At 53.7% G+C, this 121,896-nt stretch overlaps 3 protein-coding genes across 10 annotated transcripts; 2 read left to right on the forward strand and 1 right to left on the reverse strand.

Moving 5' to 3' along the window:
• The first annotated feature begins 17,927 nt into the window (after window positions 1-17,927).
• Window positions 17,928-67,869, forward strand: NIBAN2 (niban apoptosis regulator 2). The gene is made up of 14 exons (XM_079707195.1): window positions 17,928-18,068; window positions 48,692-48,822; window positions 53,939-54,067; window positions 55,806-55,911; window positions 57,078-57,245; window positions 62,254-62,369; window positions 62,899-63,003; window positions 63,095-63,257; window positions 64,564-64,751; window positions 65,457-65,612; window positions 66,048-66,164; window positions 66,287-66,394; window positions 66,652-66,763; window positions 67,230-67,869. The coding sequence occupies exons 1-14, from the start codon at window positions 18,014-18,016 to the stop codon at window positions 67,808-67,810; spliced, it is 2,235 nt and encodes a 744-aa protein (XP_079563321.1). The 5' UTR covers window positions 17,928-18,013; the 3' UTR covers window positions 67,811-67,869.
• Window positions 67,870-70,776: 2,907 nt separating this feature from the next.
• LRSAM1 (leucine rich repeat and sterile alpha motif containing 1) lies at window positions 70,777-110,959 on the reverse strand (the record flags this gene model as incomplete). 7 transcript variants are annotated; one of them, XM_079706773.1, is made up of 25 exons in its annotated part: window positions 70,777-71,586; window positions 72,751-72,884; window positions 74,450-74,531; window positions 75,595-75,726; window positions 76,991-77,089; window positions 79,035-79,130; window positions 80,704-80,784; window positions 82,335-82,409; window positions 83,415-83,502; window positions 84,865-84,964; window positions 89,905-89,975; window positions 90,297-90,455; window positions 91,813-91,857; window positions 92,699-92,838; window positions 93,202-93,324; window positions 93,732-93,761; window positions 98,246-98,376; window positions 102,817-102,907; window positions 103,834-103,955; window positions 104,948-105,032; window positions 107,031-107,099; window positions 108,469-108,546; window positions 109,975-110,019; window positions 110,528-110,584; window positions 110,888-110,959. In XM_079706773.1, the coding sequence occupies 25 exons, from the start codon at window positions 110,957-110,959 to the stop codon at window positions 71,461-71,463; spliced, it is 2,331 nt and encodes a 776-aa protein (XP_079562899.1). In that variant the 3' UTR covers window positions 70,777-71,460. The 7 variants fall into 7 exon arrangements, with proteins under 7 accessions (XP_079562899.1, XP_079562900.1, XP_079562901.1 ...); XM_079706774.1 differs by lacking the exon at window positions 90,297-90,455; XM_079706775.1 differs by lacking the exons at window positions 90,297-90,455; window positions 110,528-110,584.
• A 2,343-nt stretch (window positions 110,960-113,302) lies between these two features.
• On the forward strand, window positions 113,303-116,979 carry RPL12 (ribosomal protein L12; the record flags this gene model as incomplete). 2 transcript variants are annotated; one of them, XM_079706092.1, is made up of 7 exons in its annotated part: window positions 113,303-113,440; window positions 114,007-114,080; window positions 115,103-115,201; window positions 115,543-115,624; window positions 116,226-116,312; window positions 116,652-116,764; window positions 116,935-116,979. In XM_079706092.1, the coding sequence occupies exons 1-7, from the start codon at window positions 113,404-113,406 to the stop codon at window positions 116,938-116,940; spliced, it is 498 nt and encodes a 165-aa protein (XP_079562218.1). In that variant the 5' UTR covers window positions 113,303-113,403. The 2 variants fall into 2 exon arrangements, with proteins under 2 accessions (XP_079562218.1, XP_079562217.1); XM_079706091.1 differs by lacking the exon at window positions 116,935-116,979 and having other exon boundaries at window positions 116,652-116,827.
• Window positions 116,980-121,896: the final 4,917 nt, after the last annotated feature.

The raw sequence follows: 121,896 nt of genomic DNA on the forward strand, positions 1-121,896 counted from the left end.
AGCACTGGCATCTCACCAGGGGACCTCACCTCTTCTGTAAGACCACAGATAAGAACACCCTCCCTCCCTCCCTCCCTCCCTTCCTTCCTCCCTTCCTTCCTCCCTCCCTTCCTTCCTTCCTCCCTCCCCTGCTTCCTTCCTCCCTCCCTCCCTTCCTTCTTTCCTTCCTTCCTCCCTCCCTCCCTCCCTTCCTTCTTTCCTTCCTCCCTCCCTCCCTTCCTTCCTCCCTCGCTCCCTTCCTTCTTTCCTTCCTTCCTTCCTCCCTCCCTCCCTCCCTCCCTTCCTTCCTTCCTCCCTTCCTTCTTTCCTTCCTTCCTTCCTCCCTACCTTCCTTCTTTCCTCCCCCTTCCTTCCTTCCTCCCTCCCTCCCTTCCTTCCTTCCTCCCTTCCTTCTTTCCTTCCTTCCTTCCTCCCTACCTTCCTTCTTTCCTCCCTTCCTTCCTTCCTCCCTCCCTCCCTTCCTTCCTCCCTCCCTCCCTTCCTTCCTTCCTCTCTCCCTTCCTTCCTCCCTCCCTCCCTCCCTTCCTTCCTTCCTCCCTCCCTTCCTTCCTTCCTCCCTCCCTCCCTTTTTCCTTCCTTACTCCCTCCCTCCCTTCCTTCTTTCCTTCCTTCCTACCTCCCTTCCTTTCTTCCTCCCTCCCTTCCTTCCTCCCTCCCTTCCTTCCTCCCTCCCTCCCTTCCTTCCTTCCTCCCTTCCTTCTTTCCTTCCTTCCTCCCTCCCTCCCTTCCTCCCTCCCTTCGTTCCTTCCTCTCTCCCTTCCTCCCTTCCTTCCTCCCTCCCTCCCTTCCTTCCTTCCTCTCTCCCTTCCTTCCTCCCTCCCTCCCTTCCTTCCTTCCTCCCTTCCTTCTTTCCTTCCTTCCTCCCTCCCTCCCTCCCTTCCTTCCTTCCTCCCTCCCTTCCTTCCTTCCTCCCTCCCTTCCTTCTTTCCTTCCTTTCTCCCTCCCTTCCTTCCTCCCTCCCTCCCTTCCTTCCTCCCTCCCTCCCTTCCTTCCTTCCTCCCTCCCTTCCTTCCTCCCTCCCTCCCTTCCTTCCTCCCTCCCTCCCTTCCTCCCTCCCTCCCTCCCTCCCTTCCTTCCTTCCTCCCTCCCTCCCTTCCTTCCTTCCTCCCTCCCTCCCTTCCTTCTTTCCTCCCTTCCTCCCTCCCTTCCTTCCTTCCTCTCTCCCTTCCTTCCTTCCTCCCTCCCTTCCTTCCTTCCTCCCTCCCTTCCTTCTTTCCTTCCTTTCTCCCTCCCTTCCTTCGTCCCTCCCTCCCTCCCTTCCTTCCTTCCTCCCTTCCTTCTTTCCTTCCTTCCTCCCTCCCTCCCTTCCTTCCTCCCTCCCTCCCTTCCTTCCTCCCTCCCTCCCTTCCTTCCTCCCTCCCTTCCTTCCTCCCTCCCTCCCTTCCTTCCTCCCTCCCTCCCTCCCTCCCTTCCTTCCTTCCTCCCTCCCTCCCTTCCTTCCTTCCTTCCTCCCTCCCTTCCTTCCTTCCTCCCTCCCTCCCTCCCTCCCTTCCTCCCTCCCTTCCTTCCTTCCTCCCTCCTTCCCTCCCTTCCTTCCTCCCTCCCTCCCTCCCTCCCTTCCTTCCTCCCTCCCTCCCTTCCTTCCTCCCTCCCTTCCTTCCTTCCTCCCTCCCTTCCTCCTTCCTCCCTCCCTCCCTCCCTCCCTCCCTCTTCCTTCCTTCCTTCCTTCCTTTTTAGTTCCTTTATGCCAGGTGCTAAGTTGACAGGGGGTGTCTTTGCTCTTAGGCAGTTGTCAGGTAAGGAGGCATCCAGAAAATACAATAAAGTGTTACAAGAGCTTTAACTGGCCAAGAGAAGAAGGATTGCGTCAGGGCTCATGGGAGGAAAAGAATCTGGACGGTTCTGTGCCAGCTCCCATCCATACCTGCTGCCTCATCTATGTCTGAACCACAAATAACAAGTTATCAAGTGCTATGTACCCAGCAATATTCTACAAGCATTGGTTTATTAGATCAATTGACACCCCTGTGATAGAGGTGCCACTTTTACCTTCATGTCCAAATGAGGAAACTGAGGCTCAGAGAGGTAAAGTCATTTACTCAGAGTCCCACAGCTGGTAAGTGGCAGGGCAGTGATTCAATCTGAGGTCTGCCTGACTCACTGCCCATTCTTGTAATCATTGGGCCATATTTGTTTATTCAACAAATATTTTTGCATTCTGACTATGTGACAGGACCTATTTTAGGTGCCAAAATATGGCAGTGAAGAAAATTATTAAAAATCCCCTCCCCGAATTTCCCTGGTGGCCCAGCAGTTAAGACTCCACTCCCAGTGCAGGGATCCTGGGTTCGATCCCTGGTCGGGGAACTAGATCCTGCAAGCCGCAACTAAAGATCCCTCACGCTGCAGTGAAGATCCCACGTGAGGCAACTAAGACCCAGCACAGGCAAATAGATAAATAAATAAATAAATATTTTTAAAAATCCCCTTCCCCTTGCAGCATTCACTCAGGGAAGAGGACAAGTAATAAACATATAATTAAACAAACAGATAATTTCAGATACTAAGAAGTGTTATGAAAAAAAACTAAGGCAGGGTAGTGGGAGAGAGAATCTGGGTGGTCAGGAAGCCTCTCCAAAGAAAGGCCATTTGAGATGAGACCTGAATGCTAAGGAGTCTACCAGGTGGATACTGCGAAAAGAGTGTTCCAGATGGAAGGAACAGGGAGTGCAAAGGCCCTGGGGTAGGAGTGAGCTGGACACATTTATGGAACAGACAGATTGGTGTGGCTGAAAAGCAGTGAACAAGGAAGAGAGAGGGAGGCGATAGTCACATAGGGCTTAGTAGGCCAGGCTAAGGAGCCTGAATTTTGTTCAGAGAGCAATGGAAAGCCATCAGAGGGATTTAAGCAGGAAGGTGATGGGATGTACTTCATGTTTTTAAAAGATCGATCTGGGACTTCCCTGGTGGCACAGTGGTTAAGAATCCGCCTGCCAATGCAGGGGACAGGAATTCGAGCCCTGGTCCGGGAAGATCCCACATGCTGCGGAGCAACTAAGCCCGTACGCCACAACTACTGAGCCTGCGCTCTAGAGCCTGTGAGCCACAACTACTGAAGCCCACGCACCGAGACACTGTGCTCTGCAACAAGAGGAGCCACCGCAATGAGAAGCCCTCGCACCACAACGAAGAGTAGCCCCCACTCGCCACAACTAGAGAAAGCCACGGGCAGCAAGGAAGACACAACGCAGCCAAAAATATAAATAAATAGATAAATTTATTTTTTAAAAAAATAAATAAAAGATCAGTCTCATCTATGGTTTCTCAACCTTGGCACTACTGACATTTTGGGCCCAATAATCACTTTGTTGTAGGGGGCTGTCTTGTGGATTGCAGGATTTCATCAGCATCCCTGGCCTCTATTACTAGATGCCAGTAGCACAGTCCCAGCTGTGACAACCCAAAGTGTCTCCAGAAGAAGTCAAACGTCCCCTGGAGGGCAAAAATCACTCCTAACTGAGAAAGACTGCTCTAGACATAAGAACAAAGAAGGGTTAGGATATGTTGCAGATTGAAAGAGTCTGCAGAGATGTGACAGCTACATGCAGTACCTGGTCTAGGACAAGATTCTGTGCTGAAGAGGGACCGATACTGTGCAAGGTGCTATTGGGTCAATTAATAAAATGAGTGTGAATGGTAGGTTAAAGGAAAGTATTGAATCAATATGAATTCTATCTAAGTTGAAAACTGAACTGTAGGGCTTCCCTGGTGGCGCAGTGGTTGAGAGTCCACCTGCTGATGCAGGGGACACAGGTTCGTGCCCCGGTCCGGGAGGATCCCACATGCTGCGGAGTGGCTGGGCCCGTGAGCCATGGCCGCTGAGCCTGCGCGTTCGGAGCCTGTGCTCCGCAACGGGAGAGGCCACAGCAATGAGAGACCCACGTACTGCAAAAACAAACAAACAAACAAACAAAAAAACTGAACTGTAGAGACTATCTAACTAACTGTAAGGGACTATCCCTCTGCTTTGGAAATACACACTGAAATGTTTAAGGGTAAAGAACCATGATGTATAAAATCTACACTCAAATGATTCAGAAGAAATTATAGACACACATACATATACATGTGTAAATGTTTTACATGTATACACATATATGTGTATGTGCGTGTGTGTGTGTCTAAAATCCCATACTATGTGTATATATCTATATATTCTTATTATGTATGTGTATATAGATAGATTCCTATGATATGAAATACTGTTTAATCTGTGTAAAGGATATACGGGTGTCCTCTTTGTACTTTTTTTTTTTTTGCAGTACGTGGGCCTCTCACTGTTGTGGCTTCTCCCGTTGCGAAGCACAGGCTTCGGACGCGCAGGCTCAGCGGCCATGGCTCACGGGCCCAGCTGCTCCGCGGCATGTGGGATCTTCCCGGACCGGGGCACGAACCCGTGTCCCCTGCGTCAGCAGGCGGACTCTCAACCGCTGCGCCACCAGGGAAGCCCTGTACTATTTTTATTCTTACAAACTTTCTGTACGCTTGAAATTATTTCCAAATAAAAGGTTTCAAAAATTGTTCATAAACACGATGGTATTCTGCCCACCATAGAAAGGAAACATGTAGATACACACAACACCTTGGGGTGTGTGCTGAGTGTGATAGGCGGGAAGCAAGAGTGCACATTATATGACAACTCCATTTCTTTGCAGCTTAACAACAGGCCACAAGGATCTTTGGTGACAGAGATTAGAATAATGCTTACCTTTGGGGGGAGGAGGAACTAGGTGGGTTTCTTGGTCTGGAAATGTTCTGTATCTTGATTTGAGTGGGTGTCATGTGGGTGACTACATATATAAAAAGTATCAAGTTATACATTTAAGATTGTGCAATTTACTGTATATACCTTTTACTTAAAGAAATATATAAATAGCAATAATAAAAGATCACTCTAGCTCCTGTGTAGAGACTACCATAGTGGTCCAGACAGCAGAGAAACTATTTGGGAGGCTGTGTCAAAGACGGGGGTGATGGGGAGGGAGGATCAGCCTGGGGGAGCCACAGGTGGATTGAAATGAGAGAAAGAGGGGTCCTGAGGGTGAGCTCTGGTGGACCGACGGGGCGCTGGCACCAGTGACAGAGATGAGAGGTCTGGGAGAGGAGCGGGACCGCTGGAGCCCTGCCCAGTCCGCATTTCCTGGGGTCCTGCAGAAGTTGGATTTCCCCTTCACAGCGGCATCCTGGTCACCACCAGGGGGCAGTGGGTTCCTTTGTGACCGGCACGGCAGCCTGAATCCTGGAGAACTGTCTGCCCCTGGGAGCAGCTGTGGAGCGTGGTGCCCGGATGGCCTCCAAGCCACCAGGACACTGTGCCCCTTGCAAAAGAATCTTGAAGGATGGGGAGGGAAGGACATTCAATCCTAAAACCCTAGAATCTGAAAACTGACTCCAGCGCTTCCATGGTCCTCATGTACGCTCCCGGTGGAGCCAGGCTCCTTAAGACGTCACAAGGTCTTGCTGCCCGTGCTGCCCCTCCACCCCGCCTGCCTCGACTCAACCCCAGCCCCACCTCGGGGAAGAGAGGGGCTTCCTGCAGTGCACCCTCTCCCACACATGCCGTTTCTGCACCCGCTCTCCTCTGGGCATCCTACACATCCCTCAGGGATCACTTCCTCCAGGAGTCTTTTCTGACCCAAAATCTGGGTTTGGCTTGCTCCCTCTACTTCTCCCATCATACCCCTTTCTCCCTAGATTTTATTAGTCAGTCTACCTGTCTGACTCCTCAGCTCATCTGTGGCTCGAAAGCAGGGCAGGACCTGGAACGGGCTTCCAGAATATACGTTGGATGAATGAAAGAACGAATGAGTGGGTGAATCGAAGGTGGTAAGACAATAGTGTCTCCATTAATCCATCTGGTGTTTTAAATGTGGATTCAAGTATGGGCACTGATACTTACGAGCTGTGTGACCTTGGCAACCATCTTAAACTCTCTGGGCTCTAGTCTCCTCACCCAGTTATCACAGTTATTGAACAGATTCAGTGATAGGATGTATGTCAGTCCCTTAGCTTAAAATCTGCACATAGTATACACTCAATAAAAACAAGACGATTTTTGTGTGTGTGGTTTAAAAATGTAAGTACATGCACACGTGTATATTTAATTATATCTGTTTGAGTAGGCTATGTCATAAATTGTGAGCTAATGCCAGGGGTGAAAATGGGAGAACAAGGTAAAATTTTTTCATTTTGTACTTCATATATTTCTGTAGTTGAATGTTACATTAAACATGTTACAAAATTTAAATGAAAAATAAAATCCAATAAACATATGAAAGAATACTCAACATCATTACTTATTAGTCATAAGGGAGATACAAAACAAAACCACCATGAGCTAACCCTACTCACTACCAGAAAGGCTAAATTAAAAGGCTTGACCACACCAAATGTTGGCAAGAATGTGGAGCAACTGGAACTCTCATACATTGTTGGTAGCGGTGTAAATGGTACAGCCATCTTGAAAAAATGTTTGACAGTTTCTAGTAATAGGCATACTTACCCTATAAACCAGAAATTCGACTCCTGGCTATGACCCAGTCAGCAGGAGAAAAATATATGTCCATAAAAAGACTTGTATGCAAGTGTTCACAGCATTTTTATTTATAGTAGCCGAAACCTGGAAGCAACCCAAATGTCCATCAACAGGAGGATGGGTAAACACTTTGTGGTGTATCCATACAGGGGAATACCACACAGCAATAAAGGAATGAACTGACAGAAATAACAACATGGATTAATCTCGGAAACATAATGTTGAACAAAAGAAGCCAGACACAAAAGAACATCTGTTGCATTGTTGTTTAATTCCATTTATGTGAAGTTCTAGGATGAACAAAACTGACTTATTGTGATAGAAGTCAAAATAGTGGTTACCTTTGGAGGAATGTGGACTGGCACAAGAGAACATTCTGGGGTACTGGAAATATTTCGTATCTTGATCTGGGTGATGGTTATACCCATGTATACATGAATTAAAATTCATCAAGCTGTGCACAGATGTTCACAGCAGCTTTAACTGGAAACAACTCAAATGGCCATCAATAGGTAAATGGATAAAAAACTATGGTACATCCACACAGTGTAATACAAGACAGCAATAAAAAGGAATGAACTATTAATACACACAACACCATGGATGAATCTCAAAATAATGATGCTGAGTTTTTTAAAAAGTCAGACAAAAAAGAGTAAACTGTGTGATTCCATTTATATATAAAATTCTAGAAAATGCAAACTAATCATAGTGATAGAAATCAGATCAGTGGTTGTCCGGATGCCTGGCAAGTGGGAGAGGGAGGGAGGAATTACAAAGGGCCAGAAGGAAACTTTTGTGGTTGATGGGTATGTTTCTTATCTTTATTTTAGTGATGGTTATACAGATGTATGCAAACTCATTGGGAATTGTGCATCTGACATATGAAAATTAGGCTTCAAGAAATAAAAAAGAGGGGCTTCCCTGGTGGCGCAGTGGTTGAGAGTCCACCTGCCGATGCAGGGGACGTGGGTTCGTGCCCCAGTCCGGAAAGATCCCAGATGCCGCGGAGCAGCTAGGCCCGTGAGCCATGGCCACTGAGCCTGTGCGTCTGGAGCCTGTGCTCCGCAACGAGAGAGGCCACAACAGTGAGAGGCCCGCGTACTGCAAAAAAAAAAAAAAAAAAAGAAGAAAAGAAACTGTACTTCTGACCCTGTTTCCCAGATTGGCACTTCCAGCCTCATCTGGGTCCCATGGGATCCTTCTTTTTCACCTGAAGAAACCCCCAGAGAATTTCAACAAATCAGTGCTCTGCAGCTCAGCTGGTGCCCCTGGGATGCATGGCTCTTTACAGCAAATCTGTTCCATCCCTCACAGCCCAGCTCAAACCTTACCTCCTCCACCAGGAAGCCCTCCTGCCTTGTGCCACAACCTCCCAGTTCAGCACTTTGGTGCAAAGCTCTATCATGTTACCTGCTACTGTCCACCTTGTACCAACAGAATTAGAATCCAGTGTAGACCACCTGTCTTCCACACGAGATGCTGACAGTCATCACGAGAGCAGCTACCATGTGATGGGCGTGCCAGGCCCTGTGCCTTTGTTGATCTCATTGCCTCCCTACAACAACCCCTACAACGATAGGGATTATTAGCTCCATTTCACAAAAACTGAGGCCCGGGATGGTGAGAGCCAGTTGGAGCCAGTCCTCACGGCCATAGGAAGGTTGAAGAATATCTAGACTCCACTCCTGCTCACCTCGAGGGCAGCCACGGGCTTTCCTGGTGGGCAGAGAGGAAAGATTTGGCATCTTGGAAGTTCTTCAAAGTGACAGGAAGACAGCTTAGAGGGAGAAAGTCTCCCCGTACTTTAGTTTTATTTATTTACTTTTTTAAAGGAAGACTTTATTTAAGACTATTGCAATAGGAGTTATGACTATTGCAGTGGGGAGAGAGATTGGGCTCAATTCCTGCAGGTTACTTTATTTAAAAATTTTTTTAAAAATTTTTCTTTATTTTTAATTTAATTAATTAATTAATTTATTTATTTATTTAATTTCCCTGCAGGTTACTTTAGGCCTTTTACCTTAAAGTTTTCCAGAGCAGGAAATCCTCGGAAAAAGTAGGCAGCATGGGTAGAGAGCAGGCACAGGAAGACCTTTTCTAGGGGCTTTGTATTCCTATTAAACTGCCTCACATTTATAGACGTGGGCCTTTGGCAGAGGGGTGAGCAGGAAGGCTCCTGATGAAGGGGCTCGGACACCTTGGTTCTGCCTGGCTTTGCCAGTGGCTAGTTGGGGAGCAGTGAAAATTTCTGTGTGTCAGCTTACCCATCTGTCGAATGGACCCAGTTTTGTCCTACCAGTGGTGGGTAGGGCTTTGGGGTGAAGGAGACCCAAACTGGAAAGCTGGCTTCCCGACTTCTCACCCTCGTGACTGACCTCACCTCTCTGAGCCTGCGTTTCCTCATCTGCAAAATGGGGATAATATTAGTGCAGCCCGCGTGGGACTGTTGCAAAGATAACACATCCAAAGTCCTGGCACCTTGCCTGGCACGTAGGGGTCACTTGGTGTCATGCCGATGTCATTACCATCATTATTACTAGGTATCAGTGCTAATGTCAGCTTCACTCCCTCGCCAGGGAAGGTTCCAGCCTAGTTAGTGAGACAATGTATCTTAAAACCACCTCGAAAACTGGTGGGTGCTTCTGCAGTCAGCAGGATCCTCTCCACAACCATCTGGGCAGCAGAGGGGTCTCAGCCCCGAAGTTGTGGGCAGGGGAGGATTTTGCTCCTGTGTAGGACTGGCCATCTCGGTGGAATGCTTGGCATCCCTGACCTTCAGGTACTAAACGTCAGTAGACCTCCTCCCACACCTCTGCGGACACCAGACATAGTAATAATGAAAAACACTCCCTTACACATATTTCCAAATGCCCCCTGGGAGGAGGTACCACCCCTGCCGCTGCCTCCTCGCCCAGAGCTCCCTGCACGAGTGTGCAGATCAAACCTTTATAAATCTGTCTGGTGGACGGGGTGATGCGGCCTGTATCCAGCCCGTGCTGCACTTGCCAAGCCGGCTAGGGCCCTGGCACGAGACTGCCGTGGACTGTTATCACTGGACTTTGCTAATTGTCACAGAGGTGCCGAATGGGGTAGGATGGCGCAGTCCTGAAAGCTCCCCGGCCCTGGGTCCCTGACCAGTCCTTCCTCATGCATGCATTGGCGGGGCCCACAGCAAAGCCCAGCTCTGGGCTCTCCCCATTAAAGCTCTCTCCCCCTCCACCCACCCTCCTCTTGGGCCTCCTCTGTTCCTCCCTGTGCAATGGCTTCTGTCCTCCAGGCTGTGCCCACCATGAGGACGTCTCAGTCAGCCCTGACATACTCAGGCACTCAGAACCCAGGATTATTCTCATTCTATCTGGGAGACCCAGAGGACCAAAATCCGCAAGACTTAAGGGAGAAGGGGAGGAAGGGCAGGCTGGGGTGGAGGTGGCCCCACCCCGAGAAGCCCCGCCCAGCCTCACCACAAGCTTAATCCCTCGGAGGGCTGGGGAGGCACGCCAGCGCTGCCATCCGGGCCAGGCTCTGAGTCACCAGTTGGTGAAAGGCAGCCTTGGCCCAGCAGGAAACCAAGCTTGACATGGAAGGGGTTGGGCGGAGGTTGGTGGAGCCTGAAACCCCTCCTGGCTGATCTTGGAGGAACTGGGGACAACGATCAATGCTGGCTCAGCAGCCCACGTCTCTCCAGGACTTGCCAGGAAGTCAGGAACTGGCCAGGCTCGGGGTCCCTGCGCTTGGAGGCTCTCACTCTGGAGGGTGGGGTGAGATGGGAGTGTAGATTTGTGCACAAGTCACCATGACACAAGGGGTTCCTGACAAGGGACACATGACAGGCATGTGGTGAGTGTCGGGGATGCTGGCTGCTACAATCATTTCATCAGGGCAATTTGTCACCATGTGTCAAAAGCCTCAAAAGGACCAGCCATTTCACTTCTAGAAATATATCCTCCAAAGATGATTAAGAAAATGTGTCCAGTCATAGGTAAATAGTTTTTTGGGTAATATGATGGAATATTAATTATACGGCCATTAAAATCAGTAGAATAAACAATTTATTTATTTATTTAATTCTTTTTAAATCAATTAATTAATTATTATTACTATTTTTGGGGTTCATTGGGTCTTCATTGCTGTGTGCGGGCTTTCTCTAGTTGCAGCTAGTGAGGCCTACCCTTCATTGTGGTGCAAGGGCTTCTCATTGCGGTGGCTTCTCTTGTTGCGGAGAACGGGCTCTAGGCATGCGGGCTTCAGTAGTTGTGGCACGTGGGCTCAGTAGTTGTGGCTTGCGGGCCTTAGAGTGCAGGCTCAGTAGTTGTGACACACGGGCTTAGTTGCTCCGCAGCATGTGGGATCTTCCCGGACAAGGGCTCGAACCCGTATCCCCTGCATTGGCAGGTGGATTCTTAACCACTGCGCCACCAGGGAAGCCCCTCACATGACATTCTTAACTGAAAAACAAGTGGGTGAGTAAACAGTGGGCATAGTGTCTGAGAACTAGATGAACGCGTGGGAATGGGTTTGGAGGGATGGTAGTATTTAGCGCGGTGTATGATCGTTCTGACACTGGCAGAGCCGTGTGTGGGCCCTATCTTCACCTCTTACTTGTTGTGTGACCTTGGATAGGTCACTTCATCTCACTGAGTTTGAATTCTCTTTCCTTTAAGATGAGCGTCCCCTCAAAGGGCCTCCTTCACAGAACCGTAGTGAAGATTCAACGAGGCAGAGGGTATAAAGCCCAGAGCTGGGTGCAGCATAAGCCTGCAATGAATGGGAGCTTTTGTGGTCTTCATCATCTAGTTGTTATTATTTCTCACTCCCTGCCTATTTGCTGGCACTTCAACACCCCCTTATCTGACTTTGGTGCTGTTGGGCCCAACTGGGAGTCATGATCTGTGGCGGTGGTGAGCACCCGTTTCTGGAGGAAGGCAAGCAGAGACTCTGTAGAAAGAGCCATGCTCTCAAATGGGGAGTGAAGTGGGTGTGGCCACGGCAGGCATGCACATAGGCAAGTCTATGAACAAGCCTGCTGAGTCCCAGGGACCAGGTGGGTGCCCACTGTCACATTCCCCTCCAGTGCCCACGACTCACCCAAGCTACCATTATGTCTGACCCTAGGGCTGTTGTGTTGAACGAGGACATTCCCTGTCCTCAAAGAGGAAGAGCTATTTAAATGAGTATTTAAATACTCAAAGCTATTTAAATCACACACAAAATAAGTATGAATGTGCTGACTGTGACTGTGACGGAGGCAGTATGGGGCAGTGGGAGAGGTGGGGAGCTGAAGGGTCGTCTTAACTGCGGTCTGAAGGATGAACGGTGCAGGGTGGGGCAAAACGGGGAAAGGGAATCAGTGTGCGCGGAAGCCGCGACGTAGGATAGACCGTGGCTGGTTTGAGGATGTGAAAAGTCGGTACAGCGAGAGGAGGGCAGAGGGACAGAAGAGATGCTGGCAGGAGCCCTAAATGCCATGGTTAGGGTCTGACTTTATCTCCAGTACAGTGGGAGCCACAGGTTTTAGTTTTGGCCGCGTGGCTTGCGGGAGCGGGATCTTAGTTCCCTGAACGGGGATCGAACCTGCGCCCCTTGCAGTGGAAACGTGAAGTCTTAACCACTGGACGGCCAGGGAAGTCCCAGGCACAAAAGGTCTGAAGCAGGGGAATGGCATGGTCATCTTTGTGGTTTTGAATCCAGCTGGCTGCGCAGCAAGGAACAAATGGGAGGCTGGAGGCAGGGAGGCCGAGGGGCTGGGCATTCAACCAGGTTGGTAGTCACGGGGCCTGGACTTGGGTGTGGCGGGGGAGCTGGCCACCAGAGGAGCAAGAAAGGACTTTCTTTCGCTGCCGGAGGCCAGGTGACAGATGGAACGGACTGCGAGCTCCATCTCCTTCCATCATCCAACAGTTAATAAAGAGGGGAGGTCCGGGCGGGGTGCCAGGGTCCCTTCCGAACAACGGGCCATGCCAACTGGATAAAGAGTGGTGGATACATGATATTTCTTAAAAACAAGATCCTGATTCACTCACACTCCCTGTTGTTTACCAGAGGTGTTTGTTTTTTTTCTCCTGGGCTATTTCAGGTCTGACAGGTTTGTGGGGAGGGAAGAGTTGGGGCTCAGAGCCAACTGGGAGGGAGAGGGACTAACAGGGCAAGGAAGGGACCTCCCCCTTCTTACAAGACCAGGAAGGAGCCTGGCCTGGGCCCAACTATAGGTTCTGGGGCAAATCCCTTCCTCCCTTCTCCAGGCCTTTGTCCAAACTCTGGCTCTGATCTTCTGGACCCTCCCTTTCAAAGTAAAGTATTCTTCTTCTTCACCTTTGGGTTCTTGTTTCTAAATGTGCTTTAGGGTGGGATGGGGTGGGGCAGCCCTGCAGGGAGGCAGCGAAGCCACTTCCTGAAGGACTGATGAATCAGGTTCTGTAGGTGGCATCCTTGGCCTGGGGGTGGGGTGGGGGCGGGGTGGGGGGGGAAGGCAGGCCCAGCATGTTGGCCGGGGTGGGGGTGGGGGGAACCTTCCCTCTCTGCTCCAGATCTGGACCATTCCTATCCTTTGTCCACATGCCTGTTATCTTCCACCAGGCTCTGGGGCCTGGGCCAAGGAAAGGGTGTGGGAGAGCCTGGTGGATAGAGATGGCACCCAGAGCCCTAGAAAAAGAGCAGAGACACCCTGCCCCCCCAGCAACCTGCCCCTGCCTTGCAGAGTTGAGAAATCCTTCCTATAGAAAGAGCTCTTAAAAGTTAATAAGAAAAAAGATAGACCTTCCAATAGAAAAGCAGAGGATATGAATAGTAATAATAACCACCCACAAATAGCCAATGAATGTATGAAAAGATTCTTTAGTTTATTCAAAACTAAAAACTGAACACTGAAACAGCCTCAAGTATAAGAGCGGGGGTTCCCAACCTTTTAGAGTTGAGAAACTCTCCTGATGTCTAACTTCCTGGGACCCTTCCCTCTTCCTCATATGGTGCTGATGACTATAATCATTTTTCTTTCCTTTAAAAAAGAAATCATTCTTCCCCCACCCAAAGATCATAACTGGCCTGGCCTGATTTATTACCTTAAAGTAGTGGAGAGTTGAGAACTTTTTTTTTTTTTTTTTTTGCAATACGCGGGCCTCTCACTGTTATGGCCTCTCCCGTTGCGGAGCACAGGCTCCGGACGCGCAGGCTCAGCGGCCATGGCTCACGGGCCCAGCCGCTCCGCGGCATGTGGGATCTTCCCAGACCGGGGCACGAACCCGTGTCCCCTGCATAGGCAGGCAGACTCTCAACCACTGCGCCACCAGGGAAGCCCCGAGTTGAGAACTTTTAAAGAATTTTACGATCTTCCCAGAATAAAGTTAAAAACCCATGTTCTGGATGCTTGGGGAGCCTCCCATCTCATCCCACCCATCCATGGCAGGGGACCCTCTCTCTTCTTCCCTGCAGGAGTCTGGGAATAGCCCTCAGGCCCTGGGGCCCATAAGGACTCATCGCCCTTGCCTTTTCTCACACTGTCACCTTTACCTGGCATGACCTCTCCATGCCCACCTATCTATCTAGTGTTTAAATAAGGATTGCTAAGTGCATACAATGGAATACCATCTTTTAAAAATCCTCACAATTGGTGATTCTTCCAACAAAGTAGTTGCGAGGACCCTGTGAGAGGAGGCGGGGAACGTCTGGCGTGATACCTGGATGTGGTACCCACTCCATAAATGGTAGCTATACCTGGGTCTTCATGGAGCAGACTTCTTGCCAATCAGGTCTCAAAGTGTCACCTCCTCCGAGAGGCCCTCCCAGATCACCTTCCTAGGTGGCACCCCCCACACCTGTCACTCCATCCCCTGGTCCTATTATATCATCTTAATGCTTAGCACTCCCTGAAGCTATCTTATTTGTTTATTATCTTTCTCCCTCCAGCTCTGTGAGCACAGGGATCTTAACTATCTTGTTTACTGATGTACCCCCAACACCTACAATAGCGCCTGACGTAGCAGGTGCTCCGTATACTTGTTTTTCATTTTATTTTATAAATTTATTTAATTTTTTTTGGCCCTGCTGTGCGGCTTGCGGGATCTCAGTTCCTCGACCAGGGCCACGGGCAGTGAAAGCCCGGAATCCTAACCACTAGGGCACCAGGGAACTCCGTTTTTCATTTTTATTATTTTTAAAAATTTTATTTATTTATGTTTTGGCTGCGTTGGGTCTTCGTTGCTGCGTGCGGGCTTTCTCTAGTTGCGGCGAGGGGGGGCTACTCTTTGGTGCGGTGCGCAGGCTTCTCTTGTTGTGGAGCACTGGCTCTAGGCCCGCGGGCTTCAGTAGTTGTGGCACACAGGCTCTAGAGCGCAGGCTCAGTAGTTGTGGCGCACGGGCTTAGTTGCTCTGTGGCATGTGGGACCTTCCCGGACCAGGGCTCGTACCCATGTCCCCTGCATTGGCAGGTGGACTCCCAACTACTGCATCACCAGGGAAGTCCCTGTTTTTCTTTTTTTTTTTTTTTTGCGGTATGCGGGCCTCTCACTGTTGTGGCCTCTCCCGTTGCGGAGCACAGGCTCCGGATGCGCAGGCTCAGCAGCCATGGCTCATGGGCCTAGCCGCTCCGCGGCATGTGGGATCTTCCCGGACCAGGGCATGAACCCGTGTCCCCTGCATCGGCAGGCAGACTCTCAACCACTGTGCCACCAGGGAAGCCCCCTGTTTTTCATTTTTAAATCAACTTTATTGAAGTAGAATTTACATACAATCAAATGCACCCCTTTTAAGTTGTATAGTTTGATGAGTTTTGACAAATATGTACACCTATGAAACCATCAAGGCAAAGACCATTTCCATTCATCTCAAAATTTTGGCCCTGACTTTTTTTGCGGTCAATTCCCCTCTTCCCTGCTACATTTTTGTGTGTGTGAATTGAACTAATCTTGAATTAGAGGGGACTGGCCCCAAGGTCTGGGGAGAGCTATTCACATGTTCACAATGCCTTTCCACTACTACGATCTTGTTTGTCTCACATGTGAGGCCATGGGTGCTCAGAAGGGCTAGGTGGTGACATGTGACAGAGGGTCTTCAAAGCCAAGAGGGAGAGCCCCCTGGGCTAGGGGCCTGGCACGCTGGGAAGTGTGTGGGTGCTCCAGGCTCACAGGCCTGTATGCACCATGGAGCCTGGCAAAAGGCTGGCTTGTGGCCCCACCTCTACCCCAAATGGCCCAGGCCTCCAGGCCAGCTGAGGAGATGCCCTGCGGTGTTCAGATGTCAGCTACCTCCATCTATCCACCTCCCAGAGCAGAGCAGGCCTTTCCAGTCCCTATAGTTTGGGCCATGGGAAAAAGGATATAAGGCTATCGGCACCACTGGTGGCTCAAAGAGAACCAGACACTGGGTGTCAGCAGACTTGGCCTCTGGCTGGGTTCTGCCTCCACCTTGCTGTGTGACCTTGGCAAGTCACTTTCCCTCTCTGGGCCTGTTTCTGTCTCTGTAGAAGGAAACTAATAATCTCTGCCAGCTTGACTTCAAGTCCACCTGATAATTCTCTGCTGTGTGAATACATTCTGTTCTTCAAAGCCTCTGCCTCTGCCTGTGCTTTCCCCACTCCCTGGAATGCTGTTCCTCAGTATCTGCTGTCAAAATTCTGGTTTTTCCAACTTGTAGTTCTGGCACTACTCCTTCTGTGATTTTCCTTAAGACAGAATGTTCTGTTCCTTCCTCAAGTTTCTCTATGCTCTCGAGGGCAGGGAGTGTAACAAATAGTAGAATGGTGGGTTCTGTCTACTGAGATGACCCATCGTGTGCCAGGTGCTGTGCTAATCACTCTGCTATCTCATTTAATCCTCACAACAAAGCATCATTATCCTCAGTTGACGGATGAGGAAACTGAGGTTCACAATAATGCCACTTGTCCTGGGTCCCAGAGCAGGTAGGACAGCTTGCATCCTCTCTTTTCATCCCCAGCATCTTGCAGAGGGCCTAGCAAGCAGGCATTTATCACTGAATACATGAAGAGTGCCTAGATCAGCGGTCCCCAACATTTTTGGCACCAGGGACCCGTTTCGTGGAAGACAATTTTCCACAGACTTGGCCGGGCGGTGCGATGGTTCAGGAAGTAATGCGAGTGACGGGGAGCAGCAGATGAAGCTTCGTTCGCTCCCCCGCCGCTCACCTCCTGCTGTGTGGCCCGGTTCCTAACAGGCCACTGGCCTAGATCACATTAGTCAACTTCAAACTTACCTTCTGTGGCGTTGACAGGACTGAAGCACCCGTGCTCAGTAAAGTTAATTTTTATTATCATCATTTTCTGCCTATGTCACACTTACAGTAAGAGCTGTCCAATTACAGGGTGGGACACGCTGACAAGTTAAGTACTCAGTCACTGGAGTAAGCAAGCAGAAACTGGGTGACTTTTGGTATGCAGTACAGGAGGTCTGAGCATCAGCAGCCAAAGGATGACCTCTGCTACCCCAGTCCATGATTTGGGGATCCCAGGGGTTAACCTGTCTCCTCTACCAGCTTGGGGGATAGTGTGGGTAGAATTGAAACACATTCCCCTGCTACCCGTGACCCAATCATGCCCAGCCCCGCAGGCCCGGTACCCAAAGTCCACGCTGGTCCGTGGGTTTTGAATCTGAGTCTTTTACAAAGACTTCATCTTTTTTTTTTCTATTCCTGACTTGCCCTGTCTCACAAACCACTTCCCAACTGAAGTACCCATATGCCGAGCCTGAGGAATGTCTGCCTGGCACTGGGACCAGGGGTGCCTTTGGGCTGGAGCCTTGCCTGCCACCTCCCTTTTCCCTGCACTATTGTGCAAGACAGGAGGGCACACCTTCTGGGGCAGGTCGGATCAAGGCCAGGGAACTTCCTGAGGGCTGGCGGCGGCGGGCGGGGCTGGGGGCAGGAGAGCAGGGGCGGGAGGAGTGCGCCTAGGCGTCGCCTACCGGTCCCCTACGTCCTCCTCGGCGTGATTCTCTTCCCAAGCGGGTCGGGGAGGGGGTGACACTCAGGCTGGAGCCCCCAGGCACTCCCGTTCTTTCAGATGCCCCCACCAGCCCCATCTCTTTCTTCGTTTTGATCACGGTCCGGTGCGCCTCCCTCTGCGTCTCTCCTCGGTCTCTCTTTCTCCGACCTTCTCTTTGTTTCCGTCTTGCGGGCGGTCCCGGCATCCCCGGCCCCCTGCCCCGCCCCGCCCGCCAGCCAGCCCGCCAGCCCTCCAGCCCGCCGGCCTGCCAGCCACCGACGAGGGGGCGGGGCTCAGATCCAGGGGCGTGGCCTGGCGGGGCGGGGCGGGCGCGGTGGGGCTGCTGGGTCGCGGGCTGGGGCGCGAGGCGGAGGCGGTCAGCGGACTGACGCTGCTAGAGCCGAAGCGCGAGCCGGGCGAGGCCGTAGCCAGAGAGGGCAGGAGCGGCGGGAGCAGGGCTGGCCGGCTCCATGGCGCCAGTGGCGCCCGTCTGAGCAGCGCGGGCAGCGGCAGGCGGCGGCCGGATAGGGCCGCGGCTCTTGCTCACCATGGGGGACGTGCTGTCCACGCACCTGGACGACGCCAGGCGCCAGCACATCGCAGGTGAGTCCCGCGCAGCGCAGCGCGCGCAGGGGGTCCGGCGGGGAGCCCCCGGCCACGCCCCCATCCCGGCCAGCCTGCCGGGGTCTCGGGAGAGTCAGGCCCCGGGCAGGGCGGGAGTGGCTGGGGGACCAAGACTGTTGTCCAAGCTTGTTTCTTCTACGTCTGAGCGCCCCTTCCCGGCCCCTTCTGAGGCCGCCCTTCCCCCTCCCGGGGGGGACTCGAACTCCCGCCCACCCCTTGGAGCCGGGTCTCGTCGGATCCCCCAACACACTACCGCAGTAGAGCGATGGGAGGGGTCGCAGCTTCCCCTTAACCTTGGGTATCCCCGCCCGGAAGCGGTCCAGGCCCACTCGGCCAGCGTGTCCTGACCTTCCCTAGCTGTCCCAGTCCCCCGCTCGCCCTGGCCCCAGCCCCAGTACACGTGGCCGAGGCTTCCAGGGGATTGGCCCATCGAGGCCTGAGACTGAGCCTGGGGAGTGGGCCTAGGATAGATGGGATACACAGGAGGGGTGGGTCAGAATCCCTGTCCTTGGACTCCGGCACAGCAGGGTGCTTCTGCTGGCAGCTTGTTTAGGGGGCTGGTCAGGGCCGGAGCCCAGCCTCCTCAGCCCCCTCCTTCAGCCACCTCTGCACAGTGGCCACTTCTCAGAAGGGCAGCTGCCCCTCCCCACTCCCTGGGGAAGCCCAGGGACTGCAGCAGGGTCCTGGGTTCCTCCTCCCCAAAACTCAGAGAGTGGAGAGAGAGGGTGAGACCCTCTGGCTGCCTGGGAAACTCAGTTCTGCGTGAGGCTGCCTGGGTGGAACCCTAGCATCTGTTTCCCAGCCATGAGATCTTGGACAAGTCTCCTAATGTCCTGGCCCCTCACAGTTTTCTCCTCTTCGAAATGGGGTGAATGATTTCTTCCTTATTAATAGACTTAAGTGAGCCAATTCACGTAGCTTGCTTAGCACAGCCTGGCATAGAGGAGACCCCAGTGCATGGGGTGCTGGTCCATGTAGGATGGAGGGGGAAGCCTATGGAAAGAGGAGGCCGTTCCTCTTGGCTGAATCTGCCTTTCTCTGTCTGGTGGACCCAGAGCACGGTGTCCGCCTACACTTATCATGATGTGTCCTGCAGTTCTCTAGAGTTTCAGAAGCTGTGTTCTGCCACTCACACCCCTGGAGAACAGGAACCAGGGGTCCCTTAACGCCGGGTTCCCACCCCAGCTGGGCACAGAGGTTTGTCCTGTGACTGTGGTCCTGGGCTTACGGCCTGAGATCCCCCTTTGTGCCAGGCCTGGGCCCGGGCCCAGTGGTGAGGGTGATGAAGAAATGAGTCAGACCCTCTCCAGCGTCAGACCAGCAGGGGGTTAAGTCCTGGAATACTTGCTTGTAGGACAGGCCTGGACTCTGGGAGGAGGAAGGCCTGGGCGGAGCCTTCCTGTCCCCTCCCTGTTGGTGGCAGCCTCCTGGGCCTCTGTAACAGTCCATCCATTCACGACCTCCTCTTGGGGCCCCTCACCCGGCCTGGTTGGGGTGTGCTGCGCTTCTTTGGTGGGGTTTTTCCTCCCTCCACACCCAGCCCTGGCTCTCCCCCTCTTCCCGCCTCCTGGGCTGAGAACTGCCACTTCACAGGAGAGGAGACTGAGGCCACAGAAGGTGAAGTGTCCTCCCCTGGACAGGGTTGGGTTTGTTTTGTGGATGCCAGGCTTGGTGGAAGAGGGCTGTGCCCACTCAGAGCCTGCTGGCCTCTCTCTTCTCAACACTTCAGTGCTATTAATAACCCTCCTTAAATGCCTCAAATTCCTGGTCCAGACTCACCTGAGGGAGCTCCTGCAGTACCGGGTGGGAGGGGAGGAAACCAGCGAGCCTCCAGCCCCCTCCCACAGAAGGGAGCTGCCTGGGAAATCTCTGTTGTGGGGAATGGGGGCGTGCTTTGCCACCTCCAGTGATCCTATGTTGTGGGGAATGGGGGCGTGCTTTGCCACCTCCAGTGATCCTCGAATCCTCCTCACCCCACCCACGGAGCAGCTAGAGCAGCCAACACTTTCCTGCAGGACAGTTAAAATTCCAGAGCCCTTCGGACCCAGGGATCCAGGGCCGCCCCATAGAGAAGTCAGCTGTGCTGCCCCATAGAGAAGTCAGCTGTGCTCCGAGCTCCGAGGCCTGTTCCTGGTCGGGTTCTGTGGCTTGGCCAGTGGCTCCCCGGGATTTGCACCCGCCTTGAGGAGGTGAGCAGGTGAGTGCCAGCCTGCAAGTCCTGGCAGGGGTCAGGCGCGCTCCTGCCCATGGTGCTGTTTTGCTGTCACGGCGCCTTTCATCCTGGGATTTCAAAGCTCCTGGCAAGCAGGGGCTTGTTCTCACACCAGCGGCCCCGTGGGGCTAGTGGCAGGATGATTCTCTTCCTTCTTTCATGAGGGAGTTTGTGTGGAGGAAGAACCCTGGCCTGGGAGCCAGGAGGCCTGCGTAACCTCAGGCAGCCGCTTACTTAACTCTCTTCAGTCTGTTTCTCACTGTGACTGAAAGGGTGTCTTCCCTGCGGGCCATAGTCCCTTCCAGCTCTGAGGGCCTAACCATCCCAGAGTTTCCCCACAAATCTCCTCAGATTTGAGCCAGCTCAAGGTCCCAACATTGACTCCACAGCAAGTTAGCTGGCATGACCTTGGGCCAGCATCTGAATCTCAGTGTTCTTATCTGTAGAATGGGAATAATAAGATAATGCAGGTCAGAAACTTGGCCCAGTGCTTGGGGCCTAGTAAGTGCTTAGCAAACAACTGCCATTATTATTGAGATTGTTCTTTACCCTCTGTTCTTGAGAGTTGCCAGGTGTTTGGAGTTTGAAGCAAGCAACTAACTGCAGCTGTGGTTTAGGTCCTGTTTCTCCGAGGTTTGTCCAGTCCCTGGGGTCAGGGTTGATGCTGGTTTCTGGGATGCAGGAATCCACCTGGGTTTTTAGAAACCTTGATTACCTTCTGTGTTGGCATACGTGTGAGATGGATGTGGGCTATCTGGAGTGGGTCCAGAGAGCAGTGAGGGGAGGACCCATATGACAAGGAAAGAACTAAGACATGGAGAGGTGGGGGGTAGGCTTAGGCCAACTCACACCTTCTACCTGGCACAGAGGCTAGGACAAGAACAAGAGTGCAAGTGCCCGCTGGCTCCTATCAGTGCTGTAAGAGGGATTCTTTGCATATGGTCTGAGCCACATAAGCCAAGATGGAGCAGGTGAGGGAGTGAGCTCACCGTTGCTCGAGGTATGCAAGTAGGGGCTGGGTGCCGTGCCCTTGGAAGGAAGCCTGGCCCTGCTTGATGTGGGTCAGGGGGATGGGGGCTCTGCCTCAAGGACGTACTTGAAAGACTCAATCATTGCTCCAGAAATTCTGTTGATCAAGATGAAATTGTGGGGGCCAAGGAACCGCCCCCCCGGCACACACACGTACACACAGTGCCCTTAAGGTTTATTATCCGGGAGCGCTTGTGCAGAAGTTTGCCAGGGCCTGCGCTCCTCCCTTCTGCCGGCCTCACCTTTCCCCTTGCTAATTCTGTTTTTAAATAGCAGCTTTATTGAAACGCAATTCACCTGCCAGCCAATTCACCCACTTAAAGTGTACCATTCAATGGTTTTTTGTATATTCACAGTCGTGCAACCTTCCCCACAATCGATTTTAGAACATTACATCACCCATCAGAGAAACTCTCCACCCATTAGTAGTCACCCCCGCTTCCCCCTCAGTCCTTCCCAACTCGAGGCAACCACTGCTAATGTCATCTGATTGCAAAAGTTAACACACTCGCAAGCAATGTGGGAGTGGAAAATGCAGAAAGCAGAGCTCTTCCGTCTTCCCTCCCTTCAATCCCACTGCCCAGAAGAAATCCCTCAAGATTGGTGTGTCACTGTTTCCAAACGCCCATCTGTGTACATACACATTTAACTCTGTTTATAAAAAGAGGTCCAATTATATGTTTCTGTGGTTTGACTTGTTTCACTCCGTATATTATGGATACCCTTCCATGTCAGAACACGTGAGTCTGCCTTCTTCTGTGGGTGGGTTTCTTTCTGTGCGTGGCAAGGTTTATTTACCCAGACCCCTGTTAACCGACGTTGAGTTTCCAGTGTTTTGCTCGTAATCACGGTGCTGCCCGAACCTCCTTGCACACATCCTGCACCAGGTTCCGGTGTCAGAGCGGCCTCAAAATGGAACTCCTGGGTCACGTTTTGATGTGTTGACACAGAGCCTCTGAAAAGACTGTAAACATTTGACACTCCCTCCTGACAGCATGTGGTACTTCAGTACCAAGTATTATCACCCCTTTTGACAATCAGATATGAGAAAGGGGGTATCTTTAATTTATTGAACAGAATAGTTAATATCTTTCCTCCAAGTTGATTTTAAAAACCTGCCTTTCTTCATTCGGGCAGTGGTTGAAGGTCCCAGGAGTTTAGGGGTGGGGGCGTCCGCATTTGGCCACCCCCCAACCCAGGTGCGTGGCTTCCTGGATGAAGGAGCCCAGGCTGGCCGGAAGCAGCGCTCCCCACTCCATCGCCCCCCCTCCCCCGTGCTGCTGCCCTTAGCCAAGGTCTGGGTCAGCCCCTGGGGGTAAAGCGTCTGGGGATTCTGCCCTGCTCTTGTGTCGTCTTACATAACGTGCTTTTGTTGGCGTTGACCCTGCCCTCCCCCTCCATCCAGCCTCCACTCCGTCTGTTCCTTTCCCACTGCTGGGGCCTGAGCTCCGGCCTCGCCTGCTCAGAGCTGCCTCCCGTCTCACCCCTCCATCCTTCCCACACACGCTGCCAAAGAGACCTTTCTAAACCCAAACTGGGCCATGGGCCTCCCTTCCTGCCGCCTGAGGAACGAGGGTTAGAGACAAAATTAGGAGTCATTCGCCACCATCCTGCAATAACTTTATTCTTTCGTGGTATTTCCCTTCTGTGTTTATTACACATTGCTGAGACCATGACTCAATTTGTGCCTTGCTCCTTGCACTAAACGATTCATAATAAACATCTCTCCCAGGTCATTAGACCCTCCCTGGAAGCGTCGTTCAAAGCTACATCTTGTTCCACCTGAGGCCATCCATGCAGACGTTTTTCTTAGCCTTTCCCCTAATGTAGGACGTTGCCATGCTCCACTGTGACCAAATAGGTGGTTTTCAGGGGCAAACTGAGTCACTGTGTTTGTTTCCTTTCCGGCTCTGGTCAGCTTCCCTGCTGAAGACAGACTCATCCTCTTGCCATACTCCCCCTCCGCACCCCCCAGCCTGCTTCCACCAACCTGGGCGTTTCAAGGGAGGCCCGTTCCTGGGAGGCCCGGACCCCTCTGAGCATCTTTCCTTGGGAGCGGGCTCAAAGGAGCTGCCGGTGAGCTGGGGACAGGGACTGATGCCCATGGCGTCTGGGTGTGACCACGTAGGTCCTGCCGCTTCCCCAGCCTGCAGCCTGCAGGGAGTCTACTGATTTGTCTCCTGCCTGAGGATGGTAGTTGATGGAGTGCACCGCCCCGGCTCTGAACCTGTAAGATTAGCCATTGTTTAACCGAGCACTTACTCTGTGCCAAGCCTTCCTTTGTTTCTTTGCATCTGAACCCTCCACCTCCCTCCGCAGCATTTTACAGGCCATGGTTAGGGGCCCGGGGGCAGAGCAGGGGCCAAGTGGAACAGCGGCATGTGTCAGAGACTGGGTTGCACACATCTGTCCTCCTGTCTTTACTCGGCCGGACTCAAGTCTGCCTTTGGCCAGTCCTGCCCGCCTGCTGGCGCCCCCCGCTCCTCCTCCGCAGGCAGAGCTCCTGACTCACTCCAGCCCGGGTCTCCTCGCAGCATCCTCCTGCGGTCGGTCACAGAAATTCCTGAGCTGCTTTTCCTTCCCCTGCCCCACCCCCACCGACCTCGCTGCCTGAGGAAGAAGGGTTTTCTGTGGAAGGTGCTGGGCCGAGTGTGAAGGAAAGATGAAGGCAGATGCCGAGGTTTCAATCCCTCGAGGGTGGAGCGGAGCCATGCCCCTCTTCTGATGGAATCTAGGGCCGGAGTCACGGAACACTGCAATCTTCTGATCTCCCAGATTTTAAAACTGGAAGAACAGGAAGTGCCCATCTCTCCAGGGCACCTGGTTCCACCCCTGGGAACCATCTCGGTTTGGAGATGTGCTACCTCTGGCCTACAGAGGTGAAGGGACCAGCCTGGTGACACAGTGGATGGTAAGTCAGAAGGAAGCAGGGAGTCCAGAGGTCTGGGCAAGGCTGTGCGTTCAGACTGCTTGGGTGCGAGTCTGAGCTTTGCCACTCTGGTGTTTGGGGACGGGTTGGCCACCATCTCTGAGCCTCAGTGTCTTCCTTCCGTTAAAGAGGATGAGAGTGCTGGCTTCTCAGGGCGTAGAATCAAGAGTGACAGCCCCTGCACAGCGCAGCACGGGGCTGGTGAGTGGTGAGAACACAGCGCGTGGTAGCTCCAGGACGCTACCTGGAGGGAGATGGGCCAGGTCTGTCCTGTAGCCTCAGGCACCCAGACCCCTGCCATGTGTTCCAGGGAGTTGGCATGCCCCAGGTTGAGGAGCACCAGCCTGTGGCCCTGGACATCTGCAGCGGTCAGCAGGCACCTGGAGGGTGGTGAGACGGGCTGTGGTCACACAGGAGAGTCAGTCAGCAGCATTGCCTACTCTGTGTCCGATGTTGGGCAGGGCCCAGGAATGAAGGGGCAAAAGACAGATAGGAACACACCCCGCCCCTTGCCTGGCCACGTGTCCAGAATTATTTGCTTGATCTGGGTCTCGAGCCTGGTCCTGTTGACTGTTTGCTGTGTGACTCTGAACCAATGGCTATGCCTCTCTGTGCCTTTTCTTCCCATCTGTGACCCCCAAGACCAGTATCTACTTATGGGAGTTCTCTGTCTCTGAAAACCTTTTCCTAGTGGTCTTAGGTACCTTCTAAAGGCAGGGCTGGGTGGGTTTGGATGTAAGAAGTTGAGGGAGAGGGTCGCCGTCTGCATGCCTGGGAGAGCCCACAGGCATGTGATGAGCTCTTGCCCCAGACACACTTGGTCATTCTTTTATTCATTCAGTCAGTAGTTACTGAGCTCCTACTGTGTGCCAGGCACCGTGCTAGACACCAGGGACACACTGATACCCAAACTCTGACACAGCCCCTGCCCGTGTGGTGCTGCCTGGCTGGCTGTCCCTCTTCAGGGTAAGGAGTGTTCTCGGGGCGGGGGGCGGGGGAGACCTTCAGCAGGAAAGTGTGAGAGGGGAACTGGCCCAATGGGTGGGTGGGGGTGGGGTGAAGAGGAGAGAGCCTCACAGGCTGGCCCTGAAGAAGAGGGGACTTTGTCCTGAGTGTCCTGGGGAGGCCTAGGAGGGTGGGTGAGAGGAGAGCCCAGTGGTGAGTGGGGCCCAAACCAGTGCAGATGGGGTACAGTCAGGGGTCGTGTGTGTGTGTGTGTGTGTGTGTGTGTGTGTGTGTGTGTGTGTGTGTGAGTGAGTGAGTGAGTGAGTGAGTGAGTGAGTGATGGAGCAGCCAGGCCTTGGTGATGGTGATGTGTGAGGTTGGGAAGATCTGGTGCCTGTTCTTGGCCCTGTGGGATTGATGGACCCCCCCATAGGCTGTTTGATTGAGGTAGCCAGGGGTCCTAGCTGCCCCTGCTCCCATTCCTTTGATGACAGGAGACTCACTCCCTTCCTCAGCAGCTCTGAGTATGAGAACCTTTGCTTCCGGGGGCAGAGTGGAAAGAGGGTGGGCCTGGATTCTGAGGACCTGGCTTCGAGATCTTGTCTCAACTGCCCCGTCATTTGGCAGGTGCCTTCCCTTCCCCTGGCCTCAGGTTCCTCATCTGTAAAGTGGGCCTAAGGTAGCCCAGATGTGCTCGGTCATTGTGAGGGATCAACGAGATGATGTGGGCAGTGCTGACTCCTGTTACGACCAGTCATTACTGTTGCGCATCGTCCTCGATAGGACACTGGCCGAGGGAGTCCTTCCTCTCGGGAACAAAAGTGCAGGGCGTGGGCCAGGGTGCAGGGTCCACCTGCAGGGCCAGGGGCTCCAGCGGGTAACCAGGCACCCAGGAGGGGCAGAGGAAAAATGAATTGTGGTTTGGAAACTGTGGACCCCACTTTCCCACCCACACATCTGTGGCCAAGCCAGCCGCAGCTGTGGTCCTTCCTCCCCACGCCTGACAGCTGTTTGTGTCCAGCCAAGTTTGTGAAGCCAGAATCTTCTAGAAGAGGAGTCCCTTGGGCAGGAAGCTACTCACCCTCTTGTGCTTTATTTACCTGCCTCGAATCCTTCCCACCTGCCAGGAGCCATTTATAGGTGCAGCCTGGGAGGCAAGAGTCTCAGGGCTGGTGCCAGGTGACCTCTGGCAAGTCCTTCTTCCTCTCTGGCCCTGTTTTGCCAATCTGTGCAATGGGGCACTAGCACAATCTCTAGTGCCCTCCTGGCTCTGACCTCTTGGGAGCCTGTGGGCCTTGGGCTGTGTTGAAGGCACAGAGCAGGTGCCCAGCAGTTACTTATTGTGTGATGCCATCTTGCTGTGGAGGGAAAGAGCCCACTCTGAAACCTGTCTTGTGCTGGGCCTGAGCTGGGTGATGGGGATGAAGCAGTGACGCGAGCCCTGATCTCAGGGACTCATGCCGTCTAAGATGCTTCCATCAAGCTGAATGCAATGTGGTTTGTGTTACAAAGACGGTGGATCTTTATGTTTTCTAAAGTGCATGTTAGTTTTAAATTTGGTCAGCCCAACTCAAGAGGCAACATGTCTGGCCTTGACCTGGAGGCAACTGGCTTCTGCCAGCAAAGGCCCCGTGGCCTTGGGCAAGTTACTCTCCGCCTTCAGTAAAATGGAAGGTGATCCCTGCCTCTGGGGCATGTGAAGATTCTGGGAGGCAGTTGCTCCCGGCACATGGAACCCGCTGGGTAAATGGCAGTTCCATTTAGCTGAGTCCTTGGGGGAGCAGTGTCATTTGCCCGCCAGGGATTTTAGGAGTGATGGGACCTCCAGAGGGGAGTGGGCTGACAATTGCACTTCTGTTTCCATTTTTGTTTTTTGTTTGTTTTTTTGGAAGTGTTCTCTGGAGAGGAGTGGGAAGGGGAGAAAAGAGAACAGGGCTGAAGCTTTGGGGAGTCTGGGCCCCACTGGGCTGCGGAGCTGCGGTTAGCATGGAAGGTTCGCTCGCGGCCTGGCCTGCTCAGGCCACAGATCCCCCTTTCCCTGAGTTTGGAGCTTGCTGATGGGCCGTGGCTGCTTTCCTTTTCTGGCCCAGACCTCCCTGCTTGCCAGGAAGGACCCTTCGCAATCATCTGACCAATCCTCTCCTCCATTTCATAAGTGAGTAAACTGAGGCCCAGAAAGAGGAAAGGACATTCCCAGGGTCTCAGAGGCTGCAGACCTGGGACGGGAACCCAGGGCCCTTTCCATTCCTGGACACCCCAGACAGCAAAGGCTGGTCAGGAAGGAGCAATGGGCCCGGGTGGGGCTGTGAAGGTTATAATTTTGAAAACTGAGTAAACAAACAAGCCCTCTATGAGAGAAGCGGCCCTGTGCTGGCCTCACAGATAGGCCTGTGTCTGAGGAGACAGCCCAGGCCTGTCCACATGCAGACAGCTAGGTGTTGTGGAGGATTAAAAAAAGCCAAGCTACCTTCCCCTCCAGCCCCACTGCCATATTTCGGGCTGCCAGGAAAAGGAGCAGGGAGAGGCCCGATCCCTCAGGACGACCACTACTCAGCCCGGCCGAGGGCAGCCCTCCGGGCTCTGCTCAGCATAGTCACGGCTCACTGTGGGGCTTTGGGCAGGGGGCTTCCCCTCTCTGGGCCTCAGTTCCCCCGTCTCAAAAATGGGGCGATTCCATCTCAAGGAGGGTGGCTGGGGGGCACGGGGTGGGACACGATTTGGGCCGAGTGGCTGAACACAGCAAGCCCTTTCTCTCAGCCTGACCTGAGTCTCTGTGGTCAGAGGTGAGGCCCCCTTCTCAGGGCAGAAGGGTTACTTTCTCAGGCCTGCCTGCTCCTGGGAGACAAACCTCCACTCCGAGTCGGGCTGTAGCAGGCCACCCAGCTCAGCTTTCCTGTTTTCCTGTTGAAATCGTGGCAGAATCTGAGAGGAGGTGCTTCTGGGGCCTGCCCTACAGGCTGGGGGCCGGGCCGTGGTCAGGCCTGGAGCCCCCCAGGGTGGGGCTCAGCAGACTTCCTGTGTGATTAGGGGCAGAGCCCCTCGCCTCCCCTCCCCTCTTCCTGAGCCCCCCGTGTGGCTTCTGAGAGTCCAGCGCCGTGGAGGGGAGCTCGGCCTAGCCTCCATGCTGGGCCTCACTTTCCACCGGGGTTCAGTGAAGGATTTGGGCGAGAGCCTCTTGCGGGTCCTCTGGGCCAAGTTCTAGGCCCTGAGAGGCCTTGCAGGACCCACGGACCAAGCCTGCAGCCAGGAGTGCTGTTCCCTGGACCCACTCGTGGCAGGCTGGGTGGGGGCCTCCTCCGGAAGCCTCATGTGGCTGTGGTCCTAGGTTCTTGTCCGTGATACGAGCACTACAAGGCAGACAGTGTGGCCTCGAGGGACAGAGCTGGCTCCACTAGCTCCTAGCCAGGTGCCCTTAGGACAGTTACTGTGGCTCTTGATGCCTTGGTTTCACCAGCTGTAAAATGGGAATGATAATACTACTACTTCCCTTATTATATTGGATATGCTTTTAATGTAAAGATTAAATTGCATTATGTGCATTTATCAGTTACATTTATGCATATTTAACACAGTGCCGGGCATAGTAAATGCTCAATAATCAATAGCTATAATTAAAATTTGTTACTTTAAATTAATTACTTAGCAGCGAATGAATGAGTCAGTGTCCTGCAAGGTTTCCATCTCGCAGCACAGGGACCTGAAGCTATTTGGATGAAGGGTCTGGTGGGTGCAGAGAGTGCGTTGGGGGGTGTGGAGGGGCGGGGCAGACGTGGGCAGGGGCACAGCCCTGGCTGGTTCTGACTTCCCCTCTGCCCGTCTGGAAGGAGTGTTTGCCCCCACCTTGGTCTGAGACCACAGGCCTGGTGTGCGTGCAGCCGCGCACACACAGCTTCCTCTCTCCTGGCGTGTATTCCTCTCAGTCTGACTCACTGGCTTTGAGTCTTTTGTTCTTGTCCTTGAGCCCCAAGGGTGAGGCCTGGAGAGGCAGGGCCCAGGGACTTGATCTTGGGTGGGCCAACCCTCCCCCTGGCTCCCGACCCCTCTGGGCTCTGGGCCTCTGGGACTAAGCCCTGGTGTGACAGGCTGGGGATGGGACACCTGGGTCCTGGCACCCCGACTGACTCACTGTGCATCAGGCGCAGGGGCACACCTTGACTGAGGGCCCGCTGTGTGCGTGGCACCCAAACCGGGCTCGCCCAGGCCCTGCCCATGTAGAGTTCAAGGTTTGGCTGGGGGGATGCCCTGAACAAGGGGTTACCGGCCAATCATTAATTAAATAGTTATCAGAGGGCACATCGTGATGAAACGACCCCGCTCCTAGAGAGCTCGCCCACGTGGGCCCTGCACCAGGCCCGGGAGGAGCTCGGCCGCCTGATCTCTCAGTGATGCCTGTTATTTGCCCTCCTGTCACATGAGGAAACAGGCTCCTGGTGGCCCAGGGATTCTCCCAGAGTCCTCCACGTGGCCCAAGTCCCTTCCCCTCTTGGTGTCTCAGTTCCTGGTCAGGAAAACGGGTCTGTCCAGGAGGGGTGCTGTGACAGGCCAGGGTCCTGCTGCTGGCCCCTCCCAGGGCCTGGGATGTCATCTGGCTTTTAGGACAATGACCACCAGCCTTGAGGACTGCATAGCCATTGAAAGTGAAGATGTGCTGTACGTCTGCAAGTATGTATGTCTGTGCAGGTGTAGAAAAAATATAGAAGGAAATTGATCAACATGTCAATAGAGATTTTGCGGGGGGGTGGGTGGATGGATGAGACTCGGGGGGTTCACACCGGGAAGTGGTGGATTGCTTCTCCAGCGTGGAGTCTCTCTGTGCCAGGCAGTGCAGGTGGGCATGGTGGGAACAGTGGGGCTAGAGGAGCGTGCTGTTCTCATCCAGCTGGGCGGGTCTGTGAGCCACCAGTCCTCCAACCCTTAGACACCCCACTCACTGCTCCGGCCAGGACATGGCCCAGGTCCCCGTGTGGTGCGCAGGCCCGCTGGGTGCTTAGAGCTGGACGTCGGCTGCTGAAGGTGTGTGAGGCGGAAGGCTGGGCTCGGGGACCCCTTTCTGCAGTGCTCAGAGCTCCCCCTCTGCCTTGTGGCCTCAGCTCTCTGTGTCTCTTGTTTCCCCATTTGTAAAGTGGGGATGGCATAACCACCTCGTGGTGTTGTGAGCTTTATGACGGAAGCCATGCCTGGCGCCTGGCACGAAGTGAACCTTCAGAGCTGAGAGTTTCTGTCCTTGGGGTCCAGCGCCCCCGCCAAGGTCAGGGCTTCCCTCCCAGAGGAGCCCTGGCAGGCTGGAGTCGAGCGACAGGATGCTATTAAAGTCAGGTCTTGGCAGTGAGCTCTGACCTCCCCCTCAGACCCACAATGGCTCCCACCTGCCAGCATCCAACAAAGGTCACCTCCTCAGCCCCTGGAGGCTGCACCTTTCAACTCTGAGCTTCCTCAGAGCACCCCCCCCCTTTTATTGTTGTTGTCATTACACAAGCAATATCTAATATCAAAAAAAATTAGAAGATAAAGAGAAGTAACAGGAAGAAGATGAAAATCTACAGTGGGCTGTGGGCATCTGCATCCTGGTCATCCCCCTGAAGCATGTAGAATGGCTACAGAATATTCCATTATGGCCGCAATAGCCTGCCTTTTAACTTGCTCAGCGAAACGCCTATCACCGGGCACTTGGGTTGTTTCTGTTTTCCGTTGTTGCAGGCAGGGCTCTGTTGGACAGCCTTAATCATTTCCATGGGATTAATCCATCGATCCCAGCATTGTTTGAGAGCCTGCTCAGTGCCAGGTCGTGTGTGGGGCTGGGGGTGCCGGATGGGGAGGCAACCATGGTCCTCATCCTCCCAAGGACCCCTTTCTGGGAGGAAGGACCCAGCATGGAACCCCCGCCGAGGTGGGGAGTGAGGGCATCTCTGGGAGCCAAGGGAGCGGCAGTGACCCAGACTTGGGGGGTCAGGGAAGGCTTGTTGGGGAAGGGGATGTCTAGGTGAGACCCAAGGCATGAAGAAAGACGAGTCATAGGTAGAAGGGCAGCTCTGCAGAGCCCCAGAGCTGAGAGAGTGCAGGTATTTGGGGGAAGCAGAATTGCCCAGAAATTGGTTTTGCCGTGGTTCTTGCTGGCCATGGCAGCAGTGCCCCTCATGTGCACTACCCTTTGGTGGTGGTTTTTCAAAGTGCTGGTACATCTGTCCCCCTCCGTGGGGCCGGGATCTTCCTCTAATGGGGGACACAGAAGCAGGGTGACTTGCCGGCCCCAGGTGAGAGTCCCGCAGACACCCCCCTCCTCTGTCCCTTTACCTCACCCCAGGCTCAAGTGCAGGGCCTGCTCAGCTCCAATTTCCCAGGCCCTTTGCAGGTGCTGTATCATTTGACAGAATCTGCCAGAAGAGGAAACTGAGGATCCGAGCTTAGGTGACAGCTCGGTTTGCGTGATGGGGTGGTGACCTTTTCTGCTGCTGAGGTGTGACCTTGGGCTGGCCTGGCTGGCTCCAGGTGCGAGGCCCCACCTGTGTAGGAAGCGCCCTACTGGGATTGGAGAGCCCCTGGCAAACACTGCCTCTGGGGCTGGGAAGGGTCTGTCCCCAGGCCTGAGCTGGCCTTTCTGGAAAACCCCAACCTTTTCCTGTGTCGTAAGATGCCTGGGAGACCGAATGGAGGGCTCTGGTGTAATCTCACAGCCAGGGACAGGTTTTATATGCTCGGTGCTGTGCTTGGTGTTGGGCATAGGTCATGAATGAGACAGACAGGGTCCCTGTCCTCGTGGGGGAAACAGACACCAGTTAATTGTTAAAGCAAAGTTATGCTGATGACTAACGGGATTCTGCCCTGAATGGGGGGATGTGGCTGTCAGGGACAGTCATAGTCTGAGGAAGGCCTTGAGGGTTCAGCCCGATGGAGTCCAGCCCCTTCACTGGACAGACGTGCTGGAGAGCCAGGGAGGATGAGGGACTTGCCCAGGGTCACCCAGTTGCGGTCAGGTGCCCGGACTCAGGCCCCAGGGCTTTTTTTTTTTTTTTTTTAATCTTTTGGCCGCACCACGTGACATGTGGGATCTTAGTTCCCCAACCAGGGATTGAACCCATGCCCCCTGCGTTGGCAGCGCAGTGCCTTAACCACTGGACCGCCAGGGAAATCCCAGGCCCCAGCACTCTTAACCCTGCATCACCGCCTGGAAATCTGGGCTTGGTATCTGTTATCACTGCCAGGGGAGACGGTGAGCCCGTCCCCACTCACCCTCACCTGACCCCCGGAGGAGCAGACACAGAACGTGGGCCTGTTGGCCGAGAGCAGAGTTTCCCATGAAGCACAGGTGGGGGACATGCAGGCACCTGGAACAAGGAATGTGAAGCTGGCAGGGCCTCCCGGGGGATTTGCCCTTGTACCTTCCCTTCTGGGCCTGCTGGAGCCCGAGGAGACACGCAGCTGGTGACCCCGGGGTGGGGCAGGGCCTGTGTCCTTTGCTGGCTCAGGAGGGCAGCCCGCTGGAGTCTTGTTATTTGAATAAACTTTCCATCTTCTATCTGCATGAAGCCTCTCCATGCTGAGGGTCCCTGGCATTCCAGCCTGGGATTGGGTTTCCTTCTGGCCCAGCAGCGAGCACGTGAGTGAATTTTCATAGTGGCTCATCTTCCTTCTCCCTCCCTTCCTGGGCTGGTCTCCTTCTGCTGCTCCCGCCCTGCCTTGCGCCCTCTCCCTGCTCCCACCCCACTTCCCTCTGGACCCAGGGAGCCAGCACTGCAGGCAGTACAGAGAGACAGAGAGAGACAGAGAGAGAGAGAGAGAGAGAGAGAGAGAGAGGGAGTGTGTGTGTGTGTGTGTGTGTGTGTGTGTGTGTGTGTGTGAGTGTGTGTGAGGGAGAGGGAGGGAGGGAGGGATAGAGCGATAGATAGGAAGATAGATAGACAGATAGATGGGCAGGGGGATGGACAGGGGGAGGCAGCAGCTTGGGAAGGAGGCTGACTTGGACTTAGTGAAAAGGATGGTGTCAGAGGGCACTCGGCTAATGAAATGTGTGGGATTTGTGTGTCTGTGTTTAGCCTTTTTTCTTTATTTAAAATTTATCTATTTTATTTTATTTATTTTTGGCTACGCTGGGTCTTTGTTGCTGAGCACAGGCTTTCTCTAGTTGGCCGAGCGGGGGCCACTCTTCATTGCGTTGTGTGGGCTTCTCATTGCGGTGGCTTCTCCCACTGTGGAGCACGGGCTCTCTAGGTGCGCCGGCTCAGTAGTTGTGGCGCACGGGCTTATTTGCTCCGCGGCGTGTGGGATCTTCCCAGACAAGGACTCGAACCTATGTACCCTGCATTGGCAGGCAGATTCCTAGCCACTGCGCCACCAGGGAAGTCCCTAGCCTTTTTTCCATTAGGCTTTGGCCAGAGTAACTGGCACTTATTAGTGATTGATTCTTATTAGAATGGCAGCTGACATTGATCGGGCTCTTACCAGCAGTCAGGCAGAGCACCAGGCACTACTCACACATTCTCTTATTTGGTCCTCACAACAACTCTTTGAGGTGCATGCTATTTTTACCCCCATTTTATGTATAAAGAAACTGAGGCTTGGGAAGTTCATGGTCAGTAGCAGAGCTGGGTCTGTCTGTGTTTTATCTTTTTTTTTGGCCCAGCCTCGTGGCATGCGGGATCTTGGTTCCCCGACCAGGGATCAAACCTGTGCCCCCTGCAGTGGAAGTGTGGAGTCTCCATCACTGGACCTCCAGGGAAGTCCCTGTCTGTTTGTGTTGTTACTGCTAACGCCTCTCCTGGGACAGACTCTTCTCCATAGCCTCCTTGCCAATTGGCCATCCAGCTTCTGCTTGTATACCTCCAGTGACAGGGAGCTCCCTACTCTCTAGGGGCCACCTGCCCCACCACTGGGCCCCTGAGATGGAAAGCCCATTCTGGAGTCCTGTCTGCCGTGGGTGGGTCACTCGAGAACAGGCTCCATTTCGGCCGGGGCCTGGCTATGGCTGGCTTTCCACGGCATCTCTTTTCCTGAGACTTATCCAACTCTTTTGTTTTGGGAGTTGAGCTAGGTCCTCCCTTTTTTCCCTTAACAGTCCTTACCTGGTACTCAGCCCTTTACAGCATCATTCGTCACATACTGAGCAAGCCTGAGCAAACTTGATGTTGAAACCACAGAGGTATTTTCATTAGCATTGATCTGGACGTCTTAGTCAATTCAATAAGACAAGAAAAGAGAGAGAGGTATAAATACAAGATACCAGGAAAGCAAGACACTGTGGTCCCGCCCTGGTGGAGTTCAAAGCACTTTCCCATCTAGCCTCGCCCTTGGCCTTGTCCACCCTGTGAGGCTACCTGTGGGAAGTGGAGGTTCAGAGAGACAAAGAAGTGGCCCAGCTGCAGTGCCGTGGAGCGGAGGGAGCTGTGGTCTACCGAGGTTTGGTGGCTTATGGTTTGTTGGGTGTTTGCTTTCTGAATCTTCATTGATGTTTCTCCGCCCACTTCTCCTTTCTGAATAGTTAACCTCTGAGGGACAAGGGCCCAGAAAGACTGGACCCCAAGCGTGTTACCTTCCCATCCTCTGAATGGCCTGCAGAGGGACCGGGTAGCTGCTGTTTTGATTCCACTTTTCTGGTTCCCATTTCATGGCACGAAACACATCACAGAAAATTGCCAGTAGCACGGGTGGACACACTGTGGGACCCCTGAGCTTGTGAAAGACCCCACTGCCCACCTAACAACTCATCCCCCGGCCACCGACACTCGGGCAGGTGGAACTCCTTTCAGTTATTCAGGCATCATCATTGATAATACAAGCCCCACCTGCTCAGGCTCTGTGGCTTTACTCGTTTCATTGAATCCTTATGACAACCCGACGGGGGGGCGCGGGCCGGGTACCACTGTTATTCCCATTTTTACAGCCCAGGAAACTGAAGTTCAGAGAGAATTAAGCCACATGTCCAAAGTCCTACAGTCAATGAGCAGTGGGGTTAGTATTTGAACTGAGATCAAATTCCAGAACCTTGACACTACACTGTTCTGTGGAAGTGCCCTTCTCGACACAGGAAGGTACTCAGAGATGTTTGTGGAACAGATGAATATTTTCTCGCGTGTCTGAATCTGTGCATTTCCTGTGTCTTCTGCGTGGCATGCTCTCCGTGCCCAAACCTCCTCCTTCACCTTGCCAGCACCCCTTCATGTCTCGGGTGCCACCTCCTCCTGGAAGCCTTCCCCGATGCCGCGGGCTGGGTTAGCTGCCCCTCCTCTGGGTTCTTCTGCTGCTCCCAGCCCCATTGTAGGTTTTGTTGAGTCTGTCTCCCTCATTAGACAACAGGGAGTGGGTTTGTCTAACTCACTCCTGAATACCCAGTGCCCTGTGGTTGATGAATGAATGAATGAATTGATGAATGAATGAATGAATGAGGGCAACACAAAACCTTTCTCGGCCAGCACAGTGGAGCCCCGGAGACCCTCACTTGTCCTTGGTCCTGCCCCAGCTACCATTTTGGTTGATCCTGAGCTGACTGACGGGGGATGTGGATTTCAGGCTGTCCCCAGCACCTTGCCTCTTGGTGGCTGGTGGGAGGGGCTGGGTGGTGATGCTGGCTGTCAGGCTGGTCACGGAGGAGGGGCTCAGGCAGCGAGTTCTGCCTGGGATCTCAGGGTCTAACTCTAGTCTGGGTGCTATGGGGAAAGTTGGCGGTAGGCTCTCAAACAGGGGTCTGGGCCTGTGGTGGGCACCCGCCAGCGTGAGGGTGCCATGGCAGTGTGCCCTGGGCACCCGGTCCAGCCTCAGCGCTCTGCACTGTGGGCGGAGAGCAGACGTGTGTTGAGGGGCACCACGGCCTAGGGGCAGCTTTGACAGATGGCCAGGTCCCAGGCTGAGAGGGCTAAGGGCCACGTGAGCCGTATAAAGTTTCGTGGCTGTGATCTTAACCATGCTCCAGTGGGCGTGGCAAGGAAGAAAAGAAGAGCACGCAGGTGAGGGGTGTTGCTGAGAAGTCAGTAGGAACAGGTGAGGGATGTTGCTGAGAAGTCAGTAGGAACGGGGATTGGGTGTGAGCGGGATGGAGGTCAGTGTTTATAAAATCACCGTCACAGATCAGCCGCCTCTGTGCCCGGCCTGATGACAACAGCCGTACGAGGGAGAAGCCGATTATCGCTAGTGCACGGAGGAGAATACTGAGGCTCAGAGCAAGGCACCGGACCACGGAGCTGGGGTTTGTTCCGTGTCTGTCGGGCTCCCAAGCCAGGGCTCTCTGGGGCAGGAGGATGGGGGAAGTGGAGAGGGGTGAGCAGTCTAAGGAGGCTGGTCCTGCAGGCTGCCTTCAACCTTCCTTTGCATGCTTCATGGCTCTGTTGGCCTGGGGTGTGGCCTTGGCCGTGGCAGGGCCTGGTGCAGGACACCAGCCTCTGGAGACCAGTGAGAGTGGCAGTGGCGCGGGGCCGGTGTGGGTGGGCCGGTCCTGCCCTGGGTCGGGGGTACTGCAGGGGGGCCTTGGCACTTCTTCTGCACCTGCCCCAGCTTGGGTCTGTGTTCCCAGGGAGCAGGCACTCCTGGGTCTGGGCTCCCAGAACAAGCCACCAACTGTCGGGTGCCCACAGCCGACACTGGGCTCTGCCAGGCGGGGAGGGAGGGGCTGGAGGGGATGAGAGGGCCTTTGTTTCCTTCTGTTTGTGTCAAGATGGGAATCGACTTCCTCCCACTAAGGCGGCCTCCTCGAGGTGTAAGGGCAGGGCAGCCCCTGGCGGGTGCGGGTCTGCGGTCTGCCTTTGGAGGGTGGGGCATTTCCCTGGGCCTCCACTTCGCCCCCCCTTCCATCCCCCTCCTTCCTCTGAGCACGCTCTCCCACCAGACCTGGGTCGCTGAGCCGTGGTTAAATATTTGCTAACCATTTGCTAACCGAGAAGAGCTTTAAAGGCAGCTTTGTAAGGGCTCCTGGCCGGCCTCTCCTGGTCCCACTGCCTTGCCCCAAAGCTGCCTTCGTGCTGGGAGACCCGGCTAGCTTCTACCCTGCTCAGCCTCCCTCCCAGGCCCCTGGGGCCGCCATTTTGGCATCCGAAACTGGGTGACCTTCCACCGCGGGTGGTTCATTCAGCACTCATTTGTCGAGCACCCGGCTGGGCCAGACGTGAGCCTGGCGCTGGGTCTCTGTGTCACCACCCCACCCCACCCCCCACCCCCAGACAGTCACGGTGGTTGCAAAAACCACCAAGGCTGTGGTGGTGGAGACTTCGGGGCACTGGACTTGTCCTGGCGGGGGTGGTCCTGAGGAGGTGACGTCCAAGCCTGGGGAGGAGGGGGAGGAGATGGCCAGGCGGAGAGGGTGGGCTCTGGGAGAGGGATCCAGGCCAGAGACCCCAAGACCAGAGGCAGTTTTTCTCACTGGGTGCTGAAGCCCCAGACTCCTCTCCCCAGGCTGCTCTCAGGAGGAGCTGGGCCACTGGCAAGGCTAGGGGGCCCTGGCTGCCTCTCCCCCACTCCCCCAGCCTTGGTTTCCCCATCTGTCCAATGGGGAGCTTGGACTTGATCTCAGAGTGCCCTTCCCAGGTCCGGTGGCCTGTTACCAGCGTGTGTGCCTGGCCCGTTAATGAGGGAACACGCTAGGGCAGGGATTCCACAGGTGCTAGAGGTTAAGATCACAGCCACGAACCTTTATAAGGCTCACGTGGCCCTTTGTTAGCAGCAAAACCAGCATCTCCTGAGGGTGCTTTGACTGTTAACGACAGAAGCTAACATCTCCCCAGGACCCCTAGTCACTGAGTGAGGAGAGAGGGGGGAACTATCACCTTATGCCCATTTTACAGACGAGGAAACTAAGGCCCAGAGAGGCCATTCTGAGCCCCGGGTTTGCTTCTTGCCTCGAGCTTGGCCCCAGAACACACCTGCCTCTGTGAGAAGCCCACTCTCCTCTCCCAGGGCTGGTGCTGCGCTGGGCTCCTGGGATACAGATGTGACCGAGATGCCACCCTGACCTGGGGAGCTGCCAGGCGAGTTTGGAAATGTTGCCAGAGAGTCAACAGGGACTCCTGACTTGTGACTTGCACAGTTCTAGGTACTGGGGTAGAGTGGTGAACAGAGGCTGGCTTGGCTTTATGTCCTGGTTTTGCTCTTGCCTGTGTGATGTTGGGGAAATCACTTCACGTTTCTGAGCCTCCGTTTCCTCATCTATAAGTGGGTTTAACAGTAAATCTGGGTGAGGGTTGAATGAAATAATGTTGACGATAATTGCTAACATAGATGGGAGCTGCCTTCGTGCCTGGCATTGGGCTAAGTGTTACATGCATTAGCTCATGCCCCACTTATTATTATAATTACGTGCAAATGGGAAACTGCAAAGCATTGTCTTGGAGGAGATGATGTCTGAGTAGGGCCCTGAAGTCTGGCTAAGAGTTTGAACTGTGGAAAAGAGGGGGAAGGGAGCTTCAGGCAGAGGGCACAGCACAAGTGAAAGCGTGGAGGTGGGAAGGTGGGACATTGTTGGGGGGAGGGAGGGATTTGGCGTGATGTGTTTGCGGGCGGCAGTGGGCCAGGCCCCGTGGCAGGTGCTGAGAATTCGGTGATGGATGAGCCTTGGTCTCTGGGGTCCAGCGAGATCCTTTACAAAGCGCTTTGCGTGACTGTCTCCGGTATGTTTCCACCGCCCAGAGAGCCTGGGTTCGAGTCCCAGCTTGGATTTGGGGTTCTCCACTTGACAGCTGGCTGGCCTTGGACAAGCCACTGGGCCTCACAGCCTCTGTGTCCTCAGTGGGGGTGATACCTGTACCCACTTCCTAGGGCTGTTGCCAGGGCTCAAAGTGTGGCAAATCCCCCTGCAGGGTGCTGGACGTCACCAGCCGGCATTTTGCCTCACCAGCTGTGTGAGGCCGGCTAGGCTCCTTAGCTGCTCCATGCTTCCGTTTCCCCCTCTGTCCTCGGGGGTGATGAGGACCCTCCTTCTCGGGGCTGTCTTGATGTCCCACGTGAAGCACGGAGCTGGCGCACCATCAGGTAGGTGTCCATTGTTACCGGGCCTTGGCATGCTGGGGGCTGCTGGATTACAGAGTGAGGCTTTTCCTTGTTCATAACTGGCCCCAGGGAAGGGGTGACCCAGCAGAGGGTCCCTGCGGGGCACCTGAGGCCGGCAGGGAGGAAGGACAGCATGGTGCACGTTCTCGTGGCCCCGGGACCCAGCCGCGGCCCCGGCTCGGGCATCCCTTTCTGTGGTGAGGAATCTCGGGGGGGTGCGGAGCTGTGCTGCTCAGTGTGGGCGGCGGCTCCCCACCGGGGGCGGGGCGGGGTCCCTGGCTCAGGACCTCTGCCTCTGGCCTCTCGCTCGGGACTCCTTCCTGTTCCTCCTTTGTGCCAGGTCCTGTCCCAGATGTGGTGGGTACTGCCTGGGGGTATGAGACAGGGCACAGGCCTTACCCACTGTGCAATCACGGGAGGTGGGGGGAGGTCCCACCCAGCCTGGGGACCTCCCAGGGGAAGGGATGGTGCAGTGGAGAGTGAGAAGGGAGGGGTGTCCCTGACCCGGAGGGACCCCACGGGGAGGAAGGGCACCCAGGGGTCTGCGGGCACGCCGAGGAGCTTGATCTTTGTCCTAAAGGCAGCGGGAACCGTGGAAATTTTTGAGCAGGGGAGATTCAGGGTGAGAGCTGTAACAAAAAGATCCCCGTGGTTCCTGTGTGTGGGAAGGATCAGAGGGAAACGGGAGCCGAGGGGGTAGAAATTTGGAGGCCGTGGCAGGGGTAAGATGGGAGGGGCCTGGTGTGGAGGTGGGCTGAGCTGTACTGGCCTCTCGACCCGCCCCTGGGCAGCTAGGACGCCCACCTCACCCTGATGGCCTTGCTCTGGGGAGCAGAACACGGCTGGGGTGGGAACCTTCTTGGCTCCAGAAGTCGGATGACCCTGCATCAGTCCCTTGCCCTCGCTGGGTGCTGTCCCCCTTATGGACAAGGACTGGCCTGGGCCGGGGGCACCCAGCTGTCGTGTCCCCTCCTGGCTCTGCAGGGTTCCAGCTGCTGGTTCAGGCTCTTCTCATGGGTGCGCTGCCAGTCCTCCTCTCCTGCTGGCTGATGGGGCCTGTCATTCCCCGCCTTCTGCCAGCTTCCCCCCCGGATTACAGGTCCTGAGCAGGAGCCCCGTCGGCCTTTCTGCTGGCGGCCACCCACAGGGCCAGTGCTGTGGGGCGCCCCAGGGGCTGGCAGTCTGGAAGGTGGAGGTGAGATGCATTTGCCCAAACTTTTGTTCCCTGTTAACACTCAGATTGTTCTGGGTCCATGTAATTTATAAGCTGTGTGTCCTTAGAGGAATCACTTAAACTCTCTGAATTTCAGTTTTCTTCTATGTGAAGTGGGGACAACACATAGAGTAACTCCATGTAATGTGTAGCGCCATCGTGGGTCCAGAGGAGCTGCTGAGCAAGTGGCTGTTGCTGTTACGTGTTAGTAGTAATAATAGGGGGTGTTGAGCAGAAAGGCCCTGGGCCGGGCACTGAGGGCTGGCATGCCGACCCAGCTCTGTCAGGACATGCTGTGTGACCCTAGGAGAGTGTCACCACTGCTCTGGACCTCAAGCTTCCCTGGCTGTGCCAGGCAGGTGATGGAGATGGTGGTACTTCGGACAACTCTGTGACACAGGGAAACTCAGTCCCTACCCCCACTCTGCCTCTGCTGTCCCTTTGGCTCCGGGGTGGGTGGGGCTGGTATCGCCGGTCGCCTCCCCCACCTTCCCGTCCCGGGCCTGCTCCCCCGGGCCCTGGGAACCAGGCAGGCCGGTTGTGGCCCTGCCCCACCCTACAGGGTGCTGCCCTCCTGGTTTCAGTCGGCAAATCTCTCAGCCCTGAAACGGGGCCGGGCTCGTGGGTGAGGTATGTCCCTGGAGCCCACTGGAGGGACCGGATGAGCCAGGGGTGGGTCTGGCACAGTGCCCTCAGCTCGGGCCAATCCAGGGCCGGGACCAGCGTGAAGCCCCCATGGTTGGCACAGGGCTGATGTGATCTTGGCTGGAGAGCGTCCTCTTCGTCTTAGTGCCTTGTCAGTGTAGAGGGGCTCCCAGACCTGGGCTCAGATCCTGCCTCTGCTGCTTCCCGGCTGAGGGACTTGGCAGTTCTCTGGGGCTCCATCTCCACGCCTTAAACATTCCTCCAATTCAGACACCACCTGCCCCAGGGCTGAGTTGAGGATTGGGGGCGATGATCAAGGTAAGAGGCTTAGCACAGGTATGGCGTGTGCTGGGCTTGGGAGGGCCATGAGAAGGCAAAGCATCTCCTTAGCTTGGCACTGGAGGCTCTCGGAAGGTACCTTTCTGGGCCCTTTCTCCGAGGACCTCTGCACTCCTTCCTCCCATCCTCAGCTCAGCAAGCCCCTTCTCTCTGAGCGCAGCGGCCCCCAGAGTAACCAGGGGACTTCAGGCCACCTTGGGGCCTCCCCAGTTCTTGACCGGCCCCCGCTCTCTGAGTGCAGGAAGTAGTGTGATCCTTAACTTGTCAGTTCGGAAAATCAGAGATGAACATTCTTCTGGCTGCCTTGCCCGCTGGTGGTGCTGGTCCTGGGGTTGGGCCGGGGCAGGCCAGGGTTTGCGCCACCTGTTTCAAGGGCCTCTCCCTGGGTTAGAGGAACCTTAGACAAGAGGCACTTTACAGGAGCCCCCATTAGCAGCATGCCTCCTTGCCAGGGTGACGTGCATTATGCTAGTTAGCCACTGATCTTCTTAGAACCTGAGCAGGCAGATACTGTTGTGCTGTTTTGCAGAGGGGGAAACAGAGGCCCAGAGAAGGGAAGTACCTTGGCCAAGGTCACACAGCTAGTTGGTAGCAGAGCTGGAACTTGAGCCCAGAGCCTGAATGCCCAGTGGAGACGGTGCCGTGTTTGCAAGTGGGGGTGATGCTGGGTCTTGCTGCACCGCCCATCCCCAGTTCTTCTGTCCAGCCCGAGGGGGGCTGTGGTCAGCTTCCACTCAGAGCCTACTCACCAGCAGCTCAGAAATGGTGCTGAGGGCTTCCCTGGTGGCACAGTGGTTGAGAATCCGCCTGCCAATGCAGGGGACATGGGTTCGAGCCCTGGTCTGGGAAGATCCCACATGCCGCGGAGCAACTAAGCCCGTGCCCTACAACTACTGAGCCCGCGTGCCGCAACTACTGAAGCCCACGCGCCTAGAGCCCGTGCTCCACAACGAGAGAAGCCACCGCAATGAGAAGCCTGCGCACTGCAACAAAGGGTAGCGCCCACTCGCCACAACTAGAGAAAGCCTGCGCGCAACAACAAAGACCCAACATGGCCAAAAATAAATAAATAAAATAAAAAAATAAAAAAAAAAAAAGGTGCTGAGGCCAGCATCCCAGTCAGCTCCTGGGGCGAGCCCAGTACTGATTAGATCATCTTCGAGATTTTAGATCAGCTGAGCCAATAGGGACCCACCCACCCATTTTGCAAGTAGGAAGACTGAGGTCCACAGAAGATTGACAAATGAGGACCCAGTAGGAGTGAAGTTTCCCTGCCAGCTCCGACCAGGTAGGGGCTGGAGAGCCCAGACTTCAGTCTTGGCTCTTAGCCACCAGCTGTGTGACCTTGGGAAAGTCATTTTGCCTTTCTGAACCTCGGTTTCCCCATCTGTAGAATGGGGATTGTAAAGCCTGTGTTGCCTGCCTCTAGGGAACAGGCAGAGATCCAGCAAGGAAGTGTAGGGCAGAGCCTTGGAAACTGTGTTGGGAGTGAAGAGGCTTTACGAGGTGGGGGAAGGTTTAGGCTTTGATGTGAGACTAGGTTTGAAACCCACCTCTTTCCCCTTTTAGGCTGAGTGTCTTTTTTTTTTTTTTTGGCTGTGCTGCACTTACCGGATTTTAGTTCCCCAACTAGGGATCAAAGCGGGGCCCTCAGCAGTGAGAGTGGAGTCCTAACCACTGGACCGCCAGGGAATTCCCTAGGCTAAGTGTCTTTCAGAAGGTCTCCAAGTCACCCTGAGCCTCAGTTTCCTTACCTATAAAGTGGGGGTGACAATCTATCAGCATTACCTGAGCTGTTGAACAGACACAAGCCCTCAGTGGAAAGGCACCCCAGTCAACTCTGGGAGTTAGTTCTGGGGGCAGAGTCAGGAAGACTGGCTGGTAAGGGGGCCCCTCTGGGTCACCCTCGATGGTCCCAAAGGGTACAGGCTTTGGAGACATGGTTCCAGTCATCTGGGGGGCAGAGCCATCCTAAGAACCAGAGATACAGATGCAAGATCCCTTATTCAACCAGCTCAACAAAAGACTCCAAAACAGCCCCTGGGGCGGTGGGCAGGGAGACAGAGCCAGAGAGAGCCAGAGAGAGCCAGAGAGAGCCAGAGAGAGCCAGAGAGAGCCAGAGAGAGTGAGAGTGAGAGAGAGAGAGAGAGAGAGAGAGAGAGAGAGAGAGAGAGAGAGTGTGTGTGTGTGTGTGTGTGTCAGGCCCTGCGTCTGAGTGGGATGAGCTTACCTCCTAATTCTGCAGCATATGCTGGCAAAGGGGCACAAGAGGGGCCAGCGATCGGTTCTGGGCTCTCGCAGAGGCTGAAGATTATGCCAAGGGAGCCCCACCAGGGTCAGGTGGGAACCTGGGTTCCTGCATGGTCCTTGCACCGGTCCAGGTGTTCCCGCCCCCTTACCTTGCCTGTGCAGTTCCTTCCTCCTGGGCAGCGCTCCCTTTTTCAGGTCTTTGATGAAGACCTACCGATCCTTATCATTATTATTATTTTGCAATTCTCTTCCTGCTTCTTTTTAAAAAAAGTCTTTATTGGATTTTTTCAAACTATGAAAGTTATGCCTGCTAATAAAACTTTCAAACAGGGGATTCCCTGGTGGCGCAGTGGTTGAGAGTCCGCCTACCGATGCAGGGGACATGGGTTCGTGCCCCGGTCTGGGAAGATCCCACATGCGCTGAGCGGCTGGGCCCGTGAGCCATGGCCGCTGAGCCTGCGTGTCCGGAGCCTGTGCTCCGCAACGGGAGAGGCCACAGCAGTGAGAGGCCCGCGTACAGCAAAAAAAAAAAAAAAACAAAAAACAAAAAAACTTTCAAACAGTCCTTACTATTGTTACAAGCTGAGCATGATGGTTGTGATTAGTAGTAACATTTATGGAGGTCCTGAACTGGACCCACCAGTTATGCCCATTTTACAGATGGGGAACTTGAGGTTCTGAGAGAGCTAGGCAGCTTGTGGGGCTGGGTCTTCAGAACTGGGATTCTGACCTCACAGTGCCTGGGGCTGGAGGGCAGGCTCCGGCAGTACCCACCTACCTTCTTATCCTAGAGCATCTGGGTCTGAGTGCAGGAAAGGAGGGAGGACGTGTGAGAAAGTGTGGAGGGTGGGTGAGGCCGGCGCTCATCCTCAGACTGCTCCAGCCCAGCCTCTCTGCGTAGCTCCCAGCAGCAACTGCATCGCTCCAACTAGCCAGGGCCTCCCAGTTCCCGGGCCAGGGACCCCTGTGGTCGGCCCTGCCTCTGGACATGGGCCACAACCTACTTCTCCTCTGCCCGCTGCGAGGAGGGATGCCCTGTGGGGCCCTGTGGACAGTGGTCAGAGCCGGGACCAGGAGGGGGTCAGCAGGCTGTGACTAGCACCCCGACTGCCTCGGTCTGGCTCTGTGGCCTCAGGTGAGCCCCTCACCCTCTCTGGCTCACAGTCCCCTTTGGGCTGATGAGGCCCCGAATCCCTGGCATGTGGTGTCTCCCGAAGCCTTGGGAAGAGGCAGGAAGAGCTGGTACAGGTAGGTGTGGAGGAGGGAGGGGCGCCTGAGGCCTCGGGGACCCCCCGTGGACACCCAGGCAGGGCCGCGTGGTGGGATTTGAGTCAATAAACCCCTCTGGCTGTTCCAGGGAGATGGCCGCTGCAGGGTGGTGAGGAGGGAGAGAGTGGGGTGCCGAGCAGGCCTTGCAGGGAGGGGGCTGCCTGGGCCGTGGCCCCCGAGCTCAGCAGGCAGGAGCTGCTTCTCCAGGGCTGCAGTGCCGCCTGCACCCTCCTCCGCAGCGTCCGGCCAGAGAGGCTGCTGGGGGACTCTGTTCGGGGCTCCTCCTCTGGGAGCCCTTTGCTCCTGGAGGGGACTGGACCCCCTCCTCCACCTGCCTCTCCAAGGGCTTTCCAGCCCTGACCCCTAGGCCCCCCTGCACAGCCCCCCGAGTCCTCATCCTCTGTCTTCCTGTGGCACTTCCTCTGTACCAGCACGTGGCAGTTCCTCCTAAGCTGTCTTAGGACATCTCTCAAGAATGTGCTCCGGGCTGCCAAGAAGCCATCCCGCGGCCCTCTTCCCTCACCGTCTTCCCTTTCCAGCATTCTCTCTGCTGCCAAACCTCAGCTGAGCTACCCAGTTCCCTGGCGCTGCCGGGACCCTCCTATAGCCCCTAACCTCTCGGCCGGCGTCCGCAGCCCCTGGGGCGTGGCGCGGAGTGGGCACTCAGGAACCGCTTGCTGAGTGGGCAGCCCCCTTGCTCAGCCCCTGCCTGTGCCAGGCCCGCCCTCCCGGGCTTTGCACTCAGTCCTTAGATAGAGGCCAGCCTCCCTCCCTATCCCAATCCATTCGGCTCCCAGGTTGGAGAGCAGATTTGGGTACTGAGAGACCCCACACTGTCTGATCTGTTTGGTTCTGGAATCTCAGGTAGCAAAGAGTTTATCTGAAAGCAGGTCCAGGTCTATACGGTTCTCGAGTTTGGGTAGCAAGGCATGCCTGGGATGGCGGTCGGCTGAAATCAGGGCTGCCGCGGTCTGTCTGGGGGTGCAGCGCCCACAGGGCTGACTTCTCGTTTCCTACTCCTTCGAGTGAGGCAGCCCATATTTCTGCCTGTTCCCTCTCCCCCCTTCCACCCTCTGCCGGGTGACTTCTCCTCTCCCACTCCTCGCGCCCTCTACTCCTGGACCCTGGTCCCACAGCACCCCTTGGCTAACTCTTCTGCATCCCAGCGTGAGAGGTCAAGGATGAATTTCCTTCTTGCCTGCTACTTTGCCCCTCTCAGCCTGGATGCATCAGGCCTGTCCGTCTCACCTTCGTTTTCTGTCTCTATCTGGGTCACCTCGTTCTCTGTTTCACTTCCTCGGCCTCCCCTGGCTTCCTCTTCAACCCACAGCCCTGCCCATCGTGGGCCTTGGTGTGCCCCTCGACGGGGCGATGCCTGGGCCTTCTGGCTGGGCCCTCCCCTGCCAGGACGTGATGCCTGGGCTTCGCTGACCCGGCAGCTGAGAACATGCTGTGAGTCGGACAGACCTGGGTTTGAGTGCCGACACAGGATGGCAGCTTCCTCCTGGGCCTGGCTTCCCACGCATCAGGGCATATTCTAGCCCTTCTGGAAATAACGCTGTGTCTGAGGCTGGGTGCATCAGGGCTGAGTCAGGCATCCTAGAGCTGTTGCTGAAGGGCCCTTGAGATCCGAGGGCCAAGCCTACCCATCCTGCGTGCTGGGAGAAGTGCCCATTGGCTGTCGGGGCTGCTTGAGGCAGAGCTGGGGCAAAACCCTGGGCTGGAGGCTGAGAACCTGGCTCTCCAGTGCTGGGTCTGCAAGCCTCCTCATCCTTAAAATGGGAAAACAATAGCACTGACTCCCTAGGGTTTTTGTGAAGATGCTTTGAGATCCTGCATGTGAAACTTGCCCACCCACTGGCTTGGGTTAGCACTCAATAAAAGGGAGCGATTATGATGACGATTACAATATTGTTGTTGTCTACGGTCCTGTTTTCTCTGTTTGGCTCCAGTGCATTACCTCGTCTTCCCCGCCCCCACCAACCCCCAGCCCGCCTCATCATTTTTCAAAACAATTCCCGTGGTGTTTGAGAGAGTTCTGGTGGTTAATAGTTTTTAAGAAATAGGCATTCAAAGCAAACTCCTCATTTGTTCTCCCCTCCCTCCCCCCAAACAGAATCTGAACAGACATGAGCTCATTCCAGGAAAGGGGGCACAGGCCTGTGGAGAGGGACCCACAGGCTGAGCCGCCTCTGGAAGGAGTGGAGGGGGTGGGCCTGCCCGAGACCCTAGGTGTGGGATGTGGCACCTGCTCTCAGCCTTCCTCCGCAGCCACCGCCTCCTGGCTGGGCCCCAGGACTGCATTCCAGTTTTGCCACTCACTAGCTGTGTGACCTTGTGCCAGTGACTTAACCTCTCTGAGTCTCGGTGTCCTCTGTAACTTGGGATAACACCAGCCGTACCCCGTAGAGCTGTTGAGAGGATTAAATGAAATGCTGTCCTGGCTGGGTGCCCTCGGTATCCAGAGGCCACCCATGGGAGGGGCGGCGTCGCATCAGCCCCTTCTCCTCTGAGAAAGGAACAGGTCTTTGGAACCTGGAATCCAAGACTGTCCAAGGTGGTAGGGCCTGTCCATTATCGAGTCTGGTCCTCACAGTGTGCAGGGGGAAACTGAGGCCCAGAGAGGGGAACCGCACAGTGGGTCAGCACGAACCCCAGGTCAGGACTCGAGCTGCAGCTACTCAGGACCGGGAAGCCTTGCCCAAGGAGAAGGCGCCCTCGGCGTGGGTTACAGCCCCCTCTGGATCTCAGTTTCTTCATCTGTAAATGGGGACGCCCAGGCAGCATGTGCTGGGCCTGCTCTGGCGCCCCAGTACTCTCCTTCTCTGTTCAGAAACTGCTTTAGCCGAAGAGAGAAGCAAACAGCCAGTGAAAGCAAAGGGGTTGTTAACTTGGTAGATGAGTTGATTTTAGAATGTTTATTTTTTTATTGTGAAAAGAATCATGCTCATAAAATAGTTGAAATGCTATACAAGTGAATAAAGCAGAAAATGAAATTTGTTCTCTGCTTCTCATTCCCACACCCGGATGCGCCGCCCTTAACCGCCTGGAGTGCTGCCTTCTGGGACCTCTTTCTGGAGGTCTCCAAGCATAAATAACTCATCCGCACATACAGGAATAATTTTAAATGAGATGATGTTCAGTGTGGGATTCTGTAGCACTGTTTTCTTTATGTGGCAGAGTACAGACACCTTCCCTTTGCTGGTACCTGTACTTAGGTCCCCTTCATCTTCTGACCGTCCTGGGTGAACTGCTAGGTATTGAATCATTCCCCGCGTGCACACTTGGCTTGTTTCTGGTGATTTCTGGTGCATAGATGCCTGCCGTCCTTGTGTGAGTTCTGTGGGCTGGATTCCTACAGGAGCAAGTACGGCATCAAAGGGCACCCATGCACCCTTGGAACTGTGCACGCAGCTGTGGTCCCCCTCCAAAAAGGCCGCCCCAACTTCCCACTCCCCCAGATCTGGTTAAGGTGCCTGTTCTCGTCCTGGCTGGTCTGACAGGGGAAAACGGAATCTTGGTTCCCCTTGCGTCTGTTCGCTGGCTGGTGAGGCCGAGCGTCTTTTCACGTGTCTGTTGGTTTCTCGTGTCTTTGGTGGTTTCTCTGTCAGGGTCATTGCCCCTTTCCCCGCCCAGAAGCTCACCCGCGTGTGTGTGGGGGATGCACCACCCCTACCAGGAATGCAGTGCAGATGCGGACAATTTTATGAACTGGGATTTGGGGCAAGGTGCGTGCCCCTCCCTGGGGCAGGGTTGCTGCCCGGAAACAACTGCACCAACCTCACGGCCCCTTTGTCCCTCCCTTTCAGAGAAAACCGGGAAGATCCTGACGGAGTTCCTCCGCTTCTACGAGGACCAGTATGGTGTGGCCCTCTTCAACAGCATGCGACATGAGATCGAGGGCACCGGGGCACCACAGGCGCAGCTGCTCTGGCGCAAGGTGAGAGGTGCTGGGCCAGGGGCAGGGCGGCCTCCGTGGCCTCGGTTTCCCGTTGTTGCTGGGTGCCCTCTAAGGGCCGCACCCGGCTTCTGAATAGGCAGGTGACCTGGTGGTGGTGCCGAGGCCCCTTTAGCACCGTGGGCGACTCCCCCGGGCCAGCCCCTCTGTCAGCAGAGCTGGGGCTCTGAGTCATCTTGACAGGCCTGGTCCAAGCCCAGCTCCTTCTCTTACGCTCTGTGTGCCCGCGAGCTATTACCTCACCTGTGGAGCCTCATGTACTCATCTGTAAACCCTGATGAGCACACCTCCCGAACCTGGTGGCTGTGAGGATTAGAGGTTTGTCGGCTGGGCGCCTGGGGCTGGGCGGGTGCTGGCTGACACTCATCATCCCTGGCCTTGTCATTATCCTATTATCAGTGGTAGGATTATGTCTGCACAGTAAATATTTGTCCAGTGAGGACTGGAAGCTGCCTGGCTCCAGCCTGGGGGGTCAGCATGGGCCGGACGAGGTGGAGAGCCTCCTGGGGAGGGGATCCTGTGGTCGGCCCTGGCATGGGGCTGGGGGTGGGAGTGGTGCCGAGGAAGTGAGGGACTAGCCGGGGCACTGGTGGGGCTCAGGGTTCCCAGCTGGAAGCCGCCAGGCCTGGGTCTGAGCACTTGGGGTGAGAGGCCAACCCTTGCTCCTCTGGGGGTGCTGCAGGGGCCCTGTGTCAGCCCGGGGAAGTCCTGTTTGAGGGCACTGCACGTCCCATTACTTGGGTGATTCCTTTTCAGTGACCTTCACCCTCTGCCCACTGGATGGCCGGGAAGGTGGCAGAGGGAGGGGTGATGAGGAGGAGGGGTGCCAGCCCCCCTCCTCTGCAGGTGGCCCAGCCCTGGAGTGGCTGAGTGGCAGCCCAGAGGCTACTTATTCCTGGCTGGTGGTCCCTGGCAGAGTGCCCAGCAGCTTCTCTCTGGGGATCAGACTGGTCAGCCAGCCAACCCCAGTGCCTGGGGCTCGGGGCATTCATGGCTGAATTCCATGGTTGGTGGGCTGTGAAGTCACCCTTGCTCACCTCGCCACAGCTTCCGCCCCAAGTCCTGTCGCCGTCATTGGGGCTGCCCGGGTCATCCTGTGATCAGGCTTCAAGGGGCCGGGGGCAGTGCCGTAGCTGAGGGATGGAGGCTGGAACCCCGTGGTCTGGTGGGAAAGAACTCGGGGGGCCTTGGGTTCAAATCCTCTTATTAACTGGTGACCGGGGCCATTGATGTAAGCTTCAAGGCTGTTTCCTCATCTGCCAAATGGGTACCTCCTGCACAGAGGAGGATTCGGATTCGGTGAGAGAACAAATGGGGGTGTGAGTCCCCACTTGCTGGGTAACCTTGCTGAGCCTGTTTTTCTGTCTGTGAAATGGTGCCCAGAGGGAAGAGTCATGGGCCAGAGGAGAGAACAGCTTTGTGGAGGGGGTGGGCATCACGTGGTGCTCTGAAGGCTAGGTGGGATTCGGATTATTGGGAAGGCGCCTCTGGAAGGGGGAACGGTGTGGGCAGGGCGTGGGCACAGCGGGGTGTGCAGGGGAGACAGGAGGGGGCAGAGCAGAGGCAGAGCCGCAAAGGCCCCTGGGAGTTGTTTCATTCCACTCCCCACCCTCCCCCAAAACCAAGTGCCTAAAGATGTGCCTGTTTATCACGAGACCAAAGGGGTGGGAGCTGGCATCACTTGACCAGGCTTTGAGGATTTGTTACCCTTTGGTGTCATCTCAGCAGGAGGAACAGCTAGCTGGAGGCGTCAAGTCAGTGGAGTGGGAGCGCTGCCACTGAGACTAAAGGATTCCGCCAAGAGACAGGCCCCCTACTCGGGACACACACTGACTGTGACGGGTCAGGTGCTGGGGCCACGCTGCCCTTGCTGCCCCCAGACACTCAGGGAGACAGTAAACAGCCCTTTACACGATCAAGTGGGCGCTGTGAAGGAGATGACAGGGTGGACTCAGACAGTGGGGCCTGAGTTGTCTGGGTGGCCCAAGAGGGCTTCCTGGAGGAAGGGCCATCTCAGTGGAAGACCTGATGGGAGAAGGAATATCAGACCACGGGAATGGCACGTGCAGAGGACCGAAGCTGAGCCTTTAAATGGCTGGCCCAGGGTGGTGGAAGCAGGACTCAAGCCCGGTTCCAGATTCCTGACCAAAGTCTCTTTCTGTCTTGACCCCCAGCCTGCCTGAGGTGGAGGGGAGGTCAGGGCTGTGTGTCAGAGCCTCTCGGAGCATCACACCTCCCTTTGATTTGGGGCCCAGAAAAGACTGTCTGGTCTCCTGATGTCATGGCACCCTCCCGACCCTTTGACAGCAGATGTGGCCTGGCCTGGGTATCTGGCAGGAGCACACCTGAGTAATAGGAAAGATGGCCTTGGACCCAGCCCAGGTGAGCTGCTTCCAGCGGGCAGAACTGGAACGGCTCCCCTATTTGGAAGGAAATGTCACAGGCAACCTGGGTCCCAATAAGCTAAGACAGAAATGGGGTTCCCTGATGGCTAAGCATTTACTCTGCATAAGAAATGCTTTTAACACCCACAAGGTTGAGTATTGGTGGTAAGAAAAACAGAAGTAACATGTAAGCAGGAAGCGTAAGATGAAATCACCCACAATCCCTGAAAAGGAGGAATCTTTGGTCCCATTTTGTCATTCAGTAAACTGACCGTCGTGGGGCTAAGTCATGATAACAATATAATACTAGAAATCATCATCATCATCACATAAATTGTTTTTGGTAGAAATAATAATACAGGGACTTCCCTGGCGGTCCAGTGGTTAAGACTTTGTGCTCCCAATGCAGGGGACATGGGTTCGATCCCTGGTCAGGGAAGTAAGATCCCACAGACTGCAAGGTGTGGCAAATAAATAAATCAATAAGTAAGGAAATAAATGACCTTTCCTCTTAAAAAAAAAAAAGAAATAATACAATAAATAACAGTACAATTAATAATAATACAAGTAATAGTAATAATAAAAACAGCTATCCTTTTGTGTGGGCACTGCTCATACAGCCAGTACAACACTGCTCATAGGGATTGTGATTTAGTCCCGTCCCCATCCCACATGTGGACACAGGCTTGGACAGGTGGAGTCACCTGTCTGGGCTCCCGTGCTGTGGGCCGGGGAGCTGGGACTGGAACTCGGGCTGTCAGAGCCTGGGGACTGTGCTCTAACCATTCACCATTTACCAAAGATGCCCATCGTGGCATCAGAGAGCTTTGCAGAGTCCAAAATATTTGGCCTGGGCTGTCGGGTTCCGTTTCGTTTCCTGCAAACCTTCCAGTGGACATGTGACTCTGCCATCTGAAAGTCTTAAAAATAAAACCCAAACCCACACCACCTACCCATTACGGGCTGTCCCAGGATCTAGGGGTGGACTTGGGGGCTCTGCTGAGCCCCACTCGCCCGGGCAGGCCCACCTGGGTGGTGAGCTTGTGCCCTCAGCCTCCCACTGCCCAAGCCTGGGCTCCGGCTCTAAGCAGAGAGGAGGACTGCAGACCAGGGGCCTGGGGGTGGGAGTGAGGGTCTGACCAGGGTGTCGGGAGAGCTCTGTCTGCTCTTTCCTTTCTAGGAGAGATGGGGATTCGAGAGTAGGCCCCAGTCTAAATATAGACCACTGAGCCCAGCTCTGTGACTTGGGCAAAGCCCACTGTGTGTGTGTGGGGGGGGGGGGAGGTGCATGGTAGGGGTAACCGTTTTCTTTTCCTGTAAATATTTTTATCCCTGGGTAGGAAGCAGTCTTCGGGGGCCTATTGTTTGAGCACAATAGGCCCTCATTTTCCAAGAATGTTTTGGCATTTCCCCTTGAGGAGTTGCTGGGGAGAGGAGGCTGCGTGTGAAGCCAGAGGGCTGGGGGGTGAGGATGCCTGGGGAGGGGCCGCTCACCTCTGACTCCAGCTGCTGGGCAGGCCCAGAAGCAGAGCGAGGAAGCTAGGAAGGGTTAGGCACCATTAAGACCATATCAGTACTTTCTCCCTTTATTACACATGATGCATGTTTCTTTTTGCAGAAGGCACCGTATTTGTTGTAGAACAGATAGACGCTGCTGAGAAACAGGAACATTTGACTCCCCGAGCTCCTCCCATCCAGGAGGAGGGCTGCTCCCTTGTGGCCTTTGTCTCTCCTTTCCTGAAGCTTCCCAGTGCGGGTCTGCTCAGGAAGCACTCGCTCCAGGACGGCCACCCCTACCCCTCCTGAAGCAAGTCACCCTTCCCCCTCCCCAAATAAGTCAGCCTGAGGAGCTGGAGAATGACACTGACAGTAACCCCAATAGTGGTCGTGGTGGCTCCGCGTATCGTACTGCCTGCCAGGTGCCGACTGCCTGCGTGATCTTTGCACAGAATCCTCGAGATACCTCGGTGAAGTCGGTGCTGTCACTGTCCCATTTGACAGATGAGGAAACTGAGGCTCAGAGAAGTGATGTGACAGGGCTGAAGTCACACTGAGTCAGCGGTCGAGTCAAAGCTAGGGCTTTGCAGGAAGGTCTGGGCGTTTCTGCTGCCCACACTGGCCACTAGTCCGCCAGGATGCTGGTCAGACGGCAACCCTCCAGGCTGAGGTCCCCTCCTCCCCCACCCAGATTCATGGAGACCATCTTGTCGGCCGTCAGAGCTGGGGAGGCTCTATGGAGCCACCGTGGTCAAGTTTTTGTTGCCCCAAGGGGAAACAGGCCCAGAGCTGGAAAGAGATTTGCCCAGGTGCTGGGGCCTTACCGGTGCTGGCCTGTGGGCGTGTCCCCTCCGGCTGGAGTGACTGTCACACACCCACACTGCAGTGGGGGTGGATGGGGAAGCAGCCTGCCTCGTGCTCTAGAGACCTGTCCCGAGGCAGCCGTGTCTGCTTAGGGCCAGGATGGGGTGGGATTCTGTCTGGGTCCGGTATTGTGGTGCCCGGCCTGGGTTCAAGTCCTGGCATCACCTCTGATCCTCCTGGACCCCAGGGGCCCCCCTTCACTGCCCTGAGCCTCACTTTCCTCCTCTGCCAAATGCGTGACATGCAGCCCTGCCTCGGGAGCCTTGGTGAGGTCAGGATGGAGGCCGTGCTCACCTTCTTGGAGGACCCCATTCCCGTGCTGGGTCTCACTCCCTGCCCTTTCCCTCCTGTAGGTGCCCTTGGATGAGCGCATCATCTTCTCGGGGAACCTCTTCCAGTACCAGGAGGACAGCAAGAAGTGGAGGAACCGCTTCAGCCTCGTGCCGCACAACTACGGGCTGGTGCTCTACGAGAACAAAGTGGTGAGGCCCCGGCCCGTCCCAGCTGTGGGTGCCCCACGGAGCCCCCCACTTCTCCCAGGCCTGGCCAGGCCGCTTCTTCCCCTTCCCCGCCGCTTCCCCCGCTTGCCGTCTTCTACGCTAGTTGATGCTGCACGCCCCCCATTCCTAAGCCTGAGACTCCGTACCTCCACCCGCATCCCTCCCCTCCTCCCAGCGCTGGCTGTTGCCACGCCCACAGCAGAACCTCAGCAGCCTCCCCCCACCCCTTCCGGCCTCCCCATACCTTGCTGTGCTGCGTGCCCTCTCTCTAAGTGGCATTTCATCCATCCAGGCACCCAGCTCTCCGGGGTCCCCTTTCACTCTGCCTCTCCCCCATCGGCCGCTCGTCGCTGGCTCCTGCCCACCCCGAGGCCCTCCAAACCTCTCCATTTCCAGCGCCCTCCTCCCCCCTCAGCCACCTTCCTGCCCTGGGCTTCCTGCTGCTCCCCAGCCCCTCTCTTCCTTGCTCTTCAACAGCAGCAGCTAACTGGCCGTTCCCTGCCTCCGAGGGCCCCTGGGGGGTGGTCCTATCTGTTTCCTTCCTGATGCCCCCCACCCTTGCAACTCTGTGCCCTGCAGTGGGGGGATGGGTGTCCTTCGATTGTTCCTTTGCTTTGGGCCCTTAGGGAAGCCCCACCTGGCTGAGCCGCAGACCCTTCTTCTACCAAACATTTCTGCAGAACAGCCGAAGGACAGGCTTGAGTGCCCTCTGTTTTGAGGGATGCACCAGACTCACCGGGAGGGCTTGTTAAAAAGCAGGTTGCTGGGCCTACCCTGAGTTTGATTCAGGTCTGGAGGGGGGCCAAGAATATGCATTTCTGACAAGTTCCAGGGTGATGCTGACGCTGCTAATCAGGGACCACGCTTTGAAAATCATTGCCCCGGAGGTTCCAGCCGCTCTTAAGAAATGTGTTGAGTAGTGTGACACCTAGTGGCTGAGTGCAGCATGGCAGCCCTGCTGTATGAGCTCCTACGTCAGAACTATTTTTTCCCCCCACTGGTGTGAGAAAGCAGCGCCCAATCCTCATTCTCCTCCCAAGGGGACTTAGGAAGTTAGTGGACAGTTCAGGGAAATGGTCAAAGACCCTGGGCTCTAGGGGCTGACAGATCAGGTTCGCGTGCAGGTTGGCTACCTTACCAGCGATGTGAACTTGGGGTTAGTAATGGTCCCCACCTCTGGCTTGTGAGAATTCTGTGAAATGAAGCATGCAGAGACCGTAGCACAGTGCCTGATATGTAATGAGCACTCGGCTAGTGGTAGCTGCTGCTCGTAGAGACCGTAGGTGCAGTGGTGATAATAATAACAGTCACCTCAGCAGTGCTCCCTGACCTTTGCTGTGCCAGGCACTGTGCTATACGTTGTGTGGATTATCTCACTGGGTCCTCGTGCAGCCCTGTGAGGTAGGAACTGTTATTACCCTGGTTTTATAGATGAGGAAACTAAAGCAAAGGAGGTGCTTATCCTTGGCATCACACAGATGGTACTCAGTGGAGTCAGGATTTGAGCCCAGACCCTGGATCCAGGTCACTACACCATGTTGCCTCTAGTCATGGTGGTGGTCAGACTCCTCTCTCTCCCCCTCCTCCCCTTCTTCCTTCTCCTCTTCCCTGACTTGGGCAGGCAACACTGAGTGGGGCCCTGGAGCCAGGGATGGAGACGGGGTTTGGGCTTGGCCATGCACGTAACCCCCAGGGACCATCTCTCTTGCCCCCTCCTCAGGCTTATGAGCGGCAGGTCCCACCCCGAGCCGTCATCAACAGTGCGGGCTACAAAATTCTCACCTCCTTGGACCAGTACCTGGAGCTGGTTGGCAACTCCTTACCAGGTAAAGGACCACCCATCCCAGGCGAAGCACCCAGGGATTTGGCCAGGGGACAGGGCGCCCCTAATCCTGGAGCTCCAGGCTCCACATCTGCAGGAAGACCAGCTGGGTCTAGAGCTAGCAGCAAGTGCCCAGCACAACCTGAGCCTCCAAGGGGAGGCCTGAGAGGGGTTTTCCTGCGGCCACGCAGTGAACTGGGTTGCCCCACCCGAGCCCCTGCTTCCTGAGCCTGGCGATCACAGCTGTGCAGGGGGACCTCTCTCTACCCTGCCTCTTCCCTGGGTCCCTGAGAGGCTTCCAGGTGCCCCAATTTGTAAACTGCTGAGCCAGTACTGCATTTGTAAGGAGCTATCCTAGGCGACCCCACCCCATCAGAGACACCCAGCAACCTTGTGGGAGAACATCTGCCTCTTAGATGATCCCAGGGAGACCAAGGGGTAAGGGAGATGCTGGCCTTGTGGGGGCAGCTTTTACCCTTGTGTGGGACTTGGTGGTTGAGGGCTCAGCTGGAGTCTGGCTTTCCTGGATTCCAGCCCCTGCACTGAGAGGGCTGACCTTGGGGTGTTATGTAGACCCCATGAGGTGCTGTGTGTGCTGAGCCGAGTGCAGGGACCCAGAGCCAGGGCCCAGAGAAGAACTGCCATTGTCCTGTTATTAACAGGAGTGGCAAGGTCACAGCCCAGGACCACTTATCTCGCTGGATCTCGAATACCCATGCGGACAAAATAGAGAAAAATCCCCTTTTATTTATTCTCTATCTCCCACACCCATACCTCCCTCCCCCCTTGGACATTTAAGCCACACTTTGGCCTCTGCTGCTGAAATTTGAAGGGAAACCCAAGAAGGTAATGCTTGGCCTTTGACCCTGAGGGCTCTGACCCTGTGTTATTTGTGCCTCATGCACAGAGTTTAAAACCTGACCCCAGGGCGGTGGCTGTATTACCAGCTCTGAGAAATGGTGCTGGGCGAGTCTGACATTCCTTTAGCCAGGCTGTGGAGCAAGAGAGAAGGAAGTGGCCTCTCCACTGGCTCTCTGGTCACCCCGGGACAGGCCAGCTCTCTCTGGACCTGAGCCTGCCCCTCATGGTAGGGCGAGGGGTCAGCTGCTGGCGTCCTCTGGCCGAGGGAAGCCCCAGAGGGCAGCTGTTCAGAGGGCACTGTCTCCACAGGGACCACATCAAAATCAGGCAGTGCCCCCGTCCTCAAGTGCCCCACGCAGTTCCCGCTCATCCTCTGGCATCCTTCTGCGCGTCACTACTACTTCTGCATGATGACGGAAGCTGAGCAGGACAAGTGGCAGGCTGTCCTGCAGGACTGCGTCCGGCACTGCAACAATGGTGAGCTGCCTGTAGGCACCAGGAGCTGGGAGCGGGGTTACCTGGATTATGTGCTGAGTGGTGACACCTAGTGGCCGAGTGCGGTGTGGCCGCCCTGCTCTATGAGCTGTCCTGCTTTTCCTTCTGGGGTTGTTAGAAACCACTGTCATGCTGGCCCTTCACCTTCTTCCTTGATGAAAACAGTTCTGTGATGCTCTGAAAAATATTTTGGGATATTATTCTCAGAGGGATGCAGTTGTTGAGCCCTTGGGTCACAAAGTAAAAATCCTGGGCTTCCCTGGTGGTGCAGTGGTTGAGAGACCGCCTGCCGATGCAGGGGACGTGGGTTCGTGCCCCGGTCCGGGAAGATCCCACGTGCCGTGGAGCGGCTGGGCCCGTGAGCCATGGCCGCTGGGCCTGCGCGTCCGGAGCCTGTGCTCCGCAACGGGAGAGGCCACAACGGTGAGAGGCCCGCGTAACGCAAAAAAAAAAAAAAAAAAATCCGGATTCTGCCACTTTCCAGCAACAGGACCTTAGGAGGCCAACTTACCTTTTGAAGCCTCTTTAAAATGGGGATAATAATCTCTCCTGTGTCTCAGAGGGTTTGTGAGGATTCACAGTGAGAATCCACTCAATGCTTGGTAAAGATTTTTTTATGGTATCGTTTCTTTCTTATCAGTGACCTGTACCATAGTGTGGGAAGTTCCCTTCCTCCCTCAGGGCCTCATTGTCCTCATCTGTAAAGTTACAAGTCTCTTCCAGTTCACTCATTCATTTAACAAACCTTTTTTTTTTTTTTTTTTTTTTTTTTTTTTTTTGCTGTACGAGGGCCTCTCACTGCTGTGGCCTCTCCTGTTGCGGAGCACAGGCTCCGGACGCGCAGGCTCAGCGGCCATGGCTCACGGGCCCAGCCGCTCTGTGGCACGTGGGATCTTCCTGGACTGGGGCACGAACCCACGTCCCCTGCATCGGCAGGCGGACTCTCAACCACTGCGCCACCAGGGAAGCCCTAACAAACCTTTTAATGTCTCTGAGCCACACCCAGGGCTGGGCACTGAGGATGCAACAAGGAAGCAAGACATGGTCCCTGTCCCCGTGCTGCCGGCAGCCTGGTAGGGAGACAGATGTTAAACAGATGAGGACACCAGGGGGTGATGAGTCACAGCTGTGCTGGGTGCTGGGTGGGAGCCACCTGGGGAACCTGGAGTGTGTGTATGTATTGGGGGGTGCTGATCCTGTGTGTGGGGAGGGGTAGATCAGGGTGGCTTCCTTGAGGAGGCTTCCTGAGACCTGGAGGTTGAATAGTTCTAGAGCAGAGGGAGGTGAGTTCCAGACGGAGGTCGCAGCAAGCATGAAGGGAGGCCCGGGGTGTGGGCAGTTTAGAGGAGGCTGCACAGGCCCTGAAGTGGGGAGGGGGTGCCTGGAAATGGGCCTGGAGGGGGCACTGGGGTCAGGTCTGGAGGGCCTTGTAGGGCTTTAAGGAGTTTGATCAGAAAGGCCTGTGATTGTCTCTCAGCCGGGGGGTGGGGCATGAGGGGCTTTCTGCCCTTATGGGAGGAGCAACCCCATCCTGGACCCTGAAATTCCTTCCTGGTGACCTGGCCTCCGGGCAGCAGAGGGAAGCCGCTGCTCCCGCCCTGCCCTTGCCTCTGCCCTACTCTCCCTGCCCGGCATGCCTTGGGCGCAGCTCCACCCGCTGGATGGACAGTGGGCACCCACGCCTGGAGGCGGCTGTGCAGTGACTCGGCTCACCCCACCTGTCCCCTGTCCTCTCTGCTCTCCAGGGCTGCCTCTGCCCTGGCTGGAATCTGCCGGGCCGCAGGAACCAGGTCTTCAGTCAGGCCAGCCCCTGCCGCCCACAAAGAGCCTCCTGTTCCCAGGTCCCCGGGGGCTGCGGGGCCAGGACTGGGCTGAGGAGATCTGGGCTCTGGCTGCCTGGCCTGGGGCACCGTCCCTCCTCCTCCCGCCCTCCTCCTCTTCCTCCTGCCCCTCCCTGGCCCAGCTCCTCCCTCTGAAGGTTTCCAAGGCTAATGGCAGACCTGGCCAGGTGACCCCAGGCCAGGCCAGGTGGGGACAGACCAGGTGGGGAAGAGCCGTCGTTCGGTTCCCCATGCGCACAATGGCAGTTGTGATAAACTTTGCTGGATCGTGGGGACGAATACATGAGCTGGGTTGGGTAGAGCTCTTGGCCCCGTGCCTAGCACATAGCGAGCGCTCAGCCAGGAGGCTGAGGGGTATGGGTGTGGGTCCTGTGGGCAGGAGGGGAGGCCGGGGAGAGCTGCTGGGGCGGGGGGAGAGGCGTCCTGCGGCCGCAAGGTGTTGAGAGCTGACAGGGCGGTTTTAGAGGAGCCTTTCCTCCACCCTGAGGACTGTGGGAAAGTTCTCGGCTTCCTCGGGGGCTGGGCCTGGGCCTGGAATTTGCAGGGCCTGGAATTGCTCACTCCCGGGGCTGCCAGGAAGTGGGGGGTGGCTCGGGAAGGAGGCCGAGCTGGGTGGACACAGTTCGTCCGGCCCCCGCCCACATCCTGCATTCCCGGAGCAGCTGGGGCAGCGAGAGGCAGCGGGCACGGAGCTGCCCCCTCGGGCTGGGCCTGGGGTGCAGAGGTTAAGGCCTCTTCCTGTCTGACCGCCGTCCCCCTCTGCCTGCTGCCCGGGCCTGAGGAATGTAGCTTCCTTTCTCAGCCTGACCCTGAGGACCCCACGGGCAGGAAGTCTCCAGGTCTCACTAGAGTCGGCCGGTCTGGATTCAGGCCCTGGGGCTGCCGTTCCCTAGCGGTGTGGCCTCGAGCCAGTGACTTTGCCTCCCTGAGCCCGTTTCCTCATGGGGAGAGTGGGGCTGAGAACAGCTGTCCCTCTGGGAGCCGTTTGGGGAATTAGGTGAGGGAATGCGTGTGCGGTCTCAGCCTTAGTCTGCCGTAACGCGGGACCACAGACTGGGCGGCTTAAACAACAGAAGTTTATTTTTGCACAATTCTGGAGGCTGGAAGCCCAAGATCCAGGTGTCAGCAGGTCTGTTTTCTTCCGAGGTCTCTGTCCTTGACCAGCAGGCAGCTGCCGTCTCCCCATGTCCTCACACAGTCCCCGCTCTGTGTGCGCAATTTGTCCAGATTTCTTCTTCTGAGGACACCAGCCATACATATGGGATTAGGGCCGAGCCTGAGCCCCTCGTTTTAACTTAATTTCCTCTCTAGTCCCTGTCTCCAGTCAGTCACATTCTGAGGGCGCTGGGGGTCTGGACTTCAACATAGGACTTTGAAGGGACACAGTTCAGCCCCTAACAGCCAGGCTCAGGGGAAGAGCTCGGGAGGGGTGACCCTCCCTTTTGACTCAGCCACTCGGCATGCAGAGTAGGGACGTCCTGAGGGTCTGAGGCTGCACATCTGACTGGCCAGAGCCCGGGGCATTGGCGGCCTCCTTCCTGCTGCCCAACCCTCTGGCTCGGCGTCCTGCCACCTGGAGAGCGACCCTGCCTGGCACACCCGGCTTGCCGTCTGCAGACTGTAAATGCCCCAATGTGAGAAAGGCTGCATATAACACACGGCTGGATTTTTCTAGGCAAAACCCGGTCTCTGGGAGACGGTGCCCCTCCTTAAGCCTGAGGGGCTTCCTCCCCTGGCCCACCTGGGCAGCACCCACCCCAGGGCTCTGCGCGGCACCCCAGCTGGGACACCCCTGCTCTGCCCCCGTCACTCCCTCCTCATCTCAGGTCCCTGAAATGCAGGGTGAGATGCCCCTCACGCCCCCATCCCAGTCCACGGAGCTGCCACTGCAGGGCTGGGGCTGGGCCTCAGTTTCCCCACCTCTGAGCTCTCTTCCAGCCCCGCCAGGCAGTGTGATTCCTGGGTCAGCGGATGTGGAGGGGAGGGGTTCTCCCCACGCCAGAGAGGGGCTTCTTCTCTGTGTGGGTGACTCAGCCCGTAGTCACTGCAGTGGAGGTCGGGGTTTCGGAGGCACTAGCTGCCATTTCCCCTTCCCTTGGCTCTGGAGACACAGCGGTCAGGGGCTCGTGGCCAGGGTAGCCTGGCTGTGAGGTGTTTAACCACGTTCATCCCGAAGTCAGGTGTTGCGACTTCCTGCAGCCTGCCTCCCCAGCACCCAGTCTGAGGCCCATGCCTTGTTCACTGACCCCCTCGCCAGCACGGGGGAGGTGGGCAAACTCATCTGGGCCACCACCGCCACCATCAGTGACAAAAGTGAGAAATGGTATTTCCAGTCCCCTGGATGCACGGCGGTGAGCAAGGCGGACCCATTTGTGGCTGCAGTTACTAGTAAAGTGCGATGTGGTACCTGCTGGGCCTGCTCCCAGGCCCTGCCGCCCCACAGTGGGTGTGTGAGGCCAGGCTGGTCATTGTTCCCACTATTCAGAAGGGAGAACTCAGGTCCCTTAGGGTTCAGTGACCTGCCACGAGGCTATGCAAACTATGGCCCATGAGCCAAATTGGGCTCATCGCCTATTTTAATCCAGTTTTATCGGCTCGTTGTTCACACACTGCCTGCGGCTGCTTTCCTGCTACAATGGCAGGTTGAATGGCTGGGACGGAGATCGTCTGGCCCACGAAGCTGAGACTATTTACTGTCTAGCCCTTTGCGGGGAAAGTTGGCAGGCCCCTGATGGAGGGAGGGTCTCTGGGTGCCTCTGGTACGCTGTCTGCCGTGCTGGGTGGCCTCTCCTTGGTGGTGGTGGCGGCTTCTGGTCCTGGCTCTGCTGCTCACTGGCCTTGGACCCTCGGCAGTGGCCTGACCTCGGAGCCTGTTTCTTCATCTGGAAAAGCAGAGGAAACGACAGTGCCCACATCTCGGGCTGGTTGGGAGGATTGAAGGAGATGGAGGATACAGAGGAGGGCTGTCTTACTGTCCACTGCTGTCGGTGGGTTCTTATCGTTAATGTCACTGCAACTACTCCTGATGCTGTTGCTACAAGAGCCGTGGGGGTCAGAGGTCGGGGGAGTTTGGGCAGTCAACCCACTGGTGTTGGTGGAGGGCACGGGCCATCCTACTGACCTCCTCTCTCCATCCCTCTCCCTGGCAGGGATCCCCGAGGACTCCAAGGTGGAGGGCCCTGCGTTCACTGACGCCATCCGCATGTACCGCCAGTCCAAGGAGCTGTACGGCACCTGGGAGATGCTGTGTGGGAACGAGGTGCAGGTGAGGCCAGGGAGGCTGGCGGGGAGACTGCGCAAGTCAGCGCGGGGCCACAGGCAGGGCTCTGGAGCACTGGCTGCAGGTTCGGACGGGTGGAGGCTGAGGTGGATCCCGCAGGGGGAGCTACTTGTTATTTTGTTCAGTCATTAACTGAGCACTGACCCTGGACTAGGTGCTGGGGTGCACTGTAAGAGGGACGCAGTCCTGGCCCTCAGGGGGCTGTCTAGGAGAAACAGACGTTTGACAAGTACACGCAGACACTTCATGTGCAGGCAAGGGGGGCAGGGTGTGGTATTCGACAGGGTGGCAGCATGTGCAATGGTCCTGAGGTGGGGCCCCTACAGGATCCTACAGGACACCCAAGCAGGTAAGCTGGGACCTGTGGGAATGATGCTCAGGAGGGAGGGCAGTGGAGACGTGGAGCAAAGATCAGCTTTTTGAGGGGGGGGGCTTGAGTGGCCGGGCTTGCCGGAATATGGAGGGGGCTGGGCATGCTCCAACCCCTGCCCCGGCCTGTGCCTCCCGGTCCTAGATCCTGAGCAACCTGGTGATGGAGGAGCTGGGCCCGGAGCTGAAGGCAGAGCTCGCCCCCCGGCTGAAGGGGAAACCGCAGGAGCGACAGCGGCAGTGGATCCAGGTGGGCAGGCCTGGGCTTGGGAGCAGGGGTGGGGGGCCTGCAGCTGCCTGGCACCCTCAGCCTGGCGCTGACACCTCCGCCCTGCCCGCAGATCTCAGACACCGTGTACCGCATGGTGTATGAACAGGCCAAGGCACGCTTTGAGGCCGTGCTATCCAAGCTACAGCTGGCCCGGCCGGCCATGGAGGCCGTCATCCGCACCGACATGGACCAGATCATCACCTCCAAGGAGCATCTGGCCAGCAAGATCCGAGGTAGGCAGGCCACCTGCTGTGGTTGTCATCACCTGGTGGACGTGCTGGGACCACCCGCCATCCGGGGTCAGGGCGTCCCTCCTGCCTGTTTCAGGGATCCGTTTGCATTTCACAGGAATGACTTGATTCATTGATTATTTTTAAAACACCAGAATCAAATCTGAGGCATTGTTCTTCCAACCCCTGTGAGGTGTCTGCCAGCTGTTATTTCTATAGACTCAGATCTTGGTGACCTAAATGACGGTGAGGAGGTTCAAGCCTCCTGTTCATCGTTGGTCATCAGGTCTACCATGTGTCGTTCTAGCGACATCAGCTTGACGTTGGTGATTCACACTGAGCCAGCCGTTCCCTGGTCAGTTGCTGCTCCTTTCTGTTCTGAGCCTGATGGGATCCTTTCACTCACGTGTCCATCACACGCTGGCCACAGCTGTGACTGTTGTCAGTTGCCCGAGGGTTATTCTCTAACCGCTGTTCTCACTGCGAGCTGGGGAGGACACCGAGAGTTGACATTTATTGTGTGGAACAAGTAATGTTAGCTGGGCAGGGGAGAGGGAGGGACGTCAAAACACCCCCTGGCTGGGCTTCCCTGGTGGCGCAGTGGTTGAGAGTCCGCCTGCCGATGCAGGGGACACGGGTTCGTGCCCCGGTCTGGGAAGATCCCACATGCCGCGGAGCGGCTGGGCCCGTGAGCCATGGCCACTGAGCCTGTGCTCCGGAGCCTGTGCTCCGCAAGGGGAGAGGCCACAACAGTGAGAGGCCCGCCTACCGCAAAAAAAAAAAAAAAAAAAAAAAAAAAACACCCCCTGGCTAAAAAATGCCTTGGTCAGAATGCCTTGGAGACAGTCCCTGCCCACAGGTAAGCAGCCTTTTCCAGGGTTGGGCTGAGTCAGGCCACACCATTCCAGAGCAGAATCAGGGTTTGCAAAACCCAGAGGCTCATTGAAGCCACTGGAGTGTTTTTCATTTTTTTTTTTTTTTTTTTTTTTTAAATGAAGGAGCAAGACCCCCAAAGGTGAGTTCTCTTCCTCTAGCTCAGCAGAAACACTGCCGACCTAGCGATCTTTACACGAGCGGTTTTCTTAGTTTCTCGCCATCACAGTTTCAGGAACATCAGGATCCAGTCTCAGAACTCCCTGTTAGTTGTGCTGCATTATCAGCTGTTCCTCAAGAATCCTTCACTTTGCTAACGTTGTCACCAGTGGTTTTCTTTAAAGAATAATACGACAGCCTGCCTCTAGCCTGGGGGCCTGGGATGGTGGGAGTTGCTACTGGGGGTGCCATCCGCTAACCAGCTCCCTCGGTGCAGCCTCCATCCTCCCCAAGGCGGAGGTGTGTGTCCGGAATCATGTCCAGCCCTATATCCCGTCCATCCTGGAGGCCCTGATGGTGCCCACCAGCCAGGGCTTCACCGAAGTGCGGGACGTCTTCTTCAAGGAGGTCACCGACATGAACCTGAACGTCATCAATGAGGGCGGCATCGACAAGCTGGGCGAGGTGAGCCAGGCACTGGCCCCGGGTTTGGGTTTGGGTTTGGTCTGGCCCCCGTCAGGCCCTCACTGTGATCAGGGCTGGCCGCTCCCCTCCGGGGCATAACCTGTGAACGGAGGGTCTGCAGGAGACCAAGGGGCCGGGCAAGTACACAGATGCTGTTTCGTGCACCCCACAAATGGAACCAGCCTCTCTCACTTCTGAGTTCTCTGGTTCTCGGGGTGAACGGTCTTCCACAGGCCCCATATTGGGGTAGTCAGCTGCCTGGAACCCACGTAATTGTCAGGTACAGAGAGAATTGGTCCTGTAATCTTAGCGTCTTCTATACCCCAAACTGAGGAGTCCATTGACAATAATAATCATAGAATTTGAGAGCCATAGAAGACCTTAGAGATCATGAAAAACCATCTCCTGATTTGGAGGCTGAGGAAACTGAGGCTAAGAGAAGGTGAGCCATTTGCCCAAGGTCACCCAGCGCCCGGGCTGGCCTCTTCCCACACGCTGTGCTGCTGGACCCCCCTCCTCCTGCCTTCAGATCCTCATGCTTCCTGTCCCGGGTCCTCCAGCGCTTGCCCTTGTGACCGCCACCCCTGGAGGGCCTTCCCGGGTGCCAGCCCCACGGCCTGGACCCCGAGGGCCCAGGGGCTGGGGGGCTGCCTGGCTACTCTGGCAGCCCCAGCTCAGGTCCCGCGTGTCTCTGCCTCCCTACAGTACATGGAGAAGCTGTCCCAGCTGGCGTATCATCCCCTCAAGATGCAGAGCTGCTATGAGAAGATGGAGCCGCTGCGGCTCGATGGGCTGCAGCAGCGTTTTGACGTGTCCAGCACATCTGTGTTCAAGCAGCGAGCCCAGATCCTCATGCGTGAGGTGAGCCCAGGGTGCTATCCCCAGGTCTCTATCTCCTGGGGAAGAGGCCCTGCCTCTGTGGCCTTCCTCCCCGGCCCCCTCCTCGTCCTCCTCACGGGCCTCGCTGCAGCCACACTCGGCCCCGGCATGCTCTCCGCCGCTCTGCTCTCTGGTCTGTTTGGACACTGTCCCTCTGCCCACCTGGCTAATTCAGACTCATCTTTTGGGTCTCAGAGACCCCTTCCTCTGGGAGGCCCTCCTTGCTCCCTAAGCCCCTTCCCACAGGGCCCAGGGCCTCTGTTTCCCTGAGGCAGGGACTGGCCCCGGTGCCCAGCCCTGAGCCAGCACACTAGACAGCACAGGGGCGAGCGAGTGAACGGGTAGCTGAGCACACAGGCGCCCCCTCCTCCCGGCGGGCACCCCTTTTACGTGCCCCGTGGTGTGCCCCGCCGGCAGCAAATGGACAACGCCGTGTACACCTTCGAGACCCTCCTGCACCAGGAGCTGGGGAAGGGGCCCACCAAGGAGGAGCTGTGCAAGTCCATCCAGCGCATCCTGGAGCGGGTGCTGAAGGTGAGCCGCCCGGCCAGGCCCCACCCCTCCACCCAGGGGGATGCTGGGGCTCGGGTCAGACCAGGGACCGGTGGAGCTCCCTGACTCAGAGCCTCCCGCGCCCTGGCCCCTCTTCGTGGCAGAAATACGACTATGACAGCAGCACCGTGCGGAAGCGCTTTTTCCGGGAGGCTCTGCTGCAGATCACCATCCCGTTCCTGCTCAAGAAGCTGGCGCCCACCTGCAAGTCGGTGAGTGCGCCCTCTCCCCCACCCCTCCCCTCCCCACCCCTCCCCTCCCCACCCCTCCCCTCCCCACCTCTCCCCTCCCCACCCCTCCCCTCCCCACCTCTCCCCTCCCCTCCCCTCCCCACCCCTCCCCCCACCCCTCCCCTCCCCCCACCCCTCTCCTCCCCACTCCCCCTCCCCCCCGCTAGCCCCAGCCCTGGGCCTGACCAACAGCCCTGACCACCCCTCTCTCTGCCCCCACCCACACCCCTGCCCGGCAGGAGCTGTCCCGGTTCCAGGAACTGATATTCGAGGACTTTGCCAGGTTCATCCTGGTGGAGAACACGTACGAGGAGGTGGTGTTGCAGACGGTCATGAAGGACATCCTGCAGGGTGCGTGCCTCCCGGCCCCCGGGGGCTGGCTGCAGAGCTGGGTGGGGGCTGCTGCTGCTGCTGTTGGGACCCTTACTGCCTGGAGGGTGGTGGAGGTGGCCGCCCAGAGGTCTTCCTGGTGGGGTCAGCTAAGCTACAAAGAAAAGAGAAGACTTACGCCGTGGGCTGGGGTGGGCCCACTACTAGCAGTGTGGCCCCAGAAGGGTAGCATCGCATCCCTGTGCCTTAGTTTGTTTGTGGGTCCTTGACATTTTGGGGAGCATCAGGTGAGTGACAGGGTGTAGGGTCACAGCCCCTGCTTCCTGGCCTTGAGGCTTGAAATAAGCCTCGTCCCAGTCACAGCACCCATTCAGGCCGAGGGAGGCCTCTGGGGGATGATGCAGGTCACAGCTGGGCACAGTGTAAGGTATGCTGGCGGCCGTCAGCCCCGTGGTGAATGTCCCGACACCGCCCTCTTGTCCTGTAGCTGTGAAGGAGGCCGCTGTGCAGAGGAAGCACAACCTGTACCGGGACAGCGTGGTCATGCACAACAGCGACCCCAATCTGCACCTGCTGGCCGAGGGCGTGCCCATCGACTGGGGAGAGGAGTACAGTGGCAGCAGTGACAGTGGTGGGGACGCCGGCAGCCCTGGTATCCCAGAAGCAGCCATCCTCTCGGAAAAGCGCCGGCGTGCCAAGCAGGTGGTGTCCGTGGTCCAGGACGAGGAGGCGGGGCTGCCCTTTGAGGCTGTCCCTGAGCCGCTAGCACCTGCATCCGCAGACAGTATCACCGAGCTCCGTGGTCTGCTGGCCCGGGATCTGCAGGCTGAGAGCCCCCCGCTGGCTGGCCCCCTGCTCAATGGGGCCCCCGCCCAGGAGAGCCCCCAGCCCGGGGCGGCCCCTGAGCCTGCCTCACTGCCCCGGCAGCTCCCACCTGGAAAGGCCTCGGACCTCGAGCCTCCCAAGCCCAGTGACCAGGAGACCGGGGAGCAGGTGTCCGGCCCTGGCGGCCGCCCCCCAATCCATACCACCACCGAGGACGGCGCAGGGGTGCAGACTGAGTTCTAGGCCAGTCGCCCCCTAGCTTCTGTTGGACATGGCACACGGGCCACTCCCTCCGAGGCACTGGAAGGCTCAGCTCTGGGCGGGGAGCTCTGGGCCTGTGCCTTCCAGGTGGGGATGGGGCCGGGCTGGTGTGGCACCTCTGGGGCTGGGCGGGGATGGGCCCACCTGAGTCACTTTATTGGGTTCGGTCACACTTGGTCGGTCTGTTTTCTCTTCTGTGGGATGATCTCGGCTTTCCTCCTCCTGCTGGGGGCAGAGCACAGCGGAGGGGGCTGGGAGCACTCAGTGGCCCTGGGTCCCTGAGTCCTGCCTCCCTGCCCTGCCTCTGTGGCCCGTTTCCCTCGTGGGTCTTGCCATCCTTGGGAAGAGGGCAGTAAGGGTAGCATCTGCTGTGACACAGAGCCCACGGATCCTCTCTCCTCTCACCAAGGGGCTCGCTGGAGCCAGGAAGACGGAGCGCTGAGGCCCGTCTCGGCCCCGCTCCTCCCTCCTCCCGGCTGGGCCCCAGAGGCCAGTTCTGGAGTGGATACTGGCCTTGCTGTCCTGCCCTGGGTGAGGGGATGTGCAAGCAGGGGGCCTTCAGGCTGGGGGAGGGCTGCCTCGCAGAGGGGGATGGGGCCGTGGGCCTGAGGAGAGAACAAGAAAGGCCTGGAACGGGCTGGTCTGGGGAGAGGACGCATCTGCGGGCAGGAGGGTGTGACCTCTGCAGACGTACTGCTGGGAGGGTGGGCACGGTGGCAGATGGAGGGTCGCTGGAAGCTGGGCCGGCGCCTCCCCCTCCACGTGCTGGGGTCCAGCCTCCGGCGTCCCTCTGTCCCTGTGCTGGGGTGGGGGGCGGTGGCACGTTGCTCAGTGGCAGGGCTGGGGGGGTGTGGACTCTGCAGGCCACTTCCAAGGTACGCGCTATCCTCCCAGGGAGCTGCGGGGCTTGTGAGGGGCAGGGGGATGGGCCGAGGCGCCCCAGGGCACCACTGAGCTTTTGGGTCAGGCTGGGGCTCGGCCCCTGCTGCTCTGAGTTTCCAGTCACCCCACCCTGAAAATTCCAGGACTCTTCAGATGTCCTCATGAGTCACATGGGGCCCAGCCATCCCCCTTCCTGGGGTGAGGGTCAAGCCGAGACCATCCTCAGGCTGGGACCTCCTGGCCTTCCCAGACCCCCTCCCCCTGCTGCTGTGAGGGGAGGGTGGGGAGGGCAGAAACCGAGTCCTTCAGGGTCCTCAACCCCATCCCAGCCCTGCATTCTCCATCCCCTCGATCTCCTTCCTGGACCGGGCCCTGGGACCCCCAGGACGTGAAGCACTGGCTGGTGCTCAGGGACCACCCCCCTTCCAGTCCCCCAAGCCCTAAAGTCAACGCCTCACTAACCTCTTTTACCAACACGTTCCGTCTGAAGATGCTCTCCTCTGGTGCCTTCTTTTGTGGTTTTCCAATCCTTCTCAAATCTTGTATTGAAAATATTATGCAAACTGTTTAAGCTTCTACTAATCAATAAATGCTTTATTTAAAGCCAGTGGCCCATGTGTGGTGCCAGCAGGGGGAGACCTTTGCTGGAGACTGACTAGGAGCATCTGTGCACCTTGACTTTCTGGGATGGTCGCTTGACCGAGTGCTTACAGGTGCATGGCAAGAGTTCTTCTATTATCCCATTTTACAGAGGAGAAAACTGAGGCTTGGAGAGAAGGGACACAGCAGGTAGGTGACTAACCTGCTAGCAGCTCAGATGGCTTCCTCAGCCAGATCCATGCAGGGTGCACCTCTGGCAGTCTCGGGCAATGGTGAGGGCAGGAGGACAGCTACTTTATGGCTATGTGGCCCTGGGCCTGAGGCTCACACTAGATCCAAACAGTGATGCCAGTGTTTTTAAGGCTCCTGCTCACACAGCTAGTATTTCTGAGCACTTACTTACTGTGAGCCGTGCAGGTTACGTGCAAGACTAGGAGCCTCACAGCAGCTCCAGGTGGCGGGCACCATTGTCACATTTCATCGATGTGTAAACTGAGGTCCAGGAAGGTGGGGAACCTGGGCTGAGGCTATGGGGCCCCCATCACCTTGGGGGACGGTGGCCAGTGGCTGAAGGCTTGTTAAGGGCTGAGGTGAGAAAGCAGGGGCTCAGCTGCAGTCTTGCTGTTGACCTTGGCAAGTCACTGAACTCAGCCTCAGGCTCGTCTATAAAAGGGGGGACCTATTGAGGGTTCAAGGAGACCCGCCAAACACTGTGCTCTGCGAGGCGGCCCTGCCCACCTCAGGCCTCAGTCTCCCCTCTTAGCTAAGCAGAGCCCAGGAGGGTGTGTGGGGAGGGGAACCATCAGAGGTGCCCCGGGTACCTGGAAAGCAGGACTCACACCACATGGGCCCTTCATCCGTCCTGTTTCAGCCCACAGGACTGACAGTCACAAGGCAGGAAGAGTGAGGGCCTGTCCCCTGCATCCCGCCGGCTCTTACGCTGTGCCTGCGATGAGCATTCAGGGCTCCCTGGTGGCCGCCGGCCTACGTCGGGGATCCATCGTGTCCCTTGCTGAACAGATGGGGAACTAGGACGTGGAAGGTTGGCCAGGGTCAGAGTTAGCTGGAGGCAGAGCCCAGGCACCCCGAGCAGGCCTGCCTCTAGCCCAAAGAAAACGCTGCCCTTGGCTCAAGACTATCGGCCAGAAAATGCACGATAAAGGTGCAGCTCTACAGTGAGTACCAGGAGCATGGCTCCTTCTGGAATTGTGCAGTGAACAACCTGCGTGGCTGCATGGGTTCAGGGGTCGAGATGCTTCTAGGCTCCAGAGCCAGTGCCACCACGTTCCTGTCGCAGGGCCCATGACATCCAGCCCCCTGGTCTGGGGTAACGATAACAGAGCACATAGCACAGCCCACACGGCACCACACGCTCCGCAGACTTTCGGAGCCCTTCTCTTAGAGCCCTGGTCTCTCCACCTGCAACGAGGGAGGTTTGGATAACTTCACCTTTGGGAACACCACACCTACCCCCTTCCCTTCTGACTCAGCTGCAACCCCCTCCCCCTCCCCGGGCTCCATCAGGACCCAGTGATGACTCTGGAGGAACAGGCTGGAGATGGGTTTATTGACGTTCCCGCTTCGGGTCTGCAAAGCTCAGTGCCTGCCCTGGAGCTGCGTGGGGGGAGGAGGTGCAGATCTGGAGAGTGGAGGGACTCAGCGTGCGGGGAGTAGCAGAGAGGGAGGCGAGGAGGGGCCGACGTCGCTGCGGCACCAGGCCCGCTCTGAACACATTCTGGCCAGTCAGTCTGAGGACAGGCCACGGTGGCCTCCCCACCTCTCCCCTTGGCCAGGGCCCTCCTGCACTCCCACCACCCTGCCCAGTGAGACAGCACTGCCTGGGCTCCCCTGATAAGGCTCCTGGGGGGGGCCGTGACTGCCAGAGGCAGCTGGACACTCAGGCCTGTGCTCAGAGGGAGGCACGCCGGCACCCCACACCCCAGACCCTGTCCTCGTGCGGCGAGGGGTCCTCTCTCCTCCACAGTATTCACGCTGGCTCTGTCCTTGGTCAGGAACACTCCTGTCTCCGCCTGGGCCAGGACAGAGGGGCCCGTGCTAGTCCATGGAGAACAGAGCGGGAGCTGGAGCCCTGGGCCCGCAGGTGGCAGAGGTGGGGCTGGAGGTGTCAGGCCTGGGCCGGCGGCCGGCGCTCAGCGGCTGTGGTAGATGCGGAGGCGCTGGGCGATGTCCTGGCGGCACAGCGGGCAAGTACGCAGGGGCTGGCAGCACTGCTGGCAGCAGCAGACGTGGCCGCAGTTGAGGAAGATCATCTGGGCCTGAGGAGAGAGCGCGGGAGCGTCTGGGCCCCAGCCCAGGCTGGTTCCCCGGGGATGGGGCAACTGAGGCCCCCGGCCCCTAAAGATCTGACAGCACGGTCGTCACGCTCCAGTCAGCACAGAAGCACGTGCCACCGCCCTCTTGGTCACCCTCTGCCCCTCTCTGTAACAGCCGTGCACGTTTTACAGCCCCACCCTGTCTCACCAGCCCGGCCGTTGGATGTGCATGTTGTTCCCAATTTTTGGTTTTTCTATGCACTTTGCCCGGACCCTCGGTCTCAAAACCACCCCAGCATTATGGATTAAAAGCCATGGAAGTGTGTCTATCCTTTGCTTTAGCATTTCCTCTTTTTAGTAAGTTATCCTAAGGAAATAACCAAGGATGTGCTCCAAATTCTGTTCAAGGCTGGTCAGTATAGCACTGTTTGTAATAACAAGAGCTAGGAAGCCACCTCCGGGGCCCAGAGCAGCGGTTTGGTTAAATTTATAACCACCAAGGCCCCCTGTATCACCGCATTCCCTGAGCCCAGCAAAAACCACAGGGTAGGGCTTCCCTGGTGGCGCAGTGGTTGAGAGTCTGCCTGCCGATGCAGGGGACACGGGTTTGTGCCCTGGTCCGGGAAGATCCCACATGCCGCTGAGCGGCTGGGCCCGTGAGCCATGGCCGCTGAGCCTGCGCGTCCGGAGCCTGTGCTCCGCAACGGGAGAGGCCCGCGTACCACAAAAACAAACAAACAAACAAAAAAACCCAAACCAAAACAAACAAAAAACCAAAAAACCCACAGGGTAATCAAACTACTAACGTGGTGACCTTTTCTAAGTAGGATCACACTGGGGGGAGGGGGAGTATTTTACGTGCTACATTGCTGAATTTTTATGATAGGCATCAATTTTGTTACAGTTTTTAAAACAGGTTTTAAAAAGTCTCTTCAGAGAAAATTGTGTTGTTGATATTTAATGACTTAATACATACACGAAGGGAAACTTCCTAAGTGGGAGAAAAACCTCTCTTTTGCAAAAAAGGCCCAGAAAGTGATGTTAGCCTTACTCATGTTTGGGTAATGGGATCAGGGGTCATTTTAATTTCCTGTTTTTTGCCCGGGAGGCTGCGGACGGCAGGCGCTGGGCAGGCGGGCGGGGCTGGGCCCGTTGCCCCAGACTTACCTCCCGTTCCAGGCACACAACACATTCTGAGGTCTGGGCCTCCACCTCTGCGCAGGGGGCTGACGGTCTCACTGCCTCGGGACGCTCCTCAGGGGCCGTGGGGAGGACCTCGCCCTGGGGTGGTTTCAGTAGCTCTGTGGGGACAGAGAGGCTGAGGCAGGGTCATGGCCACCTGACCCCGATCCCTAGGGCCTCCCCTGGCCCTGCCTGCCCCAAGTGGACAGAGAGCTGGAGCGGGATGGGATCTGAGCAGGATCCTGCCTTCCTACACACCCTCTTATTTCTCTTTGCTGAGCCTCATTCCCCCACCTGTAAAATGGGACAGCGGGGGCGCCGATTCACTGGGGCCTCTTACGCCTAACACACTCTGAATCCTTCACAGCCACCCTGCAAGTAGGGCTCATCACTGTCAGAGATGAGAAATCGGAGGCTCAGAGGGGGAAGCCACTTGCCCGAGGCCACAGGGCCATCTGGTGGTAGAGCTGCCCCGCAGGAGCCCTGGGTAGGACCAGACCTCGCTCGCAGAGTCTCCAAGCAGGGGCCCAGGCGCAGGTGGCCCAGAGGAGCAGGGAGAGGAGTAAGCAGCTCTCAAGGCTGCTCCCCCTGTCCCCCTGTCCCCCGGCAGAGCCCCCAGCATGTCCATTGCTCTGCCCTGGATCCAGCGTCCCCTGCCTGGGTCCCAACCGCCGCGAAGGAGGACATCAGAATCGGTCTCTCTCGTTATCACACCACGTGCACCAGCAACATCCCCAAGTCTCTCTCCATCCCTGATCCCCATCCCCTTGGTTCATGTTTTTCATTTATTCTACAGGTTAAATTACAAGTAGTATTTTTTATAATTGTAAAAAACCTGAAGTTTTTTTAAAAAGCCTATCACAACCACTCTAGACCCTCTAGGGGTATCATGGTGTCCCCCCAAACCATCACTGTAAGGGGGCACTTCTATATTTAATATAACACATACTGAGTCCTGGGATCAGAAAGAGAACTGTTGGGAAAACTCCTGAGGCTCTCCTGCCCTCTGGAGCTCAGGAGCCTTCCAGCCCAGCCCCTCCCTGCAGGGGGGCCACAATCAGGAAGAAGCCCTAAGGGTTAGGGTTAGGGTTAACCTATCTCTGCCTCAGTTTCCTCATCCCTCAGATGCGGGTAACAATGGTGCCCACCTCACAGGACTGCAGCAAAGGTGGCCTGACATGGTGGTCATCAAATGCCTGATACCCGTCCTGCTCGGCACACAGGAGACCCGACTCCCGCACCTCCCCCTGGGTCAGCCACAGCACCTGCCCTCTCCCGGGCCTCCGGATGAGGGCAGGGCACCTCCTTCACAACCATCACAAACACCTTCCTACATCCAAACCACAGGCCTGCGCTGGGGCGCAGTGCTGGGCACAGGGTGGGCACTGGGTCTGGCTGATTTCTCCCTCTACTCCAGGGATCCTGAGTGTTTGGTTCCTGACGTCTAGTAGGGTGGGTTTAGGGAAGCCAGAAGGGTCCTGAAACTGCTGTAGGAAAAGTTCTTTTTTTCCATTTTTGGAGCCTGCTTTTCCCATTTATAAATTGTTCCTTTAGGAGGGAAGCTTAAGGACTGGCCAGGGTTAGAAGTAGCCCTTAGGACTCATCCTGAACTGTAAACACGTGACGCCCCCAACCGCAGCCCACACGTAAGGGCTCTGCTCAGGAGAGGGCTCAGCACCAGTACCTGGCCGGGTCCTGGTCGCGTCCAACAGCTCCTGGGCTCTGCGCAGGATCTGGTGCCGCAGGCCGGCTTCTGAGACACCCACCTGCTCGGACAAAGGAGGGCAGGTCATGGCCTGGGCTGGGCAAGGGACCTGCTCTGCAGCACGGTCAGAGCCACTACTTCCTCCCTGGCTTCTAGTACCCTCAGCTGGAAACGTGGAGGCCTACGAGGGCCCGACAATCCGTACAGCAGAGGGAGACACTGAGGCCCAGAGGGAAACCAACACTAGTAACAGCTACAGTTTAGCAGGTGTGAAGCCCGCGCAGGGGCTGTGCTGACAGCTTCACCCGCATGACCTCCCGTCACCCCCGTGGCGACCAGGAAGTCAGGACCCTCTGTCACAGTTCGCACAGTCAGGTGGTTCACACCTAGGCTGAGCTGCTGAGCAGTGGCCGTGCCAGAAGCACACAGTCCCTCAGCCTCCAGAGAGAGTCCTCCTGAGCGTGGCTCTGAGCCCCAGTGTCTGCGTCTGCTGAGGGCCGGGCAGTACAGCAGAGTGGTCAACAGCATGGACCCCAGCACCAGGCTCTGCTGTGTGACCTCGGGCAAACTGCTACCTTGCCGTACCTCAGCCTCCTCATCCGAAAAATGACAATGTCAGCACGTGCCTGCCCAGGTTGTTGGGAAGATTCAATGAATTTGTATGTAAAACATGCTTAGAACAGCGCCTAGCACTGTCAAATATTTGCCGGCATCAGTATTTGTCTCTTTTGAAGGGTAAATGAATTAGTACAGCATGTACCAGGCTCGGGCAGTGCTGCTGCTGTGATAACTGTAAATCCATGGGGTGGGGAGGGGGCTGGTCCAGATGAGCTCCAAGGTCCTGGCTGTCCAGCCGTACGAGGTGAAGAACCAATCTGAACCGGGGTGGGGGGCAGGGGGCAACAATCTGGGGTCAGCAGGACCCATAGCCCTGGCTTTTGTAGCCACATGACTGGGGGCACATGGGGCACATGTTCTGGCCTTCTGGGAGCAAGGTGGCCCTTTGACAGCTGATGACGCGGGCCTCACCAAGAACTGTGTGAAGAGCAAGAGGCCCCTTGGCTGGGTTGGGCCAGGGCTCTGCCCGCCGCCCTCACCTCCCCCGAGGGGCAGCTGCTACCTACCTTGGCCAGGTCCCCAGGGCCCATCCGGCTCAGCATGTCCAGTGAGATGCGGTGGTGGGCGAAGATGGGAAGGTAGTGCTCGGCCGACAGCTCCACCAGGAGGGCCACCAGCTGGCGCTCCAGGCCTTCCTCCTACAGGACAGACCCAAGGGAGAAGCCAAGTGCACCACGGATGGGGAAAAAACCAAGAATTCATTACTTACTCACAACAGCAAACAAAGAGTTCAAATACATACAACATAATATGTAAAACGTATTCTTGGAACTTTTCCTACAAAAATGGATATGTAAGGGCATAGACATAGATGCACGAGGAAGTTAGTTCACTGCCACTCTGTAAACTTGACAATGCAAGCAACTTAGGTACCCATCAAGAGGGGACTGTTTAAACAAATGAGGGCTCATCCAGATCCTAAATGCTGTGCAGTCGTCTGGAAACAATGAGGAGATCTACGCACACGGGCCTGGAGAACAGCCCGTCACTATTGTTGAGGGGAAAAAGTTGCCAAAATAGCCTTATAGAAGGACTCCTGTTTTTTTTTTGGTCATGCCATGTAGCTTGCGGAATCTTAGTTCCCCGACCAGGGATCGAACCTGTTCCTGCTGCAGTGGAAGCGCAGAGTCTTAACCACTGGACCACCAGGGAGTTCCCAAGAAAGACTCCATTTTTATTTAAAAAAAAAAAAAGGGTGTGTGTGTGTGCACGTGAGAGAGAGGGAGAGGGAGGGAGGGAGGGAGGGAGAGGGAGGGGAGGGAGGGAGGGAGGGAGGGAGGGGGAGAGAGGGAGGGAGGGAGGGGGAGAGAGAGGGAGGGGCAGGGAGGGAGGGAGAGAGGGAGAGGGAGGGAGGGAGGGAGAGGGAGGGGGAGGGAGGGAGGGAGGGAGGGGGAGAGAGAGGGAGAGGGAGGGGAGGGAGGGAGGGAGGGAGAGGGAGAGGGAGGGGAGGGAGGGAGGGAGGGGGAGAGAGAGGGAGGGGCAGGGAGGGAGGGAGGGAGGGGGAGAGAGAGGGAGGGGCAGGGAGGGAGGGAGGGAGGGAGAGGGAGGGGGAGGGAGGGAGGGAGGGGGAGGGAGGGAGGGAGGGAGGGGGAGAGAGAGGGAGGGGCAGGGAGGGAGGGAGGGAGTGGGAGGTGGGGGAGGCTGGGGACCACCGCTGTCCCATCCGCAGCCCCTGCGCTGGTGAGCGCACAGCAGGCTGCGGGTCTCTGCTCTGCCCAGCAGTGACTGAAAAGTCACCTGAACCAACTCTCCTCCCTCTCGTTTCTGTCTCTGCCCAGGCCGAGCACAGGACCTGGTGCACTTAGTCACCAGAAATATGAATGGAATTAAACTGGACAGGTCAGGAAGCCGGGCATCACTGAGGCCAGAGGCTCCTGCAGGGTGGGCGCCAGCAGTCCTCACCTGCAGCTTCAAGGACAAGGGTTTCTGGTTCAAGAGCCGCTGATACTGAATCAGCCAGTAATTCTCCTGCTTAGTTTCGCTTTTGGCTTCTAACTCCGTCTGCCAAGAAGGAAGCAGACACTGTTAGTTACAAGTCAGTGAACAGAAACAATGACAGTGACACCTGTGAACTCTGCTCCTCTGAGCACGTGGATGACTTGGTATTTTACAAAGAACTTGCCTACCCACTGTTGCCTCGCCCTTTAAACTGCTGAGCCCGGAAAGGCAGGAGGCATCACTACCCCCACTTTACTGCTGAGAACGATCTCAGACACAGCATACCTGGTGGGGGGACTGGAACCTGGGCTGCTGACACCTGGTGCCCGCCCCCCCTTCCCCGGGCATCATGACTTGGAGGGGGACACCTTCTCATCTGCTTATGGGAAGAGCAAAGTACTAGGCAGCCGTCTCCTTCCCCCAAGAAGGCTTGGTGTGTCCTCTGGGTGCCAGGCAGGGAGAGAAATAAGATTCTAAGGACACCTTCAGCTTCCGGAGTGGGCTTCACCTGACAAAGCCGGAGAATTATAAACATGCTATTCAAGCCGATTCCTCCATTCCATCACTCAAACATTCCTGAGTGTTGTTCTGGGCCAGGCACCGTTCTGGGTGCTGCGACACAGCAGTGAACACACGATACTAACAGCAGCAGCAGCAGCAGCAACGTCAGGGCACTTCGTGCCAGACCGTGCTGTGTACTGGGAGATGCCCTTGTACTTAATTCTCACAATTCTGTGAAGTAGTTTCTACTTCACAGGTGAAGAAACTGAGTGATTAGTTCAGAGTGAATACCAGTCAGCCCAAGGTCAAAGAGCTGCCCGTGTCGTGGCCAGGATTCAGACCCAGGTCTGTCTTGCTCGGAGCCTGTGCTCTCAACCACCAAGCCACCTACCAAGGACTGCAGCCTCGCGCTGGGGGTCCATGTGATGTGGGCGGCAGGGTTACACTGCATGCATCTCCCCAGCCCCCTCTAGTGGTCCCTCCTGTACCTTGCTGAGCTGGCTCCCCTTTTCCAGCCTGGCCCTCTCTGGGCTGTGGGCGCACCTCTCTTTGGGAGCCCATGACCCTGATGGTCAGGTCCTGATGAGGTGCACAGTGAGTCCCCGAGGCCCCTTGAGGGCGGGAGCACACGGCCACGGCACGGCTGCCCCTCCACGGCACTCAGGGCGTGGGTCACACATTGATGCAATTTAAAGGTGAAGGCAGGGAGTCACCGTGAGGAACAGGCAGCTTCTGACTGGCACAAACACGCCACCTGGGCTCGTGCGGGGCTCGGGAAGAAACTGGTCTCGCTCCTTTCCATCCCCGGCACACGGCCTGGCCCACAGTGGAGCTCAGAGGACGACTGGGGCAGTAACAACGCCACAGGAAAGACTGGGTCCTGACCACTCAGGTGCACTTGGGCTCTGGAGGAAGTGACCCTGACCTGCCACCCTAAATGGGACTCTGCCACCCTGATGATGTGCCAGAGTCAGACCCATTTGGGTCCAGGGGGCAGTTGGGCAACTCCTGTCGAAGGCTTACTAAATGGTCTGCCCTGGACACACCAAGTACCCTCCTGGGCATCTGTCCTGAGCAAACAAATACCCATGGCTGTTCTCAAATACTTAGCTGCCGAGACAGCCTTGCTTATTAAAAGTAAAAAAACGGGAAGTATGCTTGACAATAGGCCAAACGAGGGCCCATCTCAGTGCAGCCACGGAAGGAACGCAGAGGACATGAAAGACAGGAAAGAGCAGGTGCAAACGAGCGGGTTGGAAAGGGGTGCGCGGTTCTGTGTTACAGGCACGTACATGCATCACGATAAACGTGCATCCCGATGTTTGGAAAACAGACCTCAAAACATTAACAATAGACAACTCTCAGAAGTAAGATTCTTTTCCTTTGAACTTTCCGTTTTTTCTTTGATGAACAACTATTACTAGAATAATGAAGGTGTTTCTAAGAACAGCAAGAGCATTTAGGGAAAGCAAACCCATGAGCGACTCGACGCGGAAGCCAGACGCACCAGGATCTCCCGGAGCTCCTCCTCTCGCTGTGTCTTCTCTTTGAGCAGCTGCTGGAGCAGGGAGCTCAGGACCCAGCGCTGCTCCGAGATCATCTCCTGCAACACAAGACCACTCCCAGTGCTGGGAAACTCGCAGTACCCCGGCCCAAGAAGCCCCCGCAGTGTGGCGGCAGGATCCCCCTCACTCAGTTCTCAGCTGGCAGCCAGGGGGGGGCCACAGTGGGTCCGACTCCATTCAAGGCTCTGTCCTTGATCTCAGGCTGAGAGTTGGGGAACAGAGCAGAGGGGCCTCTCTGCCCAAGCATCCCTTCCCCACCTTCTCACCAGCCTGTACCTCTCTTCCCCAGGGGGTAAGGCCAGGCACGGGATCTAGTGACCGAAGACAGCGCAGTGGTAAGAAACAGCAAACAAAGGAAATGACAAGCAGCAGGTACCTGACTTCAGTCTCACTGACTACGGAGCACGTGGGCAGAAGCCAACAGTGGGAGGGAGGGTGGGTGAGTGACCCACGCCAGCCAGGAAGGCTCTACACAGACGGAGTGACGTGCAAACCCGAGAAAGCCCCATTTGTGTCTGTGTTCCACTCTTCTCCTCCTCTTGGAAACCCCATGGAGACCCCGAAAACAGGAGCCCCACAGCTCTAACGGGCAGGAGGCATGGGCACCCACCAAGCACGGTGGTTGCATCTTCTTTCAGAGCTACACCAACCCCCGCAAGGCCGAGGCCTTTCCATTTCCTAGCCCACTCCTCTCTGATGGCCCCGAGACACAGGCTGGGCCTGAAAGGCTATTTCCCTTTTATGCAGGGGAGACGTGGAGGCCCAGGGAGGGGAAGTAACCTGCCCTAACGTCATACAGTGACAGACCCGTGGGATTCCAGACCCCAGCATTCTTCTCCTGCATTGAGAAGCCCATGAGACAAATGAAGACTGCTCCACTGAGGACAGACACAGGGACGGTGACAGACAGAAGGCTCTGCTCAAAAGCCTGGTACGGGGCACACGTCCTCACACATCATTGATCCAACCCTTCTGCGTACAGCTGGGGAGACTAAGGTACAGAGAAGGGAAAGGGCTGCCCCTCCTGCCTCCCCACCCAGGTCACACAGCAAGACTGTGCGGGGACAACCCGGGCCCCGGGTTTGCAGTCCAGAACGCTGTCTGCTAGTCCCTGCAGCCTCCACATCTGTGTGAGCACCCAGGTGTGAACACCACCCTGGTGTGAACACCACCCTGGTGTCCACCCAGGCTGGAGTTCATAGAGCCACAGCTGGGCCCACTCCTCAGACATCCTTGGAACACCAAGAAAGCTCCTTCCCCAGTGATGTCAGCCGTGAGAACCAGCGCCCCAGAAGCATGACTTAGAGAGACAGGGAGCTCAGTAGCAACCCAGCTCCAAAACAAAGAAAACACGGAGATGGAGATGCAGCCGGGTGAGCCTTGGCAATGAAACCCTCCTTCCTCTGACCCTCCTGCCTAGCCACGGGCTGATCCCAGCCCTAACCTTGGCCTGTGCTGGGCTCGGCCCCCAGACCGGGCTCCCACGAGCCTTCTGGGGCCAGGGCATCCTCCAGCATCACTGCCTTGTCTGCTGGAGAGCAGCTGAGAGGCGGTGGGGGCATTAGTTGGGGGTGGGGTGGGGGACAGGGCAGGCTAGGGAGCCCTACATACCTGTAGCGCCTCTGTGTCCAGGGATTTCCTCTTTAACTCCAGCTGTGTCAGCTGCAATAACTCAGTTTCTATTAACTTAATCTAAACAGAAGACGAGACAGGGGTTTTTTAATTCACATTAACCATGGTTTAATCCTGTGCCGCTGCTCTTGGATGGCCAAGTAGATCTAAGAATCCTTTCTGGGGGCGCTCTACAATGAAGGGGGCCTGTGTACCCTGGGAACCTCATCAGCGGGGGTTTAAAAAGAATTCGTTATTTCATGGCCCTGAACACTTTGCGGCATGGACCCTCTTGTCCTGGACAGTATAGCTGATCAAAAGCCGGGCACAGGGCCAGCCCAGAATGGGTGCTGATCAAGGTATGTGCAGTGAAGGGGCTTTCCTTCCAGGTGAGGACCAGAGTGAAGAACAGACACGGAATTCTCACTGAGCCTCTTACCAGTCCAATTCTCTTGCTTCCTCTAAACGGCTGTCACAGAGGAGTGCAGAGGGCAATGGAAGGGACTGAATAATAATAACAATAATAGTAGTAGCTGATATTTATTGAGATTCCACATGCTAGGACTGTGCTGTGCAATTTATTTGCATCATTTCATCAGTACCTATTAGGAAGTTATTATTGCCTCTATTTTACAGACAAGGAAACCGAGGCTCAGAGAGGTTAAGTAACTTGCCCAAGGACACACAGCAGGTAAGTGAGTGTGCCTTTTCCTTGGGATGTCCCTGCTTGTCTGAAGGGGAAGAGCTGGCCTGGTGGGTCAAAATCACCCAGAGTGAGAATGTCTGGGAGTCACTACATACCTTCAGGGTGGACTGGGGGCTTTTAGCCCTCGGGGTCAGACCCCATGGCCAGTGACTTCTCTACCCTGTGCCTATGACCTTTGTCCCTATATTCCTATGACCCCACCAACCCCTGGTCAGAGGAATGAGATTCATGTCTGGCAATGTGGGATTGAAATTAAAGGGGGAAATAAAAAGGTAAGTTGGTTTTGGCAAAAAAGAATAAAAAGAAAAAAACAACCATGCAAAATGTGAAATTCAAAGTGTGCTGAATACAAGGTGATGTGCGTCCCATAGCCTGAAAGCTCGCTCTGTCTGCCGCCACCCAGGCCATGTGCTCAGGGAGCCCAGCAAGCCAGACACAGCCCTGCTGGATGGGGGTGGCCAAGAGGCCCAGCGTAGGGTTCGCCCAAGGCTGCCCGCAGGTCAGCAGCAGAGCCCGGACAAGAGCACACCCCCTCCCCTCCAGGTCCAGGTCACTCCTCAGCCGACACCAGGCCCTGTCTGCTCGCTCAGGTTGGGGGTCAGCCTGTCCCAGCTCCTCAATCTGGGCCGTCAGGGACACTGGGGTCTGAGCCAGCTGAGGAGTCCTGCCTGTGGCTGCCAAGCAGTCAAGGCCTCCTGTCCCTCAGCCCTGGGCATCATGAGAAGCAGCAGGCACAGGTCTCACCTGCTGGCATGCACAGTGTTGCCCCAGGCACCTCCTGACACCCTGAGTAGGTTCCATGAGGCTCAGTGAGGGGAGGGAGGTGCCGGGGAGACCTCTTGTCAGGCTGGCCTGGAGCCCTCTCCTCATGCCTCTGAGAGCCCACAGGGCGGGTCTGGGGGGGGGTGCCGCAGCCTGCGCTCACCTGCTTCCGGATCTGCCGATGCATCAGGTCCTTCTTCACCTGGAGAGCCTCGAAGGCCGCCTTCTGCATGGCGCTCTGCAACAGAGAGCATGGCCACTCAGGGGGCCCGCAGGGAAAACAAAATCTGCGTCAAAGACACCTTAACGTATGCCTTTTCTGTTTCTTAGAGAGACGACAACTTTTCAGGTTACTTGTTTAATTTTTTAAAATAATGCTTATTAAGCGCTTACTACGTGCTGGACACCGTGCTCAGGGCTCTTCCCACGCTGCACATGGAAGAGGCGATGACGAGAGAACCTTCAGTGCCCCATTTCACAGATGAGGAAAGTGAGGTTCAGAGAAGTGAACCGGCTGGCATTAGCACGCAAGTCTGCCCAGCTCTCAGCCTCACCTTAACCACGAGGCCTGACATCCCCTCTAAGAAACAGAGCACTTTCCTCAGACAATCTCACAAATACTAAGTCAACGCGTTTTGGAAGGAGAGAGAGATGGGAGCTGGGGAGAAAGGAAAGAGGAAACGATGGGTCAGGGAGCGGCAGGACAACATCACGGAGGAAGAAAGGAGGGAGGTGATGTGAGGGTCGGGGAGTGAGACTCCAATAGGGCCTGTGGGGAGAGCTGGGACTGAACAACTTGGACACAGGAGGGAGGAAATCACAGGGGTCCTTCCTGGTCCCGTCCACTCAGTAGCACCTGCTATGCGCCCGCTAAGCTGGCGGGAGAGCAGATGGAGGTGCGGCGGGATTGGAAGTGAGGAGTCTGGGGGCTCACTCCACGGGGTGGGTACCACCACCGCCTTCTGCCCGTTATGTCCTCATGATGGGGCCCCACGCAGCACGGGGAGCGGCTGCCTGGGGAGGGCGCTTCTCTAGACTTCAGTGAGCGGAAACGACCACCCAGAGAGGCCTCTCCCTGCCCCCACCCTGATGGTCAGTACATTTCCCAGCTCTCTAAGCATCTTGGTTCTTGCACACTGTCCAGGAGTCCAGGACGGCGCCTCCACATGGAGTTCTGCCGCTCTGCTCCGGGCTCCCCGCGTCCCTCCTGCCCCCCTCCTGAGCCCCTGCCCCCAGGGCTCACCTCCTGCAGGATCTGGCTAATGGCTTTGTTCTGATCCATCTGTTGCCAGGACAGAATCTGCTGGAACCGCTCATCCATTTCAGCCATGCTGCCAGAAACACAGCAAATTCATGAACATTTCCTGATCACCTACTATGTGCCAGGCACCTTGGAGGAGATGGAGATAAACCACTTATTCATTCAACAATACTCATGGAGTGCCTGCTGGGGGCCACATCCTGGGCTTTGGGGGGCGGGGCGGACATGGAGCTTTGTCTGAATCCCATGGCCCTAGATGGAGGGTGACGGAGTCTCTGTGTCTCCAGAGCTGGGGAGATGATCTCCGGGGCCCCGTCATCCACCCCTCCACTGGAATCCTTGCTACAATGCCCCCCCTGAAGTGGCTGCCTGGCCTCTGCCCACCCACCTCCACCAACAGGGAGCTCATGACCTCCCAGGTGAGCCACTCAGGCTGAGAGAAAGCTGTCCTTCCCGGGCACTAACATCTCACCCTCCACCCCAGTGTCTCTCACCTGCTCTCATCCCCTAGAACAAGTCTAGTGACTTTGGCACAAAAATCCAAACTCTGCAAACCTAATATGTCCATACTTTGGTACAATCTTGGTTTTAAGTTTGTCTGTTTCATAACAGTAGCTGTTATTTATTGGACCCTTATGTGGCAGACAGTACGATCATTAATGCCCATTAAATCCTCCAACAACTCTAGGAGTAGGTACTGTGATTTATCCCCTTTTTTCTGATAAGAAACTTGAGGCTCAGGGAGGGAAAATAACTTGCCTAAGACTTCAGTTAGTTATAGAAGTGGGATGTGAATCCACGTCTGTCTGGCCCTAGTGCCCACACTCCTAAAACCAAGGTCACACCAGCAGGAAGGAGGGAGACCCCCAGCATCTGCAGGGACACGGGGAGGCTGGCATGCTCCAGGTGCCCGGGGGGGCGGGGAGGAGGTGGCACCTGCACTGGAGCCACCCAGGTGGGAGGAGAAACACAAGGGCAGCCAGGGCTGTTGGTCTGTCCCTGTCTGGGGCTGCTAAGCATCGAAGGAGCTTTTCTCAACTGGCTCTGCCGGGCACTGCAGCTCCTTCAACAAAGCCACGGTGCTGGGGTGAACTTGGAAGGCCAGACCCAAAGTGGCTGTCAGCATGAAGGCAACCCCATCACCATCCCCCCTCCAGTGCACCCCACCCATGAGCCCCGGAGATTTATAAGTACACCATGGTCAAGAGCACACTGCCTGGGTCAGACTCGAGCTCTGTCATAGGCTAGTTGTGCTTCCTTAGGGTCCAACCAGAAAAGTCACTTAGACCAGCGGTAACTTGCTCCTGACATCATGGCCCAGGGTGGGGTGGCCCGAGGAAGGAGATTCCAGTGCCAGCTCTCACCCCACAGTCCTGGGCCCTGAGCCGGCTCCCCAAAGTCCCTCACTCGGGAAGCCTCTTCCTTACCTTACCTGGAACAGGCCTGCTGGACCAGGTTCTGCCTCTGAGACTCATAGGCCATCTGGATGAGCCGGCTGTTACAGCTCTCGGTCAGCATCTGCTGCATGGCCGCTGCAGAAACATGGGGGTGGGGTGGGGACAGGGCTGAGCAGCCACTCCTGGGGGGCCTCGTGGGCGTTACCTGGGCATCCACCTGACAGTCACCTCAGAAAAAAGTCTTTTTTTAAACTACAGAAGTAACTTCAGCTTGAAAGTCTGATTAGTTGTAAAACACTGAACAACATACACATAATCTTCTATAGTCTCGTCACCCAGAAATATTATTACATTTTGATATATATTCTTCTGGTTAATTTTTAATGCATATTGATGGATTTTTAAAAAGTTAAATGAAAGAATTAAAAGCAGGGACTTGACAGATATTTGTATACCCACGTTCATAGCAACATTATCCACAATAGGCAAAAAAGGTGGAAACAACCCAAGTGCCTATTGATGGACAAATGGGTAAACAGAATGTGGTCTATCCATGCAACGGAATATTAATCAGTCTTAAAAAGGAAGGAAATTCTGACATAAGCGACAACGTGGATGAACCCTGAAGACATTACACTATGTGAAAAAAGCCAGTCACAAAAGGACAAATACTGTATGATTCCACTTATACGAAGTACCTAGAGCAGTCAGATTCATAGAGACAGAAAGTAGAATGGTGGTCCTACAGGGTCCGGGGGAGGGGGCAGTGGGGAGTTCCTGTTTAGAGGGTAGAGTTTCACTTTGGGATGATGAAAAAGTTCTGGAGATGGATGGTGGTGATGGTTGCACAACAAGGTGAATGTACTTAATGCCACAGAACTGTACACTTACAAGTGGTTACAATAGTAAATTTTATGCTTTGTATATTTCAACATAATAAAAGAAAATTAAAATGTTATCACACTAAATATACCACTTTCTCACCTTTTATGAATGCATCCCTATGTCAACAAGCTGACGTGATGTTAATAGCTACAGAATACTACAGTGCCTGGATTACCAAAGTTTAAGATAATCCTCTGTTTCAGAGCATTCGGAGTCTTTCTGCGATTATTAAATGATACTGCTATAAATATCCTTGCTCAGATATCTTTGTGCACATTTATTTGATTATTTCCTAGAATAATGCTTAGAAGTACACAGTTTTAAGGTCATGGATGATGTATACAAGTTACCCTTTCTGCCCTCCAGAAAGAACCTGCTGATTCATACTCCCTTTGGCAGCACACAGGACAGCCTGATACCATACGCCCTCAACAACTCTGGGTTATTACCCTTTCTTGCCTTTTTGTTATTTTTATTGAAATTTTTCAGTTATAAAAATGATACATGCTCAGTTTCTAAAATAGCTAATAGGGAAGTTTGAAAAGGTGGAAAAGAAAAGATCCCTAACACTGAGTCTATTTCCAATCAGTTAATTTGATAAACATCCTTCCAGAAATGCAAACACAATCTTTCTCTTTATAAGTGGTGGATGATGGTGACCTTTAAAATAGGGACATTGGAGACCTTCAAGATGGTGGAGGAGTAAGACGTGGAGATCACCTTTCTCCCCACACATACATCAGAAATACTTCTACACATGGAACAAATCCTACAGAACACCTACTAAATGCTGGCAGAAGACCTCAGACTTCCCAAAAGGCAAGAAACTCCCCACGTACCTGGCCATGTGGCTGACAAGGTCTTGGTGCTCCTGCTGGGTGTCAGGCCTGTGCCTCTGAGGTGGGAGAGCCGAGTTCAGGACGTTGGTCCACCAGAGACCTCCCGGCTCCATGTAATACCAAACGGCGAAAGCTCTCCCAGAGATCTCCATCTCAGAGCTAAGACCCAGATTAATTCAACACCAGCAAACTACAGTGCTGGACACTCTATGCCAAACAACTAGCAAGACAGGAACACAACGCCACCCATTAGCAGAGAGGCTGCCTAAAATCATAATAAGGGCACAGACACCCCAAAACACACAACCGGACGCAGTCCTGCCCACCAGAAAGACAAGATCCAGCCTCATCCACCAGAACACAGGCACTAGTCCCCTCCACCAGGAAGCCTGCACAACCCACTGAACCAACCTTAGCCACTGGGGGCAGACACCAAAAACAATGGGAACTACGAACCTGCAGCCTGCGAAAAGGAGACCCCAAACACAGTAAGTTTAGCAAAATGAGAAGACAGAGAAGCACACAGTAGATGAAGAAGCAAGGTAAAAACCCACCAGACCTAATAAACGAAGAGGAAATAGGCAGTCTACCTGAAAAAGAATTCAGAGTAATGATAGTAAAGATGATCCAAAATCTTGGAAACAAAATGGAGAAAATACAAGAAACGTTTAACAAGGACCTAGAAGAGCTAAAGAGCAAACAAACAATGATGAACAACACAATAAATGAAATTAAAAATTCTCTAGAAGGAATCCATAGCAGAATAACTGAGGCAGAAGAACAGATAAGTGACCTGGAAGATAAAATAGTGGAAATAACTACTGCAGAGCAGAATAAAGAAAAAAGAATGAAAAGAATTGAGGACAATCTTAGAGAACTCAGGGACAACATTAAACACACCCACATTCGAATTATAGGGGTCCCAGAAGAAGAAGAGAAAAAGAAAGGGACTGAGAAAATATCTGAAGAGATTACAGTTGAAAACTTCCCTAATATGGGGAAGGAAATAGTCAATCAAGTCCAGGAAGCACAGGGAGTCCCATACAGGATAAATCCAAGGAGAAACACGCCAAGACACATACTAATCAAACTATCAAAAATTAACTACAAAGAAAAATATTAAAAGCAGCATTTAAGAATCTGTAAAAAATACAAGCACATGGAGGCTAAACAATACACTATTTAATAACCAAGAGATCACTGAAGAAATAAAAAATTACCTAGAAACAAACGACAATGAAAACACGATGACCCAAAACCTATGGGATGCAGCAAAAGCAGTTCTAAGAGGGAAGTTTATAGCAATACAATCCTACCTCAAGAAACAACACCTCAAACAAACAACCTAACCTTACACCTAAAGCAATTAGAGAAAGAAGAACAAAAAAACCCCAAGTTAGCAGGAGGAAAGAAATCATAAAGATCAGATCAGAAATAAATGAAAAAGAAATGAAGGATACGATAGCAAAGATCAATAAAACTAAAAGCTGTTTCTTTGAGAAGATAAACACAGGGGACTTCCCTGGTGGCACAGTGGTTAAGAATCCACCTGCCAATGCAGGGGACATGGGTTCAAGCCCTGATCCGGGAAGGTGCCACATGCCGTGGAGTAACTAAGCCCACATGCCACAACTACCAAGCCTGCGCTCAGAGCCCACAAGCCACAACTACTGAGCCCATGTGCTGCAACTACTGAAGCCTGTGCGCTCTAGGGCCCATGCTCCGCAACAAGAGAAGCCACCGCAATGAGAAGCCTGTGCACTGCAATGAAGACCCAACGCAGCCAAAAAATAAATTAATTTTAAAAAAAGAAGATAAACACAATTGGTAAACCATTAGCCAGACTCATCAAGAAAAAAATGGAGAAGACTCAAATCAATAGAATTAGAAATGAAAAAGGAGAAGTAACAACTGACACTGAAGAAATACGAAGGATCATGAGAGATTACTACAAGCAACTCTATGCCAATAAAATGGACAACCTGGAACAAATGGACAAATTCTTAGAAAAGCACAATCTTCTGAGACTGAACCAGGAAGAAACAGATAATACAAACAGACCAATCACAAGCACTGAAATTGAGACTGTGATTAAAAATCTTCCAACAAACAAAAGTCCAGGACCAGATGGCTTCACAGGTGAATTCTACCAAACATTTAGAGAAGAGCTAACACCTATCCTTCTCAAACTCTTTCAAAATATAGCAGAGGGAGGAACACTCCCAAACTCATTCTACAAGGCCACCATCACCCCTGATAACAAAACCAAACAGATGTCACAAAGAAAGAAAACTACAGGCCAATATCACTGATGAACATAGATGCAAAAATCCTCAACAAAATACTAGCAAACAGAATCCAACAGCACATTAAAAGGAACATTCACCATGATCAAGTGGGGTTTATCCCAGGAATGCAAGGATTCTTCAGTATATGCAAATCAATCAACGTGATACACCATATTAACAAACTGAAGGATAAAAACCATATGATAATCTCAATAGATGCAGAAAAAGCTTTCAACAAAATTCAACACCAATTTATGATAAAAACCCTCCAGAAAGTAGGCATAGAGGGAACTTACCTCAACATAATAAAGGCCATACATATGATAAACACACAGCCAACATCGTTCTCAATGGTGAGAAAGTGAAACCATTTCCACTAAGATCAGGAACAAAACAAGGTTGTCCACTCTCACCACTATTATTCAACATAGTTTTGGAAGTTTTAGCCACAGCAGTCAGAGAAGAAAAATAAAAGGAGTCCAAATTGGAAAAGAAGTAAAGCTGTCACTGTTTGCAGATGACATGGTATTATACATAGAGAATCCTAAAGATGCCACGTGGCTTGATGTTCTCAGGATCAGATGGGGAGACCTCCCTCTTGTTTGTGTGGACAGTGTGGTGCCCCAGGACCACTCAGGGAGCGACAGGAAGGCGAGTTCCCAGGGGCTCAAGAGAGGCCACCGCAGCCCTTGAGGAGAGTAGCCCTAACAGCCACGCTCTGTGAACAGCTCACTTTGTGCCAGCATGATCTTATCTGACCCTCATAATGACCCTATGAGGCAGATAATTACCTTTCTCCCCATTTTATAGACATGAAAACTGAGAGGGACCAGTAATGCCCCTTAGGTCATACGGCTTGTGCCTGAGCTGGGATTCTGAATCCAAGTTCAGCCTGACCTCAGAGCCCATGCTCTATGACGGGACTTGACCGCCCCTCTTGAGGGGTAACACTCAGTGCCCTCTATATGTGACCAAAAGAGGGATGGCTGTCCACTCCTGCCCCTCAGTTGGCCACGCTCTGCTCCCAGGACCCTGCCCCGCCCCACCCCACCCTGAGACTCACAGGCAATCTCACGGCGCCGTAGGTTCTCTGTCTCCTCCTGGGTTATGGACATCAACTGTTCCATTCTTATTCTAGAAAAAAATCAATCCATTTATTCAGCAAATGTATCAGTAACATTTCCAACAGAGAATCCCATCAGATGAACACCACCTCCTTCAAGAAGTCCTCCCAGATGTGAGAACTTAGGCATGCTCTCTGAATGCCCACGGCATCATGCGCCTCCACTAGGGCCCTGTTAACTTTAAGAGTTTCTTGCATAAAAAGATAAACATTCCCTTAGAAAAATGGGCCAAGGATACAAACAGCCAATTCACTGATGCTTAAATAAAAGTGACCAAAGAACATATGGAAAGATTCTTAACACCACTGGTAACGAAGTAAAATCTTTTCACCTATCGGGTTGGCTGAGATTAAGAAAACTGATAACCACTGATGATGGCAGTGAAGGTGGAGAAGTGGGTACTTTATAAACAGTTGAGAGGAGTGTAAACTGGCAAAATGTTCTTGGAAGGCAGTCTGGTAATACCATCAAAGTGTTCTTCGAATATTTCCTTCAAAAACATTCACATAAGTGTGTAAGGGTATATCTAGAAGATGTTTACAGTAACATTGTTTGTAATTATGAAACGCCAGAAACCACTTAAATGTTCTGAGGGCTAACTACGTAAATTATGATATAATGATATAGTGGAATTCGCTACAGCTAGTACAAATAATGAGGTTTTTAGCATGGAAATACATCTGTGATATAATAAGTGAAAATTTAAAAAGTAATGGCACGTATGTATGTGCATGTTGCTTGTGTGTACACTTTTTGCCCCCCACACCATACTGGCACAGTGGCTGGGAGGGGGACAACATCCTTTAATGTTTCTTGCAGGGTCTGAGTTCATCGGAAGCAGCATGTATCGTCTGAGCACTCCTGCCTCCTGCCCAGCCCCACAGGCTGCTCAGGGGAAGGCCGTATCTGGGGCGCATCCCTGGACCCTAGGCATAGCCCAGGCATAGCCCAGAGAGGGCACTCAGTCAGCGTGCTGAATAAGTGATGCCACCGGCCACAGCTCAGCTCGGTCTAGACCACCCTGGCTGCCACCGCCCCCAGCTGAAGTGGACAGGGTGGTGGGGTTACACTGCAGCTCCATGGGAGCCCCCTGCAGGAGGCCTGCACAGGCAGCCAGGAGCCAGGAAGGCTGGGCCCACGGGGAGGGGAGGCTCCCCCAAAGCACAGCAGCCAGGTCCACACTGATAGTCTAGGGTCCCTGAGAACAAGGAGGGATTCACATTAATACCCAGGGAATGGGGGGTAGGGGCCGTCCCTCCATTTCTAATCACTAAGGTGGGCACCTCAGTGCAGTCGATTTGAAACATGCAGAAAACACAAAGGGAAAAGAACAAGATCACCACCTCCAATTCCTGCCTCTCAAAAATGTTCAATGTCCTTTTGCTTTCTGAGCACAGATATAGGCAGTGTCTTTAAGAAATGATATACTATAGACACCACTTTTCCACTTAGCAATATGGTGTATTTCCCTTAATAAGGAATGTTCTTCTATAAGATATTTAATGGCTGCAGATTATTCCTCTGTACATAATTTACGTAACCAAGTTTTTCTTCCCAGAAATGTGGACTTTTTTCTATTTTTTATTCTAAAAATATAGTAGGACATTATATATACATTCTTATTCACGTCTCTGAATTTTTCTCAGGAGTGTCTTACGTGTTTTAACAAACTTGAAGGCAGCGATTCTTTCTAATTCAATACTTCCTGAGGAGATGAATCTCCTCATAGCTTTAGGAAAACTTTCTGGCATAATCCTTGAGAATCACAAGACCTTCTCTCCCCAGAGCCATGCATCCCCAGGAAGGAAGGCAGCGCCCAAAAAACCCCACTAGAGCAGAACACGTACCTTTCATTTTCAAGCAACTTCAGAATCTCGGAACTTTTCTTTTGCCTGTGGAGGAAACCATGAAAAGCCTGTAGTCACCAGCGGGCCCATTTCCAACAGAATGGCTCAGGGGGGCTTAGGCACCGACCACTTAGGGCCTCTGTGTTCTCAGGCTAATTCCTCAACCACTCCAAACCCCAGCTCCTCATCTGTGAAATGGGAATAATAAGTTTTTAAAACTTCGTGGACTGTTGGTAATGAGTGAATGAGAAAATTAAAAGTGCCTGGCATGTGACAAGCACTCAGCAGATGGCAGCTTTCACGGGCGCCCTCGGTGGTGAGCGCACTGTGCACCGCAGGCTAACTGCATAACTGCGGGCGAGGGAGGAGAAAGAGACTCAGAGGATGGTGGAAAGGGAGGCTGGAGGCAATGGAGGGGGGTGGGGGGAGTGGAAGCCTGTTTCTGAAATCTTTCCCCAAGAGACCCAACTAACCCTTCTCGGGCTCCTTGCGACCTCTACCTGCTTTGCTCCCTGCAGCTCTTGCCTTGGACAGGATCTGTGTTAAGAGCAGTCTCACTATAAGGCAAATGGCTGTCCTCGGTGTGACTGGTGACTTGGAACCCAAAATGTTGGCACGGGACGTGATTTTGACTTGTTAAACCTACCTATTTACAGATGGGAAACTTGGGAGGCAAAAGTCCAATCAGTAGCAGCCCCAAAACAAGAGGCAAACCTGGTCATGCCCAGATCACCTTCTTTTTTAAGTTGGTGTGAATTGCAGCACCGAGACCTTGGGCAGAATCAGAGACCGTGAGGGAGAAATGGACCTCTGTCCTGAGCTCCTCAAAGGGTATCGGGTGGGGGAAGGTCTCTGGGTCTGGGGGCCGGGGGGCTGGGAGCCTGACCTCTGATTCTCCTGCAGGAGCTTCTGGATCCGGTTGGAGATGTTCTGCTCTGTCTGCTTCAGCTGCTCCTGCAGCCGTTGACGCTCTGCATCCAGGCAGCGCTGGCGCTCGCTCAGGCCCTGCTCCAGCCGGGACTGCTCCTGCGGCAGGACGGGCAGAGGTCCCGAGTCAGTGGGGGGAACCACCCACCCACCCCCAGACGCCACAGGGCAGCCAGGGGCCCTGGCCTGGGAGGCGGAGACTAGGTTTTCTGTCTCTGTCCTGCCAGCCCTTTCCGCATAACCCTGGGCCAGGTGTGTCGCTAGGCCTCAGGGTACCCAGGCACCGGAGCAGGCTGGATGAGGTGATCTGTATGGACAACCCCCCACCACCCCATGTCCTGGAGGGGGAAGTGAGAGAGCTCACTCCCACCACCTTCCCACATCAGAGGGACCCCAGCCTGAGTCAGGAGGCCCCTGGCAGAGGGAGCAGACAGGCCTGACCCCACTTAGCCGCGCACGAACCTCCCTGACCGTCTGGAGGATCTCGTCCTTCTGGCTGCTGCTCTGCTGAAGGAGCTGGGCGTGCTCTCGCTGCCCGAGTTCCAGGCGCCGTTCGAACTCGAGTTTCTCCAGCATCTTTTGTTCCTGCAAGAAGGTAGATCCTGGTGAGTATTGGCACAGGCTCTGTGGGTGTTAGGACATGACAGCAGGGGGAATGCACCCCCCAACTCTGAATGGTACAGGCGACAGGTCTGAACACTGAGCCTCGCCCCCGCGGGGCCCGACTGTAATAAAACGGGCTCTTCACTAGCACAGGCTAGTGGTTTAGAGCCTGGGGTTGGGCTCAACCTCTCCAAGCCTCAGTCTTCTCATCTGTCAAGTGGAGACACCCTCCCAGCCACTGAGACTGTGTGAGACTGTGGTGAGGCAACGTATGTAAGGGGAAAGAGTTACTTTACCCTCTAATTTAGAGCCAGGAAGAACCCTCTTTTATAATAGTTGAGATGTTTAATGAGAAGAAAAGTGACAGAGGACAAAAGGCATTTTCTTACCTTCCTCTTCTCATAGTCTGAGAATCTATTCTGGGAGGAAAAAAAGAGAGTGGGGTCAAGAGAAGGTGGGCAGCAGCGGTTCTCACTGGACAGAGTCCCCGGGGCAGCCTGACACCACTCAGATTTGCAGGCACATCCAGAGGACTGCATCAGAGGGCTGGGATGGGTGGGATGAGGGGGATGGTTGTTTGATAAAGGGTTCCAGATGGTTTTGGTGGACACGAGGGTTGAGAACCACTGGGCTTGGCCCACTGTAGGAAGGTCTTCAAGGCAGTTCTGTTGATGCAGCACTGAGAACGCATGGTGCTCCGAAAAAGAGACCAAGAATGGGTATCTGATTCCCTTGTATGTCTGCACAACACACCTGCAAGTACCCAGCTCCAGCCACCAAAACACTTACAAATGCCCAGAGGAGTGTGCTCAAGTTCCTGAGGAATTGTTCAAAAGAGTGAAAGCACTGAAAATAACTCAAATGTCCATCAAAATGTGATTACTTCAGTAAGTCGTGGTTCATCCACACAATGGATTATTACACAACTGTCCAACGATGGGGCGAATGAGGGCATAGCTAGAGAAGGATGTCTGCCATCTCTCACTGTGTGTGCAACACACTTCCACTCTTGTAAGAACACCACCATCAAAACTCAAGTCTGAGCTTTGTGGTTGTTGAGACAAAAGCTACAAAGGAGCTTCATTAATCAGCTCATGGCGATTCCTCCAGGGGGTGGGACTGCAGGGTAGGAGGGGTGACATTCACTCCATCTATTTCTGTATTGTTTAGATTTACAACAAGGAGCGTGAACTAGTTTTGTAATCAAACACCAGCACGTGCACACACACTTTTTTTTTTTTTTTTTTTTTTTTTTTTTTAGCAGCACTTCTATTTAGTCATCTGGCTCTGAGACCAGGATCAGGGTCTGTCTGAGCTGTAAAAGCAGCATCCTATAAAGAAATAAAAAATTTTCCTCCTACTTCAGCATAGGAAAAATCTTAAGTTAATCTTTAATTATACAAATAACATCTGAATATATTCTCCTTGTAAAAAGCCCATGCATATAGAAGTACCCATTGGGACTTCCCTGGTGGCGCAGTGGTTAAGAATCCGCCTGCCAAGGCGGGGGACACGGGTTCGAGCCCTGGTCCGGGAAGATCCCACAGGCCACGGAGCAACTAAGCCCGCAAGCCACAACTACTGAGCCTGCAAGCCACAGCTACTGAAGCCCTCACACCTAGAGCCCGTGCTCCACAACAAGAGAAGCCACTGCAATGAGAAGCCCGCACACTGCAACGAAGAGTAGCCCCTGCTCGTCTCAACTAGAGAAAGCCCGCACACAGCAACGAAGACCCAACGCAGCCAAAATTAATTAATTAATTAATTTATTTATATAAAATAAGAAGTACCCATTGACCACTCCTGGGCCTAATCCTGATTCCCTCCCAACCCCCATTCCATGCTCCCCATCCCCCGCCCCCATGTAAACATCATTATCAGACCCAACTCCATGCAGCTACTTACAATTTGTGCCTTTGGAAAAATACATATATTTGTATGCGTGTGCATATATATATAAACATTTTTTTAATGAAGATATAATTTACATACTGTAAAATCCCTCCTTTTGAAGAAATGTACAGTTCTATGAGTTTTGACAACTGCATACAGTATTGTAATCATCACTACCATCAAGATGTAAACCAGTCCTATAACCCCCTAAATTCCCTTGTGCCCCTGTCATCAAACCCTCCTCTTATTCCCAGTCACTGGCAATTACTGATCTGTTTTCTTATGTATTTGAACCTCCTTTTAAAACATAAAAATGGAAATATATTATTGAATATTTTCATTGTGTTCAAGTTGTCCTTTTCACTTATCCACCTGTCCTGTGACCCAAGTCTGAACAGATCTTTCTCACCGAATGAATAGGACATGTCAATTCAGCCTCTTCCCACTGATAGACATCTCGGGGGCTGCCAATACTTCACTACCATAAGTGAGGCTGCAACGAACATTCCTCTGAGTGTCTCTTTGTGCAAGTGTTTCTCTGGGGTATATACTGAGAAATGGAACTTCTGGATTGTGGGCTGTGCCCATTTGAAATGTTGACATATTTTGTCAAGTTATCTTCAACAATGGGGATACTGATTTCCATTCCCAAGACCAATTTATGGGGCCACTGCTTCCCCACACTCTGGCTAATAGAAATTATCATAGTGAAATCTGTGTCAATCTGAGGAGGAAAGTGGCATTTCATTGTTTTTTTTTTTTTTTTTTTTTTTTTTTTGCGGTACACAGGCCTCTCACTGCCATGGCCTCTCCCGTTGCGGAGCACAGGCTCCTGACCCGCAGGTTCAGCGGCCATGGCTCACGGGCCCAGCCGCTCCGCGGCACGTGGGATCTTCCCAGACCGGGGCACAAACCTGTGTCCCCTGCATCGGCAGGCGGACTCTCAACCACTGCGCCACCAAGGAAGCCCCATTTCATTGTTTTAATTTACCTGTTCCTAACTACTAGTGAAGCTGGGCATTTTTTCATACTTATTGATCATTTAGTACTATTTTATTCTATAAAGTACCTATCGATATATCTTCAGTCTAATTTTTCTCTTAGGATGGTTTTCTGTTTCATATTGATTCCAAAGAGTTCTTTGTGTGTTCAGTCTGCTAATCCTTCATCAGAAATATATGTTGTAAATACTTTGAGAGCATAAATTGACACAATTTTCCTGGACAGTAGTCTCCTCCCTCTCGAATTCTCACTGAGCTGTCAGAGGAAATGTAACCCTACGAAAGCCTTCACAGCAGTGCTGGAATACAGGGAAGGGTGGCATCAGGGAACCAGAGAATTAAAAAAAAAAAAAAAATCAGTGGAAGATATGAAGGCAAACTGGCTACAGCTGGTGCCTCCCTTCCCAGCCATCGGAGGCCCAGGTTTGTGGGCCTCCAGGGTGGGGGGAGCAGACAGGTGGGGGGGCAGAGGCAGTTTCTGAGCTTCCTCCTCCATTCCTGACCTACACTAGTCCACCCCCAGGGACCCAGGAGGGCCACTGTCCCGAAGCTCCATCCAGCAGGGAGACACACAGTAAACAAATCCTCTTCCATGTAATTCTTCTTGTAATTTAGAGCTGTGATTATAACGCGGCAGGGCCCTAGGGTACCTTCCCAGGACAGATTCTGCCCCTCCCAGCCCATAATGTCCTCCACCTGCCCCTTGTCTGTAGAGAAACTTTAGCCAGAGAAGAAACTTAACCAGAGAAGTGAGAAATTACAGAAGCAAAGGAAAACAGTCAAGCAAAGCAAAATATTAGTTTAGCCATTAAACCAAGTCAAGGACCTTTACTTCCTCCTCAAGGGCTATAGATAACATTCTGAGCCACGTCCTCTGAGCTGTTTTGCAGATACTGAAACCGCCACAGGTGGAAGAAATTAACTACATGATGACCAGACCGTAGCCATGACAAACTGCTCCATCTCACACAATTCCAAGAATTAATCTCAAGGAAATGGGAACAAACTGACCCTGGAGTTAAAGATTAACTGTACCTAAAACAATCAAGATGATGCTGATCAGGCCACCACCTAACCAACTTCAAGATGAACTGTCAGGGGCTTCCCTGGTGGCGCAGTGGTTGAGAGTCCGCCTGCCGATGCAGGGGACGCGGGTTTGTGCCCCAGTCCGGGAGGACATGCTGCAGAGCGGCTGGGCCCGTGAGCCATGGCCACTGAGCCTGCGCGTCCAGAGGCTGTGCTCCGCAACGGGAGAGGCCACAGCGGGGAGAGGCCACAGCGGGGAGAGGCCACAGCGGGGAGAGGCCACAGCGGGGAGAGGCCCGCGTACCGCAAAAAAAAAAAAAAAAAAGATGACTGTCCGCGCTGACAGTGCTGCTCTGCACTTAGCCCCCTCCTTCTGCCTATACACCCCTGAAACTCCCCTTTAAAAGCTCTTGCCCCCTGATTGACAGTGGAGAGTTGGTTCCTTGGGACACGAATCCACCTTCCACCCAGGATTGCCAGCTTCCCCAATACAGCTATCTTTCCTTTTACCCAACACTTGTCTCTCAGTACTGGATTCCTGAACGACGAGCAGCTGAACCTGAGTTCAGCAACATAGGTGCTCCCAAGGAAACGCACAGGGCATTCTGAGAACATGCACAGACCTGAACTGGGCTGCTGTGTCAGGGAAGGCTTGCTCAGAGGACGTGATGTTTCAACTAGGAACTGAAGGATGAGACTGAGTTATGGGGAGAAGGTGAGTGGGGAGAATTCCAGCCGAGGGGTTCAAAGGCCCCGAGGGGCTCAGGGACAGAGCGGAGCACGGCAAGGCTGTTGCTGGGGAGCTCGTGGGCTGAGGCCACCGAGGAAGCCTTGTGAGAGCTTCTAAGCACACGGGTTTGAAGGGAGGTGAGTTTTAGTTTGATAGAATCCGGGGGCTGACGCTCTGAACATCTCCCCAGTGCCCAGAGCGCCTGCGTACCCCCTGCCCCAACGCCGCACGCCAGCACTTAGGTGCGCCTTACCTGCCATTCTACCTCCTCGCTGGAGAACCTGTCCGTGGGCCCACTGGGGCTGTCCCGGGAGTTCTCGGCTCCATCTTGCTCCAGGACTGGCAGCAGGTACTGAGAAGGGGGGTAGTATTCCAGCCCTGACGCTGCAAGAGATGGACACCAGCTGACCAGGAGGGAGGAGAAGACCTGGGAACCCAGAACAGTCCGCTCCGGCCTCTCTCACCCAGCACCCCACCCCTGCCAGCATCCTGTCCCACCCCTGCCTCAGTCCACTGCACCCCTCCGCTAGACGCTGAGCCCTCGTGTGCTGCTCACAGGCCTGACGCCTGGGCCTTAAATGTGGCAAGAGCTCAATAAGCATCAGCTGAGTGAATAAACACCGCCCCCTCCCCTCCCCTCCCCCCGCCCCCACCTGCCTCTTTACCATCCAAATGAGAATGAGGTGATGGAAAAAGCCTGAACTTAGTAAAGAAGCCTGGGTCCAAGACCCAGCTTTCCCCATAATTTCTTGTGTATGGGCAAGATGCTTGCCTTCTCTGGCCCTGTGTAATGTCCTCCTGCATCATCTGAAAGGATTCATAATCTTTGCCCATTCTGCCTTATTCCTGCTGATTTGTAGGTGCTCTTTACATACTGTAGTTAATAACCTTGGGTCTATAATATATGTTGCAACTATCTTCTTCCAGTTGGTAACTTGTCTTTTTAACTTTGATGATAGTATCCTTTTGAGGTAAAGTTGTTTAGATTTTAATGTAGTAAAGTCACCTTTTTTCCCCTACCAAAGGATATAAATAGGCAATTCACAAGGAATACTAAAAATGGGCAGTAGACATATGAAAAAATATTCAAATAATCAAGGAAATTACATTAAAATAATAATAGGCTCTCTTGTTTACCCATCAGATTAGAAGACTTTTAAAGATCTCACCAAGCAGTAGCCAGGTTGTGGGGAAGAAGAGTCCTCTCAGATACTCCTCATGGAATGTAAACTGATGTAACCTCTTCAGAGGCAACACAGAGTGCTTGTCCCTCTTACACCTACCAACTCTACTATTGCCTGCCAGAGAGGTGTGGGGTAAAACATTCATTCCAGGGGAAAACTCGAAATAACTTCCATACATAAGCGATGGGGCTCCGCCATGTGAAATACTCTACAGCAGTTTATAACAAGGCAGATCCACACATTCTGGGATAGGAAAAGGCCCAAGACCTATTCTTGAGTGAAAAAAGCAGGGCATAGAATCACCTAGTATGACATCTTCTGTGGGGTTTTTTCTTTTATGTTTTTAAAAGGGTGAAACCAACGATTTTACGTACATACATATACCTGCTACACAGTTTAAATAAATTGAAGGATTTTGTTTTTTCGGTTGTACTGCTTGGCTTGTGGGATCTTGGTTCCCCGACCAGGGAATGAACCCAGGCCCCAGCAGTGAAAGCACCAAGTCCTAACCACTGCACTGCCAGGGAAGTCCCCGGGTTATTTTTTAAACTGTATAGTAGGTATACATATGTTCACTGCTTTATTCCTTACGTCTTTTGTACACCTACTATTGCATAACTTTAAAAATCTTTTAAAATAAATGGTTCGGTCTAGCTCGACCATTGGCCGGGGTACCCATTACAATCACCTGCTGCTCAAAGATTAAATTGGTAGATACATGGCCTGATTAGCTGTTGTGTGATGCACGTGTAACTTCTCTTTCCTTTTTAACTGCAGTATAACATACACACAGAAAAGAACACAAAATCTTCATGAACAGCTTGATGAATGTTTAAAAGTGAACACACTCTCAGAAGCAGGAATCAGGTTTGGTTCAGAGCTCAGGTGCTGATAAAAGTGCATGTTCCTTTGCGTCTGGCTTCTCTCACTCCACGTGTGTCCGTGAGCTCATCCAGCTTGTTGAGCACAGCAGCAGCTTGTTCTTTCTGGTTGCTGTTTGGTGCTCATTTGTGAGTATAAAACAGCTCACCACTCTGCTACGTTACAAATAGTGCTGCTATGAGAATTTCCATACCTAGCTTTGGGCATTTGTTCATACGCATTTCTCTCTTGGGCACCTACCGAGGTGTGGAGCCAATGGGTCATAGGGTATTTGAATGTTCAGCTTGAGTAGATACTGACAACAATTTTCTGAAGTCTTTTCGGGTTCATGCTCCCACTGGCAGAGTATGGAAGCTCCAGCTGCTCCGCATCTTCTCAATTCTTGGTATTGACAAATTAACTTTGGCCATGTTAGTGGGTGTCTTAGGGTTTAAGTATTTCTTTGCAGTCTTAAAAAAATTTTTTTATTTATTTTTGGCCGCATTGGGTCTTCATTGCTGCATGTGGGCTTTCTCTAGTTGCGGAGAGTGGGGGCTACTCTTTGTTGTGGTGCGCAGGCTTCTCATTGCAGTGGCTTCTCTTGTTGTGGGGCACGGGCTCTAGGCACATGGGCTTTAGTAGTTGTGGCACCTGGGCTCTGTAGTTGTGGCTCGCAGGATCTAGAGCGCAGGCTCAGTAGTTGTGGCGCACGGGCTTAGTTGCTCCATGGCATGTGGTATCTTCCCGGATCAGGGCTCGAACCCATGTCCCCTGCCTCGGCAGGCGGATTCTTAACCACTATGCCACCAGCGAAGTCCTTCTTTGCAGTCTTAATTTGCATTTTTTAAAATAGATGTTTATTGGAGTGTAATTGCTTCACAATACTGTGTTAGTTTCTGTTGCACAACACAGCAAATCAGCCATATGCATACACATGTCCCCATATCCCCTCCCTCTTGAGCCTCCCTCCCATCCTCCCTATCCCACCCCTCTAGGTCATCACAAAGCACCGAGCCAATCTCCCTGTGCTATGCGGCTGCTTCCCACCAGCCAACTATTTTACATTCCGTAGTGTATATATGTCGATGCTACTCTCACTTCACCCCAGCTTCTCCCTCCCACCCCATGTCATCAAGTCCATTTTCTATATCTACCTCTTTATTCCTACCCTGCAACTAGGTTCATCAGTATCTTTTTTTTTTTTTAGATTCCATATATATGTGTTAGCATACGGTATTTGTTTTTCTCTTTCTGACTTACTTCACTCTGTATGACAGACTCTAGGTCCATCCACCTCACTACAAATAACTCAATTTTGTTTCTTTTTATGGCTGAGTAAATATTCCATTGTATATATGTGCCACATCTTCCTTATCCATTCATCTGTTGATGGACATTTAGGTTGGTTCCATGCCCTGGATATTGTAAATAGTGCTGCAATGAACACTGTGGTGCATGTCTCTCTCTCTCTTTTTTTTTTTTTTTTTGCGGTACGCAGGCCTCTCACTGTTGTGGCCTCTCTCGTTGCGGCGCACATTAATTTGTTAATGTGGTGTATCACATTGACTGATCTGAGTATATTGAAGAATCCTTGCATCCCTGGGTTAATCTGCATTTTTAATTGACTAAAACCATGTTGAGCACTTTTATCAGATACTATTGGCCCTCTGGATAATCTCTTCTATAAAATTCTGATTCAAGTCTTTTGACAACAGCTTTTCCTTATTGATCTGTAGTTCTTTTTGTCTCCTAGGAATAAGTCCTTTGTTGGATATGTATGCATTGCAGATATCGACTCCAACTTTATGGCTTGCCTTTTCTTTCCCCATGTGGTGTTTTTTGAAGAGGAGAAGTTTTTGATTTAATGAAATCTAATCTATCAGTCTTTTATGGTTAGTGCTGCCTGTCTAAGGAAGAGGTTAGGTTAATGTTCTTTTTTTTCCCCACATGAATATCCAATTGATTCAGAATTGTTTATTGAAAAGACCTTTGCTTTTCTTTCTCACTGCTTTGCAATGGCACCTCTGTCACAAATCAGATGACCATATGTATGCAAGTCCTGGCCATGTTCTAAAATTTCCACAGGTGGACAAGAGCCCCTAATTCAGCACATCCAGGCTGACAGGAGGTAACTGGGTGTACTGCTTTCCCCTCCTGGCACCCAGTCCAGGGGTGGCCCTGGGTTCTCGCCGCTCCTCCAAGTCCACCCCATGGTGGCCTCTCTCCCGGATGACCCCAGTGACTTCCTAACTGGTCCCCGTCCTTGCTTCCTCCAATCCCTCCTCTTTACTGCGGCCGGAGTGGTCTTTGTAAAAAGCGACTCTGATGAAACCCCCTCCTGTCTGATCCCGGCCGGGTGCCCTCTCCAGCCTCGTCTGCTCCTCTCGCCTCTACTTGTGCACCAGCCTCCTGGCCTTCTCTCCGTCATGCTTCCAGCTCCCCCGCCCCTCCAGGCCCTTCAACGTGCACCTCCTTCTGCCAGGAACATCCTTCTCTCTTTTCTAATCAACCCTCAGGTTTCAGTCGAGCCACTTTCTTGGAAAGACCTTCCCCGAGGGCCCAGCCTAAACCAGGGGCCCCGTTCTACTCTCTTGTAGCCACGATTGGTAATCGTATTTCCTTGTGTGACGACCTGCTTTGCCTGTTTCTCCTGCCAGACCTGGAGAGCTCTGAGCAGGCAGGGACCGTGGCGTCCCCCAGCCACCTGGTTGGCGCAGAGCAGTCCCAGGGGTCACGTCTGGTGCTCCCTGAGTGAAGGAGGCAGGCTGCCTGGCTTTACCTTTGCAGAGGAACTGCTGGATGGCCTCGGTGCCGGCGCCGCACACTTCCTGTGGGGGGTAGACCATGGATGACGCGTCCAGGCTCAGAGTCTGCAGACACAAGGGGACCCCTCTTTATACGTCGTTCACTTCACTGCTCAACGCGATCAAGATGTAAGGTCTTTAAAGAGGTAATCAAGTTTGAAACAAAGTCACCTGTCTGGGCCCTAATCCAGTGTCAACTGGTGTCCTTAAAAGATGAGGAAATTAGGACACGGACACATACTGAGGGAGGACGATGTGAGGACACAGGGAGAAGACGGCCGTCCACAAGCCAAGGAGAGAGGCCTCAGAAGAAACCAACCCTGCCGAGACCTTGATCTTGGACTTCCAGCCTCCAGGAACGTGAGAGAAGAAAAGTCTATTGTTTAAGCTCCCCAGCCTGGGGTGCTTCGTTAGGGTAGCCCTGGGAGACTAACACAGTGTCCGCGGTGCTCACCTTCCCCTGCCCACTACCCCCTGCTCTGATGAATCTCAGTTTCTGCAGCTCCAAGCTGAGGCCACTCCCTCCCTGACAGCACCCAGGCTCTTTATGCCCTGGACCCTCCAGGCACAGCAACTTCCAACCACATCAGCTTCCCTGCTCTCCCCTTAATGTGTCCTGGGCTTTCCCACCTCCTGCCTTTTCCCGAACTGTTTCCTCCACCTGCAATGCTCCCGTTACCCGTGTCTACTTCTCCAAAGCTTTTTCCTCTTTCAAGGTCTGGCTCAAATACCATGTCTTTCATAGAATGTTAATTAACCCCATCAGGATTTGGCATTATCTCTTCACTCTAGAAATCTGTTTTCCTGCCTCCATCATGGCAGCAAAAGTCACATAATTACAACGGTTCACACTTCAGGCCATGTGAGCCCCTGAGGACATTGAGACCTCTGTGACCCCAGCACCCCGTGACCAGGGCAGGCCTCCAGGAATGTGGGAAGGGAGCGGTGGGAAGGCCAGGTAGGACCCCAGGTGAGAACATCTCCCCACCTACCTCCAGGGTTCGAACGTGCGCCAGCATCTGCGGCAACCTCTGAATCTCGCTTTCACTGATGTCGAGAGTACGCAGGCTCCGAAGCTCCCCCAAGGTGTCTGGAAGCTCCTTCAGCCTGTTGTCTGGAGGGATCCCAATGGCACGGCTCAGCACCCCAAAACCCCTTCACCATCTTCCTGCCTGACTCCCGTGAGGACCCAGGGAGGAGGGTGCCCCCCTCTGAGCCTGGGGCATGTGCCAGGGCCTGGAACCTGAGACTCCATAAGGAAAAACATGGCAGTGGAGTTTCAGTGACCTGGGTTCAAGTTCCCATTCCACCACTTATTAGCTGAGTGACTTTGGAAAACTGACGCCCTCCCTGGACCAGTTTCTCATCTGTAAAATGCGGATGATAATACTATTTGGCCTCATAGGAATACTGAGGGATTCAATGAGATTATGCATATGAGGTGCTCAGCACAGGGCCTACCACATAGTAAGTGGTTAGTAAGTTGGGTACCATTATTTTTTTCATTGTTTATATGTAACAAATGGGTAAACTGAGGCATTCTGTACAGAAAGTGCTTAAGGCCAACAAGAAATGAAAGAGTTGGGGGTAGGGGGAGGCACGCATTAGAATCTCGGCCCGTCACTATTGCTCTGGGTGGTCTGGAGCAAGTCACTGCTCTCTGAGCCTCGTTTTCCTCACGTGTAAATTGGGGATAAGATCTCCTTCCTCTCCCTACCTCAGGGATTTGTCATGAGGCTCACGGCACCGCTGAATTTGGAAGTGCTCTTCAGAGGCGGGAAGCACTATTCAGAATCACTCGTGCCCAGTCCGTCCACCACATTCTAAACACCAGTGACTGAGCCTCGGGGGCCTAGCTGTCAACATCGTCTGCCCTCCTCCCTGTGAGACCCTGGCTCAGAGGAGTCACAGGAACCCTCCAGATGCCCTGTCTCTGGTTACCATGAAGACAGATGGACTAAATAGGAAGTCAGACAGTTTAGAGTGACACCTGGGGGCTGGCTGCCCTCGTGCTCAATGGTTCTCAGGAGGAGCACCCTGTGGATGCTGGCTGCGTCAGCCCAGAGCTGACCAAGGGTCACACGGACAGGTTTTCCTGGCCCCTACCTTTCACATTGAGGGTCTGGAGCTGGATCAGGTTCCCAATGGAACGTGGGAGATACGTCAGTTGATTCCTTTCCACGTTCAACACCTAAGAAAGAGGGAAAAATGGCATGAGAATGCACACACACAGACAACAGTGTCTACCCTGCTTCAGGCCAGGCGTCATCCGGGCACCACACACACCTCTATCTCCTGACAGCCCTGTGAGGAAGATAAAGATTGTTATGATCCCATTTGAGAGATGGGAAAACTGAGACTCAGAGCAGTGAAGTCATGTGTCCAGGAGGGCAAAGCCAGACTTTGAACCTAGTTCTTGCTGAGGTTGTATCATTTATATTGACCACAAAATAGCCAACAATGGCCCCACAATCAGGGCGGGAGGAAGAAGGGGACGAGCAGATTCAGGGATCCAGGTGAGGCAGCATGTGATGAGGCCTAGTTATCCCAGTGTTAGCAGAAGGAAGCTGGGCTGCATAAAGGCAATGGGATCTGCCCAAGGCTTCAAGGCCGGCAGCTGGTGGTGCCGGGATTGAAACCCCAGACTTGTTGGATCCCAAAGGCCACACTCCCTCCAGGATGTGGCATCATGAGGTGAGCGAGGCTGACAGGATGACACATGAGGAAGCCATTAAAAATAGATATGATGGAAAGGGAAGCACATTAAAAATAATGTGGCAGGGCTTCCCTGGTGGCGCAGTGGTTGAGAGTCAGCCTGGCGATGCAGGGGACACGGGTTCGTGCCCCGGTCCAGGAAGATCCCACATGCCGTGGAGCGGCTGGGCCCGTGAGCCATGGCCGCTGAGCCTGCACGTCTGGAGCATGTGCTCCGCAACAGGAGAGGCCACAACAGTGAGAGGCCCACTTACCACAAAAAATAAAAATAAAAATAATGTGGCAGATGAATATTTGATGAACCAAAGGATGGTTACGAGTTATTATCAGGTATCCAAAGGTTACAAAACAGTGAATGCAGCAATTCTACAAAAATATATACGTAAACAATTCCCAAAAGATCCTACACCCAGGTATTCATTGTGGCTCTCTCTCAGTGGGGGCAGTTACTACTATTCAGCCACATGTTCTCCATGTGACCCTGGGCAAGTTACAGTCATCCCTCTGGACCCGTTCTCTCTTCTGTAAATGTGATAACAGCACCCACCTCGCAGGGTAGTTCATTCAAGTCATCTTGAGTCTCCTCCACGTGGGAGGCAGTGCGCTAGGTGAGGACGCTGCCCGCACAGAGATCACAGTTCGGGAGGGGAGCCAGCTGAGCATAACTAGTAATTACAGACCGCGATCAGTGCTCTCTGGGAAATACGCGGGTCGAGACAGAGGCGAACAAGATGGATCCACCTAGATGGGGGGGTTGGGGAGGATTCGCAGGGACATTTGGGCTGAGATGGAGGAAGAGCCACTCGGGCAGAAGGAAGAGCCTTGTGGAGAGGCCCTGCCGGGGGTGGGGCGCACAGGGCCAGAGGGTTTTAGGAGTTGAGTGCAGACAGTGGAGGGGAGAGAGAAGGAAAGGAGGCTGGGAAGACAGGAGGGCCCAGCGTACAGGGTCTGATGGGGCACAGTGAAGAGAAGGGATTTTAATCTAAGTGTGAAGGACAGCGCGTCTTCCTCTGTGAACCGGGGATGATGCTAACACCAGCCTCACAGAGTGGCTGTGAGGAATCAATCAATTGACAGCGCAAGCGAAACGCTTAGCTTGGTGCTGGCATGCAGTGAACGCTCAGTAAATGCAGGGGCTGCCACTGACAGGGAGCAGAAGTGAGACGGTGAGTCAGAGTGCTGAACTCATCATTTGGAAAAGGTAGACTCTCTGGGCGCTCTTTTTCTTTAAAGTGGCGGAAGCTCATGATGAAATCCCAAAAGCACATGCCAAAAACAGGGTGGAGAGATGCCCACAGCCCAGACTGCTCTGTTGATGCCATCACTGGGCATCTCAAGAGCAAAGGGGGAGGAGCCGGTGGCACCAAGTGCAGCCCTGGCTAGAAAGAGCACGACCAGAACATTCCAGGTCTGTGTGGCTGCCATTTCTTGCTTAGGTGGTCAGAGGTGGGTGTTCTGTTTCCTGAAGCCATACCTGGAGGGCTGTCAGCTGCCCTATATCATCAGGAAGGGCTGTCAGCTGATTATCATGAAGATCCAGAACCTGCAGAAGGAGAACAAATTTAACACCTATAAGTCACCTGCTGAGAAAGGCTCTCTCATTTCAGGCTCCGGAGAGACAGGGTGAGGTTGGACAGGAGTGCCCCACGCCTCTGGTGTTGAAAGCAGGAGCACTGACCCTTCCTCCCCAACTAAATGATCATTCCATCTCATTTCCTTTCTAAAAGTATCATACCACTTCATTCTCTTATTTATCAAATATTTATTTTTACTGTTGAGTGAAAAAAGCGAGCTATAAAAGAGTATGCATAGATATTCACGTTAAAAACGCCTCATGGGGGCTTCCCTGGTGGCGCAGTGGTTGAGAGTCCGCCTGCCGATGCAGGGGACACGGGTTCGTGCCCCGGTCCGGGAGGATCCCACATGCTGCAGAGCGGCTGGGCCCATGAGCCATGGCCGCTGAGCCTGTGCGTTCAGAGCCTGTGCTCCACAACGGGAGAGGCCGCAACAGTGAGAGGCCCGCATACCGCAAAAAAAAAAAAAAAAAAAAGCCTCATGGTATAAATACGTATTTGCATAGTAAAATACTACCAAATATGCAATAAAATATTGATAGTAGTTCCCTAGAGTGTGAAATTGTATGTTTTTCCTTATGCTTAACTGTATTTCCTAATGTTTTTAACAATGAAAATGAGCAAAATATATATATATGTGTGTGTGTGTGTGCGCACATACGTACTAGAAAATGCATATATACGAAATATATACATAAACATAAACATTTTTTAATGTTATCTTTTTTCTGATTATAAAAATAATACACGTTGGACCAGAAAAATGAAGAGAAGTAAAAACGACCCCTAATCCCTGTACACCATCATGAGCCATAAAAACTACTTTGATGCCTACGCTGCCAGTCTTTTCTCCCTGTGTGTGTACCCACTGCCACAGCTTATGTTCCTGTGGAACCACCCTGGGGTCTCACCTCACATATACTGTGACTATATCCCAGTCCTTGTCCTGGGGGCGCTGTCAGGAGGGAGGGAGGTGCCCCAGCTCACCAAGCTTTCACGCACTGACCACACAACACCTGGCGTCCCTCCTGTTCCTTCCTGTTTGGGCTCATTGGTCTCCCTGCTCTCTGCCAGCTCACTTGCTATGAGCTTATGGTTTGCCTTTCCACCTAGCTCCCTAAGGGCAGGGCCTGTGGCTGCTTCTTTTTGCAACTGCACCCCACACAAAGCACAGACAAGGTGCCCGATAAACCATGCTCACTAAACCCCAGAGTCACCATGACACTAGGCATGTCTGGCCTAAACTCTGACAGAGGACACGTGAAGGGAGCAGGGATGCTGGCTACCACCTGGAACACCACGCAGAGTCCCCGACGCCTGGGAGAAGGGCCCCAGTACCTTGATGGTGGCGAGACTCAGGAGGCTGCAGGATTTAGGAAGCAGGGAAGTGAGGTGATTCGTGTGGACAATCAACACCTGTGTGGAAAAGATTTTTGACATGTTAGGCTGAAGAAGAGCAGCAGGGAGGGAAGGCTGGAGGCGGGGCAGCCAGCTCAGCTCAGGCTGCTAGGGGCCCCGCCCGGCCCAGTTCTCTGCTCCGGCAGATGTCACAAGGGATGTCTCCAAATGTGGAACCAGATTGACCTTAAAATCTGGAGTTTCCAGGGTGAAAGGGACCTTAGAGGTCTAATTCTACCTTCCATCCCGAGAAGGGATCCCCATGCAGCTGACCTGATCTTAACCTCCCTCAGCTTCAGTATCTTCTTGTGGAAAATAGAGAATAATAACTTCCTGTCTGAGGGCTGCCATTGATGGTTAACAAGCTAACAGACAAAAATCACTTAGCCCAGGGCTGGCACGTGGTCCAGCGCTCAATCCGAGTCATCTATTGCTGTTTTTGTTAGGCGGCAGCCCCTGCATGGATACGCCAGTGTCAAGGAGCTCACTGCTCTGTTGGTATGGAACACGTTTTACCTCCCTTCATTTAGACACTTCATTTAGAATACTCTTACCTATCTGCATTCAAGTCTGCAATGCCTTTCTGAAAAATCATTCATTCCACTCTTAACCTCCCCTGGGTGACCAGAATGAAATGAGTGTAGTTTTTATTATTATTATTTAAACAAACAAACAAACAAGCAAATAAATAAATAAATTTTTGGCCGCATTGGGTCTTCGTTGCTGCACGCAGGCTTTCTCTAGTTGTGGCGAGCGGGGGCTACTCTTTGTTGCAGTGCATAGGCTTCTCATTGCGGTGGCTTCTCTTGTTGCAGAGCATGGGCTCTAGGCACGCGGGCTTCAGTAGTTGTGGCTCGCGGGCTCAGTAGTTATGGCTCACGGGCTCTAGAGCATAGGCACAGTAGTTGTGGTGCACAGGCTTAGGTGCTCCGCAGCATGTAGGATCTTCCCGGACCAGGGCTCGAACCCATGTCCCCTGCATTGGCAGGTGGATTCTTAACCACTGCACCACCAGGGAAGTCCCATAGTTTTTATTATTAATAACAATGCGGTTACTCAGTGTCTACTATGTGGCAGGCACTATACTCAGGGCATTTATCTCTCTTTCTACCTGCCTACCTACCTCACCTGTAATTCTAATAAAAGCTCTGTGAGAGTAGAACTACGGATGTCTTCATTTCAGATGTCTTCTCAGATGAAGAAACTGAGATGTAAGAGCCTAAGGAAGTTGCCCAATTCAGGAGGGGCGAAGCCAGGACTGCAAAGCCAGAGCTGCCTGATGCCAAAGCCTGCTCTCCTGTGAACACACCTGCTGCAGACTGAAAGGGTGCAATTCAGAGAGAAGGGGGATGTCTGTGCCAGGAAGACAACTCCTAGAATTCCCGCCTGATTTCAAACAAGCAAACAAGCAATAAATAATTCTCTGAAAACGAAGATCTGTCTCACCTTCTTCTGCAGAACTTTGCATGTTGCAAAAGCCCCAAAGGGAATCTAAGATAAGATAAAGAAGGATCAGTGCCCTCCCTCCTGCCAGTTTTTAACTTGTGTTCTGAGTGGCACACGCGTTGGGGAGAGACGGGGCAGGAGGTGGATAAGTCTAAGCCTGGGGAAAGCTGGGAGGAACGCTGCTCGGGTGGTCAGCCCTCCCTTCCAATCAGCTATCGGGTGACTGCCTGCCCACGCACCCACCCCACCCCCAACAGGAACGCTATGAGAGGCAAAAGAAAGATCTCTGGTGCTTGGCAGAGAATCCCAGGCTCTCCCAGTGCCCTAGGAATCCGTGAGTACATTTTCTAGACTCTGTGACTCTTGAAGACTATGCTGAAGCCCAAAGATTGTCTCAATTCTCTTGGACAAGAACAAAATCTAAGGAAACACCTCTTGACAGGAGCTTCTGGCCTTTTAAAAGCCTCAGTCTACATCTATCTTTCCCAGGGACACGTGATCTAAGAAAGAAGGGCAGACAAAAATTCACGGGCCAACCACCACCCCAGTTTACCTCTGAGAGCTCACATTTAGAGATGTCAAGAATGTCATCTGCCCCAGCTTCTTTTGCCTAGGGATAAAAAGAGTTAAAAAAAGAGGGTCCAACCTTCCAGAGTGGACAAATCAGGCAAAGAGACATAGGATTAAGGGGCTTCAAGAGATCACAGACACCATCTGGTTCAACTAGTCCATTTTGAAGGTCGACCAATGACCTCTGCTTTAATGGGGCTTGAGGTCCAGCAGAGAAGAGCGTGAACGAGTAATGAGAAGTGTGACCGGCTTATGGAGGGCAAGTGCAATGTGGAGCCCTGTCGCGTGGGGCAGAGGTGGTGATGGGGATGGATGGATGCAGAGGAAATCCATTTTCTCTCACCAGACACATCTGGTACTCCAGCCGTTTCCGAGCCTCCTCACTGGGTTTCCGCTTCCGGAAGAAGAGTGGCATCCTTCCTTTTTCCCAGAGCAATCTTCACAACACTAGGGCATAGGAGAGAAGTTAGGGCCTGGGGACTCTGTCACGGGTCCCCAACATCCAGGACAGGTAGCACAGTAACACAGAGCATGTAGCTGATCTGCTGGACTATGAGTTCCTTGTGGGCAGGGGCTGTGTCCATCGTGACCATCAATCTGTGCCCTGAGCCTGGCACAGCAGGTGCTCAACACTCTTTGTTCTTTGCTGACTAAAAATAAGCAGCAGTATGTGGAAAGAGCACAACAGCAAGCCAGGTGACCTGGGCTTGAGCCCACATTTGCCCCTGACCCACTGTGAGACCCTGGCATACCCTTTCCCCATTCTAGGCCCCCATCTCTCCTCCAGGTTAGACAAGGGGGTTGACTTGGAGAAGTTTCCTCAGGTCCTTCCCAAGGATGCTCCTTGAGGACTCTAACAGACTTGGCTGATGAATCCCTTGTAGGCCCTGAAAGACTATCAGAGTGGCATCAGCAAACCAAACACTGCATGGCTTTAGCCAGCCCTGACCTTGACCCTGGGGAACTCAACTACATCATAACCAAAGAGATTTCTGAGCTAAATAAAAATTCAACAGCAATCCTCAGGCATCTTGCCACTCTCACAGTTATTATTCCATTTGATTCTCACCACAGCCCTCTTTATAGTAACAAAACTGACGCTCATCAAGTTCAGCGAGCTGGTTATACAGCCTGGACTGTGGCAGAACCAGTCTGGAACTCTGCTCTTTCAAGTCCCGATCCTGTGGAGTTTGCCCAACTCCTTGGTGCTTCAGTAACTTAGCACACATTAAGTATACCGTCCTGAACTCAGAAGCCAGGTGCTCACTGCCTGCCTGGTACCAGAAAATATCAGATTTGATATGGGACAGCGATGGGCCAGGAAGCAACCATACAGGGAAGCTTATGGTTAACAGCATGGGCTTTGGGATGAAATAGAATTTTTTTCTTTTTTGTTTTTTCTTTGTTTAACTGGTTTTGAGTTCCAGATCTGTCACCCACCAACCATGTCCCCTTGGTTCACCTCTCTGAGCCCCAGTCTCCTCATCTGTAAAATGTGAGTAATAATGTTACCAACACTTGGTTCTATTTGGATCCATTTCCATACTTGCAAAGCCCATAGCACAGAACCTGGCACATGATGAGTGCCCAATAAATGTTAACCACGTAGCACCACACATCTAACAAACATTTATTCAGGGCCTGCTACAGCTGAAGGATCTAGGGAGAAAGGGGCCAGGGAGAAGATGCAGTTGAAGAAGACACACACCCATTCCTCAGGGGGAGGCATAGAGATCACAGGTCCCTGCCAATAGAGGTGAAGGCTGTCTGGGGAGCTGGCCAAGCCTGCAGAGCTGGCTCAGGCTCCTCTTGTCACCCCACCTGTCTGCAGGGATGGGGAATGATCTAAAAAGAGCCCTCCCCCATCTCTCCCTGATGACCAGCTCTTATCCACCTGCTCCCCAATGACTAACTTTCCCTCACCTCCTCCCCAACGGCCACCTCTCCTCCATTCCTCCTAGGAGATCAGCTCTTCCCGACCTGCTCCCGGATGTCCACGCCTCATCCATCCCCTCCCCCGACGTCCAGCCCAGATAGGAAGAGCCACACCCTCCTCCCCTGGCTGGGGTGGGCAGTGCCCAACCTTGCTTTGAGGATACACAGGTCTCCGACGTTCGTTCCCTCTGGTGGACCTCAAGGCAGGCCGATCACTCGCAGGTCTTGGTCATGGACGCCGGGTGACAGACCACCTGGTACAGGCCCGGCGGAGCCACAGTCTGCTCTCCTCCAAACGCAGGAACTAGGGACCGAAACTCAGAATCTCAGAAAGTCATGCAGACCAGGATGACGAAGTCTGAGACCGAAGACCGCAGAATCTTAGAATTAAGAGTTGGACCGGATTTAGACTCTAATAAAATTGTTTTAATAGCTAAAATGCCCACATCACGAGGGAGTTAGAAGGGGGTAGGGGATCGCCGTGGCCGTGGGGTCTCGGAATGCTGGTGCGGACCCGCAGGAGAGGGGCGGGGTTCTGGGATAGAGTGACAGGGACTATGGGGTGACCCTCAGGGAGAATGGGCAGCAACGAAGCCTGAGATCTCGGGAGAAGCGCTCTGTTGTCTGCCTCCCCCGGGAGAACTGCCCCGAACCCCGCTTCAGAACCCCTAGCTACAGCTCACCGCGGTGCCTGCTTCTCTAGCCTTCAGCCTTAGGTGCCTGCCCACAAGCAATATGGCACCAAGGGCGTCGCGGCAAGATGGGGCGGGGACGGCAGTTCTCGCGAGAGCCGCGCTTTCAGGTCCTTAACCGGCGCAAGCGCCCCATCTTCCGGTCTTTCGGCTTTCGGCTCGGAGGAGGCTCAGGTGCACCTTTCTTCGGTCGTCCCGAATCCGGGTTCATCCGACACCAGCCGCCTCCACAATGCCGCCTAAGTTCGACCCCAACGAGATCAAAGTCGGTGCGTGCTTAAGATGTGGCCGGGGCTTCGGGATGGTGCATCCCTCCCCGCGTTCCGTCCGGCTTGCGGCCTCCGCCGCAATTGCCTTTCCCACGGCGGGTTTTAGAGCCGCAGCCGCTGCCCCCTAGAGGCTGGCCCTCTGGTGTTGCGTTCAGGGCGCTGTGTGGTCCTGGCCGACCCGCTTTCTGGGCCTCAGCTTCCCCACGTGTAGATGGGGGGGCAGGACCGGACGACCTGTGGCGGCTTTGCAGCCCCCACCCTTGGGTAAGGTTTGTCTCCGGGCGCGTCCCCCTAGGCTCCGTTGGCCGGCGTCCGGGGCTTCCTCCACGCCGGCGCGGTGTGGGCCTCGGCAGCGGTAGCCAAGCGGAAGGCCGCTGTCCCACGTGGCGCTTGGAGCGGTCCACGCCTTGGGGGGAGGGGTGTCCTGCCTCGCTCCCCCCCGAGGTTCTTGGGGCTGTTTTGAGAAGAGGCAGAAGGTGGTGTGGCCAGGCCCGGAAAGATGCGTTGGGAGGGCTGTGACTTGGGGGCTCCCCTTGCGGAGGCACTGATCCCTTTCCTTCTCCCAGTGTACCTGAGGTGCACCGGTGGCGAAGTCGGTGCCACGTCTGCCCTGGCCCCCAAGATCGGCCCCCTGGGTCTGGTAAGTCATCCTTGTGGAGGGGCGCTTTTTGTATGCGGAGAGCAGAGTTCGACTCTGGCTTGTGCAAACACGATTGTGTCTGAGGTGCCCCTGACAGTGAGCGATTGCCATCCCCGGCTAGGCCTGAACTGGCACTAGCCGTCACAGAAAGGTTGTAGGTAAAGATGGAACCTGGTACCTTGAACCTGTAACTTTCCAGTGCCTCTTAGCGCTGCTCTTAGTGTCCCTGAGAGACGGGATAGAGGAGGTTTTTGAAGTCAGGAGTGGCTTAGTGACACCGCATAGCCTACTTGGCCTGTTTCCTAGGGAGATGGGCATATGGCTGCTGGGAAGATAAAATGGGGTGTGACATGAGGATCTCGGTGAATGTTACAGTAGCTTGTATTAACAACTCTGCTCTGAACCTACTGATTAATGTGATTAGCTTTACCTAGGATCAGACTTATTAACCTGCTTTTTCCTCCATTTTATACTCTTTACTGAACTTCCTTTTTCCTGAATATAATCAGGCCTTTATTCTTTGAGCAGTGGTCTCCTGTCTGAAAAGCTCTCCCACCATGGTTTTGCTTAAGCAGTGTCCTCATTACTCTTGGCCCTTAGCTCAGCTGGCACTCACTGGACATCTCTCCTGTTCAGGGAACTGTAAAGGGGCAAATGCCCAGACCTCATCCCCACAGATTGATTAGGGTTGGTCAGACACAAGGACCTGGTGTCTTTAAGGAGGCCCTCGGTGATTCAAGTGTAAGAGAGTTGAAAATAACCACATAGGTCCTTAGGAGAGGGTAGATAGATAAGGGCCCTGGTCCCATTGTGGCCTTGAACCCGCAGTTTACAGCCCTGGACCAACTAAACCTGCAGCCTCAGTTTTCCAGTTTAGTATGGTGATAGCCATGCCTTGATTGGGCAGGCAAAGTTGAACGTGTTTCAAACAGCTTGCTTGTGCTGCCAAGTGAGGAGGACTGGGCAGATATTCAGACTGCTTCGATGTAGGGCATGGTGTGATATACCTTTTATTTCTGCAGTCTCCAAAAAAAGTTGGTGATGACATCGCCAAGGCAACTGGTGATTGGAAGGGTCTGAGGATTACAGTGAAACTGACCATTCAGAACCGACAGGCCCAGGTACTTGGTTTGAGGGAGGGCAGAGGTAGGGATTCCTGGGAGGAAGGTTTTTTGCTGACATGGTCACCTGCCACCAGTGGTGAGGTAAGAGCAATTTTATCTGTGGGGAAGGCTTTTGAGAGCATGGGTCAGATATTAACTCTTCTCACTTTTGAGACACTGGGTAAATCACTTGTTTGCTGGGGTAGGACGTGTTTCAGGTTATGAAAATTAACCTGAATGTACAGTAAATGTGGCATCTGGCCCATGGATTCTGAGAGCCAAGGTGCATGGTAGTATGGGTTGTTCTCATTGGAGGGTGGGGTAGGGTATGTTATTCCCATTGAGAATCTCTTCCGCAGATTGAGGTGGTACCTTCTGCCTCTGCCCTGATCATCAAAGCCCTCAAGGAACCACCAAGAGACAGAAAGAAGCAGAAAAACAGTGAGTGGCTTTTTCCCTGGTAGTATGTGAGTGGTGTTGTGTGCCCAGTGTTTGATACACAGCCGCACGTGCTCCCTTTAATGAAACCTAGGGATGGCACAGGTATTTGTTAAGCTGTTCCAGAGCGAGGCACTGCCAAGAGGTGCCATGTGGCTCTCCCCAGTCCCTGGTGTGGAACAGATCCCACCCAACGCTTGCAGGAGGGACATGTTCAGGCAGGGTGAAGAAACTTTAGAAAGATAACCAGTAATCAAGAAAGAGCAGCTTCCTAGCTGGATGACAGACCCTATGGACAGCTTTAATCAACCTCAGTCACTTCAGCATGTTTTTTCTCCTCTGCAAAACAGTCCCTTCCACATAAGGTTAGCAAAGACTTTTGTCCCTAGCCACCCGCCACTGCACCTGACCAGTTTTCTGTTGGCTGGTGCAATCCAGTGGTGAGCTGATACTAAACCCCAGCTTAGGAAACAGGGTTGTTCTTCATGTGGATGACTCTGTGCCGAAAGCATGGGAACAGGTTAGAAATGGGTGAGGGAAGACTGACTGGTCTGCTCTGGCCTCAGGTGGTAACAAAGCTTTTGCTGTTTTTTATTTTCTGCAGTTAAGCACAGTGGAAACATCACTTTTGATGAGATTGTCAGCATTGCCCGACAGATGCGGCATCGATCTTTAGCTAGAGAACTCTCTGGTAAGAACGGAACAGTATGGGGCCACCTAATAGTCAAGCAAGATGTATTCACTTAGTGGCATTTTCCCACTTAGAGGGGACTTTATTTTGTAAGACCTGAAATTGCGGTGTGGTGTCTTTCTGGGTTTGAAAGAATCTGGGTATCATAGGACCTGTGGACATTTTTGCATTCAGAGCTTTTAAATATATGGAGCTATGAAGTTTTGATTAGGGGAGCAGTGATGATTATTCCTGTATTCCATAAAATAGTTATTCCTCTCCTTGCCTGTATTTCCCCACTGGTATCTGAGGATTGTGAGGGATGACAGTCCCTCTGATTCCACCTTTTCTTAATTATAGGAACCATTAAAGAGATCCTGGGGACCGCCCAGTCTGTGGGCTGCAATGTTGATGGCCGCCACCCTCACGACATCATAGAAGACATCAACAGTGGTGCGGTGGAATGTCCAGCTGTAAGTGACTTATGCATTGACTTGCTTAAAATCAGGGTGAAAACTGGAGGGGAAGCTAACTAATGTATCCTTGGGGAAAAGGTGGAAAATTCTAGAAGTGCTCAATAGTGGGGCTGGGAGATAAGGTTTTTTTGTCTTATTACTGAGGGTTTTTTTTTTCTTTTCCACAGAGTTAAGAACTGCAAGAAAAATAATAAAGGGTTATTTGACAACCAGTGGACTTTCTGATGTGGCCTCTTCCTTGGGGGAGCCTAGGCTTTGTGGTCAAATGGTGGTCATTGAGGCCAGGGTGACAGAATCTGGGGATGGAGCAGCAATCTGTGGACAACACATTTCTGTCCTGTATGGGACTAGCTCAGAAAATACCTAGAAAGGAAGTCTGCTTTTGGAGACACATTCATGGAGCTCCTCAAGAAATAGTTCTTGGTCAGAAAGAAAACTTGGGGAGTTAAACACTTAGGGAAGGAGCTCTTCATCCCAAACCAGTTTAATCATTTGGTGGGTTCTGGGCCCAGGGCCCATGATTCAAGGCTTTGCTCTCCATTCCAGTGTACAGCTGTGGTTCAGAACCACTGATGGGACAACTAAAGAACCTGACCTTTATGAGTCCTCTTCTGTAGTTAGCAGCTCCTAGCCCTACCCTGGTTTGCTTTAAACCAGTCACAGACTATTTTCTAATGAATGCTTTCATCTTTCCTAAGCCTCTCCCTTGTCTTTTCCTTAGTTCTGTTCCTTTTGAGTTTCTAGAGCTCATCACTCACTTTCACCTTATTTGATATGCAATGAATGAACCTCAAACACCTGGACACTGAGACAAAGCTACCCGAGCAGCCTGAAGTACCACCTGGAAGGGGCTTCTGGGCACTAGCCTAAAGGGAGTTGGGAATGACGGCACCAAGAACTTCGTTTCCCTGCCATTGGTCACTTGGCTGTCCCACTTGGTCATGGTGGTTTAGGTGGTTTTTAGTCACAGGTGCAAGCAGGGGTGGAAAACTGCTTTAGTGGAAAGGACTGCCCAGAGATCGCTGGAGTGAGGAACATTCCAGGACACGGGCAAGTCCGCAAGGAAACAAAGCTAGAGGCCTTGGGTGATGGCTGAGGGTACAAACAGCTTACCTTACAGTAGACCAGTAATGGGGAGTCTCAAATCAGGCTTACCTAACCAAAAACCAAGTAAGCTCACAGCAGTTTATAAGTGCTGAGATGAGATCTACACCATTTGGGTGCAAGGGAGAAAGGAAGCAGGCCAACAGGCTAAAGAGCTGTCAGCAAGAGGGGAAAGTAAAAAATGACTCACCTGCCTCTGAGCCAGGGAAAGCATGGCTGCCGTCACGTTGCCCCAGTTTTGTTAGCCTTCCCTCCCTTAAGAACTCCGTTTAAAGGTATGTACCTTGCTGAGGGATTTCATTAGCTTCTTCCTGCACCCTCAACCTCACTGTCCTTCCTCGGTCTTGACAGCAGTAACTAGAATAGAGCATTTGAGCAGCTCAGAAAGTGCAGGTTGTGTGCAGCTGTGTCTAGAGTCAGCATCCCTCCCCCAGCCCCATTCTAGTAACAGCTGGCTCTAGAATCCCCTTCCTCACTTGAATTCACTCCCCCAAATCTTAAACCTCAGTGGCTCCACTATGGGAAATACTCGTTCCTGGCTAATATTCTTGTTTTTGTTTTGTTTTTTTTGTGGTACGCGGGCCTCTCACTGTTGTGGCCTCTCCCGTTGCGGAGTACAGGCTCCGGAAGCGCAGGCTCAGTGGCCATGGCTCATGGGCCCAGCCACTCCGCGGCATGTGGGATCTTCCCGGACCGGGGCACGAACCCGCGTCCCCTGCATCAGCAGGCGGACTCTCAACCACTGCGCCACCAGGGAAGCCCCTGGCTAATATTCTTGATTCTCCTGTTGCAACAGCCCTCATTCAAGCAGAGACTACTACAACCAGACCACTGCCAAAACACCTGGCCTTTTAAGTAGGAACCAAGTCTTTCACTCATTCTTTATAAATCAACGTTTCTGGAGTGCTTTTACCACTGAATTAAAGGTAAATCTTTAAAACTGAATTGGAGTTGGGTTGTCTAAGATGTTGAGAAAGAAGAGAGCACCTGAGACCTTCCAGATGCAACATGTAAAAAATAGTGACTATTTATTAAAGGTGCTTTTGCATGTGGCTCTGGGCTAGACTTAAAGTCAGATGTCCCCAGATGCCTTCAGATTACGTGAGGTCCCCATCCACTTTGGTTATGTTCGCAGTTACTCTCCAGCATGGAGTCTCTGATGTCTAATGAAAGCTGAACTACACCTGAAGGCCTTCCCACACTCACTACATTCGTAAGGTTTCACACCAGTGTGAATTTTCTGATGCTGACTAAGGGATGAGCTCTGGTTAAATGCCTTTCCACACTCATTGCACTCATAGGGTTTTTCTCCTGTGTGAATTATATGATGTCGAATAAGGGCTGAGCTCTCACTGAAGAACTTCCCACATTCATTACATTTATAAGGCTTCTCCCCAGTGTGGGTCTTTTGGTGGATTATAAGGTTTGTGCTTTGGCTGAAGGCCTTCCCGCACTCATTGCACTTGTAGGGTTTCTCTCCAGTGTGAGTCCTCTGGTGGTTTGTGAGGTTTGCACTCTGGCTGAAGGCCTTCCCACATGCATTACATTTGTAGGGTTTCTCCCCTGTATGGATTCTCTGGTGCTGAATAAATGCCGCACAGTAGCTGAAGGCTTTCCCACATTCGCTGCACTTGTAGGGCTTCTCCCCTGTATGAGTCCTCTGGTGGTTTGTAAGATTTGCACTGTGGCGGAAGGCCTTCCCACAGTCACTGCATTCGTAAGGCTTCTCTCCAGTGTGAATTCTCTGATGCTGAACAAGGGCTGAACAGTCACTGAAGGCTTTCTCACACTCACTACATTTGTAGGGCTTTTCTCCGGTATGAGTTCGCTGGTGTTTTGTAAGGTTTGCATTCTGGCTGAAGGCTCTTCCACATTCACTACATTTATAAGGTTTCTCTCCGGTGTGAGTCCTCTGGTGCTGAATAAGAGATGAGCTCTGGCTGAAGGCCTTCCTGCATTCATGGCACTCATATGGCTTCTCCCCAGTGTGGCTCTTCTGGTGCTGAGAAAGGGAAGAACAGTAACTGAAGGCTTTGCCACATTCATTACATATGTACGGCTTCGCTCTGTGAGGTTTAATTATATCTGAATTCTTCCTGAAGCTCTCTGTGTGCGTTTCACATTTACGGGGCCTCCCTTCTGTAGGAACTCTCTGCTGTGGAGAAAGAACTGGTCTCAGATTGAAACTCTTCCCCAGTTCACCGTTTCTGTGATCTGAATCCCCAGAGGGCATCTCTACACTTGGGTCTTGGAATGATTCTTCAGAAATGTCTTGTTCAGGTGGTGATTCAGATACAATCTTCCAATCTGAAGAATATTTACAAAAGCAATTTTAAAGATTCTTTTGGTGAAAGAAAAGATACCGAAAGACAAAAGGCTGAAGGAGTCTGGCTGAGCTCTTATGTGGGACAGGTTCGATGCTTCCACCCCCTTTCACCCAGGATGCTTCCGTTCTAAACCACAATGATCACAAAGCTTTTCAGAGACTTGAGCATTCTTTGCTCCCTTTCCTAAACAGCAGAAGTTTATCCTGAACCTGCCTCAGATGCACTCCTCTCCTTTCTTTCTGACACTCCTCTCCTGTGCTTTTGCCAAGTACTGGGTTGTCTTAAGCTGTCTTCTTAGTCACAATTCTCGGTGTGGTTTTGGGCAACCTACTATTACCAGGATTGAACAATTCACTTAAAACTGATGACTGATGCCAGCAGGATGAATGTTTTCACCTATCAAATCAGCAAGATTTCAAAAAAAATGGTTAATTCTAGAGTGTTTTAAGAGTGCAGCATTTGGGATATCTCACACACTGGTGCGGCTGCATAAATGGACAGGCTTTCTGGAGAGTAATCTGGCTGCATGTGTGAAGAGTCTTTAAAATGCTGACACAGAATTCCACTTCACCTGCATTAATATCATTTGTTGTCAACACTGCATCATTTGTCAAATGAAAAGCAAATACCTAAATGTTTAATAACAAGGAATGACTATATAGTATAGCCAATCAAGGGACACTGTTCAGCAGTTATAAGTCATGTTTGAAATCTGTACATTATAATTCCTTTTGTAGAAAGGTATTTATTGAAAAAACACTGGCAAGTTATACAATGAAGATAAGCTGTGTTGTCTTTGGGTTGTGGGATTAGGCAGGGGTAGTTTTTATTTTCTTCAACGCTTATCTGTATTTTCTAATGTTCTCCAGTGACTATTATTTTTATAATAAAAGTTATAAAAACCTTGCTTTCAAGGACTATGCAGTGATAAAAATAAACAACATGCTTGTTAGATGAAAGAAGGAATATGTAAAATTACATACTGTTACTTAATTTTAGAAAACGCTGCTTTTTGTAATACGAAGATTGAAGGTAATACCTCTGTGTGGTGGGATGACAGGAGATCTTGATTTTCTTTTTTATTCTTTTCTAAACTTAAAATGAACTTATTTTTATTAGAAAAAAGTTATTTTAAAAAGAATAACATTGCTTTTATAGTATGGATGGGGGTGGGTGATATTTTTAAAAAGAGTTACTGATTCTTAATCCCCTTTGGGACCTCATTCATTTTAAGAGAAAACCTTAAAGTGTGAATTAATGTATAATATTTGCAAAGTATTAAAACTAAGTGAACCCAATGGTCCCAGACATCTCTCTCTGTCTCCTTCATAGAGGCTTATAGCTAAGGAAGTGAAGTTTTAGGGAAGGCTATGGAGCTTCTTTTCACAAGGGTCAATTTTCCTGAAAAGATTCTTCCTGTTTCTACCTTATTTAGGAAAACAGCAGGTTAGTTTTAGGTATGCTTTATTTGAATTTCTATACAGAATCTTGACCCAGACCGCCTGGGTTCAAATCTGGGTTCAACCTCTTACTAGCTGTGTGACTCTGGGCAAATTACTATGCCTTGGACTTATTATTTGTGAATGTAGCTCTCTTACAGAATTATTAAGAGGACTAAATGAGCTAAAACACAAAGGACCCAGAATGATACCTGAGGAACAGCAAGTGTTATATGAGTGCCTGTTATTAACTTGGACC

The sequence above is a fragment of the Hyperoodon ampullatus genome, assembly GCF_949752795.1.
Source record: "Hyperoodon ampullatus genome assembly, chromosome: 6".
Lineage (NCBI taxonomy): Eukaryota > Metazoa > Chordata > Mammalia > Artiodactyla > Ziphiidae > Hyperoodon > Hyperoodon ampullatus.

Excerpts from the sequence above, each read along its gene's own strand:
- NIBAN2 (XM_079707195.1), top strand. The coding sequence starts at position 18,014 with ATGGGGGACGTGCTGTCCACGCACCTGGACGACGCCAGGCGCCAGCAC. Across the intron at positions 48,823-53,938 it reads CGCAGCTGCTCTGGCGCAAG|GTGCCCTTGGATGAGCGCAT; the intron begins GTGAGAGGTGCT and ends TCCCTCCTGTAG. Across the intron at positions 66,764-67,229 it reads CATGAAGGACATCCTGCAGG|CTGTGAAGGAGGCCGCTGTG; the intron begins GTGCGTGCCTCC and ends CTTGTCCTGTAG.